The sequence below is a fragment of the Panthera pardus genome, unplaced genomic scaffold (assembly GCF_024362965.1).
Source record: "Panthera pardus isolate Hobbes unplaced genomic scaffold, ASM2436296v1 HiC_scaffold_6, whole genome shotgun sequence".
NCBI lineage: Eukaryota > Metazoa > Chordata > Mammalia > Carnivora > Felidae > Panthera > Panthera pardus.
The window spans coordinates 58,414,547-58,536,442 of record NW_026526991.1 but is presented as its reverse complement, the minus strand read 5'-3'; the positions used below and the strand labels follow the sequence as shown (position 1 = coordinate 58,536,442).

The window sequence follows — 121,896 nt, the reverse complement described above, 5'->3', positions numbered from 1 at the left end:
TTTGAGAGAGAGCGAGAGAGCAAGTGAGTGAGTGAGCGCGCAGGAGAGGGCAGAGACAGGGAGACAGAATCCCAAGCAGGCTCCACATTGCAGAATGTGACACGGCTCAAACTCACGACTGTGATGAGGTCATGACCTGAGTCAAAATCAAGAACTGGACACTTAACCAACTGAGCCACCCAGGTGCCCCTGGAGTTATATATATATATTTATCACACACTGGCTAATCATTATGTATCAATTTGCCTAGTTTTTACTTATTTTCCTAGCATAATTATGTCTACCCTAATCATAATTTATTTTGTACACTAAAATGTCTGCAGTGTTGTTTAGGAGCAGTGTTTGTGCTCTGTATAGAAGTCAAAAACTCCCTTCGTGAGTTACTTCTTCATTTTCTACAAAGTGCAATCTTTTCATCCACATCCATTATGTATGTACCCTCTCCAACCTTGTACTAAATCTTTTCAACTGAAGTTGAAGTCTTAAGAGTAATTAATGTGTTTTCATTTCTAAAGGCTTCATTTTTGGGGGTGGGGGGAAGGGAGGGGGAAGAGACTAAGCACCTACTGGGTTCATCCAACAAGAAGCCATAACTTTATTAATGATAGAAACAGTACAAATTTCAAACCAAGCTGCAGTTATTCTTTTGAAACACCAAAAAAGGGTCCTCGTTTTCAGACGGTTACATTGTTAATTCCTGTAAAAGAAAAAAATCATTAGAAGTAGTTATAGGCAGATTAAGAATTCAGGCCACTAAAATATGAGATAATACAGAATAGATTTTGTTCTGAAGCTTCCGAACTGGCTGATTGATATTAAGCCACAGAAAATAAAGTCATCCATAATTGGTCAGGGAAGAGAGAGTTAAGGAATAAAGGATAAAGGCTTGGACACTTACCATAATAGCATTTACAATATCATTACTGTTGTTCTTCAGGGCTCGAACTGCCTTTGCTCTTGATACATTTGCTTGTGACATGACCAGTTCTATGTCCTTAACCTCTACACCTGTTTCATCAACCTGAGAGAGAGAGAGAGACAGAGAGAGAAAACAAAAACAATAAACTAAAGGGGAGAACAACTCTAGCAGTTCTTTGCGAGTTAGGAGTCTCTTGAATCTATTTTTTATTTTTTTTAATGTTTATTTTGAGAGGGACAGAGAGAACACATGAGAGATGGAGGGGCAGAAAGAGAGGGAGAGAGAGAATTGGTTATCAGCACAGAGCCTGACATGGGGCTCCATCCCATGAACCGTGAGATAACGACCTAAGCCAAAATCAAAAGTCAGACACTTAACTGACTGAGCCACCCAAGTGTGTCAAATCTGTTTTTTTTTTTTTTTTAAACGTTTATTTATTCTTTGAGAGAGACGGAGAGTGCACAAACAGGGGAGGGGCAGAGAGAGGGAGACATAGAATCCGAAGCAGGCTCTAGGCTCTGAGCTATCAGTACAGAGCCTGACACAGGGCTCAAACTCACAAACCACGAGATCACAACCTGAGCCAAATTCGGATGCTAAGTGACTGAGCCACCCAGGAGCCCCGCACCGAATCTAGTTCTTAATATAACTCAGAAACTATTTAACTCAATGCAGTTCGAGAGCTTAAAGCAATACAGAATCCTTCCACCAATATAAACTGGAGAGAATTAAAAGTATAAAATATTTTCCTACGTACCTCTTCCTCTTCACTCTCTTCTTGTACAGTTGGAGTCTGTGTATTTTCTTGAATGTTTGAGACAGCTTCACCTTGAACTTTGAATTTCTCAGCAGCTGCTAGTTGTGCCTGCTGAGATAAATCCTCGATCTAAAGGGCAGAAAATACAGACTTATGTGAATAGATCAGTCTGCAGTAAATGAAATAAATCATTTATATCTTTTCCAAATTCTCAATCTAAAACCACTTCAGGTTAACTTACTAGATAGCTTTAAATTGCTTGCCCTCACTAAGATTATACATCACTGTGGAAAGAGTAGTAGCTTAGCTCTAGAACAGTGGTTCTCAACTGGGAGGGGATTTTGACCCAGGAACATGTCAAATGTCTGGAGATGTTTTTTACTACACCTGGGTATGATGCTACTAAACATCTGTAACACATAGGAAAGTTCCTCTACAACAAAGAATTATCTGACCCAAAATTACAGCCACAAATTCCACACCAAAGAACTATCTAACTCTATTACTAGTGCTGAGGCTGAGAAACCCTGGTCTATAGTGCATCCAAGAAAACTTTCTTTACCTTGGCTTCCCCAAAAACTATGTAGGTATCTGAAGCTGGGCTCTTGTAGACATCTGGTTTTGTGATGACAAAGAGGATATTCTTAGATTTCCGGATAGTGACTCTTGTAACCCCTGTAACCTGTCGAAGACCTAGTTTGGACATAGCCTAAGAAATAGAAAATATCAGGTTTTTAATTTCTTTAGAAGCAGCTTCAGGAAGTAAAGAACACAGTAGTAACTACAACCACAACAAAGCCTTTTCCTAGGCTAAGTTTATATAATACAGAATTGGCTTCCCGGGCTCCTGGGTTTTCTACCATAGTAATTTCTGTCACTTTAAATATAATACTAACAAAAAAATAAATACATAAATATGATACTAACACTACAGTTTCCCCTCTCTAAAGCTGCTTCATCAGAAGCTTTAATTCTTGGTTTATGACTTAAAATCTCACCTTCCGTGCCTTCTTTTCACTCCGGCTCTGTTTTGCTTTACTGACTGGTTCTTCATCGATTTCAGCTGCTGCTGCCAGCTAAGAAGATAAAACAGCTATGAGTAAACTGGAATGTAAATAAAGCCTAGATACCAAAATCCCTAGGAGGTTTTCCCTTTATGAAGCTACACTTCTCCAAATACTTAAGTCAGCTCCTCTGGTCAATTCTCGTTCTCCAATGCTTCCTTGGCACAAGTCTTTTGACCAGCGCATAAGAGAATACCGACCTGGGCTTGTTGGGTGGTTGCCTGTGTGGAATCCTGTTCCTCAAGCTCTGGTACTGATTCATCACTGTCCGATTCTGTTCCAGACCCTGAGATGACAAATAACTTTTACTATTTTAAAGTACATTATGAGGAGGAGGCACCTCACTATAGCTTGCCTGGACTAGAGGTCACTGGCTTATGCTAGACCTCACAAAGTTAAGTGTAAACCAACTGACTTGTGTGAAGCCAGCTTGATAGCCTCCAACTTAGTCACAAACTAGTGTGTACACATCCATTAAAGACCCGGCCCCAGAAATGAGGTAATTACTAGTTACAGGCCAAGCAGTTTATAAACTGTAACTGCTTCCTTTCTCTCAAGGTGTTTACGCACTGGCACAAGCAAATACCAATGACCTACCTAACTCCAAATTCTACCCAATTGCCCAACCATCCCAAAGAGGTTCTGGCAGACAAGGTATCTCCAGTTATATTTAGGTGAAAAGGCAGTAAGTTCACATTGTGGAGGCAGGCCAGAGAGGACATTTTCCCCTTATTCTTTATATTGGGTTGGGGAAGGCCAGAAACAGTTGTGTACACACATTTAGCCTTATTTTCAAACCACTTACTCTAGCAATTTGGTCTAATGAACTTAGCTTGAAGATTCTCAATGACTGCCCACCTGTAGTTCTAACACTCACCTCTGTTAGATTCTGTCCTGTGACCTCTCTCTCCCATCTTCCAAATATAATTCACACATTTTAAGTTTACCTCAATCAAAAGGCCAAGCATCAATAAAGACTACTGAGAGGAAAAAAAGCATACACCTGCACCATTCTCAGGCTAGGAAAAGGTCTTGGAAAGGGAGTCCCTTGGGCACTGGTCATTACTAAATCTAAGAAGTGAAAAGAAACTCAAATAGTTCCATATTTCCCAGTATTTTAGCAAATCCCAGGCCCAGGGACAAAGTTAGTCATGTGGCAGAGATTAGAGCAAATTAAAGGTCTAATAGGTCTTGGTTTTCAATGTCAGATCATTCAGGTAAAAAAGATGGCAGATCCAGGGTTAGCCTGGACCACATTACACAAGATAATACAAAACAGACTGAGGTGATGAAAACCAAGATTGTTTCATATACCTAGAGCTTTTACATTTAAAATGGTATAATTCTATGTTCTATGTCCAAACACAAGCAGATATACTGGAGAAAGCGGCGCATCCTAGGGTTAGTATTGGTGGGTAGCCCCAGGAGGGGTGTGGGCGACACACCATGCACACAGCAAACCAAGGCAAATACCCTTGTTGTTCTTCAGAACAGGCTGCTTGGCAGAGGGGGTTGGGGCAGGGATCCCAGCAGGTTTAGGGGTGGGCATGTTGACGAGGACCGACTGGAAAGGCACTCCCCCCGAGATTGGTTCCGGGGGAATCAGAGGCGGCAGCTCATCCTCATCAGCAGGGGCTGAGGGCTTACAGGGTGATTCCAGCACCAGCCCAGGTGAGGACGGCAGAAATTGCTGTTTAGGAAGCAGAGGGGGAACTGGGGAGGGAGGGAGAGGCAGAGAGACTGGTGGGGTGGGTGCTGGAGAGACAGATGCTGATCCAGCATTAGGAAGGACCTTCTCAGAGGAAGCTGTTGCCAGAGGGGTAGATGTCACAGACTCAGGAGCAAGAGCCAAGGGGCTCTTTGGGGAATGAAAAGAATCTTTGCCTTTTAACGGAGAAACAGGAAGGGTTTTGGGAGTCTTTGGAGAAGAGGCTTTCTGAGCAGAGACTGTCAGTAGAGGGGCTGGAGCCATTGTAGAAAGAGGTCCTTTAGTACCATTCTTGGCTGAGGGATCGGGGCACACAGGAGGTGGAGTAGCAGAACTCTTCTTGGCCAGTGGATCTTTCTCAGAGGGAACTGTGACAACTGGTGCAGTTTCTGGAGCTGGGGCAACAAGTACTGGTTTAAGAGCTGTGGGACCTTTCATTATTGGTAGGCCTTTAGATGCCTGAGGGGCAATGGACCCCAAGGGACAAGTAACTGAAACTGGAGATATAGGGGCCTCTTTGGGTGAGGGAGAAATCTCAGATGAGGGAGTGGGGGCACCTGTGGAGGATGGGGTAGCTGGTGCTCTTTTGGGGGATGAAGCTGCTGAGGTTCCTTTGGAGGATGGAGTCCCTGGGGCTCTTTTGGGAGATGGAGTTGCTGAGGTCCCTCTGGAGGATGGGGTAGCTAGAGACTCTTTGGGGGAGGAAGGAGTCAGAGCTGGGGGAGTGGAGGCCCGCTTGGGAGGTGGGGTTGTTGGGGCCCCCTTGGGGGCTGGAGTTTCTGGAGACTCTTTGTGGGAAGAAGGAGTCACAGCTGAGGGAGTAAGGGTCCCTTTGAGAGATGAGGCAGCTGAGGCCCCTTTGGGGGAGGGAGGAGTCATTATTGGGGAAGTGGGGGTCTCTTTAGGGGATACAATTGCTGGTCCTCCTTTCGGGGAGGGAGGAGCCACAGTTGGGGGATTGGGGGCTCCTTTGGGAGGTTGGGTAGCTGAGGACTCTTTTGGGGAGGGAAGAGCTACAGCTGGGGCACTAGGGGACCCTTTGGGAGACGAAGTTGCTGGGGCTTTTTTGGGGGCTGGAGTTGCTTGGGACTTTTTGGGGGAGGGAGGAGCCACAGCTGGGACAAAGGGGGTCCCTTTAGGAAGTGGGGTAGCTGGGGCTCTTTTGGGGGCTGGAGTTGCTTGGGACTCTTTGGAAGAGGCAGGAGCCACAGCTTGAGGGGTGGGGGCCTCTCTGGGAGGTTGGGCAGTTTTGGGGGAGGGAGGAGTCCTAGCTGGTGGAGTGGAGGTCTCTTTAGAGGATGGGGTTACTGGGCCCCCTTTGGGGGAGGGAGGAGTCCTAGCTGGTGGAGTGGAGGTCTCTTTAGAGGATGGGGTTGCTGGGCCCCCTTTGGGGGAAGGAGGAGTCCTAGCTGGTGGAGTGGAGGTCTCTTTAGAGGATGGGGTTGCTGGGCCCCCTTTGGGGGAGGGAGGAGTCCTAGCTGGTGGAGTGGAGATGTCTTTAGAGGATGGGGTTGCTGGGCCCCCTTTGGGGGAGGGAGGAGTCCTAGCTGGTGGAGTGGAAGTCTCTTTAGAGGATGGGGTTGCTGGGCCCCCTTTGGGGGCTGGAGTTGCTTGGGACTCTTTGGGAGAGGCAGGAGCCACAGCTGGGGTAGTGGGAGCTCCGTTGGGAGGTTGGGTAGCTGGGGATTCTTTGGGGGAGGAAGGAGTCATAGCTGGGGGAGTGGAGGTTTCTTTAGGGGATGGAATTGCTGGGCCCCCTTTGGGGGAGGGGGGAGCCACAGCTGGGGCAGTGGAGGCCCCTTTGGGAGATGGAGTAGCTGGGGTTCTTTTGGGGGCTGGAGTTGCTTGGGACTTTTTGGGGGCTGGAGGAGCCACAGCTGGGGCTCTTTTGGGGGCTGGAGTTGCTTGGGACTCTTTGGAAGAGGCAGGAGCCACAGCTTCTGGGGTAGGGGCCCCTCTGGGAAGTTGGGTAGCTGGGGACTCTTTGGGGGAGGAAGGAGTCATAGATGGAGGAGTGGAAGGCTCTTTAGGGGATGGGGTTGCTGGGCCCCCTTTGGGGGAGGGAGGAGCTATGGCCTGGGGGCTGGGAGCCCCTTTGGGGCAGGAAGGATTCACTGCTGGAGTGGATGTCTCTTTAGGGGATAGAGTTGTTGGGCCCCCTTTGGGGGCGGGGGGAGCCACAGCTGGGGCAGTGGAGGTTCCTTTGGGAGATGGAGTAGCTGGGGCTCTCTTGGGGGATGGAGCTGCTTGGGACTTTTTGGGGGAGGGAGGAGCCACAGCTGGGGGAGTGGAGGCCTCTTTGGGAGATGGGGTATCTGGGGCCTCTTTGGGGGATGGAGTAGGGGAATGCTTCTTGGCCAGTGACCCTTTAGGGACTTGAAAAGAAAGATTGGCCTCTGGAAGAAAGGAAGCTTCAACTGGAGAAATAGGGGATGAGTGATTTCCAGGAGGAGTATCAGGGACAGCAGGTACACTTTTAGAAAGAGTTAAGGTAGAAGTAGTTGAACCCTTCTTGGTTGGACGTCTTTTAGTTTGGGGAGACACACTAGTCCCTAAACGAGATGTGGAGTCAGCTAGGGATGTTCCTTGAGAAGATGTATTAACAGAAGAACCAGAGTCCTTGGTTGGGTGCCCTTCAGGAGAGGAAGCCACAGGTTCCAATGCCGAGGTATGAGAAATACCATGAACTTTCTTTGCACCTTGAGGAGGAAGAGAGGGAAAGGGCTCAGACTTGGGAATTTCGGGGGCCAGTGCCATGGCAGCTGGAAAAGCAGAAACATTCTGGGGGGGTAAAGCCACAGTTGGAGCCACAGGGCAACTTTCGGAGGCTGGTGGAACCAAAGGTAAAATAGTAAGAGTGGAACTAACCTCCTTGTCTGGGTGGCTTTCATGAGTCAAAGAGACAGCTCCTAGGAAAGGGCTGGCTATAGTGGTAGGAGCCACCCCAGCAGTGGCAGCAGAAAATGTAGCCATGGTTGGGGTAGGGAGAGAACTTCTGGGAAGCAGACTCGTGGGGTCTGGGCTTGCATAAGGATCTGTCTTGATTACAGAGGTTGGAGAGTTAACACCCAGAGGAGAGGGAGCAGTATTGACTGGCATAACTAGAGGGAGAGGCTCTACAAGGCTTTTCTTTGCTAAGGTGGTTTCAGGGGAAAGAGGGATCTCCAATGATGATGATGTACTTTGGGAAGAGGGGGGATTTTTAGGGGCTGCCAGGGCCAATGGTATTAGAGTAGGGTCTTTCTTGATAGGGAGTCCTGCCTGGACCGGTGAAACAGGGGCTCCAGCAACAGAGGCAGGTGAAGTCTGGAGATCTTTCTGTGTTGGTAACTTTACCAATACTGATGCAGGGAGACTTTTGGGGTTCTCAGGGGCTGGCAGAGAAGGAGAGACTGGTATTCCCAGAGGGGTTGTTACTTGAGGAGCAGGAAGCTCTTTGGGAGCCACAGGAGTCATAACAAGGGCAGTATGGGAAGTGGAGTCCTTACTACTTATGGGACCTGATGAAACTGGAGGAGAGACACAAGTAGCTATCTCAAAGGTAGTAGGTGCTGCAGAAACTGTAGAGGGGTTAGCCATAACAAATGGGGTGGTTCCAACAGAACAAACAGGAGCTTCTTTCAAGCTTGGACTCTCTGGAGAAGCAGGAATTTGGGCCACCAAAGGCTGATGATGAGTGGCATCAGGAGAACCTTTGAGAATGAGAGAGGCTGTAGGAGATAATGGAGAAGAGGTAGCTACATTTAATGAACCAGAGGGGTTGTAGGAGGCTATGCCAGTGGCAGCAGAGGGATCTTTGTCAACAGAAAGAGTCAGAGGGGAATCTCGAGTCCCTGCTGGAAAAGCAGCCACAGCAGCAGAAGTCACCTCATTTTTGGAAGGAGGGGGAGGAATCACAGATCTCTGAGAAGGGTAAGAGGTCCCTGTGGAAGAATGATCTGCAGAAGTGGCATCTAGTATAGCATCTGACAGAACATTATGGCCTGTTTGACCTAAGGGCTGAATAGGAGAACCAAGAGAAGTCTGATGTAAAGGTGCAGGGTGAGAGCCTAGAGAAGGGAGAAAAACTGGAGAGATGTTGGGAGACACAGAAATAGACTGGGTTGAAACAGATAAGGCAGCAGGCGAACTATGGGGTCCCTTTAGGCTGAGGCTTTCCTTGTTTTGTTGAGAAGTCAGAGCTGAGGAAACAGGGATGTCTCTGAACTGAGGGGGAGTGATGGCTAGGGGAGTGGTGGGTGGCATCTGAGGACATGAGGCTACTCCAGACTGAACAGAGGCCAAGGGAGTTCCAACATGGGCAGGAACAGCACTGACTATACTTGGAGGGATGGGGGTAATGTTTCGAGGGTCTACTTGTAAGGGGTCTTGAATAGGAGAGGTCTTTGGTTCTGAGGAAGCAATGGGAGATGACAGGGAGGTCACCGACCCTGACTTAGTCACAGCAATCGAAGGAGGTGAACTAAGAGGGTTAAGTGGATGAGCAGAGTTCTTCTGAACTGAGTGGGGAGCCAAGGCCACCAGAGCCAAGGGAGCTGAAGAAGAATGGGCGCCTTTCAGAGTTGGAGTTATCATGGGAGAGGCCAGAGCTAAGGCAGCTGGGGAGATGGGAGGCCCTAGTAGGTTTGGCAGGAAAGCTGGGGTGTCAGTGGGGGAAGGGACAACTCCCAAAGGCAGGGCTGTCCCAGAGGATGACTGGGGAAAAGGAGCTTCAAAAGGGGTTGAAGCAACACTAGAGGGAGAAAGGGATGGGGAAGGCTGGTTAGGGGTTGCCAGAGGGCATTGTTGGGGAGCCAGGGAACAAGAAGGGGGAAGGGTAGATTCAGGCTGCCCTAAGGCAGCAGTGACATTCAAGGCTGAAGACACAGGAAGCATAGCTGGAGGAGAAAAGCAAAAAAGGGGAATAAAGAAGGAAAGGGAAGGAAAAAAACAAAGGTGAGTTATGCAGCCCAACTTGGTACAACATGCCTCACAGGAAACACAGAATTTTTTAATCTGAGAATGAAAGTCACCACACAGGATTAGACAAAGGTGACAGGCAACAGCAACCTTCCCCAAACATATTTCAGTGGTCCAGTAAGAACACATCCCTCTCCCCATCTCCCATGTCCTACCAAAACCAAACCAAACCAGACCAAACCAACAAAACCTACAAAAAACAATTTTAAGGTGAAAAGAACAGTCTAAGCAGCCTATTAGTCTCTAAATGGGGAGCACAGGCCTAAGAGTGGGGTTGGGAATAGCATGCTTTCCATCCTTTCCCAATGTGCCCTCCTCCTTTCCTTCCTCAAACAAACCCTAAGTTTTTCTTATAGGCCATAGAATACCACTAGAAGAATAGCTATTCTACTCGGTCTCCCAAGGATCAGTCTGTTTCAGTGAAACAGACACTGAGAATCAGAACAAGGAAGGCAGTGAGTGGTGATAACGACCAGGAGTCGGAGCTAAATGAGAAAAAAACAAGTCTTTATATGCTCAGGCTTCCACTAAGGTAAGAAAAAAATCTGACTCTTAGAATAAAGTTTTAGGAAGGTGGTATCTGGCACACAATTCAATATGAAGTATTAAGAACTAAGTCACTCTGCCTCTCTATGCCTCCATTTACCCACTCACCCAAAACAAACAAAAAGCCAACCACAAATGGGTTGTACTTCATAGTTTCTACAGACCTTCCTAGGTAATGTTAGCCCTTCAGACATCAATCTAAGATGAACCAGACTGCCAGGGAGAGAGCTTAGTCACAAGGGTAGGGATTGTATTATGAAACTGTAGACCAACTTGTTAAACCAGACTGTGGTTCTATTTTGGAAGAAGGAAACTGGAGTGGGGAATACACTGGTTTTCTACCCCTTAATTTGGATAAGTATGTCATTCTGCCAAAATAGACCAATGTTCTAGCTTTACTAGAGTAAAGCTCAGCAAAAGATTTTCTGAATGATGAAAAACTACCATGCTTACTATTTGGAGCATAGGATTAGACCAACAAATGCTCAATACCTAGAAGGAAATTAAAAAATGAAAACAAAACAACCCACAGCATCCAAACTCACAATTTATTCAACCAGTATCCAACTATAGAAAAGACAGGCGGCTCAACCAGTTTTTCCTGGAGAGTTGGTAGTTCAAAGTCTTATGATTACAGTGTAAAGGCTTCCTAATACATTACTCAGAATTTGAAACTTAGAATGTTTTCCTCTGACTGGATTTCAAGATGGGGTAAGGCCCAAGTTACCTGCTTCAGACACTATAACCAATTCTTTGGGCTAGTTTTTTCATTATAGTAATCACTTAATTATAGTTACAGAAAAAAATTCAGAGTGTTTTATCACTGGCACTCTCTTATTATTAAACCAACTGTACAAGCTCAAACCATTCAGAAATAAGCTTACCAGCATTAAAGATTGCTTCAGAAGCAAATGGCATTAGTTTTGAGGCTTGAAACAGATTATTCGAAATTCATCTAAATTTCAGTCTCTACATTTGTAATATCAAATTGTTGAGTAAGGTTTCGGTTAGCATTGAATTACAGGATTGTTTGAGACCAGTCCTTTATTTTCTCCCTCCATTAAATTCCTTGTACTTCAAGGATTTCATACAGCTTGTTCACTAGCTCAGAGGCCCCCTCCTTTTTCTTTTCTAGCAGCTGTATTAATCCCTTCAGCTGCTAAAATCAGACAGGTGGGGGGAGAGAACCTCAATGCTTTTAACTATAAACAACTCTATTTTAATTCCAGAAAGAGAAAGAAACTGCCCTTAAGTGACAGGTGAAGTTAAAAAAAAAAAATAATTACAATAAAAGACAGTGAGAATGTAAGTTGCAGCCCGAAGATTCCCTTTCTTTATTTCAGCACAACTGACGCAGCAAGAATATCATTAAATATTTTTTCACTATCCCTTAAGTTTTCTAGAGGTACATTTTAACCACTATTCAAAACTTGCCTTTATATTATGTTTACATCCATTAATTTCAAAGATGAAGAAGTAGTCAAAGATGAAGAAGTAGTTAAAGAAACGTTTATTTCAATATTGGGTTCTGGCAAGCTACTGATGCAGGCATTATTTCAGCACACCAGAAATCTCCACACCAACTCATAAAATAAGTTAACCCACATATGAGTGCCCCGGGGCCCAGTAGGACACATTTACCAGTAGGACACATCTCATCCAGACATGTGATGAAGGCACAATGCCAAGCTCTGCCACCTAAAACCTTGGTGCAACTTGCTGGCTAGAACTTCACAAAAGCTCAGGTCTCCTTGGCCTGCAAGTGTGTCATCCAGTTCCAATAGGTAAGAATCACCGAGCCCCTTCCCAGCTCAGTTCTATGTGAGGTGAGGGTTCCACAGAATGCTCTTTGAGGCAGTTACCATAACCCACAAAGTGGGCCAGGGAGATTTTAATACTTAAATATACTGTTTACATTCCATTCCCTAATGAAGTCCCTCCAGGACAGCAGTTAGTATCAGCGACTCTCCTCCCTGGTAAAGCTATAGCCCATCTTTAATGACTTAATCCTGAAAAACAGAAGTGTATTCCCTTTGTCATTTTACCCACCAAATGGTCTTAGGGTCATTCTTACAGTTTGAATGAACAGCAAGGGGCTAGGGGAACCTACCTGTCTCAGCCTGGGGCTGTGGCAACTCCTGCTCTGTAGCAGGGACGGTTTCTGTGGCTTCACCAGGCATTTCTGAAGGGAATAAAAAGGAGGCCTGAATTGACTGGGATCCGTTCTGCTGCCCAACCCAGAGTCAAATATTCTTAAAAACTCTGCGAAGGGCTGTTAAGCAAAAAATCATGAAGGTGTCGGGACAACCCTCCCCAAAGCTGCTGAGAATAGGTAAGAAATAAGACGTGACCCTCCGATCTCTGATCAAGCAAATCACCTTCTACCTCTCTTTACTCCGCAGAGTAAAGAGACTTCTAGTGCTCACGGGTTCCTTTTACTCCACACACCGAAGCCCCCAAGGGCAACAATCATCACTGCGTTCTCGACCCGAGGGAGAGCATCCTGCCTGGTCTGGCTCCCGACCACGGGAGACTTCAGACGCTACACTGCACAACCTCCCCTCCTACACTCACTCTGCCTGGGCTGGGACCTCCAGGACTCCCGTTTGTCGACTTTCGGAAACCAGGAGGGGGAAAGAAAGCGCCTTAAGTCCCAGCACTCGCTTGTCACAATTAAGAACGGCCTGTGTGTGTGTCGGGGGGGCGGGTGGTTTCCAAGGCTGTGACCCCCTTAACCTCCTCCGGGTTCTTATGAAACCTTTCCTAACAGCAGACGCACTCCGCTTCGGCCCCCAACACCGCAACGGCTCTCATCTCCCCAGCACTGGCCTCCATGCCCGGCCCGCGGCCCTTCTGCCCTGCTTTTGCTAGGCTATCAACCACAGACCCCATTTTGTCCGGAGGCCCCAAGGCCACACTTCCCAGAGGCGAGTAGGAACCCGGTGGTCCCACAAAGCCTCCAACTCCCCTTAGCTCTCAGTCCCCAGGGCGGCTCAGTCCGCAAAAAGGCGGATGGCTGCGGATACAGAGTAGCGACGAAGACAGGACTTACTGTGCGGGGAACGCGGAACCAAGATGGCGGCAGAAAGAGAGCGAGCGAGAGCGTGACCCACGCCTGTTGCAGAAGGAAGCCTGGTGGAGGGGGCGGGACCAGGATCCGATTCCGGGTCAGGAGCGGCGGCCAGTCACTTCCTTTAACGAGTGACCCCTCCGGTTGTTCCCTGACGGGGGTGGTGACGAGGTCTAAATAAGGGTAAGAATTCAGAACAGAACGCCCTGGCCTGGCAGGAACTTCAGCTCTGTGCAGTCCTTAGATAGCTGGGCAGCCCTTAGATAGCCGACCTCTTCCCATCCCCGAAGTCGAGGCATTTTGATACCCAAAGGGAAATTGTCGTGTAACAGGCACCCTCTGCCCTCTGGTCAGTAACTTAGCCACAGCGGTATTGCAGTGACTTTTTAATTTCCTCTTTTCAACTAATGAGGGGACATAGGAGATACTAAATAATACTGAATGCCACGGATTGTATTCACATCATTGTAAGGTAGCAGTGACATAGGTTAACCCTATTTTATTTTTGGAATACACAATTTTGACAGGTGTTGAAACTATTATATATAATTACCCTCTCAGAAAAAACGTAGGCACATAGGCGATTCTTTTTCCTGTATTTTGGGCAAATAGATATCCTGAAACTCATCCATTCTAGTAGTCCCAAGACCCCACGTTAAAAACTCATGCTTTATATAGTAAGATTTCTGAAAAGTTGATGGGGCACCTGGGTAGCTCAGTGGGTTTCAGCTCATGTCATGATCGCACTGTTCCTGAGTTAAAGCCCCTCCCCTCAGAGCTCACAGTTTAGAGCCTGGAGTCTGCTTTGGATTATGTCTCCCCCCCCCCCCCGCCCTTTTTCAAAAATAAACATTAAAAAAATGAAAACAAAATGACTCCTGAAAAGAGAATGTAATTCAGCGTTTTGATCACGAAAAGGCCATGGGCCCTGACCCTTCATACCATCTCTCTCAGCCCTACAAATATATTACTTTAAAACCAGCTAACACTATTTGAGCTAATGGCTTTAAGACAATTGTGGCTGTCTTCTAAGGGAAGCAGTGACATTGTGCTCTGAAAACTACTTGTGAAGTGAGCATTAATAAGGATTAAATGAGATAGTGGGGTTTACCAGAATTGAGAAATTCTGAGATTCTTTTCAGATAGGGGAAGCAATATTGTGGAGTGATTAATTAAGAACATGAACTCCGTAGGGGTGCCTGGATAGATCAGTTGGAAGAGCATGGGACTCTTATTCTCAGGTTCATGAGTTCAAGCCCCATGTTGGGTGTAGAGATTACTTATATAAAGAACATGGACTCTGTAGCCATACTCTGTCTGAATCACAGCTTGGACACCTTGTAGTAACCTTGGGTGATTTAATTAGCCTGCTTGTGCCTCAGTTTCCTCACCTATAAAATGGGGCAAATAGTAGCTACTTCATAGAATTATTAGGAAGATTAAATTAGGTAATATATGTACATTACTTAAAAAGTGCTGTTACTTTTTCTAAATAAATATGTGACCTGGAAGATTTGTTAGCACAGTCCATTTACCTTCAGAAGAAAGGGTAATAGCCAATCATCTCCTTAGATGATAAGTAAAGCTATTTTGACCACTCCCCTTTCTTTCCCATCCAGCTCACTGACTTTTCTCTCTGTTGTTAATGACTAGCTAAGGAAAGATGTATTTTCTTTCTTTGGGTTTATGAATTGGGCAAGTATGGAGATGGAAACCAGTTCTGTGCCCTTTGTTTCTGCAATTCTTATATATGGATGAGTTGGCAAAATCAGAGAATAGAGGAGTCAATAGTCTTTGAGCATGTTTCTGCTATCTTTAATGAACAAAACTATTTATTTATTTTGAAAAAAAAAAAGGACTTTATTATTTAAAAAAAAATTTTTTTTTAAGTTTTCATTTAAATTCCAGTTAGTTAGGGGCGGCTGGGTGGCTCAGTTGGTTAAGTGTCTGACTTCGGCTCAGGTCATGATCTCGCGATCCGTGACTTCGAGCCCCACGTCAGGCTCTGTGCTGACAGCTCAGAGCCTGGAGCCTGCTTCGGATTCTGTGTCTCCCTCTCTCTCTGCCCCTCTCCCACTTACTCTCTGTCTCTCAAAAATGAATAAATGTTTAAAAAAATTAAAAAATAAATTCCAGTTAATTAACATACAGTGTAAAAACATTTATTCTTTTCAATGAGTACAATATGTTCTGAAACTACTTTTATGGGCTAGTACAGCAGCTTTATCCAAGGGCTTTAATATTAAAGCATTAAAATAATGGTAGGCATACTGGAAGCTTGAAATATCTCTTGTTGAAAGCATAACACCAGCCTTTACACTCCCATTCTGAGTTAAGATGGACTGATGAGTCTTTAGTAATTTTGTATTCAGGAATTTTTAACCGACCCACTGGTTTCCAAACCTAAAAACTGAACAATACATAGTAAATAGAAGCTCAAATAACAAGGAATTTTGCACAGTGGTCTTTAATGTTTTTTCTTAAAAGATTAGAAAAGAGAAGGAAATGCAAGGCATTTCGGTGTACTGACTGCAAAGTCTGTTTTATACATATACACCAAAAGATAAAAAAAAGAATGTGTTGCTACAGAGAAAACAATGTTAAAGGAAATATAAAGGAAGGAAATTTTTCATAAATCATAGAAAGCACCAGCCTGATAGCTTGACTTCTCAGTGTTTCTCAGAAGATGGACTGTAAACCAGAATGACTGTTTTGTTTAGCTTGGTTGTAAAACTAGGCAAAAGAAATCTGACTTTCAGAATCTATTGCAAAAATTCAAATATGGAAGAAACAAAACCTTTAAAGTTAAGTATTTGGATATGTAGAAAGGGAAGTGTCTTGACAAGTAAAATAGGCTTTATGTTGGTGAAATTGGTTATTCTAAGCTGCTGCTCTATGGTGTTGACTAATCCAGTTATTTTCTGAGGAAAGAAGTTAGGAGCTACAAATGCAACAGTTGTAAAAAAAAAACAACAACACTCTACTATGCCCTAATATTGTAATCTAGTAACTCATATGTTTAGATGCCCAATTTAAAATGATTTTTAAAAGATGAGCAGTGGGGTGTGGCCTGGGTAATAAAAATACCAGTAAGCAAAATTAGAAGTGACCTAATACATACTCTAGGTATAATTAATTTAACTTAAGGTCTACGACTTAAAGACAAAGCTCTCATGTACCTAGAATATTCAGTCCAGAAATATGGAGGCTGTATCTGAGCTGAGATTAAAGTCTTCGGCATATTACTGCTCACTTGCCTCTACATACGGCAGCTGGTAGAAGTAGATCAAAATACATATGGCAACTGGTAAAAGGTATATCAAAAATCTTAGAATTATCTTTGTATGATACTAACTTTTACAAATATTTGCAATCCACTTGCTCCTCTCATTACTGCTTCTTCGAGAAACCTGGACACTCTCCTTTGGTGGTTTCAGGAATCTTTTCAACATAATTATTTTTCAAGAAAAGGACATTTTGCTTTGAGCACTAAAACACATATATGGTTCCACCATATTAATTAAATGCTGTTGAAGTATTTGGTTATTGGTTGAAGGTAGAAGATATCTACAATGGTTTGAGGAGAGTTGTTATCTTCAGAAGTCTTTCTGTAAATCTGAAATAGAATAGATTCTTATCAAAGGACAGTAAAGTAAAACAAAACAAATCCCATTTATTTTCACACTCTGATTTGGTTAATGCTTCCATTAAATTCACATCATGCATAAAGATTTGCTTTCACACTTGCTGAAGCCCACATTACAGGCTGAGCTAGTACAGAACAAGAGTACAAAGGACTTAATATGGCCAGTTGGAATGGCAGGTTCACTGAGGCTTTCCAAGTTCAGTGTCATCATTGTTCATTCAACAAGCACATATCTGAGTGGCTACTATGAGTTCAGCATTATCTTGGGCACTACTTTTTAACCATCATGAATTTTATTAAGAAATGAAGTGGAAAGGGAGTTTGTATTTCTGTAACATGGCCACAGTTTTCTATGGTATCCATCAATCTCCTGAATAATATTCACTGCTGATTTTTTTCATTTTGGCTTACACATATGCTTGGGTCTCTTCTATTCAAATAACTTTTCCTTTGACACTGCTGTCCTCTTGGTATCTCCTTTGGGTTCCAATATCCAACAGGATTTTATCACTTGTCTACTGCATTTGACACTCTATAATTTCCTTGAAACTTTCCCCTGGCTGCTTCTGTAACACTTAACTTTCCTCTTTCATCTCTCTGCTTCCAAATCATTACCACCTCTCAAGGATGGCTATAGTATTTGTACCTTTTAGAGATCTCCAGTGCTATTCTCCTAAATGGTAATAGCCCAGTTGGCCTCTTGGGCTCTATTATATCCCCTATATCCCCCCAGATTTTTGTTGCTAGTTTTATCTGGCTAGATTAAACTATAAATCATGGCAAAACCTTTAATAGATTCCTTGTCTCTACTGAATTAAGTCCAAACTCTCAAGACTGGAATTCAAGGCCATCTATACCCTGGCTTCAGTCTGCTTCTCCAGTTTTCTATCCAATCACTTCCTGACACATCTTTTTTAAGATTAGCTGTACTAGATGGCCTCCAGAGTGACCTGATGCTTTTGTCTCTAATGTTTTTGCCCTTGCTGTTCCTTTAAGCATGAACAACCTGTCACCTTTTTCCACTCCTGTACCCTTATCCCATCATATCTCTGCTTGTGGAAATCATACTCAAACCTTAAGGCATGGTATATAGGCATTGGGGATTAGAATCTGTATAGCAACTCACTGAAGAGTTCAAATATCACTCTTTTCATATGAAATCTCAGGTTCTCAGAATCAGATGAGATCTCTTGGCATTTTATACTTCTTTGTTTTGTATCAGTTAGTACTTCCTAAGGGCAGGAGGCATGGTGTGGAATTCATCTTTGTATAACTAATTTTTGTTTCCCTCATGATACCTGATACATCATACCTGATAGAATATCTATTGAATTAAGTGACCAATTTTTAAAACACTAAGGATAGTAAGCTAAATCTATAACTTGTTTTAGGAGGGCAAAGGCTAGAGCTCTAAAATTAATCACTTGCTGGATACTTTAAACTTCCTGTACTAATATCTAAATAGCTAAAAGGGAAAAGTATAGTCTTACCACTCTTCTTGAGAAGTTCTCCTTTTCGGGATTTATCCAGGTTTTCAAGAAACTGTTCAAAAACTTTTATGTAAGGAGCTAGACTGGTCTTCTTATAATCTAAATTATGAAGGCCATGCATTATAATTAGCATTTTGGAAGTGAGAATTACACGAAAGTATAACTTTAAGTTTTGTTTTCAAGAGTTCTTTAAAATAGTGTTGTCCAATATAATAAGAAATGTGTAGTTTAAATACTCTAGTAGTCACATTAAAAAGGTAAAATAATTTTAACATTTAATCCAGTATATCTAAAATATTATTATTTTAACGTAATAAAAATTGAAATATTTTACATTCTTTCATACTAAGTCTTTGAACTCTAGTGTTTTGTATTTAAAATGCATCTCAATGTAGATGATGTATTATCATGAGAAATACTTGATCTATATTTAGATTTAAATTATAAAATATACAGTTGAAAAGTAGGCTCATATACCCAAATTTCCCAAACATACTTAAAAGTTTTCCAATAATTGAATCAAATATCAGTTTTTAAAACTTATTTAAAACGCTTTTTTTTTAAGATTTTATTTTTAAGTAATTTCTACATCCAATGTGATGCTCAAGCTCACAACCTTGAGATCAAGAGTCACATGTTCCACTAACTGAGCCAGCCAGGCATCCCTATCAGTTTTGAAATTTAAATTAATTAAAGTTAAATTTAAAAAATCAGTTCCTTGTTTATACTAGTCACATTTCTTTTTTTAAGTTTGTTTTTAAATTAAAAAAAATTAATGTTTATTTTTGAGAGATAGAGAGGTAGGGTGTGAGCAGGGAAGGGGCAGAGAGAGAGGGAGACACAGAATCTGAAGCAGGCTCCAGGTTCTGAGCTGTCAGCAGAGTCCAATGTGGGGCTCCAACTCTTAAACAGCAAGATCATGACCTGAGACAAAGTTGGATACTTAATCAACTGAGCCACCCAGGCACCCCTTTAAATTTATTTATTTATTTTAAGAGACAGAACACAAGTGGGGGCAGAGAGGTGGAGAGATAGAATCTCAAGCAGACTCTGAGATGTCAACATGTAGACTGACGAGGGGCTCAGCCTCATGAACTGTGAGATCATGATAGGAGTCAAAATCAAGTCCAGCTGAGCCACCCAGGCACCCCTATACTAGCCATATTTCAAGTGCTTAATAGCCGTATGTGGCTACTGTATTAAGACAGTGCTGCTCTAAAATATCCAAACTACCCATACACATCCACTTTTGTAGTCAGGCTTTCTAATATTAGACCAACATAATCTAGTGAGTCTGTGTTAAGTCCCATACAACATTCCTTTCTTTAGAAATTATGGCTTCACTGGGGCGCCTGGGTGGCTCAGTCAGTTAAGCCTCCGACTTTGGCTCAGGTCATGATCTCATGGTTCATGAGTTCAAGCCCTGCATCTGCTTCTCTGCTATCAGCACAGAGCCCACTTTGGATCTTCTGTCCCCCTCTCTCTATCCTCCCCTGCTTACTCTCTCTCTGTCTCAAATATTTAAGAAAAAAAAAAAAAAAAAAAGAAATTGTGGCTTCAGTAATAAATAGTTTTACTAACAGAGCAAACATTAAGAATGTGAAGTCAGGGTCATTCTACCTGGAGACAATCAGAAGTTTATAGTCATATGCCTTAAGTACAGTATTTTTTGACTTATAAAAACTTTATTTTTTATGGGACATCTGGGTGGCTCAGTCGGTTAAGCACCAGACTTTGGCTCAGGTCATGATCTCATGGTTCGCGGGTTCGAGCCCCATGTTGGGCTCTGTGCTGACAGCTCAGAGCCTGGAGTCTGCTTCAGATTCTGTGTGTCCCTCTCTCTCTGCCCCTCCCCTGCTCATGCTCTGTCTCTCTCTCTCTCAAAAATAAACAATAAAAAACAATTTTAAAATTTTATTTATTTTTTGATTTATAAAAATTAAAAAGAATTTACACAATAAAATTTTGAATACAGAATCTTAATCTGATTATTTAATTATATAATCTATAATACCCAATAGGGGAGAAAATCTGATTGAGCACAAGATGAGATTTGGATTTTGGTAGCATGCCATGCCTGCATGGAATAGTCCTCCTAATAGTTCACTGAAAAGAGTAAAAAAAAGAAACTATACTTAAAAAGTTTTTTAGTAAACCTGTCTGATGTACTTGGAACTAGACAAGGAAATCTTGACGAGGGTATTAAGGATGAATATCTAAACTGTGGCAATTATGAAAATATATTTTGTCTTACATGTTTATATATGAATTTTCTTATAACAATAAATGTAAACCAAAGAAGCAGTTTAGTTTGGGATCAACCACATAGCACTTTGAAAAAAAAATTTTTTACACTTATTTATTTTTGAGAGAGAGAGAGAGAGACAGAGTATGAGCAGGGGAGGGGCAGAGAGAGAGGGAGACACAGAATCAGAAGCAGGCTCCAGGCTCTAGGCTCCAAGCTGTCAGCACACAGCCCAACCCAGGGCTTGAACCCACGAACCGTGAGATCATGACCTGAGCTGAAGTCAGATGCTTAACCAACTGGGCCACCCAGGCGCCCCAACCACATAGTACTTTGAACCTTTAATTCAGGATTCTAAGCTCCTTGGATATAGGTCTATATGCTTATTTCACCATAGTAGAATATATAACAGGCACTCAATAATTACTTAAATATTTACTGCCCATTATATATCAAGTACTATGCTAAATTCTAAAATAGTATAAGCCAAACTCTTTGGTTTCAAGAAGTTTTTAAATGAACAGGAAAAACAGGTCCTATATGTAGTAATAGAAAACAATATATAATTAAAGGTCAAACAGGCATATGGATAATTGTAAGTCCAAAGAATTCACCAATCAAGATTGACTGAGGTGGCTATGAAGTGGGTCTTAGAAAAAAGACATAATTAGATAGAGAGGACAGTAGAGATCATTCCAGGATTTGGGAAGAAGGGCAGGAATAAATAGTACTAGTGTGAAAAAGGACTAAGGCTTAAAATTGCAGAAACTAAAGAAATAATAAGGAACTTACATTTCACCTGTTCCAACCTCCCACCATCTCTGAAGCACCCCTGACTGATGGCTATTAGGCTATTTATGAATACTTGAAATGACAGGCAGTTTAATTTACTTTTGAAAGTAAATATTGTATAAATTTTGAAGTTATAGTTATTAGAAAATTTCTCTTTAAAATCTCTGAACAAAAGAAAAAGATGTCATCAAGAGACAATATTAAGTTTAAAAAATTGTGCTAAAGTAATATATACATGTTGTTAAAAGGAGTAAAATACTACTAACATGTTAGAAAAAATAGCAGCTCTCTACCTTTATTTTTTTTTTTTAATTTAAAAAAAAATTTTTTTTTTTAACGTTTATTTATTTTTGAGACAGAGAGAGACAGAGCATGAACGGGGGAGGGGCAGAGAGAGAGGGAGACACAGCATCAGAAGCAGGCTCCAGGCTCTGAGCCATCAGCCCAGAGCCCGACGCGGGGCTCGAACTCATGGACCGCGAGATCGTGACCTGAGCTGAAGTCGGACGCTTAACCAACTGAGCCACCCAGGTGCCCCTCTCTACCTTTATTCTGACCTCTCAATCCTCTTGAATGGCAACCACTTTTCTTTTCTATAACTTATTTCTAACAAATGAACACTTCCATTGTTTAGAAATCCAAGGCTATTCTTCCTAGGTCTGTGGCTTTTTGGGAGAGAGGAATAGGAAGGGGTGAGAAAGCTCTTAAGATCTTTTCATTCTCAGTGTTCTGAAATTTCAAAATAATGTGCCTTGGTGTAGGTAGGTCTGTCTTATTATTCTGAGCCTTTTCAATAAAGGGCTCATTTCTGGGATGGTTTCCTATACAGTTTTGATATTTTTTCCCTCCCTGGTTGTTCTTTTTCTGAAACTCCCATAGTCAGGTATTAGACTTCCTGAACCATTCTTATCTTTTTCCTCCTTAAAACAATAATAACAAAAACTTGTCTTTTTTGTAGTACTTTCTGGAAAATCTTAACTTTTTTTTTTACCAGCCCTTCCATTGAATTTTTTATTCTAATGATTATGTTCTCGATTTCTAAGTCCTCTTTCTTGTTCTCTAAGTGTCTCTTTTCATAGCAATCTAATCTTGCTTCATGGTTCCACTATTTTCTTATTCTCTGAGGATATTAGTTTTTTAAAAAAAAGTTTTCAAGGCACCTGGATGGCTCAATTAGTAGAGCATGCAATTCTTGATCTCTGGGTTGTGAGTTTGAGCCCCATGTTGGGTGCAGAGATTACTTTAAAAAAGAAAGAAAGAAAGAAAGAAAGAAAGAAAGAAAGAAAGAAAGAAAGAAAGAAAGGTTTTCTTTGTTCTTTGCGTTGTCTGTTTTCTCTGAGTTCCTTTTTCCAGTTTATTCTGATTTTTCATGTTGGAGATGTGTTTTATTTTTTATTTATTTAATTTATTATTATTATTATTATTATTATTTTAATGTTTTTATTTATTTTTGAAGGAGAGAGAGAGACAGCATGAACAGGGGAGGAGCAGAGAGAGAGGGAGACACAGAATCCGAAGCAGGCTCCAGGCTCTGAGCTGTTAGCACAGAGCCCGACATGGGGCTTGAACTCACAAACCGTGAGATCATGATCTGAGACGAAGTCGGACACTTAACTGACTGAGCCACCCAGGCGCCCCTGGAGACGTTTTTTAAATACTTGATTTATTTTTATTATTTTTTAAAAAGTTTATTTATTTTTGAGTGAGAGTACACGGGAGGGACAGAAAGAGAGAATCCCAATCAGGCTCTACACTGCCAGTGTGGAGCCCAATGTGGGACTTGAATCCACGAACTGAGATCATGCACTGGGCTGAAATCAAGAGTGAGACGCTCAACCGACTGAGCCACCCAGGTGCCCCTCAAATACTTTAAATCAAATGTCTGTAATCATTCTACAAACATTAATAGTGGAATGTACAATGTTAGGTATTATGTTAGAGCTGGAATAGATGAAGGTTTTTTTTGTTTTTTTTTTTTTATGAATTGATATTTGAGCTTGTGGTTTTTTTTGCATTTTTTTTAATGTTTATTCATTTTTCAGAGAGAGAGAGAGACACAGTGTGAGTGGGGGAGGGGGAGAGAGAGAGGGAGACACAGAATCTGAAGCAGGCTCCAGGCTCTGAACTGTCAGCACAGAGCCCGACATAGGGCTCGAACTCACGAACCACTAGATCATGACCTGAGCCGAAGTCAGACACTTAACCGACTGAGCCACCCAGGCGCCCCTTGAGCTTGGGTTTTGAAAGTAGTGTAGCAACATTTGACCAAGAAAGGCCAATCAGAGATCACAGATCTGCCCTGTCCATTATAATAGTTACTAGACACATATGGCTATATAAATGAAAAATGGCTAATAAATGAATTTAAGGGGCATCTGGGTGGCTCAGTCAGTAAGCATCCAACTCTTTTTTTTTTTTTTTTTAATATTTATTTTTGAGAGAGAGAGAGGACGCAAGTGGGGCAAGGGCAGAGAAAGAGGGGGTACAGAGGATCTGAAGCTGGCTCTGTGTTGACAGCAGAGAGTCTGATGTGGGGATTGAACTCACAAACTGTGAGATCATGAACGGAGCTTAAGTCGGACACTCAACCAACTGAGCCATCCAGGCGCCCTAAGCATTCAGCTTTTGATCTCAGCTCAGGTCTTGATCTTATGGTTGTGAGTTCAAACTCTCCACTGGGTGTGAAGCTTACTTAAAAAACAAACAAGCAAACAAAGAAATTGAAAATCCAGTTTCTGATAATTCAAGTGGATTATGCCACATGTGGATAGTGAGTACCACACTGGGAAGTGCATTACATTTCTATTATCACAGAAAGTTCTATTGGCTCTGTTGCTGTAGGATGTCTCTTGGGTGTTGGTATATAAAGATTTGACCGGGGCGCCTGGGTGGCTCAGTCGGTTGAGCGTCCGACTTCAGCTCAGGTCACGATCTCACGGTTCGTGAGTTCGAGCCCCGCGTCAGGCTCTGGGCTGATGGCTCAGAGCCTGGAGCCTGCTTCTGATTCTGTGTCTCCCTCTCTCTCTGCCCCTCCCCCGTTCATGCTCTGTCTCTCTCTGTCTCAAAAATAAATAAACATTAAAAAAAAAAAAAAAAAAAAAGATTTGACCTCTATGAGAAGGAAGATTTATAAATTCTCTAGTTCCTTCATATTCTTGAATATACAGTTCAACCACAGTTTAGATCTATATTTACCATAACACTCATCTGGATACATCAAAAATAAAGAGCAAAAGTACTATATACATAGTGGTTGTTAAATCAATAGCTGTTGAAACTAAGACTGTGACAAACAATGATCCACACCAATTGACAATTTAATCTTGTAAGTATAGATCCTGGCATTTAGATGATGCTTAGAAATATCTGTGGACTCAAATTGGATTCAACATCACCATTTGAGCAACTGATTAAAAAAGGACAAAAACATTGTTATGATATTATTGGTTACTGAGCTGGTTTCAGGATAAACAATCCATTCTAGGCTGAATCCAAGGAGAATGAATTACTGGACTGACAGAAGGATGTCTATATAAAAAACTTAGGTTAAAGTGAGATTTTAGTATATTGACATACCTCTGGTTCTATGTTTGATATCAGATTCAGCTTCATTTCTCTTTCCCTCATTAGTGGAAATGGTATCCAGTTCACGGCAGATGGAGCTACAAATAACAGAATAAGAGAATTTTCCTCCTTTTTTATTTAACTCTATGCTCAATATCAGGCTTGAACTCATAAGCCCAAGATCAAGAGTCATATGCTCTACTGACTGAGTCAGGCAGTTGCCCTAGAATAAGAGAATTTTAAAGTTGTTTCTTGGTCAACATTACCTAGTGTATGACAGCCACGTGAATCCTACAAGATTTTTGGTGAAAAAATTGTGTGACCAACTAAATTTGGGATATTCTAAAAATCACAATCTCTAATATGGATAGATAATTTTCTAATATGCATGGAGTTTTCCATGTATGTTAGCATAATAAAAACTGGGAAATCTTACAGTGGAGAACTTTTTATTTAAAAGTGGTTATTTCCCAAACTTATTTGAACTTATAATCTTTTTTTTTCTTAATGTTTATTTTGAGAGAGAGAGAGAGTGTGTGAGCAGGGGAGAGGCAGAGAGAGAGAGGGAGGGAGAGAGAGTATTCCAAGCAGATTCTGCACTGCCAGAGCAGAGCCCAACATAGGGCTTGAACTCATGAACCACGAAATCATGACCTGAACTGAAACCAAGAGTTTGATGCCTAACCAACTGAGCCACCCAGGTGCCCCAGAACTTATAATCTTTTTATTAGAGAACAGCAACTTGTGTTCTGCGTAACTCACTAGGAAATGTTGCTCTACTAGGGCATCATCATATAGCCTCAGAGCAGCTGCTTCTCTGGAAAGGATCTAGTCCAATCTACTTCAAATTCAGGAACCAATCACAAACAAAAAAGGAATGATCAATGATCTGGAACATACCTTATGGTTGGAACAGTAAATGGATCAAACTGGTCCACTTTCTGTACATCGATAGGCACAGAAATGCGACCTGTAAGGACCAAAAGTTATAAACTGATGACTGTGAAATACAGATCATTATGGGCTGTCTCCTATGTGTTATTTTGGCTAAATTTTAATCTAAGGCTTAGAAAAAGGGTTAGACTTATCTGTTGAAACCAGTAGTTGGAAATTACTTCCACACTAGCTGCATCTTTTATTTCTCTTAAAAAAAAAACCAAAAAATAAGTATGAAAGACTGTTGAGCTACTACATAGTGCTCTTATCTCTACTTTTATTTCTATCTCCTTCTTCCTAATATCCTTTTATACAGAAGTACAGAATGATATCAAATTTAGTGAGTTCTGAAAATGAAACAACATAGATAAAAATAGTTCCTTTCATTATCTTGATTTGCTGAGATCGGAACAGACACCTGTATGTTGGAAATCTTTAGAAAGCATTTTGGGAATAAAATAGCATTATACTACCTTTTTACAATATCTACACCTGGGATACCACATAAAGTTCATCACATCTCAAAAATGAGATAATGAATCTCAAGAATGCCAGGTAAATAACAAGTTAAGATAATCAAGAGAATTGGGAGTTGCTGATTGAAGACAGAGTAAAAACTGCAGCTACTTAATGGGGAAAAGATATAATCAAAATGTATACACCTATGAATATAATTATTTACTGAAACTGAATTTTAGAATAAGGGAATACCCACTAAAGTTTTAGAATTAAGTTAAAAAAAATATTAAGAAATATTAAGATTATTACCAAAAGAAGCTGAAAACACACAGTTGACAGGTTTGAAAAGGAGCTATCCAAATATATGGACTAGAGAATCATTATAGATTATTAAAGGAAACTAGGCAATTTGGGAGGACTAAATGTGTGACAATTTCTAGGCACTTTACATTTTAGATTTTCACAATAACCCACTGAAGTAAGTACTATTATTATCTCCATTTCACAGATGAGAAAACCAAGGTACAGAGAGTAGTTTGCCTAACATTCCACAGCAAGTGGCAGAGTTGGATTATTGACTACTTATTGGATATTAGTTGTCCTAAAAAAGGACAACTATATACAACTGCATATGTCTCCCGGTTGGATGAAGCAAAGTTTAGGTCAATATAGCCACCTTTATATCTATTTTAAAGTCAGTTTCATTCCTTCAAAACACCTAAGAAAAATGTGAAGGAGGAAAGCTAAAAGTATGGAAAAAGAACTGAGGGAGGAAGCATAGTGGGAACAGCACAGAACTCTGTGGTTTAAGAACTGAATTCTGTTTCTAGCTCTGCTGCAATTTGTTTTATGACTGTGGACAAGTCCCATTAACCTCTTGGACCACTGTTTTCTCATTTGTACAGTGAGAACTACCATCGTGTGAGTTCTAAGTACCTCTACAATTCTAACACTGAACCTCAAAAACCCAGATGAAAATTATTTACGTAGTGGAAACTCATCTGGTAGCTACTAATCAACAACTAAAACTTTCATTTTCCTTCTAGTTTTACTTTCTTTACATTGTACCTGTTTTAGGATGAACACTAAAAGGGCTCTTCAGTAAATGATTGATTCCTTTGCTAACATTGATATCCAGCCGTGGAAAACAGTACTGGAGCATGATCTCCCATTCAAGCCAGGGTCCACATTTGTCGTTTTTGGTATTATCCTAAAAACAGATGCAAGTCCAGCATGAGGATCAGTAGGAACTTTTGAGGATTTCTTTAAAAGTGGTTAAAAATTATTTTCAATAATCTTTAACTTACTAATAAGCAAAACAATCAGAATTTAATTAAGAATTACATTATTATATTTATAATAGAGATTTCGATGGGATATACCTGAGAGCTGATGGTTTTCTTCAAATACTCCCAACGCTGAAGTGAATTGTGATGCTTTTGGAAGTTTTGTTGAAGTTTCTCATGAATTGGTGACGAGTCATTAAGGAACACACTCATTTATGACACATTAATGAACAACTTATTTCCAGTATGTGTTACAACAAGGATAGCTGAAAGTTTACTAGAAATTATTGTTTTCTAAAATGCAAATATGTATATTTTTAAGTTTATTTATCTTGAGAGAGACAGAGACAGCATGAGCAGGGGAGAGGTAGAAAGAGAGAATCCCAAGCAGGCTCTGCACTGTGAGCACAGAGCCTGATGTGGGGCTTGAATGCACAAAACCATGAGATCATGACCTGAGCCAAAATTGATAGTCGGACGCTTAAATGACTGAGCCACCCAGGTGCTCCTCTAAAATGCAAATATTAATTGAACACATATCCTTAAAAAATCTCCTGTAAAAATATGATACTGATATGACAGAAAAAATGCCAAAATAAATATTTGGTTTAATGTAAAGCTTTCCCTGGTCTGTACAAATTTTGACTATATGATTCAGTATTCTTTAAGTATCCATTAATTCTATGAGGATCAAACTCCAAAATGAGGAAATTTCTTTCTGAAAAGGCTTCATTTTTTACTATATTCCAAACTAGAGATACTAAAATGCAGAAAAAGATGTTTTGTGTAAAAAGACTAAATTTGTAAGAGTACGTATATGAGAATATGCAGGCAGAACACATTTATAATATCATAGATAAATACATGTAGCTCACATAAAAATGGTCTTGGGAAAGGATATTTTCAGGAACAAGGGCTAAGATCTTATCCCAGCTTTCTTTATTTTCAAGAATATCTTGATCAACTAAGGCATAGTCTTCAAAGTATTTTTTTATTATGTTTATAGATTTTCTGTAGGAATAACAATAACAAAGTCCTAATACTATTTGTAATATATACACTGCATAACTTTTGTTGCTATTTGGGTGGCTAGTGCTTACTTCTACTGAATTTTTCTTAATGAGCATGTATTAGTCTAATAAGAAAAATACAAATAGAGTTTAGCTATGTAAAATGGGAATAATACCCCTTTGTAGGGTTATGAGAGTTAACTAAGACATTCTAAGGGGAAGAACCTACTGTAGATAGTACCTGGCTTAGAACAGATATTCAAGAAATGTTTACTTTTTTTTTTTTTTTTTTTTAAAGTAGGCTCCACAGGCTTAAATTTACGACCCTGAGATCAATATCTGAACTGAGATCAAGAATCGGATGCTTAACCGACTGAGCCACCCAAGTGCCCCAAGAAATGTTTACTTCTTAAGCTCTACAACTTAGGTTAATAGCATCATAAATATGTAACAAGAAAGCAACCAAGCCAGGACAACATAATAATACATCAGTAGTAGAATGTGGGATAGAGTCTATAGTTTCTACTGTGAATTACTTGCTTTACATCTCGACAATTATATAGTGCTTAGCATTTTGCAGACTTCACATCTGTTTCATTTAATCTTTGCCACAACTCTCAGATAGAAGGAGATGTTTTTCCCGTCATATAGTTAAGGAAATAGAGGCTCTAATATTTTTATTAAGGTCTTAGTAAGTTGCAGAATAGAGATTCTAACTCTTTATGTTTATTTATTTTTCAGAGAGAGAGAGAGAGAGAGAGCGCAAACGGGGTAGGGGCAGAGAGAGAGGGGGACATAGAATTTGAAGCAGGCTCCAGGCTCTGAGCTGTCAGCACAGAGCCCGATGTGGGACTCAAACCCACGAACTGCAAGATCATAACTTGAACCAAAGTCAGATGCTTAACCGACTGAGCCACCCGGGCGCCCCTAGAGATTCTAACTCTTAATGCAAAGCTCTTTTCACCCAGAGAAGTAGTGAGTTCAGTGGGAAGAGTATGGGTTTTGAAATTAGGCAGACCAGGACATGAATGCTGAATTTAACAATTATTTGTGTGGTGCCACGAAACTTATACAATCTTTTCAAATCTCACTTTCTTCATCTGTAAATGGAGATACCATCATGACCGTCATGAAGTTATTGTTAAAACCAATGAGAACATTTGTAAAACATCTGTCATGAATACTGCAGCATGAAGTAGTCATTCAATGAACTCTACTTATTATCATTGTAAAGTGCTATCCCAGTAGGGAAAACTGATAACAAGGCAATTCTAAAGGTAAATCAGACACAACTTAAACTGCATAGAGTCTTTTCCAACAGACCTGACAAAAGGGTGAATTTTTTCGCTTAGGTGGACTTTCTTTTTAACGTCTTGACCACCCTGAAAAATAAACCATCAAAAAAGAACTTCATGTATATGAAATAAATGAAATAACTTAAAAATTCCTTTAATGTGTTCTAAAGATACTGATTAAAAGAAAACTGTCAACATATAGAAGTTTAGATGCTATTTTATAGTCTCAATACTTGTAACTTTCTGGGTTACCTTTACTTAACATAATTGAACCAGAAAAGTAATTTTCCTTTTGTCACAAACAAAGATCTTAAAAAATGTAGCTACTATGATTATTTGATCTGCTGGTAAGATCATCTACTCTGGAATGTGGATGCTCTAAAAGTTTAATTTTGTCACTAAACATTTCAGGCTTGGTAACATCTAGCAAACAAAGAAATGTAAATTATCATTAAGATCTTACCTTTACAAGACTCAAATACTCAACTATCCCAGAACGTACTGCAGAGGACAATTTTCTAACTGATTCATCACAGACCCAACAATGAACACCTCTCCTTCCAGAATATACCCAGAGACGATGCTTAAATCCAAAGTCCTCTGAGGAGGGGAGAAATAATAGGTTTTAAAATCTAGAAATAAATTTATAAACTCCTGGTTCTTGCTTACTTCCTTAGCTTCATTTTTACCTCTTATCCACATGTACTCATGTTAACTCTACTGAATTATTTTTAGTTTTCTGTGTCCTCCATGCTTTTGCCTTTATGTCAATACCTATTCTGGTCTCTCTGCCAAGAATTTCTTCATGCCCCGGTATTTCCATTTCTCTCCCTGACCAATTGCCATTTATCATTAAAGACCCAGTCTAGGGATATTAAAAAAAGTTAATAAATTTAAAGTGTTTAGAACAGTGCTTGGCACATAATAAGCACCCTAGATAAGAGTTAGCTATTTTTAGTACATGTGCTGCTGAAGTGATCACAAGAGTTAGCTATTTTTAATATCATTATCATCTTTATCATTATCTTTTCCAGAAAGCCTTTTCTAATCCAGTCTTTTCCCATTCCTGTATGCACTCCTGCTGTTCTAGATCTCCAGGGAATGCTGGGCATATTACTCAACATAAGTATAATCTTCAATTTTATTCGTCTTCTTCTTAGACTGCATAACATACTTGAGGTAATCATTATCTTTCATATTTCTTTCCCTCACCTAGGACAGTATGTAGCACAAAGAGCTGCTCGACAGATGACTGAACTGGGAAAAAACTCACTGGTTTGATCAACAGCTTTATTAGAATTTGAACTACAACTTTATTCTAATCTTTTATTTTCTGGCCATATGTTTCAAGGAAACATGTTCAAAATTTATGAGAGTTGACTATAAAATGGTATAGATAGGGGTGCCTGGGTGGCTCAGTCAGTTGAGCGTCCAACTTTGGCTCAGGTCATGATCTCACAGTTCATGAGTTCGAGCCCCATGTTGGTCTCTGAGCTGATAGCTCAGAGCCTGGAGCCTGCTTCGAATTCTGTCTCCTTCTCTCTCTGCCCTTCCCCCACTCACACTCTGTCTCTCTCTCTGTCTCAAAAATAAATAAACATTAAAAATATTTTTAAATGGTACAGACAGACAAATATTCAGAGGAAAACAGATTCTTGCATTTGACCCCCTCAGACACTACCAATACTTGCCCTTCAGTGCTCGGTCGATTATGTGTATGGCCATCGTCATGAGGGTCCAGCACTTAGAACATATGTCTGCAGAACTGGAGCAGAGGCATCATTACTCACTGTTAGTGACATCACCCACCCTACCAGCAAGGCATGCAGCACTTACCTACAACATCTCCTCACATCGTCATAGTCTGTCATGTCAATGTCAAACACCAATTCTTTTTCCTGAGCCTGGAAAGCTCCCAGCTTCACTGTATTGTGTTGATTGGGCTACAGATAGGGGGAAAATATTTAAATATTTTAAATATATATACATATACATACACACACACACACACACACACACACACACACACACACACACACACACACACATATATAACCCAAAACAAACAAAAAAACCAAACAAAAAATTCATTCAGTTTCTTTTTTTTTTATTTAAAAATTTTTTTTAACGTTTATTTATTTTTGAGACAGAGAGAGACAGAGCATGAATGGGGGAGGGTCAGAGAGAGAGAGGGAGACACAGAATCTGAAACAGGCTCCAGGCTCTGAGCTGTCAGCACAGAGCCAGACGCGGGGCTCAAACTCATGGACCGCGAGATCATGACCTGAGCCGAAGTTGGATGCCTAACCGACTGAGCCACCCAGGTGCCCCTCAATCAGTTTCTATAAGAGCTGTCATGCTGCCAATTATGCTGTTTTCCACCCACACAAAAAAAGTGGCCAAAGAGAAATGAAGAAACCATAATACAATGCCAATTCTATTTCAAAGTTCATTAATTTGGATTCTGTGCATCCAGAATTGATGACAGTATACATTTACTTAAAACAGGTTTTGATAAATCTATATTGCCATAAATTTTTTTTTTCAGTTCTACTGAGATATAATTGACATGTAACATTGAATAATAAATATTTGTTATTTTTAGGTTTCTGATAAGGAAGAAAGTACATACAAATAATTAATGCCCTATTGTAAGCTGTTTTAAGGAACTTTAACTGTTACTGGACATATAAGTAACAAAAATGTATTTAAAATTTTTCAATAGGGGTGCCTGGCTGGTTCAGTCAGTAGAGCATGCGACTCTATCTCAGGGTTGTGAGTTCAAGTCCCTCACTGGGTGTAGAGATTACTTAAAAATAAAATCTTTAAAAAATAAATAAAATATTTCAATAATCCAAAATATCTCAATTAGTTCAAACTGAGCCTTTGGCTTAAGCTGTAAGTAGCCTCCTTTGAGGTTATGGATCACCAGGCATAGAAGGCAGACCGAATACAGATACTTATCTTGATCTCCTAAACTTGCACAAAAATGATAGTAAAGATTTTTTTTTTTTTTGGATAGTAAAGATTTTCTTAAGAAAGGCATGTCTTGGGGCATTCCTGAGCCTGGGTGGCTTAGTTAGTTGAACGTTCAACTTTGGCTCAGGTCATGATCCCACAGTTTGTGAGTTTGAGCCCCACATTGGGCTTGCTGCTGTCAGCACGGAGCCTACTTTGGATCCTCTATCCCCCGGCCCCCTGCTCCTCTCCCACTTGTGCGCTCTCTCTCTCAAAAATAAACATTAAAAAAAAAAAAAAAAGCATGTCTTTTAAGAAAGAGCCAAAGAAGAGAAGATACCACCACGATTTTTATAAGATACCCATAAAAGCTGAATCTTAAGCTCTCAGTAAGGAAAGATAAGAAGCAACCCAATTTACACCTCAGCATCCCTAAAAAACTCTGGTCACAATTGGTATCTCTGGAGTAAGAATGTGCACGTGCGTGCGTGCGTGTGTGTGGTGTTGGTAAAGCTAAGACTAAAAATAAGAGTATTCGTTAAAAATCTTTTTATGAAGCAGTTCCCCAGATTCTTCCATTTACTCTGCAGAGCTAGGTGACTGTGCAAAGACACCTGAATTATTATCTGGAGAACCTCAAACAGTGGGTCTTTGGACTGGGATGAGGGGCAGGAACAACAGGTACAGCTGAAGAAAGATGTGTTGTACTGATATACAGGGGATTAAGTGGACATTTACATGTGGAAAGTTGAGACCCTGCCCTCTTCCCCTACATCTGTACCCTATCGCTGCCACCCGGGGAGGAGACCAGAAGATTCCTGTCTGAAGAATCTGATCAGGAGTGTCAGGCACTGTTAAAGGCTCTAGGAATATAGATCAGTGATCAAAACAGATCTCTGTGCTAGTGGACTTTTCATTCAAGCAAAGAGCTAGAGAAACTGACAACAGAGCTTCTTCCCAAAAAGATGACCAAGCCAGATCACCTTGTAATAAAGAAATCTAAGTCATGTATACAGAACTTCCAATCAGCTTTTTTAGTACTCTATTTTTATTTTTTTCAATATATGAAATTTATTGTCAAATTGGTTTCCATACAACACCCAGTGCCCATCCCAAAAGGTGCCCTCCTCAATACCCATCACCCACTCTCCCCTCCCTCCCACCCCCCATCAACCCTCAGTTTGTTCTCAGTTTTTAAGAGTCTCTTATGCTTTGGCTTTCTCCCACTCTAACCTCTTTTTTTTTTTTTTCCTTCCCCTTCCCCATGGGTTTCTGTTAAGTTTCTCAGGATCCACATAAGAGTACTCTATTTTTATTTTTTTTTCTTTAAAAAAAAAATTTTTTTTTTAACGTTTATTTATTTTTGAGACAGAGAGAGATAGAGCATGAACGGGGGAGGGTCAGAGAGAGAGGGAGACACAGAATCTGAAACAGGCTCCAGGCTCTGAGCTGTCAGCACAGAGCCCGACGCGGGGCTCGAACCCACAAACTGAGATCATGACCTGAGCTGAAGTCGGATGCTTAGCCGACTGAGCCACCCAGGCGCCCCAAGAGTACTCTATTTTTAAATATAAGCAACATGCAAGACATTATCAGACTTATGAGGCAAGCCTCTAATATCAAAGAGGGGAAAAAACAGGAAAAAAAGCAACCTTGAGAAAACAAGACTGTACAACAGAATTAAAAAAAAAAAAAAACTATCATTGATATCCTCAGATAAGACATATCAATGAAAAAAAAAGTTCTTGGAAATTAAAATATAATAGCAGAAGTGAAAACCTCTGAGGAAATTCCCCAGAAAGTAGGGCCAAAGGACAAAAAAATAGAAAACAGGAGGAAAAAAAAATTAGTGAATCAGTTTAAGACACGTAATATCTGACTATAGGATTTCTGGAGAGACCAGAGAAAAATTATAGATAGGACAAATTGTATTAAAAAAAAGAAAAAGGTAGGGGCGCCTGGCTGGCTCAGATCAAGATCAGACTCTTGACCTCTGGGTTGTAAGTTTGAGCTCCATGTTGGGTGTAGAGATTACTTAAAAATAAAATCACGGAGGAGCCTGGGTGGCTCAGTTGGTTGAGCATCTGATTTCAGCTCAGGTCATGATCTCACAGTTTGCAAGCCCTGCATCAGGCTTTGTGTTGACAGCTCAGAGCCTGGAGCCTACTTCGGATTCTGTGTCTCCCTCTCTCTCTGCCCCTCCCTGGCTCACAGTCGGTCTCTCTTGCTCTCAAAAATAAACAAACATAAAAAAATAAAATAAAATCTTTTTTTAACTCAAAAATAAAATCTAAAAAAAAAAAAAGTAAAAGGGAAATTTCCTAGAATTGAAGGACATGAGTTCATGATCATGAGTCCATCAAGTATTTAGCACAATAGGTACAAAAAGATGCATGTCAAGTGAAATTTTAGAACATTAGGGACAGAGGGGAGCAGAAAATCCTAAGAGCTTTCAGATCCAACACAGTGGGACAAGAATCAGAATGGGGGTCTTAATAGCAACACTGGAAACAAGTAGGTAATGCAAAATTCTAAGGGAAAATGACTTAGAAACTCAACCATTAGTTAAGCATAAATGTAGAATGAAGGTATTTTCCAGATACAGAAGGTATCAAATGTTTTGTCTTCCATGCATCTTTTCTCAGGAAGCTCAGGGAGGATGTGCTCTACCAGAACAAGGAAGTAAACCAAAAAGAGAACAAAGGATTTGGGTAACATAGGATCCAAAATAGGAGAGAGGTGGAAGGACATTGGGGTGATTACAAGATCATATTTATCCAACAGGCTTAGAGGGCAATCAGTCCAGCTTGGGGGTCAGAAGTCTGCTAGGGAAATTTTTTCAGGGTGAAATTGACAAACTACCTGTTAGGTCTGAACACACTGGGATATTCAGACAATTGGCAAGGAGTTTGGGGTTGACTTAGTGATTGACCCCTGATTTTTAATCTAACAAATATATTAGAAGCATGTGGAAATGGGAAGGTGAGGTGAGGGTAGGCAGTGAGGTAAAAGAAAGCTAAACTCTCATCTGCCAGATTGGAAAGTCAGTAGATAATGCTTAAAATAGAAAAATGGGAGAAATATAAAAATGTTACTTACAGACAAGGCGGCAAATACCTTAAGAATCAGCTAAAAGAAAGTGGTTGCCTCTGGGGAGCAGAAAATAATGGAAAGAGAAAGAGATCCTTAAAAAAAAAAAGCCTAATTAACCCATGCTCATGGATTGGAAGAAGAAATATTATTAAAATGTCTATACTACCCAAAGCAATCTATACATTCAATGTAATCCCTATCAAAATAACACCAGCATTCTTCCCAGAGCTAGAACAAACAACTCTAAAATTTGTATGGAACCAGAAAAGACCCTAAATAGCCAAAGTAATGTTGAAAAAGAGAACCAAAGCTGGAGGCATCACAATTCCAGACTTCAAGCTGTATTACAAAGCTATAATCATCAAGACAGTATGATACTGGCACAAAAGCAGACACATGGATCAATGGAACAGAATAAAGAACCCAGAAATGTATGGCCAACTAATCTTTGACAAAGCAAGAAAGAATGTCCAATGGAAAAAAGGCAGCCTCTTTAGCAAATGGTGTTGGGAAGACTGGAGAGCAACATGCAGAAGAATGAACCAGGACCACTTTTTTACACCATACACAAAAATAAACCCAAAATGGATGAAAGACCTAAATGTAAGACAGGAAACCATCAAAATACTAGAGGAGAAAATAGGCAACAACCTCTCTGATCTTTGCCGCAGCAACTTCTTACTAGACATGTTTCCGGAAGCAAGGGAAACAAAAGCAAAAATGAACTATTGGGACCTCATCAAGATAAAAAGCTTCTGCACAGCAAGGAAACAATCAACCAAACTAAAAGGTAACTATTTGCAAATGACATATCTGATAAAGGGCATCAAACTCAACACCCAAAAAACAACCAGTTAAGAAATGGGCAGAACACATGAACAGACTTTTCCAAAGAAGACATCCAGATGGCTAACAGACACATGAAAAGATGCTCAACATCACCCATCATCAGGGAAATACATTTCAAAATCACAATGAGATACCACCTCCCAGCTGTCAGAATGGCTAAAATTAACAACTCAGGAAACAACAGATGTTGGTAAGGATGTGGAGAAAGGAGAACCCTCTTGCACTGTTGGTGGGAATGCAAACTGGTGCAGCCACTCTGGAGAACAGTATGGAGGTTCCTCAAAAAATTAAAAATAGAGCTACCCTACAACCCAGTAATTGCACTACTAGGTATTTATCCAAAGGATACAAAAATGCTGATTTGAAGGGGCACATGCACCCCAATGTTGATAGCACAATATATTAGTAATAGCCAAATTATGGAAAGAGCCCAAATGTCCATCGACTGAAGAATGGATGAAGATGTGGTATATACACACAATAGAATATTACTTGGGGATCAAAAAGAATGAAATCTTGCCATTCACAACGTGAATGGAACTAGAATGTATTATGTTAAGCGAAGTAAGTCAGAGAATGACAAATATCATATGATTTGACTCGTGGAATTTAAGAGACAAAACAGATGAACATAGGGGAAGGGAAGGAAAAATAAAAACAGAGAGGGAGGCAAACCATGAGACTCTTAAATACAGAGAACAAACTGAGGGCTGCTGGAGGGGTGCTGGTTGGGCAGATGGGCTAAATGGATGATGGGCATTAAGGAGGGCACTTATTAGGATGAGCACTGAGTGTTATATTTAAGTGATGAATCACTAAATTCTATTCCTGAAATCATTATTACACTATGTTAACTAACTTGGATTTAAATAAAATTAAAAAAAATGAGATTTATTCTCCTTCATTTATTCTCCTTAAAGAGAAGGAACAGAGCGACACTTTGGCCCTTCTATAGAGATTTCAGTTTTTTGTTTAAAAAAAAAAAATCTTTTTTTACATTTATTTATTTTTGAGAGACAGAGTGAGATGGTGCACGAGTTGGGCAGGGGTAGAGAGAGGAGACAGAATCCGAAGCAGGCTCCAGGCTCTGAGCAAGCTGTCAGCACAGAGCCCCACGTGGGGCTCAAACCCAGGAACCGTGAGATCATGACCTGAGCCCAAGTTGGACGCTCAACCGACTGAGCCACTCAGGGACCCCTAGAGATTTCCGTTTTAATCTCTATCCCTAAAGAGAAGTAGGGATGCCTGGCTGGCTTAGTGGTAGAGCATGTGACTCACGAGTTCAAGCCCCATATTGGGCACAGAGATTACTAAAAAAAAAAAAAAAAAAAAAAAAAAAATTGGGGTGCCTGGGTGGCTCAGTTGGTTGAGTGTCCAACTCTTTTTTTAAAATTTTTTTTTCCCAACGTTTTTTATTTATTTTTGGGACAGAGAGAGACAGAGCATGAACGGGGGAGGGGCAGAGAGAGAGGGAGACACAGAATCGGAAACAGGCTCCAGGCTCCGAGCCATCAGCCCAGAGCCTGACGCGGGGCTCGAACTCATGGACCGCGAGATCGTGACCTGGCTGAAGTCGGACGCTTAACCGACTGCGCCACCCAGGCGCCCCGAGTATCCAACTCTTGATTTTGGCTCAGGTCATGATCCCAGGGTCGTGGCATGGACTCCAGCATCAGGCCTCCGCACTGAGCATGGAGCCTGCTTGAGATTCTTTCTCTCTCTCTCTCTCTCTGCCCCTTCCCCGGCTTGCACTTTATCTCTCTCTAAAATTAGAAAAAAAAATCTAAATAAAAAAAAGTAAGTAAAAAATAAACTAGCTTAAAAAAAAAAATAAAGAGAAGTAAACTGCTCCAAAGCATTTTTCTTGCCTTTTTAAAATGTCTTCTCCCCTTCCCTTGGGATTTATATCAGAAAACCTGGGTTCAGGTCTCAGGTCTACAATTTGGAAACTGTGTCTCCTGGGACAAATTATTTAAGTTCTCTCAGCCTGTTTTCTCCTTGTAAAAATATAATGAGGATTGATATGAAAAATAAGTTATACGAGACATGGAAAAGCTCCATACAAAAGCTACTATCACATGAATGTATTTCTCCCCCCATGTGTGTATTTTTTTTTCTTTAAATGTTTCATTTACTTTTGAGAGAGAGCACAAGCAGTGGAGTGCAGAGAGAAAGAGGGGAACAGAGGATTTGAAACAGGCTCTTTGCTGACAGCAGACAGCCAGATGCAGGGCTCGAACTCACAAACTGTGAAATCACGACTTGGGCTGAAGTCAGATGCTTTAACCAACTGAGCCACCCAGGCGCTTCCCCCCATGTGTGTACTTTTATTTTTATTTATTTTTTAAAAATGTTTATTTATTCTTTGAGAGAGAGAGAGAGCATGAGCAGGGAAGAGGCAGAGAGAGAGAGAGAGAGAGAGAGACATAATCTAAAGCATGCTCCAGGCTCTGAGCTGTTAGCAGAGCCCGATGCAGGGCCTGAACCCACGAACTGTGAGACCATGACCTGAGCCGAAGTCGGGAGCTCAATCGACTGAGCCATCCAAGCGCCCCCCACCCACATGTGTGTATTTTTAAGGAGAGAAAGAAGGGCAATTTTGGTATGTTCATTCATTCAACAAGTATTTACAGTGTACTCTCTCTGCCAGCCACTATTCTAGGCATTTAGACTGTATCAGTGACAATGGGTAGGAGGAGTGGGGCAAGTTGCAGTAGGCCTCACTGAATGAAGACGTGAGGAGGTGAAGGAAGGAACCGAGAAGGTATCTGGTAAATGGGTTCTGGGCGGTGGAAACTGCTCGAGCAAAGGCCAGTGTGGCAGGAGTGGAGTGAGTAAGGCAGAGAGAGGGGCTTTTACTCTGAGTGAAATGAGAAGCCGTAAGAGAATGATTTTGAGCAGAGGAATCACAGAATCTGACTTGTTTTTTTTTAAATTTTTTTTTTAACATTTATTTATTTTTGAGACAGAGAGCATAAACAGGGGAGGGTCAGAGAAAGAGGGAGACACGGAATCTGGAACAGGCTCCAGGCTCTGACTGTCAGCACAGAGCCCGACGCGGGGCTCGAACCCACGGACCGCGAGATCATGACCTGAGCCAAAGTCAGACGCCTAACCGACTGAGCCACCCAGGCGCCCCAGAATCTGGCTTGTTTTAAAAGGATCATTGGCTGCTGTGTTGAGAATAGACTCTAGAGTCTATAGGAGCAAATTGTTAGGAAGTTTTTACAGTAATTCAGATGAGAGATGATGACAGTGGTAGTGGCACTGGTACCAGTCGTTGGATTTCAGATATTATTTTGGTAGACCTAAAGAGATTTCCTAATGGAAACAGATATAGGAGTATGAGAGAAAGAGAGGAATCAAGACTAACTTCATGGGATGCTTGGCTGGCTCATTGGGTATAGCATGTGACTCCAGATCTCAGTGTCATGTTGAATATAGACATTATTAAAAAAAACACCAAAAAACAAAAAACTCCAAAGCTGGAAGAGAATATGTAATTCTTTTAAAATTCCCTCATTTAAACCACGCTGACATCCTCATTTAGTCTTTTTAAAAAATAAAGTTCAGGGGAGGCGTCTGGGTGGCTCAGTCAGTTAACTGTTTGACTTCAGCTCAGGTCATGATCTCACCATTCCCGAGTTGGAGCCCCGTGTCAGGCTCTGTGCTGACGGCTTAGACCCTGGAGCCTGTTTCAAACTGTGTCTCCCTCTCTGTCTCTGCCCGGCCCCTGGTTGTGCTCTCTCTCTCAAAAATAATAAACATTAAAAAAAATTGTTAAAAAAATTTTATTATTATTTTTTTTAACATTTATTTATTTTTGAGAGACAGAGACAGAGCACAAGCAGGGGAGGGGCAGAGAGAGAAGGAGAGACTTAGAATCCGAAGCAGGCTCCAGGCTCTGAGCTGTCAGGACAGTGGCTGACGCCGGCTCGAACCCACTAACCATGAGATTATGACCTGAACCGAAGTCGGATGCTTAACCTACTGAGCCACCCAGGCGCCCCTCATTTAGTTTTTTTGCCCAATACTCAATTTTTTTGTCCTAGTGAGAATACAACCAATTCATTTCCAAATGATTTCCAACCAGTAATGTAGAGTATCAAGAACAACAGCAAAAAAAAATATTACAATCTACTTGCAAAAAGATAAATAAAGTGTGGCTCTTCAACTAGAATTAACTCTAAGAATGTAATCTCAAAACAATGGGGGGCTCCAACCCATTCTTGGTTTAAAAAATGAAACATAATACATAAAAAATTGATTTCTTACTCTGTGGGAGTATACTGCGCCTATATCAATCTTGTATGGATTCATTTTCTGCATCTCCTTTTCCAGATCACTCTGGTTGTTGAAGGATTGGTAGCGAATGTAAATATCATCTTTCAATGTGAATGAAAATTCACGGTGTTGAAAGTAATTCTTTGTCACTGCAAAATAAATATACAATTTTAAAGTTAATTTGGTATTTTATTTAGCACAGGGCACTATAACATCAACCAATGAGAAGATATTTTGAATAAGCCTGTGTGCTCAACACTGTGCTACATGCTAAAAAAAAAAACTTCCTAATTTGAAGGGGCTTACTATCCTGCATCTGATCGGAAAAAGTAAAAATGAAGAAAAAGATGCATTAAGTGTTTTAAATATGTAATGCCATCTGTCTCTCTTCGGTGGGCACTAATAAATTCAACTGCGAAGAGGTCAGTACCTCTCCTCTCCCGGGAGATGCTCCGCTTGTCCCTGATACACAACAGGCCTCTGTAGTTAAAGCTATGACCCGGTAATCTCCCTGGTTCAGGCGCCGCGGCCGGTAAACGGGGCACCGAATGTCAGTCTGACCAGGTAGAGGAAGGAGCAGCGGCTCGGCCTTTCTCTGTGGCCGGAGGCTGGTTACCCTAACCTCTCTTGGCCCATTTACACCTCAGAGGTGGTGGCGAGGTCTCGAGATAATGCGCGAAGGCGCCTGGCACAAAGCCTAGTGCATAGGAGGCACTTCTATTGTCATTCTAAGGTACCCTCCCAGAACCTCCTCACCGTCCCTTCCGAGCCACTACCCACTCCGCTCCCGGCTTCCATCACCTCCACCATAGTTGAGCCAGCGATAGTATTGGGCGTAGGGAAAAAGCCTCCGGTAATAAAGTTTAAGAAGCTCCGGCAGCTCGGCGGGGTCAAACGTCTCCATGGAGCGCGGGGCTCACTGTCTGCAGGACTACGACAAGAATTGGCGGGAATCACACAGCCGGAGCTTCTGTCACTACGCAGGCGCGCAGTGGCCGTGGCCGGGCGTCTGCGCCGGCTGCTGGGAATTGTAGTTCTCTCTTGGGGGTTGGCCTGGGCGTGGCGCAGTCTCTGCCTATCAGCACCGACGCTAGGTCCACCGCCCCTGTGGGTAGAAGGAAGCTGCCCCCTTTCCCGGAAGCTGTGCAGAAAGGTGAGCGCTTGAGCCTAGGTTCTTAAGATGAAGGAGAAAATGATGTTCTCCGCTAACTGTATGAATGTCTTAGAAATAACGCATTTGAACAACGTAAGCCAATATCTTTTTTAAGAGGGTTTGAAAATTAATTCTTCATAGAATTATTAGGTACGATATGTGGAAATAAACGAAGACCAACCTAATGAGAAAATCAAAGACTATTCGGAGCTTGCTATATAGCAAGGAGGTCAGCTGCAGACACTTGAGTTTTGGCAGAGTCAAAGGCAGGCAGAAGAGTGGAAAAGCTTTATAGTGGAGGGGGAGGGGAGAAGGTTTCAGGCTTGTTTGCATGGAAAAGCTGTAGTTGGACTAACTAGGAGCAGGGGCATTCTATGTGACTGATTCGGGGCTCATATTTGGCTTCCTCTGGTTGGTCCTAAATTGGAAGTGGCCACAAAATCTAGGGAGGCTGTCATTTATTAATCAAGTCCTGGCCATTTTGGGCCAGTTGCTACAGGGCTTTTGGTTTGGCTTCCTAAACTATCACTAGAGGCAGCAGTCTGACTTCTGTAAGTCTGACTTATAGCAGGCTGGCTTCCTGAGCTGTTTATTATAGATAAGGGGATTGGTTTCCTGGGTAGCTTGTTCAGGTTGTGGGTCAGAGTTCTGTTTTTTGGTTTTTAAGTAAACTCTGTGCCCAAAATTGGGCTAGAACTCATGGCCCTGAGTTGCATGCTCTACTGACTGAGCCAGCCGGGTACCCTCAGAATTCTGTTGTTTTTATATATTATCTGGCTACTCTTTGTATATTCAGTCTCTCAAATAGAACACCCCAGGGATCTTGCAATATCATGGAGAGCTTTCCGAGTAGGAAAGGAGCCTGTTTGCTGCTAATGTGCAAATCTGCCAATCAGTTGTACCTAGTAAAGATACACCTCATTGCAAATGTGGACTGGGGTGGGCAGTCTATAATCACAAAAAATATGTCATTTGAAAGCCATTATTTTCATGAATTTTATGTTTCCAATACCGATAGAAGAGAAAGGAGAAAATAGAATCTCTAGTAAGTTATTATTAGCCTAATCTTGAAAATGATCACTGGTCTCTCAGCTCCTGTGGACAAAGTGGTCAAAAGCAGGCTCTGGGCAGACTATACTTATTTGAATATTCCTTAAAACCTGGTTTCCTGCACAAATCTTAGTTGATTTTTACAATCCCTATGCATTTTGTTTTGGGTGAATTTTGTTATTGGGAAAGTCTTCACTCTTTTCCAGAGTGAAAAGTGCTTTTTTCCAGAACCACTTGTGTCTGGAATTTTTTTTTTTTTTTTTTTTTTTTTTTTTTTTTTTTTTTAGTGTGTATTTATTTTGAGAGACAGTGCAGGTGGGGAGAGGGGCAGAGGAAGAGAGAGAATCTCAAGCAGGCTCAATGCTCAGCATGGAGCCTGACATGGGGCTCGATCTCACCACTGTAAGATCATGACCTGAGCCGAAATGGAGTCCAACACTTAAACACTTAACTTTTAGGAATTGACTTCTTTGGGATATTTGAGGGTACCCTATTTGAATTTCAGGACCACTAAGGCATGCAACACTTGAAGGGGCCAAGATATAAGGGGAAAAAAAGCAAAGGAAGTTATATTTATTGAGTTCCTACTGTATGCTCAATTTATTTAACGTTAGTTTTCTCATCAGGAAAAAGGGAATAATAATAATAGCTAATATTTATATAACATTTGCTGTGCTGTGAAGTACCCTTTTGAGAATTTCCCCTCTACTTTACACCTGTCAGAATGGCTAAAATAGGGGCACCTGGGTAGCTCAGTCGGTTGGGCGTCTGACTCTTGGTTTCGGCTCAGGTCATGATCTCATGGGTCATAGGTCCGGGCCCCGCATTGGGCTCTGTGCTGATGCCACGGAGCCTGCTTGGGATTCTGTCTCCCTCTCTCTCTGCCCCTCCCCTGCTCTCTCTCTCTCTCTCTCAAAAATGGATAAATATTAAAAAAAAGTATTAAAAAAAAGAATGGCTAAAATAAAGAAGAGAAGAAAAAATAGGTGTTGGCAAGGATGTAGAGAAAAAAGAACCTTTGTGAATTGCTGGTGGAAATGTAAATTGATGCAGCTACTATGGAAAACAGTATGGAACTTCCTCAAAAAATTAAAAATAGAAATACCATGATCCGTTAATTCCACTACTTGGTATCTACCCAAAGAAAATGAAAGCACTAATTAGAAAAGATATATGCACCACTATATTTATTGCAGCATTATTTACAGTAGCAAAGTTATGGAGGCAACCCAAGTATCCACCAATAGATGAATGGGTAAAGATGTGATATATTTATAGACCCATACAATGGAATAGCAATTAGCCATAAAAGAGAATGAGATCTTGCCATTTGCAACAACACGAATGGACCTAGAGAATATAACGCTAAGTGAGATAAGTGAGACAGAAAGACAAATACCTTATGATTTCACTCATGTGGAATCTAAGAAACAAAAAGACAAAGAAACAGACTCTTAGACACAGAGAACAAACTGGTGGTTGCTAGAGAGGAGGTGGGTAGGGGATGGGTGGAATAGATAAAGGGGATTAAGAAGTATTAACTCTCAGTTATACTCAGTTATTCTCAGTCACAGAAATAGTCACAGCATAGGGGATATAGTCTATAAGATTGTAATAACACTGTTGGTGACAGATGGTAACTACACTTATTGTGGTAAACACTGAGTAATGTATAGAATTGTTAAAAAACTTTTATCCTTTGTGGGGCGCCTGGGTGGCTCGGTCGGTTAAGCATCCGACTTCGGCTTAGGTCATGATCTCACAGTTTGTGGGTTTGAGCCCCGTGTCAGGCTCTGTGCTGACAGCTTAAAACCTGGAACCTGCTTTGGATTGTGTCTCCCATTCTCTCTCTGCCCGCCACGCCCTGCTTGTGCTCTATCTCTCTCTCAAAAATAAACATTAAAAAAATTTAAAAAATGTTATCCCTCGTTAAGAACCCTATATGGTAGATACTAATATTATCCCTATTTTATAGATTGAGAAATACGCAGAGAATTTAAATACTTCGTCCAAGTTCACACTAGCTCGTAAGTGGGAAAGCCAGATAGCCTGGATCCACAGTCTGTGCTTTTAACCCCTAAGCTACATGCTGTGTCTCTACAAGGGGTTGTCGTGAGAATGAAATGAGATAAAGTGAGAGGTTCCTGGCACACTTCATAGGCCAGAACCACTCAGTGTGAGAAAGCTATTGGGTGCAAGTGCTCTGGTATGGAGGTTTTTATCCCAGTTGCCACTGGGAGGCAGTATTGCCATTCAGTTGGTTTCCCCTTGTGCTTTCATCCACAGAGGTGCAAAACCCCTTTGTCCTTCAAGTCTTACACTAGGTACCATCCTGTTTACTTTTACTACTTACATCTACTGTCATCCTCTTTGGGTAACCCATCAGTCCCAGGTCTCCCCAAGTTATTTGCAGACTTTGACACTTACCTCCTGGATTTTCCTTCCAGTTCTACTCCTATTGTTATTCTGGGTGTTTTTAGCATGTAAAAAAAGATGATTTATTTGGTAGATAGATGCACAGTTAATGAACATTTGTACTGGGCACTTAGCTAGTCCTGGGGGGAAAATTAATGGCATGGTTTCTGTTTCTGAGAAAGTTACAGCCTAGTAGGGGCCAGAGACACAAATCAAAAAGTGTAATCAAGTGTTATAGATACATTTGTAAACCAGCTGTCTTATTGGCATCAGCATTTTCCTTAAGACTTGGGTAAGATTGGTACGGGGAGCACAGGCACAAAATTGTAAATGGAATGGCACTTTTAGGAAACTGCCGGTGGTTCCATATGGACAGAGCTCAGACTTGAAGGGAAGGCCTGGTGAGAGATGGGGCTGAGAGGCAAGCCATGACTAAAGCATTGCATGCCAAGTGAGGGAGTGTGGAAATAAAAATTATTTATCTTCCATTTTTGTTCAGCTTTGGTTAAAATTAAAATAAAATATTGGTCATATCAGTATTTGATGAGAAGTCTTGGGAGTAAATCATCTTGTTGAAATAAGTAAGTTGAAAATTTGAAGCACTCCTGTGCTAGTTATCTTCCTCTTTAATAAGGTAAGAAAGAGAATATTAGAGAATATGTTCTGATGATGCAAGAGCATAGTAAAGAGAGACTATCTAGTTGGGGCCAAGGTCATATTTAAGTTGAATTATGATAGGTTCAATCTCTTGTTATCATAAACTACTGAAAAGTAATAAAGAGCACCACTATATTTGTTTAATGGCAAAGTTTTAGTTTAATCTTATAGAGGTGATTCTTTGAACCACAAAGCAAATCATGGCCACAAAGCTGATAAAACATGTTATGGGACATTGCAATTGTTTTTTAATCTATATATTTGATATCATAGATAAAATTAAATTTTTTTCCACCTAAACTGTAAGTGAACCCATCAGTTTTTTGATAAGTAACCTGCCCATATATGTCTTATATGGGTTTTCTTATTAGTCATAAAACTACATATTCTTTGGGTCTAGCTTTCTTCTTGCAGACTGCTGAAAATAAAGAATAGCATATTCAAATGAAAACACATCAAGCCTTGTTCCCCCATAGGAATTTGGATTGGTCAGAAGACAGTGGGGAGCCATGGAAGGCTTTTAAGCCAGGGAGAAGCATAATCAAAGTTGTGTTTTTGTGGAGGGCAGATCAGAGGGAAGAGAGCAACCGCAGGCAGAGCAACCCCAGAAACTGTTGCTAGAATCTAGGTGATGAATACCTATGGCCTGAACTAAGGCAGTAAAGTGGAGATGGAGGAATTTGGGTGGACAACCGATTTAAGGAGGTAGAATTAATATTGAACGGATGTGGGGAATGAGGAAGTGGTCTAGGTTGATTTCTCAGGTTTCCGGCTTGGGCAACTGGAGAGAAGGGGATTGTCTGGCACCTAGCGGGCACTTACTGCATTCTTTGAGTGCTTGTTGAATACATTTAGGATAGGAAATAACATGAAAATGAGGAGGATCTGATTGCGGTGAGGCGTCATTATTTCAGTTTTGAAAAGTTGAATTTGAGTTACCGCTGTGATACCCCCTAAGCACCTTATGCTTTTCTTTCATAGTCCCCATTAGTATGTAATTATATATTTATTTGTGGGAATAGATATTTAATGTCTATTTTTCCTACTAAGACTGTAAGTCCTAAAACTTCAAATATCAAGTCTATTTTACTCACCTCTACTATCTCCGGTAATTTGGTAGGACCTAGCACATAGTAGGGATTCTGTTTATGAAATGAATGGGTGAACCCAGGTGGAAGATGTTCAGCAGGCACTTGGATATGAGGAGCTAGATCTCAGGAGTGATCTGGACTGAAGGCAGAGATTTGCAAATCATTAGCACTCAGATCAGGGTTGAAGCTGGTGATGACTGAGGATGTGTATAGTGAGAAGAGAAGAAAGGCCACGATAGAACTCTTAAAGACATTGACTTTAAAAACTGGGTAGAGGAGGGGGTGCTTGGCTGGTTCAGTCAGTAGAGCACGTGGCTCTTGATCCCGGGGTTGTGAATTTAAGCCCCACGTTGGGTGTACAGATTATTTAAAAATAAAATCTTAAAAAAAAAAAAAAAGTGGGTAGAGGAAGAGAAGCCAGTAAAAGACAATGTGAATGAGTAGGAGAGCTGGGAGAGCATGATTTCTTAAGAACCAAGAGGGAAGAGTTATGACAGGGTGCTAATACCAATTCCAATCTGGGTGGGGGGTGTTCCCACATATCCAAACCAATTCTTCAGACACCAGCTGGATGTCCTACAACTCAGCTCGATTCTGACACTATTGACCTGGAGATAGCATCAGATTCCATGGGTTAAGGGTTCAATCCCATAAGACTGCCCCACTTCAGATGCCAACCGTAAGCCCGGGTAATCACCTGTGCTTCTGACCAACTGGCTATAAATCAGAGGGTCCCCCAAACCCCTCCTTGGGTTTGATTAATTTTCTATAGCTGCTCACAGACCCCAGGAAACCCATTTACTCACTAGATTACCAATTTATTGCAAAGGATATGAATCAACAACCAGAAGAAGAGATACACAGGACAAGGTATGTGGGAAGGGGCATGGAACTTCCATGCCATCTCCAGATCTTCCTGAATCTAGTTTACACGTGTCCACAAACCTGGAAGCTCTCTGAACCCTGCCCCTTTGGGTTTTACGGTGGCTTCATTATGTAGGCATAGTTGATTAAATCATTGGCTGTTGGTGATTATACTCTATCTCTAACCCCTTGCTCCTCCCTGGAGGTCTGAAGGTGGGACTAAAAATTCCAACCTTTTTTTTTTTTTTTTTTTTTAAATGTTTAGTTATTTTGAGAGAGAGAGAGAGAGAGAGAGAGAGAGAGAGAGAGAGAGAGAGAAATTGGGGGAGGGGCAGAGAGAGAGGGAGACACAGAATCCAAAGCAAGCTCTAGGCTCTGAGCTGTCAGTACAGCCACCCAGGCGCCCCTAAAAATTCCAGCCTTCTATTCCTGGTTGATTTCTGAGGCAACCAAGGAAGTGCTTGCCAAGTCATCTCATTAACATAAACCCAGTTGTGGTGGAAAGGGGCTTGTTAGGAATAATAAGTCACCCCTTTTACTTTCAGGGCTCTGAAGTGATTTCAGAGACTGAGGACAAAAGGTCAAACATTATAAGGAAAGATGTACCCATTGCTCTTTATCCCTCAGGAAATCTCAAGGGCTTTGGGAGCTGTGTGCCAGAAACATGATGAAGACCAAACATATGTGAAAAATATTTCTTATAAATCACAGTATTGCATACTGATATATGTTACAATATGGATGAACCTTGAAAACATTATGTTCAATGAAAGGAGCCAGTTACAAAAGGCCACATAGTGTGTGATTCCATTTATGTGAAATATCCAGAATAGGCAAATCTATAGATCTGGAGATAAGATTAATGGTTGCCTGGGGCTAGGGAGGGGAAGAATGGTGAGTGACTACTAAAGAGTACAGGGCTTCTTTTTAGGGTGAAGAGTGTTCTGAAGCTAGATACCCTGTGAATATACCAAAACTCACTGAGCCATACACTTTGAAAGGGTGAATTGTATGGTATGTGAATTTTATCTCAATAAAGCTGTTATTAACAGGGGCATCTGGGTGGTTCAGTTGGTTGAGCGTCCCATTCTTGATTTCAGATCAGGTCATGATCCCAGGGTCATGGGGTCGAGGCCTGCATCTGGCTCTGTGCTGAGTGTGGAGCTTGCTTGGGATTCTCTCTCTCTCTGTCTCTCTCTCTCTCTCTGTCTCTCTCTCTCTCTCTCTCCCCCCCCCCCCCCGTCTCTGCCGCCCCCACTTGCACACATACTCTGTCTCTAAAAAAAGGAAAAAAGAAATCATTTTAAAAAAAAAGGGGGTTATTAACACACACAGACACACACCCTGGCTGCAGGCCCCAAGACTAAGCAGTTGCAGCTCTTTGGCAGGGTGTGTGACTGTATGAAGGCCGAGACCCCAGGTTTCAAGCAGCTGATCTCAGATGGGCAATCTGAGTGGGCTCTGCCTAAATTAGTCAGGTTCCCCTCTTCCTTACTCCAGCAGACTTTTACATCTTAGTATTCCAACTTAGATCAGAGGGTGGGGGCTGAAGGGATCAGGAAACTCTGGCTGGCCAGGGCAGCTCTTTTCTTTCTGCTTTTCATTTTGGTTATAACAGATCTGATTCTCCAGCTGAGCAAGGATGACACTGGTGAGAACTGCCAGCTTGGCCCAAGGGAGTAGAGTGGCCCCGGCTCTTACCACAAGAGGGAGATGTTTTGAAAGCAGGGCAGAAGGTGGAGGGTGGGCAGCATGGGGGAGTGGAAGGGGCCACTGCCCAGTGGGATTCATGAAGTCCTTTCAAGTCTCCAGTACTAGACTCCTGAGTCAGTGATGTGTGTGTGTTGGGTTGGGGAGGGGGTCTGTGTGGGGAGAGGTCTTGGTAATGATTTTTTCAAAATTTTCTTTTAAAGATTTTTAAAAAATTTTAAGTAATCCCTATACCCAATGTGGGGCTGGAACTCACAACCCCAAGATTAAGAGTCATACACTCTATCATCAGAGCCAGCCAGGTGTCCCAATTTTTTCTTTCCTTGTGGTAGGGTTCCCTCCCTAAGGAGAGAAAACAAAAGAGAAAAGAGGGGGAACCCCCCCCCAAAACTTGAAGGTAACATGGCTATGCATCTATGTGACAACATCCCTCATGACCTTGTAAACTGAGACTACTTAATCAGACTACATGTTTGTGCGTGTTACCATATATGGGAGACAAAGAAACAGAAAATGTATAAAAAAACTATGCCACGGGACTTTCGGGGCCCAGTTCTTCAGGTATGAACCCGACTGAGTGGTGCCGGCAGGAATAAAGTTGCTTCCTGGAAAGAAAAGCCTCGGTGTCACAACTCTGTGCGAGAATCCTGCTACATCCTTTTATTTATTTATTTTAATTTTTTTTTCATGTTTATTTATTTTTGAGAGAGAGAGAGAGAGAGAGACAGAGTGCAAGGAGGGAGGGGCAGAGAGAGAGGGAGACATAGAATCCAAAGCGGGCTTCAGATTCTGAGCTGTCAGCACAGAGCCCCATATGGGGCTTGAACTCATGAACTGCAGGACATGACTTGAGTCGTAGTTGGACGCCTAACTGACTGAGCCACCCAGGCACCCCTCCTTTTATTAAAAAAAAAAAAAAAAAAAAAAAAGTTTATTTATTTATTTTTGAGAGAGGGAGAAAATGAGAGCTGGGGAGGAGCACAGAGAGAGGAAGAAAGAGAATTCTGACCTGGGGCTAGATTTTACAAACCATGAGATCATGACCTGAACCCAAATCAAGAAGTAGGATGCTTAACTGCCTGAGCCACCCAAGTGCCCCCCAATTTTTCATTTTCTTAAAAGATCTTTCAGCTTTGATTCCTGAAGAAAATTTCATCACCTTTTTGTTTCTGCTTTTAAATCTTCATTTCTTTGTTGTTTGGGAAAGTATTGTTTAAAAGTTGAGGATGGTTTTATACTTGCAAATAGGAACCTCTGGGTATGCTCCATAAACTGGGTTTCTTGACACTGGTGAAAATCAACTCTTTCATAGTTAACGTGGTAGCTGTGGGGTAAGTTTGTGAAACTGTGGGTAAGCAAAAGGGGCCTTCTCTAATTAAATCGTGAGAATTGTGTTGCTAAAGTTTGGTAGTCTAGTTTGGGTCCTGCCCTAACCCCACCCCCAACAACCCCACCCCATTTCCCATTGCAAGCAAGCTCTTAGCAGTGGGGAGTGGTGAAATTTTCTTTCTTTCTTTCTTTCTTTCTTTCTTTCTTTCTTTCTTTCTTTCTTTCTTTCTTTCTTTCTTTTTCTTTCTTTCTTTCTTTCTTTCTTTCTTTCTTTCTTTCTTTCTTTCTTTTTCTTTTCTCTTTCTCCCTCTGTCTCTCTTTTTCTCACCCCCTCTCTCTCTCCCTCCCTCCCTCACTTGGCCAGTAAACAGGGTTTAATAGTTACATTATTACTTCCCACTTGTTCTGTGGAGAGCAGAGAAGAAGGAAAATTCCAAAGGCTGTTAAACAAGAAGTGTTTGAAATCTGACGTATAATCCCAAACAAGAATTCCTCAGGTAACATTTTTCCTTCTCTTTGTGGGATCTTATATAATGATATGAAATGAAGTGTGATATTAAAAAAAAAATGCCTTTTGCTGGAGTATTTGCTAATTTTTTCCCATTTGGCAGAACTTAAGTCACTTTTTGGAATGAGGCTGAGATTGGAGAATGTTAAAATTTATTCTTGGACATATGGAACATCTTCAAAAAGAGTTAGAGGTAACCTAAAGTAAAAGACACATATACACTAAGGATATTAAAATGGAAATTGAGTGCTCGCTTGGCAGCACATATACTAAAATTGGAATGATACGGAGAGGATTAGCATGGCCCCTGCACAAGGATGAAACGCAAATTTGTGAAGGGTTCCGTATTAAAAAAAAAAAAAAATGCAAATAGGAGTACAAAAAGAAATAGAAAATCAAAGTGATAGAAGAGAGAAGAAAAAATGCTGTCTACAGAGGCTAAGAGAGGGGCTTCTGATCAGCTCAGTCGGTTGAGGATCTGACTCTTGATTTTGGCTCAGGTCATGATCCCAAGGTGGTGGGATTGAGCCCCCTGTTGGGCTCCATGCTGGGTGTGGAGCCTGTTTGGAATTCTCTCTCTCTCTCTCTCTCTCTCTCTCTCTCTCTCTCTCCCCCTCCCTCCCTCCCTCCCTCCCTAACCTTCCCCCTCCTGCTTCCCCTGCCCCGCTTGCACTCTTTGTCCGTCTCTAAAAAATTAATTAATTAAAAATGAATTTAAAAAAGACTAAGAGAATTAACTATGAACATTAAATTTGGCTTTGAACTTCTAAGATAATACCAAGAACTAGGTAATTTAAAAATAATCAGTAGCATACTATTTACTTAGAAAAGACAAAGTCTCTCCTAGTACTAAATGCATGACAGGATTTATTATGTGGGGTCTTGCACACTGTACAGATGCACGTTGCTCTTGTTAAGAATTTTGCAAGCAAATGCAGAAGTGATTTGCCTCAGACTTTTTTCTTTCTTTCTTTTTTTTAATGTTTATTTATTTTTGACAGAGAGAGAGAGAGCACAAAGAGGGAGAGGGAGACAGAGAATCCCAACCAGGCTCCTCCCTGACAGCAGAGAGCCCTATGTGGAGCTTGAACTCATGAACTGTGAGATTATGACCTGAGATGAAGTCAGGTGTTCAACAGACTGAGCCACCCAGGCACCCATCTTTTTTCTTTTCTTTTCTTTTCTTTTCTTTTCTTTTCTTTTGATTAAAGAAGTATTTTTTTGGGGCGCCTGGGTGGCTCAGTCAGTTAAGCGTCCGACTTCAGCTCAGGTCACGATCTCACGGTCTGTGGGTTCGAGCCCCGCGTCGGGCTCTGGGCTGATGGCTCAGAGCCTGGAGCCTGCTTCCGATTCTGTCTCCCTCTCTCTCTGCCCCTCCCCCGTTCATGCTCTGTCTCTCTCTGTCTCAAAAATAAATAAAACGTTAAAAAAAAATTAAAAAAAAAAAAGAAGTATTTTTCTTTTTCTTTGTTCTTTTTTTTTAGAAGTATTTTTATTTTTCTAATTTGAGTCAACATGCAGATCAAAAGTGGATGGTTCAGTGAATTTTCACAAAATTAATACTTAAGTTACAGCCACACAGGTCAAGCAATAGAACATTAACCAGCACTGCAGACAACCCCCTAATACCTCCCTCAATCTCTGACCCCACTCTCTTCCCCAAGGGTAACCATGAATCTGATGGGTAGCAACATAGATTACTTTTCCTATTTATAACTTTGGGTAGGTGGAATCTACACGAAGTTCTTTTGTGTCACAATATTATATTTGTGAGATTCGTTCATCTAATTGTGTATAACTGTAGTTTGTTCATTTTTGTCACTGTATAGCATTCTGTTGTGTGAACATATTTCAACTTATTTATCCATTCTATTGTTGGTGCATATTTGGGTTGTTTTCAGCTTTTGGCTATTACGCATAATGCTGCTATGAACACATCTTATGATGCACATATGCACATATTTTGTGGCCATCGTTATTATGTACCTAAAAGTGGAATCTTTTAGTATAAGAAGGTGGATCTTTATCTTGGGTAGATAAGGGCAAACCATTTTTTTTCAATTGATTGAATCAATTTACTCTTTCACTGGGAATGCTTGCTTGTCTATATTCTTGCCAACACTTGACATTGTCAACTTTTTTTCAGTTAAAACATTATGGTGGGTGCATAGTGGCATCTATAATGATAAACATTTATTGGCTTGACTGACATCTAGTCCGTATGTCCAATAGGGGAAGAAAGAATGTTGTGGTGGATCAGTCCATGAATCCATGTACTGATTATAGACTTGCTCTTAGGATCAATGACTAGACTGATTGGAGTTTATAGACAAACCCAGGTCTGAAGATTTGAAAGGAGGGAATAAAGGCTGCCTCTTATTTTGCCGTGCACTATATTGCAGAGAGATAGGTCCTCTGCTTGAGATTGAAGAAAGTCAGGGTGAACTAGCATGGTCCAGTATGGTGATAAAGAGCTGATAGAAATGATTAAGGACGTTGCAATACATGGAGTTTCACATACTATGAAAAAGTGGTGGCTGAATGCACCAGACAGTTTGAGTTCCCATGGTGAAATCTTCTTTTGAATTCTGGAGGAAGAGGTAGGGCTTATAGAGAAAAGCCTAGAATGGCACTGATAAAGCAGCAGCAACCAAAATAATACTAATAATATCTAACAATAATACAGTGTTTTTTTGTGTTAACTCATTTAACTCTTTCAACAAATCACTGAGCTGTACTTTTCCCATTTTGAAGATGTGCAGCCAGGTACAGAGAGGTTAATCCACTTGCCCCAAGCCACACAACAAGTAAATAATAAAGTCTGGATTTGAACCGAGGTAATCTGGCCTCAGAATCCATGCTCATGATTTTATGGTGTCCACAAAATTAGGGTTGGGGGCAGAGGAGCTCATGCAGAGAGATTCTTGGAAAGGAAGAAAAGGAAAAGTAGGCAGGGAATTAGCCAGGTAGTCTCATTGATATCAACTAGTGTTCTGACAAATGAAATACATTCTGCACTGTTGCTAAAGAGGAAAATCACGGAAGTCTGAAACATCTCCAGATTTATATGTGAGAGTCTTTGGCACACAACAAACACAATGGCTGGTTAGGGAAGCCCAGTTTAGCAGACAGCCTAACACTGAGGATTGCTAATCTTCCCTCCTTTTCACACCTGTATCAGGTTTTTATGGTTGCTCTACTGATGGATAGATGACAGAGTATCATGGCTAGTTGCTTTTGGGTTTCTGGGTTGCAGAGAAACCAATCAGGGGCAGTAGTTGATATTTACATTTCTAATATCCATGCCAGTGGTTAGGGACCCTATATTTACCCAGATCCCCAGGCAACCAGAAAGGTCAATTCTTGGGCTCCAAACCCTCCTGCTTTCTCCTTGGGGCCCTGTCACTAAGACCTGGGCTGGGGAATGGAATCTGGAGACTGATAATTGGGAGGGAGGAACAAAGGAGGGACACCCTAGTGGGTGCTTAGGCAGAGATTAAACCATCTCTGCTTTCCTGGAGCCCCTGGACATGGCCTACTTCCCCACACCCTCCTTACATCTTTGTTTCCTCTTCCCCTAGCTTCTCCTTTTTCCTCATACTTACATTGCCCCATTCACAAATATAAATAACTTCCCTTGGAGAAGAGCTCACTCTAAATGGGGAGAGGAGGAAGGAAATCTCAGGCTGGGAAGTGGCCAGAGTGACCTCTGACCTCTATATAGTTCATGTAGATAGTCTCAGGACCAAGTCTCCAGGATAGAATGGGTCAATGACTGCACCGTTGGTAAAGAAAAGGCTCAGGGGAAACACCTATAGAGTCATGTTTGGACTCAGTCATCTCCAGCCCAAGGAGGTAGCTCAGTGAAAACACTTACTTAGCAGAACCCAGCCCTCAGTATTGCTCATCTCCTTGAGACTTCTCCCAGAGAAGACTTTGCCTTTTCTCCTCTCAGCCTCATTCGGGTTGTTCCCCATCCTTGCCAACGCTTGTTATTTCTTGTCTTTTTGGCTCCTGTGTATATATATATATATATATATATATATATATATATATATATATATATATGTATATATTGACTGTATGTATGTGGCTTTGTTTCTGGGCCATTGATTCTGTTCCATTGATCTATATGTCTGTTTTTATGCCAGTAACATGCATCTTTGATTACCATAGCTTTGTAGGATAGTTTGAAATCAGGACGTGTGATGCCTCCAACTTTGTTCTTCTTTCTCAGAATTACATTGGCTATTTAGGGGTCTCTTGTGCTTCCCTAAGAATTTTAGGATTCTTTTTTCTACTGTGAAAATGCCATTAGAATTTTGATAGGGATTGCATTTATTTATTTATTTTTTATTTTTTTGTTTTTGTTTTTGATAGGGATTGCCTTTAATCTGTAGATGGCTTTGGGTAGTATGGGCATTCCAACAATATTCTTTTTTTTTTTTTTTAATTTATTGCTTTAAGCAATCTCTACACCCAATGTGGAGCTCAGACTCATGACCCCCAGACCAAGAGTTACATGCTCTTCTGACTGAGCCAGCCAGGTGCCCCAACAATATTAATTCTTCTGATCCATGAACATGGGATGTCTGTCCATTTATTTGTGTATTCTATTTCTTTCATCAAAGTCTTATGGTTTTCATTGTACAGATCTTTTACCTCTTTGCTTAAATTTATTCCTAAGTATTTTATTGTTTTTGATGATATTGTAAAGTGAGTTTGTTTTCTTTATTTCTTTTTCAGGTAGTTCATTATTAGTGCATAGAAATGCAACTGATTTTTATATGTTGATTTTTTTTATCCTGCAATTTTACTGAATTTGTTTATTAGTTCCAACAGTTTTTTGGTGGAGTCTAGGATCTGCTGTATATGTTGAACCGTCCTTGCATTCCAGGGATTTGAAACTGGAAGTCATCCTAGGACTCCCCCATCTAATCACTAGGTCCTAGGACATCTGCCTCTTGTATATTCTAAGTCCTCCCTTCCTCCTCAAACCCACTGCATGGCCAACTCTTTCATCTGCATGTCTTCGTTCAGATGTTGCTTTCTCCATGAGGCCTACTCCGACCACTGTATTTAATGCTACAAACTATCCTTCCTCCAGTACTCTTGATGCCCTTTATTCTGCTCTTCCTATTTTTTCCAAAGTGCATACACTCTTCTAACATGTTTATTATGTCTATCGTTTATTTTATTTATTTATTTACTTACTCACTTACTTACAGTGAGTGCACACACACGAGCAGGGGAGGGGCAGAGGGAGAGAGAGAATCCAAGCTGGCTCCATGCTTAGCGTGGAGTCCAACGTGGGGCCCCATCTCACCACCGTGAGATCATGACCTGAGCTAAAATCAACAGTCAGACACTTAACCAACTGAGCCACTGAGGCTCCCCTGTTTTACTTATTTAAAAGCTTTATTAAGATATAATTCACATATATAGTTCATACATTTAAAGTATACAATTCAGTTGCTCTTAATATATTCACAGGGTTGTGTGATCATCACCAAAATCAATTTTAGAATATTTTTATCATCCTAAAAAGAATTCCCTTACTCTAGCATTCACCCACCATTTCCTCCAAATTCCTTCAATTCATCCCTAGGCAGCTACTCACCTACTCTTTGTCTCTATAGATTTGCCTCTTCTGGAAATTTCATGTAAATTGAATCATATTGTACAATATGTAGTCTTTTGCAGCTGATTTCTTTCACTGAGCATAATGTTTTCAAGGTTCCAAAGCAACTGCACCATTTTATGTTTTCACCAGCAGTGAATGAGGAGTGAGCACTTAATGCAGTGCCTGGCACATAGTGGGTGCTCAATAAATGCTTATTGAATGTATGGATAAGAAAATGTAGGACACAATCTACATTTTTTAGCATGCCATCCAACAGCTTTCCTGATCAGGTCCCTACCTATTTTTTTCCAGCATTGTCTCTTGCTATTCCATGGCCTCTAGCCTTATAAACCTCTTTGCCTTCTTACATCCTGTTCCTGCTGCCTGGGGTATCCTTCTTGTCCTTCTGCTTTGTGTGCTGAGCTTCCGTTCACCTCTAACAATATGTCTTCCCTTAATCCTTTGGCAAAAATAGGTGCTTTCTCTTGTTGTCTTCTCCACATTTTCTTAATAATTTGTTTCTATTTTGGGGTACCTGGGTGGCTCAGTTGGTTGAGCATTCGACTTTGGCTCAGGTCATGATCTCATGGTTAGTGAATTCGAGCCCTACATCGTGCTTGCTGCTGTCAAAGCAGAGCCTGCTTCTGATTCTCTGTTCCCCTCTCTCTGCCCCTCCCCCACTCATGCTCTCTCTTTTGTTGTGTGTGCGCTCTCTCTCTCACAAAAATGAATAAACATTAAAAAAAACATGTCATCTTGAAGACAACCTCATGTTTATTTAAAAAATAATTTGTTTCTATTTCTACATCCCCTACTAGTTCTGCGAGCTTCTTAAGGATTGGCACTCTGGTACTCTTCTACTCATCTGTGTATCCTCAGTGCTTACCCAGGGCATGGCACACATTTAATAAATGTCTGTTTCAATGAACAAGTAGAGGAAATAGCAAGAGCAATACCCCAGAGGCAGAAATACACTGGTAAGTTTGAGAAACAATAAGTTTTCTAACTTGATTTGTTAAAAAACAAAATTCAACTGAGTAAATTTGAGGATCTAATTGATTTTATTAAATGATTCATGAATTGGGTAGTATCCCATTTAGCAAGTAGAGGAGAGCTGTACTGAGCTGTTTCCTTGGAAAAAGAAAGATTTCTAAAGGCAGTGAGAGTGCATTTAAAAAAAAAATTATTAGCAAGGAATGTATTATTTAGGCAGGATTGCCCTCCTAAGGGGAAAGAGTCTATGGGGGATTATCTCCTAATGTTGACCAGGAAATTCAATTTTGGCTGGTTAAAGTTACATTCCCAGGGAGGTTGAAACTATAGTTAGCTTAGGTATTAAATCTTGGTATACAGATGTTATGCCCAGAATTCGTGATCCCCAAATACCGCCAGGGAGCCGCGTCCGATGTAAAAGCAAAAGAGCCTTTATTCGAGCTAGCTCGAGCTCAATCCCCTACCTGCACCGACGCAGCGGTGAGATACAGGGGAGAGAGGGCGAGTTTCAAAAGGACAAAGGTTTTTTTGGGGACTAGGGGCAGTTGGTGAGGTAATGGCTATGGCCTCAGCCGATTGGCTGGGGAAGGGTCCTGGGGAAGGGTCCGAATCCTGTTAGGCAGGTGAGGGGGGGGGTTACTCAAGGGGAGGAGGTGTGGTCAAGGTGAAGGACACAGAACAAGATGGAGTCCGCTGGCGTAGGCCCGCCCTTTCACAGACATGGGGCCTTAACATAAGTGACTCCATTTGGGGCCTGTGGTTTTCTTTTTAAAATTACCCCCTCTTGATCAGACTCTCAGTTTAAGTGAGACATGATAAAAAAAATTTTTTTGAGATATGATAAAAATTTAAAGAATTAGCACCACTCTCAGCTACCATTCTGTAGTTTTCATAGCTTTTAAAAAACAAAATTCAACCCAGTAAATTTGAAGATCTAATTGACTTTATTAAATGATTCATGAATCAGGCATCATCCCATTTAGCAAGTAGAGGGGAGCTCTGAGGAGTTATACAAAATGGGAGGTTTTTATAGGAAGGAGAGTAAAGCAAGAAAATTGTTAGTAAAAGAAAAGGATTGTTCTAGGCAAGGTTGCTTTCCCTTAGGGGGAAGAATAAAGGATCTTACCATGCAAATTACCCCATTTTCCTTTGGGGGATGGAAAAGGCCCAAGTGGCAGGCTCATAGGTGCTGATTGCAAAATTCCTGACTCACTGGTTGAGCCTGTATTTCTCGGGGAGGATGAAATTACAATTAAATTAAGTATTAAGCCCTGGTTTGGGGACTTGACCTATGCGACACCATTTTGGGCCTGTGGTTTTCTTTCTTTCTTTCTTTCTTTCTTTCTTTCTTTCTTTCTTTCTTTCTTTCTGTCTGTCTGTCTGTCTGTCTGTCTATTTATTAGGCTCCATGCTGGGCATGGTACTTGAACTCAGGAACAAAGTGGAGCTTGAACTCATGACCCTGTGATCAAGACCTGAGCTGAGATCAAGAGTCGGTTGCCCCCCTGAGCCACCCCAGGTGTCCTTGTGGTTTTGTCTTTTCTTTTCCTTCTTTCTTTCTTTCTTTTTTTTTTTTTTTTTTGTTAATGTTTATTTTGTTTTGAGAAAGAAAGAGAGCCTTGTGCACATGCATGAGTAGGGGAGGGGCAGAGAGAAAGAGGAGAGATTCCCAAGCAAGTTCCAAGCTGTCCTCGCGTAGCCCTATGGGCTCAAACTCACGAACCATGAGATCATGACCTAAGCTGAAATCAAGAGCTGGATACCTAACCAACTGAGCCACCCAGGTGCCCCCGTTTTCTTTTTAAAACAGCTTTTGTTGATCTTTTGTTATTCAAAGGTCATGACGTGTTTTTGCCTAATCTGAGATATCCACAAGTTACAACTTCAGGTTCACAATTTTTGAGTCAGTTATCCTCTTTGTTCTTTTTCTGATGTTCTAGTCTTAAGGAGATCATTTGGTTGGTGGTCAGTGGCTGTGAACATACATTTAAAACTTTTTTTTTTTTTAATGTTTGTTTATTTTTGAAGGAGAGCAAGGCAGAGCATGAGCAGGGGAAGAGCGGAGAGAGAGGGAGACACAGGCTCCAGGCTCTGAGCTGTCAGCACAGAGCCCGATGTGGGGCTCAAACTCACAAACTGTGAGATCATGACCTGAGCCAAAGTCGGTGCTTAACTGACTGAGCCACCCAGGTGCCCCGCATTTAAAACTTTTGAGAGAATACAACACACCGGGGAGATTATTATGATTATTATAATTCCCAGTGTTTGAAGTGTACTTTGAAGCCATGGTCCCCAAGATCCAAACCAATCAAAATCAAATAAATCAAACAAAGACCCAATGGAAGGAGTCACCTTTTTGAGCCAAGTGGCTTATTCAGTGATCTTATGTAACTGAGTTTTAACCTTCCCAGAAGTATTAATCCAGGTATAGCAAGTGGTGTTGGCCACAGCAGAGACACCTTGTTCAGCTAACATATCAAGGGCTATCCTATTATGAAGAACAACTTTGACTAGAGAGTCTAAGGATCCTTGTTGGGCAGCTATTGTTTTAGCAAAATTCTGCAATATCTTCAAGAGTTAGGGAGAAGTTTCTGATCATATTCTCATTTATATTTACTCCTAAACAGGAAAGTATGGCCCTCCAAAAAAAGTGAGTCCTAAGACATGAATGCCTCCGGGTAGGTTTTTTCTAACTTGGTAATGACAGTCCAAGGAAACTGACCAATGAGATGTCTTGTTTCACTTGTGAAAATTTAGGGACACAGATAACCTAAGAGGCATTGCCCAGCTGTGTGCCAGCTATCTAGGCATTGTAGCCCCATGGATAATGATAACTACCACGGACAAAGGCAAACCCTGACAAGGCACAAACCAATTCCACTAAGGAGGCACTGTAAATGGACAAGTAGGAGATTTTGATGACAAATCCAGTAGTCTGAAAGGCAAAGGTTTCACTCCTAGCCATGGCCCAGGAGATGTGGATGATAGTGTTGTCTTTCCAGGTGAGTGCCAGAGTAAAGGAAAGAAAGGGAAGAAGAAAGGGTTTTGTATTTAAAGTATGAAGTCTTGATCTGGCATCTTGGCAGGAAGCAGTCTACCTCAATGTCAGCTACTTCTCTTCCTAGTCACTTTGATTTGGAAGTCTCCAGCGCCTGGGTAGGACCAGATGTCAGGTGGGACCTTATTCAGCTATGAGATACATGTCCAACGTTTAATTCCGTGAAGTTTGGCTGCCATCTGGGTAGCAAAGAGGATGTGATGTAGTCACTTCTAAGGAGGTTCAAAGGCAGTTTGAACTTTTCTCTTTTCTTTTACCTGTTTTTCTCTTTTCTCTTACCTGTTCCAAACCAGAAGGGTGGGAGAAAGTTGGAAACATTAATTTGGAGAGTTGTAGCCAGATTTTTGAGGAGACTAGAAGAATTTAGGATCCAGTCCAATTTACAGGTATATAACAGAACCTCAAAGACAATTAACCAGATTAGAATCTGGTTACAGACAAAGATGTAAGCATAATTTCCTCTCTCCAAAACTACCCTCATTTTTTAAATAGTAAAAATAATTTGTTTGCATTAAACTTTGCCTGATTATTTATGTAAGTGCAGCAAGAATGAATAGTGAGTGACTATACAGGCTCTTTGTAAAATTGCTTTGCTGGAAACTTGTAAGCAAGGTGCCACGTTGATTTTGTTTAAGGGTCTTTATTGACTCTGTAAAGTTACCCTTTGTTCCTTCAAACTGTCTAGTCATTTTGGAGTCCTTGCCCATCTCTTTAAAATACGACATTCCGGGAGCATCTGAGTGGCTCAGTCTGTTGAGCGTCTGACTTCGGCTCAGGTCCTGATCTCACATTCGTGGTTTTGAGCCGTATATGGGGCTATGTGCTGACAGCTCAGAGCCTGGAGCCTGCTTTAGATTCTGCGTCTCCCTCTCTCTCTGCCCTTTCCCTACTTGCACTCTGTCTCTCTCTGTCTCTTAAAAAATAAAATTTAAAAAATGTTAAAAAAATATGACATTCCAGTTAAAGCTTTGGTAATATAACCAATGTTTCTAACTATGTCCTGTTAAAAGGAGAACAGATTCTCACTGAATTTATGTAAATAGCTAGTTATTTTGTCATGAAAAGAATACTCAAGAGTTTTTGGAGGGATTGGGTAGGGAGAGAAAGTAAATGTTTAATCTTTGTTCACAAAGTTATATATCACCAAAATGTTGGTAGTTTAAATATGAAATATGAAAAAGCAAAATTTAAAACAAATTTTTAAATATTTATTTATTTTGAGAGAGAGAGAGAGAGAGAGAGAGGAGCACGAGCAGGGGAGGGGCAGAGAGAGAGAGAGAGAGAGAGAGAGAGAGAGAATCCCAAGCTAGCTCCATGTTGCCAGTGCAGAGTCTGATGGAGGGCTCGAAGTCACAACTTGAGGTCATGACCCGAGCTGAAATCAAGAGCTGGACGCTTAACTGACTAAGCCACCCAGGTGCCCCTTAAAAAATTTTTTTTTTAATGTTTATTTATTTTTGAGAGAGAGAGAGAGAGAGAGAGAGAGTGGGGGGGTGGGGGGAGGGCACGCAGAGAGAGAAGGAGACACAGAATCCGAAGCAGGCTCCAGGCTCTGAGCTGTCAGCACAGAGCCCGATGCAGGGCTCACCCCATGAATCGTGAGATCATGACTTGAGCTGAAGTCGGATGCTTAACTGACAGAGCCATCCAGGTGACCAGGCGCCCCTTAAAAAGCAAAATTTTAGAGGGGCGCCTGGGTGGCGCAGTCGGTTAAGCGTCCGACTTCAGCCAGGTCACGATCTTGCGGTCTGTGAGTTCGAGCCCTGCGTCAGGCTCTGGGCTGATGGCTCAGAGCCTGGAGCCTGTTTCCGATTCTGTGTCTCCCTCTCTCTCTGCCCCCCCCCCCCCCCCGTTCATGCTCTGTCTCTCTCTGTCCCAAGAATAAATAAAAAACGTTGAAAAAAAAAATTTAAAAAAAAAAAAAAAAAAAAAAAAAAAAAAAGCAAAATTTTAGAGAACCAGTGATGTTTTATTTATTGTATTGTATTGTATTTTCATTTCATTTTACTTTATTTCATTTTACTTTATTTTATTTTACTTAATCTATTTTTGAGAGAGAGAGAAAATGAGAGCAGGAAAGGGGCAGAGAGAGAGGGAGATACAGAATCTAAAACAGGCTTCAGGTTCTGAGCTGTCAGCACAGAGCCAGATGCAGGGCTCGAACTGGTGAACTATAAGATCATGACCTGAGCCAGAGTAGGATGCTCATCTGACTGGCCACCCAGGTGCCCCCGTTTTAAACAAGAGTCATAAAAATTATAATCCTCTTCCTCAGTTCATTTAGTCCTGTGTTATTAATTCCTATTCTGTTTGAATACAGTTTTTCCACTAGTTTTGGAAATTCTTACCCAGTTCAGTTGTATGATCTAAAAGTTACCAGAAATCTATATTCTGGAGTACTTGTTAGATTCCTTTTCATGAACTTCTCTGAAAGTAAAACACATTTGCAGGAAGCGTTTGTAAAAACAACTGAGTAAAACAGTAACTGTGTGTAAATGTCTTAAAAAGGTCATGGTTAAAGGTCTGATTAGAGTTCATTACAATGTGACTGACAATGAAATTTGGTTATTTTGGTTACACAACACTTCAAGATAATAACTAGAATTACAAGTGATAGCATATTCTAGGACATATCAAATTTCTAGGTTTTATACAATTTGTAGAACACTTATTTACATAACATGTATCTACATAAATATAATCAAGGAAGGTTTAGCATCACTTATTTTACAACACTTCCCGTGAAGTCTAACATACCAAATAAACCTAATTGGTTTCATATTTCTCTTTTATGAGGAGAACAAATCTTTTAAAATGTTCTAGGGACCTTTAGGAAAACTTAAATGTTTGCCGTCAAAAGACTTCTTTAGAATTTGATTTTAGAAAGTTTGTCAAAAGATATCAGAGAGACTTTAAAACGCTTGGTCAAATAGGATCATAGGTCATTGTGAAACAATACTCAGTTATCCATTTAACTAAAGTGACATTAGGACTTTGTGGACAAATGCAGAAAGTTAAATAGTTGTAAAAAGCCTTAACTCTTTTAACATTAAAAAAACTCAGTTTTTTTTCTTCTGAGTAATGAAAGATCTGATAAAGATAAAACATAGAACCTTTGTTTCTCTAGGCAAATTACATTAAAGGTAAAGATAAACCTTTTTTACAGTGTTTTATTAAGGACAGACCAATAATCTAAGAAAACCATCCTTTTAACAGAGGAAAACCAAAATCCTAATTTTGCACCAGTATACTCTTGACATTAAAACTCAGTCTTAAACAAATTCTTTTAATCTTAGCCAGCTTGACCACACATTAAACTTCCTTGTCAATGATTCCTTTTCCACAAACCTTTTACAACTTCTGTTATAGCAAATACTCGATGCCCAGGAAGAGACAAGCGACATGCACTTGGGGAATCAGGAAAGACTGTTTATTTCACACAGGTGCCAGCCTAGCAGAGTCGCCTCCAAAGGCTGAGCCCTGAGCCTTGGCGTCAGCCTCTTTGTGGGTGGGATTGCAGGGGCTCAAGAGGAAAGAAAAAAAAAAAAAGAAAAAAAGGGAGGGCCACTTACCAGTTGTGCTGTGAGGGCAGTTGGTGGATGCAGGAAGAAAGCAAGATTACAGAAGCCAAAAACAAGTAAGGGGCATATCTGGCCTTGGACATCTGGCTGGCCCCTTTTGTCTTGCTTTTACCAGCTTTCCTTCTCACTTCCTTTTTTACAAAATTAAAAAAAAAAAAAAAGTTCTACGACGTTTTCTTTTTTTTTACATTCAGATTTTGTCCTAAGTTTTCTGCCTTTAAATAACCAGCATCCCATCTAGCAAGCAGAGGGGAGCTTCACTGAGCTTCAGTAAAGGAAAGGTTTTACAAGGCAGAGAGAGGGCATTGCGTGAAGAGAAATGTATCATAAAAAGGAAAGTATTGTCTAGGCAAGGTTGCCCTTCTGAGGAGGAATGCGTCTATCAGAGGATTACTTCCAAGAAATCCAGTTTGGCTGGTTAAAGATTACATTCCGGCAGGGGTGGGGGGAGTTGAAACTGCAGGTGATGTATTAAGTCTTGGTTTACTGATGTGGGGCATTAATGTAAGTGACTCCATTTTGGGCTTGTGATTTTCTATTTAACAACTGCACACTGGCCTTTGTGAGTTGGATTATAGATGCGGGGCCTAAAATCATCTGGTGAAGGGATTATACTTTCTCTGGTGGGCCCCTGGGGAATGCTGAAGGGGAATGACATGGCTAAGACTGGGCCTGAGAAGAGTTAACCCAGCAGTGGTGTGTAGAATGAACTGGAAAGTAGGAGACACATTAAGAGGAGGCTTTAGGGGTGCCTGGGTGGCTCAGTCGGTTAAGCGTCCGACTTCAGCTCAGGTCATGATCTCACAGTTCGTGGATTCGAGCCCCGCGTCAGGCTCTGTGCTGACAGCTTGGAGCCTGAAGCCTGCTTTGGATTCTGTGTCTCCCTCTCTCTCTGCCCCTCCCCCACTCATGCTCTGTCTCTCTCAAAAATAAATAAAGATTAAAAAAAAATTTAAGAGGAGGCTTTAGGCCAGATGAGAAGAGTGAAAGTAAAATCCCAGGTAGGATGTAAGAAAGGGCAGAGGCGTGAGAAATAGTATTAAAGAATCTGTAAGGTTTGGTTTCCTTTCCAACCAAGGTCCAGCAGAATAGCTCCCACAAAGAAGGGTGGTGAGAAGAAGGAGGGTTGTTCTGTCATCAAGGAGGCAGTGACCAGAGAACACACCATTCACATTCACAAGTGCATTCACGGAATGGATTGCACGAAGTGTGCCCCTCAGGCACTCAAAGAGATCTGGAAATTTGCCATGAGGAGATAGGAGCTCCAGATGTGCATGTTGACAACCAGGCTTAACAAAGCTCTCTGGGCTAAAGGACTAAGGAATGTGGGCTAAAGGAGTAAGGAATTGTTGCATCCACACGACTCCTGAAACAGAATGCTTCGGGCACCAGTGACAGTCACAACAAAGTTTATTGCAATGAGAGGCAAGGCCAACCCGATCGGGACTGACACTCTTGACCAGAGTGCGGCCTCGAACAGCCAGGGTGCAGAGTTTTTATAGCCGACCACATCATCTTATCATCACCTGGGAACAGAACAAAGAAATAGTCCCCAGATGGGGGTGGAAACAGTTCAGACCTTCTGCGGTTAAGCTGCAGCCAGTTGACCTCCTTGACCCTGCCTCTGGCCCACCTTCTCAAAGTTCTCAACATGCCCTTGCCCCTATCCAATCAAACACCAATCCAATTGATTTCCCTTGAACTTTTGTTCCCTTGATTGATAGGACAAGGCTGTTATCTCTTAACCTACAGTGTCAAAACAAAGCTGTTATTTCCCAAGGCTACAGGTTAGCCCTACACTACAATTTAACCCTTACAGGATGTTCCATACCATATCTGTGTGTGGTTGTCCAGAAAACATAATGAGGATGAAGATTCACCAAACAAGCTCTATATGTTGGTTACCTGTGTATCTGTCACCACTTTCAAAAATCTATAGTTAATGTATATGAGAACTAGTCACTGATGGTCAAATAAAGGTATAAAATGGCCAAAAAAAAAAAAAAAAAATCTGTAGGGTTTGGAAAGTGACTGAGTGTGCAACATGAGAAAGATGGAGGAGCCAAAGACTGGGCAAGGCTTTGCAGCCAGGTGCTAGGCAGAATGGTCAGGTTGAGTAGTGCTGTCTTGGCTTACACTTGCTTCTATGTGTGTTTGTGGAATTAGATACTTTCTAAATATCTACAGAGAGGGGCATCTGGGTGGCTCAGTTGGTTAAGCATCTGACTTCCGCTCAGGTCATGATCTCGAGGTTCATGAGTTCGAGCCCCACGTTGGGCTCTGTGCTGACAGCTCAGAGCATGGAGCCTGCTTCATTCAGATTCTGTGTCTCCCTCTCTCTCTCAGCCCCTCCCCCACTCTCTCTTTCTCAAAGATAAATAGAAAAAACATTTTAAAAATAAAAAAAGTATCTACAGAGAAGGAAAAGGCCTGCAGGGACATGTACTGTGTATTGTATTATAATTACTACTTTCAAGAAAAAGACAAATTATGCAGGGAATACAACAGTGACATATAATCGTAGTCAATCAGTTGGGTGCAGTGGCATTGCTTTTTGGTTTTGTTAAAAACAAACAGGGTCTTCCAGAAGTGGTTAATTGTTTATTCAGTTCAGTTACATCCTGGACTGAAGCCTTGGTGTAGGTGCTGTGTCCGTTATAAAGATGAATCAATCACAGAACCGCGCCAGGCATACCAGTCCAGGTGGAGAGCTGAGTTACATGGGAGAGGTATGAATAGATTGTTATGGGAGAGCAGATCTATCTGCTGGTTGACGATCTACCTGCTGGTTGAGAAAGGTTTGTATGGAGGAAGTGTGAACTGCTGAATCTTGCAGGACAAGATACTATTTGACATGCAGAGGTGAGCAACAAGGGCATTTATGGAAAAGGAATGGGAAGAACAGAGCACAAAAAAATGGAGAACAACAAGCTTTTTGGTTTGGGTGGAACATAGGCAGTGTGAGTGGGCCTTGTACACCCAAAAAAGGTTTTACATAGATTTAGATGATTTTTAGTAGGTTCAGTGCTTTTCAGGCAGTAAGATCAGCAGAGCTGTGCTTTGGAAAACTTAACCAGAGAGCACTGTGTGGATGAGAAGGGAAGGGACTGACGCAGTGGGGGTAGTGAGTCATGAGGTCTGTGCAATCATTGTGCCCATTTTTCAGATGTGGAAACTGAGGCACGGATTTAGGCAAAAATTAAGTCAATTGTCCGAAGCCAAACAGACGATGAGTAGTAGAGACAGGATCAAATCACTACACCCTACTATCTCTCCCCTGAACGCTTTCCATGGTCTGGCTCTGGCCTACTTTTCACACCTAAGCTCCCTCCTCTCACAGTCAGAAGCCATCACCTGCTCCACCTTGACTACCCAATTCTGGGAACACGTTCCATCTTCGACTTCCTTTTTTTTTTTTTTTTTAAGGCTTCTTGATAGGCCAAGCAAGAGGCACTGAGCGTTGAAGGCTTGAACAATGGATGTGGCCATAGGAATGAAGAGGAGGGGACAGATGCTCCTTGACAGCCTCATCTCCTCAAGGGATGCATTTGGCAAGGAGAGGAACTGTCAGAGCCTTGAGACTAAAATGTAATACAGATAGAAATTGGGAATTCTAGAGGAGAAGCATTTTTAGGAGAGAAGATGATGAGTTCTGCCTTGGATATATTGAGTATCTGGCTAAACGTCTGGCTGGAGGGTATTTAAGGAAATTAGAAATGCAGGACAGAGCCTCAGAAAATGGTCAGGTCGGGCTTATAGATCTGGATAGCTGTGTGGAGGGGAGAGTTGAAGCCTTAAGAGGGAATGAGATTGCCAAGGAGGGGGTGAGGAGCAGGCAGGGAAGGATTCTGGGACAGAACATTGGGGAATCTTTGCATTTAGGGTGTAAGGAAGGAGAGGAGGAGCCGAGGGGGAGGAAGGAAAGGGATGCTGTGATGGAAGCAGGAGAACCAGGCAAGCGGAGTATCTTGAAAGTCGAGGATGGAGGGGCGCCTGGGTGGCTCAGTCGGTTAAGCGTCCGACTTCAGCTCAGGTCACCATCTCGCGGTCCGTGAGTTCGAGCCCTGCATCGGGCTCTGGGCTGATGGCTCAGAGCCTGGAGCCTGCTTCCAATTCTATGTCTCCCTCTCTCTCTGCCCCTCCCCCGTTCATGCTCTGTCTCTCTCTGTCTCAAAAATAAATAAACGTTAAAAAAAAAAAAAAAAAGGAAGTCGAGGATGGAATGTGTTCCCAGAATTGGGTAGTCAAGGCGGAGCAGGTGATGGCTTCTGACTGTGAGAGGAGGGAACTTAGGTGTGAAAAGTAGGCCAGAGCCAGAACATGGAAAGTGTTCAGGGGAGAGATAGTAGGGTGTAGTGATTTGATCCTGTCTCTACTACTCATCGTCTGTTTGGCTTCGGACAATTGACTTAATTTTTGCCTAAATCCGTGCCTCAGTTTCCACATCTGAAAAATGGGCACAATGATTGCACAGACCTCATGAGGTTTTTATGTGAGGATCCGTATGTGTGTGTGTTGCTTTGAACAGTGCCTGGCACAAGTTAAGTTCTAAATGACTGTTCACTATTATTACTATGTGCCAGGGTGAGGAGTTTTGACTTTCCCTGTGGGTGATGGGAGTCATGGACAGGCCCCAACAAACGCATGGCATGATCTGAAAGCAATCACTTCCTTCACCCAAGACCCAGTTGGAATCTGAGAATCAGATAAAATCACTAGAAAAAAGAAAGTGCTAACTATTGCAGTGATATCTGAGAAGGAAGAAAGATAAAAGGCCTTGGGAATTGGCTGCTAGGTCCTTGGTGAGCTCTGAGTTTCCAGGGAGTGATGGGAATGGATGATGGAGTATAAGGGTTTGGGGAATGCATGGGCCATGAGACAATAGAGACCCCATACTTACGCTCTTTGAATATTTTGACCATATGGGGTAAGAGGATGGTTATCTAGGAGGTGGGAGGGTAGCATGGAGGAGGAAAGACAAAAGAAGCAGCCCAGAAGACAGACAGTATAGAGACATTTAGAACAGAGATGTCCGCAGTGGACGTTGCATACCCTGAAACATGAGGCAAAATGTGGGTATGAATTAGATTGTGCAGGCCATTGGTTTGGAAGTGAGGAGGATGAGCTGATCTGGATTTTGGCAGGGAGGCAAGATGTGAGCTCATCTGTGGAAGGAGAGCCCGACGATCATGAGGTTGGGAAATTGAGAAGGTTGGGAAAGACTTGGAACAGGTGTTATTGGGAAAACATAGGACAGGGGTCAGATAGAGGCAGATAGAGGATTTATCTTGTATAAATGAAAGTCCAACCAAGATGGGGTATCATTGATTTGTTGTAGAAATAACCAGTTTGTTTTCTGGCCTTTCTCTAGTTCCGCTTGGCACTAGGGAATGTGGATGATAAAGGCTTTGGGGGTGCCAGGAAAACACCCCTCAAGTAGCTGGCCGTGGGACCTAGATTGTGTAAGGTGGTAAATGAAGCCATAAGAGGACTGTAATAATAGACTGAAGAAAGAGAGGGCACAGTGGGAGGAAAGAAACAGGGAGGAGTGAGGGAAGGAGGGGAAAAGCCCTAAAGATGAGGGGGCTGTAGTCAGAGCTGTTTCAACTTTCAGGCTCTTCGTGGGGGAGCATCTTCAAACAATGAAGATGAAGTTGGTGGGGGGTGGGGGAGGTGGTCAGGCCTGAAGTAAATAGTAGATATTAATTTATGCATTGTGATTATAAAGGTATTTCTGAGTTCAACTTCAAAACTCCTTAAAGAAAATTAACCAGGCAGCAGCATGTGGATGAGAAGGAAAGAGACTGACAATGTTGTCAGAAAGCTAAGTTCTTATTACCGTAACAGGAAGTCACTTGAAAACGTCTAGCATTGATAAATCAAGAAAGAGCAGTAAAAACATATACATCTCCTGGGTCAAAGGCGGAAACATAAATGATTGCACAGCTTTTGTAGATGAATGGTTGTAAAAACAAGCAGGCTACTTTGGGTTCCATATTTGAAGTAGTCAAGGCATCTTTAGATATTTTAGATATTTGATTGGTGTTCTGGTTTGGCCCATGTTTGGAGATTCTGTCTGGCCTGGCCAATCTCTTCTCCCAGTACAGTCTTCTTGCTGCTAAGTATGCCATGGTTGAATAGTAATACCCAGGGAGGCTGTGCGGCCTAAACTTCCCTCTAATTGGGGAAATGGGTTTTCATCTTTGATTAGCATCAGAAAATTACTCTTTTAGTCAACTAACAGGCAGGAGGAAGCCCTGTTACTACAGTGCACCAGAGAATGCCGGTTGGGCAGAACAGAAGCAGTTGACTACAGAACACAAGGCTCTCCGATTGGAGAAAGACTGAAAGCTTGGGGTGGGAGAGAGAATGGGGAGGTGGCGGGAGAAGGGGAAAAGACGTGGGAAGAGGGAGGGAGCATTAAATATCTCTGTCAACTATTTTCTCTCCCTCACTAGCTCCTTCATGTTTACTCCCTTACACCCTTGGTGGTTCTGGACCCAATTACAAATGTGTTGGTGGGGAAGTGGGGGAAGGTTTCTCCCTGCCCACAAGCAATTCTCTGTGACACCAGCTGGATGTCCTCCAATTCAACTCAGTTCTGACACTCTCTACCAGGAGATAGCATCAGATTCCACAGATTCCACAGGTTAAAAGTTCAGTCCTGGGGACGCCTGTGTGGCTCAGTCGGTTAAGTGGTTAAGCGTCTAACTTCAGCTCAGGTCATGATTTCATGGTTCGTGGGTTGGAGCCCTGCATTGTGGGCTCTCTGTTGTCAGCGCACAGCCCGCTTCAGATCCTCTGTCCCTTTCTCTCTGCCCCTCCCTTGCTCTCTCTCTCTCTCAAAAATAAATAAGCATTAAAAAAAAAAAAAAGAATAGAAAACATCTTTAAAAAAAATTTTTTTTTAACGTTTATTCATTTTTGAGAGATAGAGAGAAAGCATGAGCAGGGATGGGGCAGAGAGAGGGAGACACAGCATCTGAAGCAGGCTCCAGGCTCTGAGCTGTCGGCACAGAGCCCAACGTGGGGCTCGAACTCACAAACTGTGAGATCATGACCTGAGCCAAAGTCAGATGCTCAACCGACTGAGCCACCCAGGTGCCCTGAAAACTAATCTTAAAAAAAAAAAAAAAAAATTCAGTCCTGCAAGACTGCTACCCAACCCCCACTTCAGGTGCCAGTTGCCTTCAGGTGCCACTGATTATCACCAGTGCTTCCAACTGACTGGCTACACATTCGAAGTTCCAATGGCCCCCTTTCTGGGTTGTATTAATTTGCTAGAGCACCTCATAGAACTCACAGAAACACTTAACTGTAAGAACAAACTGCTGGTTTCCAGAGGGGAGATGGGTGGGGGGGATGAGTGAAGTAGGTGAAGGGAATTAAGAGCACACTGGGGTGCCTCAGTGGCTCTGTCAGTAGTCATGATCTTGAAGTCCGTGAATGCAAGCCCTGCCTTTGGGCTCTACACTGACAGCTGAGAGCCTGGAGCCTGCTTCGGGTTCTGTGTCTCCCTCTCTCTCTGCCCCTCCCCCACTCTGACTCTGTCTCCTTCAAAAATAAACAAACATTAAAAAAAATTTTTAAAAATCACACTTACAGTGATGAGCACTGAGCAATGTAGAGAATTGTCAAATCACTATATTGTACACCTGAAATGAATATAACGTATGTTTACTCTATTGGAATTAAAAAAAAAAAAACTCACAACAATATCTTACGTACTAGGTTACTGGTTTATTATAAAAGGATATTACTTGGGAACAGCCAAATGGAAGAGATGCATAGGGCAAGTAATGGGGAAAGGATGCAGTTTTCATGCCCTCTCCCAGCATGTGGCTCTCCCCTAACGTCCATGAGAAGTTCTTTGAACCTTATTCTGTTTTTTAATAGAAGCTTCATTACATAGGCATGACTGATTTAAATCATCCACCATTGGTGGTTGAACTCAATCTCCAGCCCCTCTCCCCTTCCCAGAGGTGGAGGCGTGGGTGGAACTCGTTCTAACCCTCCACATTGTTGGTTCCCTCATCTTTAGGTGTGATCCCAAAGTAACCTAACAAGACATCACTTAGGAAATTCCAAGTGTTTTAGGAACACTGTGCCAGAAATGGACAAAGACTGCATATATATATTTCTTAAAAAAATTTTTTTTTACAATTATAGAATTTTACTTATTTATTTAATTCTTTTTAACTTAATTTTATTTTTTTAAAATTTACATCCAAATTAGCATATAGTGCAACAATGATTTCAGGAGTAGATTCCTTAATGCCCCTTGCCCATTTAGCCCATCCCCCCTCCCACAAACCCTCCAGTAACCCTCTGTTTGTTCTCCATATTTATGAGTCTCTTATGTTTTATCCCCCTCCCTGTTTTTATATTATTTTTGTTTCCCTTCCCTTATGTTCGTCTGTTTTGTCTCTTAAAGTCCTCATATGAGTGAAGTCATATGATTTTTATCTTTCTCTGACTGGCTAATTTCACTTAGCATAAAACCCTCCAGTTCCATCCACGTAATTGCAAATGGCAAGGTTTCATTGTTTTTGATTGCCGAGTAATACTCCATTGTATGTATATACCACATCTTCCTTATCCATTCATCCATGGATGGACATTTGGGCTCTTTCTGTACTTTGGCTATTGTTGATAGTGCTACTATAAACATTGGGGTGCATGTGCCCTTTCAAAACAGCACACCTGTATCTCGCAGATAAATGCCTAGTAGTGCAATTGCTGGGTCTAGGGTAGTTCTATTTTTAGCTTTTTGAGGAACCTGCATACTGTTTTCCAGAGTGGCTGCACCAGCTTGCATTCCCATTTAAAAAAAAAAATTTTTTTTTTGGTATGGGCATTTAAAAAAAAATTTTTTTTAAATATGAAATTTATTGTCAAATTGGTTTCCATATAACACCCAGTTCTCATTCCAACAGGTGCTCTCCTCAGTACCTATCCCATTTAAAAAAATTTTTAATGCTTATTAATTTATTTTTTTAATGTTTATTTATTTATTTTTGAGAGAGAGAGACAGAGCACGATCAGGGGAGGAGCAGAGAGCGAGAGAGACACAGAATCTGAAACAGGCTCCAGGCTCTGAGCTGTCAGCACAGATCCTGACGCGGGGCTCGAACTCACAAACTGTGAGATCATGACCTGAGCCGAAGCCGGACGCTCAACCGACTGAGCCACCCAGGCGCCCCTTTAATGCTTACTTATTTTGAGAGAGAGACAGAAAGACAGAGCACAAGGTGGGGAGGGGCAGAAAGCGAGGGAGACACAGAGTCGGAAGCAGGCTCCAGGCTCAGAGCTGTCAGCGCAGAGCCCAACACGGGGTTCAAACTCATGAACGGCGAGATTACGACCTGAGCTGAAGTCAGATGCTTAGCACCCATATATATATTTCTTATTATAAATCACAGTATCACAACCCTTCAATCCCCTGGTAGCTACTGCCTTCTTTCCTCAGACTCTTTTGAAAAGAATCTCTCTTTGGCTCCGCTTCCTGCCCTCCAGTCCATCCATCAGCCCACTGCAGTCTGACTTCTTTACTGTTAACTCCCTAAGAGCCTTATTTAGATCACCAGTAACCTGCTATATTCAGTGGACCTCCACGTGGCAGAGTTGATCTGCATTAAGCCCCTATTCCCTTGGCTTCCTTTGGCTTTCTTTCTCTTACTTCTCTGACTCATTATTCCGGTTATTTTCTTCTCCTTTGTTTCCCCCGTCCCGGATAGTTTCATTTAATTTATTTATCTAACAGCATTTATCTAACAACATAGCACTAGTTATGTACCATTCACTGTGCCGGATGCGGATGAATACACAGACCGGGCTCTCAAAGACTTTATAGTTTACAACTGGGGAGAAGCAGTGCAACAAGTTAGCGGACGTTAGGATACACACTCCAGTGCAGGCTGCCGTGGGATGCCAGGGAGGGCGTGGTCTAATTTGTTAGGCCAGGGGTCAGGTTAAGAGGGATCAGGAAAGTCTTCTGCCTGGACCACTCTTCCCCCACTTGCCCAGAGCTATACCTAATCTCTCAGTGCTCTTCTATAAAATAATGTGGCAGTCATGGAGGTGTGTTCCTCAAATGTCTTTTCAAGAGAATCTGCTTTGAGGAATGCCGTTACTCACATCCTCCAGCTGTTGCCTTTAGATCTGATATGGTGTGTATACTGAGGCACACTTCTGGGCACTGCCAACCAGTTGACTGAGTATGGTGGCAGTACTAGAGCCCAGCCAGTACTGGCCAGTGTGGGATTCTCCTGGGCAGTATTTAATCAAAGATCCCCAATTGGCTTGGCTGCTGTTCTGCAGTTTAAGGAGCTTACTCTCAACTCCTCCTTCCTTCTCTCTCTTCTTTTGGAGGCATCAGACCTGCGTTATCACCTACTCCTACGCTTTCCCCTTTATCCTCTAATGGTGTTTTCCCCAGGGAATCACTTGCATGTCTAATTCTGTTTTGGCATTTGAACCTAACACAGGGATATGACAGGGCCTGCCTTACAGTGCTGTTGTGAGAACAGAGTTAATGTATGTGAAATGCTTAGAACAGAACCTGTTACACAGCAAGTGTTATGCTATTATTGTTGTTAGCTATTATTATTGTATTATCCTTTAGATCTCAACTTCTATTTTACTCTCTCTAGAAACCTTCTCAGATCTCCCCAGAGTGCTCCAACAGCATCCTGTCCTTACTTCTATTCCGTTGCTTTGTTTTCTTGTTGGCCTTCACACTTGGACAGTGAATTCAATGAATAATAGAAACTTGTTGTGTCTATTGTTGTGTATCAGTGCCTAACATTGTGTCTGACTCATAGGAGATGTTAACTTGATGTCTGCTGAATGAAAATGTTAATTCAGCTGAGTACTAACAGATGAGTGTTATTTGCCAAGTGGATGATGTCTGGGAAAGAAGCAATTGTTGAGAGAATTGTGTACTGTGGCGTGAAAGGCCTGTACTCTGTGGGGTACTGAAAGCTGCTTGTTATGAGTAAAGAGTAAGGTATAAGAGAGATGTGGTAAAAAAGAAGGCTAAGGAGTAGGTCAAGGGCCAGAACACGGGCAAGGCCTGAATGCCAAGCCAAGGAGTCTGAATTACATCGACCCAACCTTATACAGGCATTGGGGTGCAGGCCTTATGATGTCCTAATGGACTTACCCATCTTTGATGGTGTTTTATGTCTTTATGAATCATGTGTTAGTTCACCCAACACTAAATTGTGCCAAAATGGTGGCTGTTTCTCTAGAACTACATGAAGAAATGTAGGCATAATCATTTCACCAATGCATCTGATTGGTCTTTATTTACAAGCTGCTTTGGCTGCACAGTTGGGTCTCTTAACTGATCTCTTTGCCTTCATCACAGTCCATTTAAATATACCTTCCACTCCCATTGTGAGACAGATCTCTCTAAAATTAAATCTGCTAATCTTACTCCTCTATTTAATACCTTCCAATAATAGCACACTCTGGATACCTATAAGACAACGTCCAGATTCCTTAGTGTGACCCACAAGGAACCCCATAGTCTGAGCCTTCGCTACCTCTGTATGTTCTGTACTGCATGGTGCTGAACTGCTTATAGGTATTAGGAAGTTATGCTGCTCACCACTTCATTTATGTACACACTGTTGCTGCCTAGAATGTTCTTTCATCTGGGTCTACTTTTTGAACGCTTAGCTATCATATAGGCAGTAGTTACAACATCACTGCATCTCTGAAGCCATTTCTAACTTTGTGGGCAGTGGTTTGCAGCCTCATTAGACTATGTGTATATTGGTATGGCACCCCCCACAATGCATTGCACTTGTTTGGTTCCCTCCAGTTCCCTTTCTAGACTGTCGTTCCTTGAGTGTTACTGAAGATGGAGTCCCCAGCACCTGGGGGAATGCCTAGCACAAAGCATATACTCCATAGATAACTGGTTAAAGGAAAAAGGACAGACTAAAATAAACGCTCTTCTCTTTCTTTTGAAGGGGAAGGAGATCCCCTCACCATGTGGCTGTACCTGGCGGCCCTCGTGGGCCTGTACTACCTCCTGCGCTGGTACCAGGGAGAGGCAGGTGGTGAGCGACCTCCGAGACAAGTACGTCTTCATCACGGGCTGTGACTCGGGCTTCGGGAACCTGCTGGCCAGGCAGCTGGACCTGCGAGGCTTGAGGGTGCTGGCCGCGTGTCTGACAGAGAAGGGGGCAGAGCAGCTGAGAGACCAGACGTCAGACAGGCTGGAGACGGTGATCCTGGATGTCACCAAGACAGAGAGCATCTCTGCGGCCACCGAGTGGGTGAAGGAGCGTGTGGGAGACAGAGGTATAGAGAAGTATTTTCTCCTTTCATTTACTTAGGCATCAAGATGTTAAAAGTTTTCTCTCTCTGTATAAGATCTCAAAAGCAGGGTTTAAAAGGCTGACTTTTCCATTTGAAGGACAGTCGTGATCTTATGTGGTGTTTCATTTCCTTAACAACGTTTACCTTGAAAAATGAGCCCAGTAGATTTGAAGCTGTTATCTCACCTTGCCAATGGAATATTTAAAACCACAATTCTTTGTGTTTGAAGAATTTTCAAGGTATTCTTAAGAAATTGAGTCTTCTCCCCTTGGCTACCATTTAAAATATAATCATTCCTTCAGTCAGCCTTACATGTGAAAATTGACTTGGAAATTGATTTCAATATATTATTTCCTGTTTTTGGGTATACTCCAGGCAGAGCTAGGAATTATACATAGTTACAGCCTCTGCGCTTTGCACAGCACTTTATTTCTGTTGTATGGTTATTGGTATTGTTTCACACTTTGCTAGAGCGTGAGCTCCTTGAGGGCCCCCCTTACCCATTATTGTATTTCCAGTTTCTGACATATTCCCAGGTACCTGTTAAGGACTCAACAAATGTTGAATAGATCTCATTTACTCATAGTTTTGTTCGTTACTTTGGTGCCCTTGATATTAAAATCATCACTTGTTCCTTACACCTGAATTTCAAACTACTTGCTGGACTGCTCATCTGGAATTTCTGCTGGTGCCTCAAACTCACCAAACCTAAAGGAAGACTCTTTACCTTACCTCTTCCTCACCAAATCTGGTTGTTGTTGTTGTTGTTGTTGTTGTTTTGTTTGTTTCAGTCTTTCTCTCTGTGTACTATGTCACTATTCCTGCAGTTACACACACTTGTTCCCTCAGAGCCTTTTTCCTTCCTTATACTTTCAACATTTTAGTATCCCCATGTTCTAAATGAATCTCTTGTAAATAGCATATAGCTACATGTAAAAAAATAATGCAGTTTTTTTGTTTTTTTTTTTTTTTTTTTTTTTTTTACCTAGGACATTTCACTCATCTACACTTACTTAATTGTTCATATGTTTGGATTTATTTCTATGACATTCTTTTTATGCTTTTTATATGTCCCATTTTTTTCTTGCTTCTTTTCCCACTTTTGAATTGATTGAATTTTTATTCCACCTTTTCCATTACTAAGTTGAAAGTAATATATTCTGTTTCTTAATTTTTTTTAATGTTTATTCATTTTTGAAAGAGAGAGCACAAGCAGGGGTGGGGTGGAGAGAGAGGGGGACACAGAATCCAAAGCAGGCTCCAGACTCCGAACTGTCAGCACAGAGCCGACTTGGGGCTCGAACCCACGAACCGCGAGATCATGACCTGAGCCGAAGTCAGACGCTTAACTGACTGAGCCACCCAGGCGCCCCAAAAGTAATATATTCTGTTTCGTTAGTGGTTTCTCTAGGACTTTTAACTGCATATTTAATCATTCAAGTGTAAAATTAACATCTTTGCCTTCTTCTGATGAATCCAAGGCTCTCAGAACACTTGAAGTCTATCCCCTGCCCCGCCCCCCCCCCACATGATGGCATTGCTGTTATATATTTTATTTCTATTTTTTTTTTTTTGGCCCTACAATATATATATTTGTTTAGATTTATTTCCTGTTTACCATTTTGTTTGCTCATCATTCTTTTTAGAATCTTCCATCTAAAATTACTTTCCTCCAGGGGCCCCTGGCTGGCTCAGTCAGTGGAGGGAGTGACTCTTGATCTGGGGGTTTTGAGTTCAAGCCCCACACTGGATAGAGATATTACTTAAAAACATAATCTTAAAAAAAATAAAATAAAACTACTTTCCTCCAGACTGAATATATTCTTTAGAATTTAGAAAGTGTTGTGGATAAAATCTGTTGTTTTTTTTTTAAGTTTATTTATTTATTTTGAGAGAGAGAGAGAGAGAAAGCATGAGTTGGGAGGGGCAGAGAGAGAGGGAGAGAGAATCGCAAGCAGGCTCCACACTGTCAGCACACTTGGGGCTCATTCTCACGAATTGTGAGATTATGATCTGAGCCAAAGTTGGATGCTTAACCCACTGAGCTAACCAGGTGTCCCTGTTTTTCTTTTCTTCCTTTTTTTTACATTTCTATATTATTTATTTATTTATTTATTTTAGGTAATCTCTATACCCAAGGCAGGACTTGAACTCACAACTGTGAGATCAAGAGTTGCATGCTCTATAGACTGAGCCAACCAGGCACCCTTCTTTTTTCACATTTCTTAAAGTGTCTTTATTTTGCCCTTATTCTGGAAAGATATTTTTGCTAGGTAAGCATTTCTAAGTTTACAGTTATTTTCTCTCAGCATATTGAAGATATCGTTTCATTGTCTTCTGGCTTCTGTTGTTGCTGTTGTCAGTTGTCAGCCTAATTGTTACCTTGTAAGATTGTAAATAATCTTTTCTTTTATTTCTGACTATTTAAGGATATTCTATTTCTTTGATTTTTTTTTAAACATTGGAAACATTTTATTTTAATTTTTTTTAAGTTTATTTATTTTTTTAATAGTCTCTACACCCAACCTGGGGCTCAAACTCAAGACTCTGATATCAGGAATTGCATGCTCTGGGGGCACGTGGGTGGCTCAGTCAGTTAAGCATCCAACTTTGGCTCAGGTCATGATCTCACAGTTTGTGGGTTCAAGCCCCTCATCAGGCTCTGTGCCAACAGCTCAGAGCCTGGAGCCTTCTTTGAATTCTGTGTCTCCCTCTTTGTCTCCCACTTGTGCTCTCTCTCTCTCTCAAAAATAAATAAACATTAAAAAAAAAAAAAAAAAAAAAGAGTTGCATGCTCTTCTGACAGAGCCTGCCAGGCATCCCTCTTTCTTTGATCTTACTAAAGCTTTACTTTGGCTATATAGATGTGAATTTCTTTATTTATACTGCTTGGGACTTGTTTGGCTTCTTGAATCTATGGATTAGTGTCTTTCAACAATTTTGGAAAATTCTCGGCCACTGTTACTTCAGATATTGCCCTTGTTCCATTTCCCCTCTTTTTTCTTTTCTGATAGATACGTGTTAGAAGTTTCTTATTTTGAGGCACCTGGGTGGCTCAGTTGAGTCTCTTGATTTCTGCTTGGGTCATGATCCCAGAGACATAGGATCCAGCCCCGCATGGGGCTCCTCTCCTGGCTTGCTCTCTGGAAAAAAAAAAAAAGAAAAAGAAGTTCTTACTGTGTTCTTATGTCTCTTTTCTTTCACATTTTCCATCTCTCTTTTTTTTTTTTTTTGCTTTGTGCTGCATTCTGCATAGTTTCCTTTTTCTACATTCCAGCTTATACTTCCTGTTTTCTGCCATGTCTATCTGCTATTAAATCTGTCTACCAAATTACAGTTTGTTAAGATTTTTATTTCTGGAAGTTCTTTTTGGTTCTTTTCCAGATCTGCTTGATCAGTTTTATAATACCTTTATTAATCGTTTTAATCTTTCTTTTATTTTAAAATTATATTTAATATACATATTTATTTATTTTAAAAGTTTATTTATTTTGAGAGAGAGAGAGAGTACAAGCAGGGGAGGGGCAGAGAGAGGGAGAGAGAATCCCAAGCAAGCTCCACGCTGTGAGTGAGGAGCCCACCATGGGGCTCAGTCTCATAAACCATGAGATCATGACCTGAGCTGAAACCAAGAGTCACACACTTAACTGACTGAGTACCCCAGGTGCCCCTTATATTTAGCATACACATTTTATATTATATGTCTTATAATTCTGGTATCTAATGTCTTTGTGAGTCTTTTTCTGCTGTCTATTCATTTTGCTGGCTCTTGCATATAATGCTTTGTTTCTTTGTGTATTTTGATTTGTGACGGTGAACTGCAATTTTTCTTAGTAGCTCTCTGGTGATTCTCTGTAGTCTGACATGAAGATTCCTCCAGAGAGGATCCATGTTTCCTTCTATCAGGTGTCAGGCACGCTCAGAAGCCATGACCATCTTGAATTGAATCTTGGCTTGATGTTTTGGACTACCCAGGTAGTGGGAATTTGGCTGCAAACTCTCATGAGGGGTGGCTTGTGGTTACGATTCTTCAGTGTTGATTCTTGTCCCCCCTCTCCACAACACCAAAGTTCAAGACAGACAGGTTTTTTAATTTAAAGTTTATTTGTTTATTTTGATAGAGAGAGAGCGAGCGGGGGAGAGGGGGGAGGAGAGAGAGAGAGAGAGAGAGAGAGAGAGAGAGAGAGAGAGAGAGAGAGAATATCCCAGGCAGGCTCTGCACTTTCAGCACAGAGCTTGATGTGGGGTTTGAACTTCCAAACCATGAGATCAGGACCTGAGCTAAAACCAAGAGTCGGGTGCTCAACCAACTAAGCCACCCGGGTGCCCCAAGACAGTTTTACTTTCAGTCCCTGGAAGGACTTTCTGTCTCACTCTGATACTGATAGCATAACCATTAAAAGTCCCAGTTTAACGAAGAAAGTGTTTTTTATTAGGATTCCTACCTTAGGTGGGTCCTGGACCTCATATCTTATTGTGTATGTTTTTTGAGACCATACTGAAATTCACATTTACCCTGGTTGGCAAATACCCTCGAATCAAAAGTGGGCATCGATATTCTATTTACTCTTTCTGGATTCCTGCCTTTTCTTAGCTTTTGGCCTGACCCATTTTACTTTCTTGTTAACTGATGTATTTCAGAACATTAAAAAATATATTTTATTTAACATTTTTTGTTGTTGTCAGCAGGAAGATTGATCAAGGTAAATAGTTCTGCCAATTTTGTCTGAAACTGAATTCCTGCTTTGACTTCGTTTTAGGACTCTGGGGCCTGGTCAACAACGCAGGCATTTTTCACCCACTTTGCTGCACTGAGTGGCTGAAGATAGAGACCTACGTGGATGTCCTCAAAGTGAACCTCATTGGTTTGATGGAGGTGACCTTGAGCATGCTTCCCTTGGTGAGGAAAGCACAGGGGAGGATTGTTAACGTCTCCAGCATTCTGGGAAGAGTTGCTTTCTTTGGAGGAGTTTACTGTAGCTCCAAGTATGGTGTAGAAGCCTTTTCGGATGTTCTGAGGTAATGTTCTCTTTTTCTTTCTTTCTTTTTTCTTTTTTTCCTGAGGTAATGTTCTTAAGTTAAAACAAAAGCAACTGTTGAGCACCTTAAATATGTCTTAGGCATTGTGATAATTGCTTTTAGCTACGTTATCTTATTTCATTACTCCCCAAATCTTGATTTGTAGATACTATTACTAATCTGGCTTATATAGGAAACTGAGGCTCAGATTCAAGTCTCTTTCCTAAAGTTCACCTGCCGCAACCAGCACTTGGCAGAACTGTGTTTTGACCCTAGGTCTTTGTGTCCTGCCACCACATCATAGTTTAATTCTCGAGATTTTTCTTTAATAAAATTTCATTTCTTAAAAAAATTTTTTTTTGGTGTTTATTTATTTTTGAGAGAGAGAGAGACAGAGTGTGATCCAGGGAGGGGCAGAGAGAGAGGGAGACACAGAATCTGAAGCAGGCTCCAGGCTCCAAGCTGTCAGCACAGAGCCCGATGTGGGGCTTGAACCCACAAACCGTGAGATCATGACCTGAGCTGAAGTTGGACGCTTAACCGACTGAGCCACCCAGGCACCTCAATAAAATTTCATTTCTGAAGAGAAGATAACTATCTTCTTTCCCCCCCAAAGTGAGACTGTCATTGTTTCTCCACGGTGACTCTCTTTTTCTCTGGGTGCTCATCTGTTTTACTCTGTATATCTTTCCTTTATCTAAGAACTTCTTCTCTTAGAACTTCAGTTTGCCACAACCCCTAATGGCCCTGCCTCTACCTCCTGTCTCTTTTTCAGGCATTGTTTCAGCCTTAGTCCCTCTCTATCAGCTGGTTCCTTTTTATATTCCCTGTACATCTTAGTTCCTAAGAGAGAGGACTATTAGCTGTGTTCATTTTCTGTGTGTGCCAGGTGACCTATTACATGACATTTTCGTGCACTTATTATGTGTCAGGCACTGTTGTAAGTACTTTATATCTAATAAGTCATTTATCTTCTTTGAAATCCAATGAGGAAGGTATTATTATTATTATTAAAATTTTTTTTAACATTTATTCATTTTTGAGAGACAGAGAGAGACAGGGTATGAGCAGGGAAGGGGCAGAGAGAGAGGGAGACACAGAATCTGAAGCAGGCTCCAGGCTCTGAGCTGTCAGCACAGAGCCCGACACGGGGCTCGAACTCACAAACTGTGAGATCATGACCTGAGCCGAAGTTGGACGCTCAACCTACTGAGCCACCCAGGCGCCCCAAGGAAGGTATTATTTTTATCCTTATTGTACGTATGAGGAAGCTGAGGCACAGAGGTTAATAATTTCCCATGGTCATAACATAGGTAGTAATAGGCAGAGCCACTCTCCAGTCCTAAGTGGCCTTTCCTCTCATCAAGTACCCTCCCTGGTCCAGTCAGCTGTGGACATGATGGTGTAATCATGTGGCACAAAATATTGCTGCACAGGGCGCCTGGGTCGCTTGGTCGGTTAAGCATCCTGCTCTTGATCTTGGCTCGGGTCATGATCTCACAGCTCATGGGATTGAGCCCCACATAGGTCTCTGCACCGACAGTGCAGAGTGCAGATTCTCTCTCTCCCTCTCTCTCTGCCCCTCCCCTGCTCTCTATCTTTCAAAATGAATTAATTAAAAAAAATATTGCTGCTCAGATTCCCCTTTGTCGGGGCTAACTTTAGAACAGTTTCACACGTGGAAATGAGCACGTGTGAGAGAGAGGGAGACACAGATTCCGAAGCAGGCTCTAGGCTCTGAGCCATCAGCACAGAGCCCAACTCAGGACTCGAACTCACTAACTGCGAGATCATGACCTGAGCCGAAGTCAGACACTTAAATAACTAAGCCACCCAGGCGCCCCTATTTTTTTTTTTTTAATGTTTATTTATTTTTAAAAGAAAGAGAGTGTGAGTGGGGGAGGAACAGAGAGAGAGAGAGAGGGAGACACAGAATCTGAAGCAGTCTCCAGGCTTTGAACTTGGAACCAGTAAGATCATGACCTAGGCCAAAGTCGGATGCTCAACCGACTGAGCCACCCAGGCACCCCAGCTGTGAATATTTTAGGCACCATGTATTAGATTTCTATGGCTGCTGTGAATTTTGTTTAGAATTCTGTTTTTTTTTTTAATGTTTATTTACTCTTGAGACAGAGAGAGACAGCACAAGCATGGGAGGGGCAGAGAGAGAGGGAGACATGGAATCCGAAGCAGGCTCCTGGCTCTGAGTCATCAGCACAGAGTCTGATGTGGGGCTCGAACTCACGGACCACAAGATCATGACTCAAGCCGAAGTCAGACACTTAACCGGCTGAGCCACCCGGTCACCCCAGAATTCTATTTTTTTAAGTATTCTCCACACCCCACATAGGGCTCAAACTCACAACACCAAGATCAAGAGTCTCACACTCTATTGACTGAAGCAGCCAGGTACCCCATGACTGCTGTAATTTACAGTGTCTGAAAACAACACATTTATTCCCTCACAGTTCTGGAGGCCAAAATCTGAACTCAGTATTACTGGACCAAAATCAAGTTGTTGACAGGGCCAGCCTCCTTCTGAAGGCTCTAGGGGAGAATCTGTTCCTTGCTTCTTGCACTTCTGCTGGCTCTCTGCATTCCTTGGCTTGTGACTGCATCACTCCAGTCTCTGCCTCCATGGTCATGTTACCTTCTCTTTCTCTGTTGGCCTTCAAATCTGCCTCTGTCTTATAAGGATAATTGTGATTGCACTTAGTGCAAACCCAGATTATCCAGCATAGTCTCCCTATCTCAAGATCCTTAACTTAATTTCAATCACAAAGTCTTTGCCACACAGGGTAACATTTATAGATTCCAGGGATTAGGACCTGATACTTTTGGGGGCTGTTATTTAGCCTACCACATGCCATGACTGGTAGATATCTCTTATAATATACATATTGTATTATCTGCCTAGGAAGGGAATAGGGAAATAACTGAGGAAGTTACATGAGTTGTTACCATGTGATGAGCACTTTGCCTGGCTTCCAGTTTAACTGACATTTTGTTTATCTCCCTGGGGCTGCTGCCTGCTGATATACCGCCACTCACAACTGGTTTCTCAAACCCCTTGACTCATTCCCAGACCAAGAACAAAGACCTGTCCATCCAATATTCAAATCATGAATTCCTTTAGAAAATTCCAGCATGCCTTAATTGTGCTAAGGCTGAACAGGGAAAGGAAGTTTTGTCCCACATATGAGTTGGAGTTTTAAAGGGAATGTAGATGTTGTGGTGTGATGGGAATCACAGTGAGGAAGCTACAAGGGGAAGTGAAATTTTAGGGTGGCTTGCATAGCCCTCCCTCTTTCCCAGCATACACAGGTACCTGGAGAATCTTTCTCACATGGAAGGTTTTAGATTTTGCTTTGATAAGGTAGGCTCTTCCATTAGAATAGTGGTTTTTAACCTTTAGGATGCCTCAGAGCCACCCGGAAGGCTTATTCAAACACATTCACCCCCAGATTTTCTGACCTAATAAATCTGGACTGGAGCCCAGTAATTTGCATTTCTAACAGGCTCCCAAGACGCTGATGTTGCCATTTATCTGGGGTGCACAATTTGAGAACCACTCTCTGCTTTAGAGGGTCATGATGCTTTGTGTTCTATATTCTTATGGACCATTATTTCAAAGATTTCTCCTTGACATAGCTTGGGCTTCATCTGCTCCAGCGAGCCTACTTGAACCTCTAGATTAGGGAACACCCCTTATCACTGTCTGCTGAACACCTAGAGTATACCTCTCCTGTGGTGCACAATGCCATCCTACTTCTTTTTTTTTTTTTTTTTTTTTTAATATATGAAATTTACTGTCAAATTGGTTTCCATACAACACCCAGTGCTCATCCCAAAAGGTGCCCTGCTCAATACCCATCACCCACCCTGCCCTCCCTCCCACCCTGCCCTCCCTCCCACCCCCCATCAACCCTCAGTTTGTTCTCAGTTTTTATGCCATCCTACTTCTGGTGAAGGCAGTGCTTAGCACAGTGCCTGCTACATACTCAGCCCCTGATCAATATTTTGGAACTGTTTGTTGAACTAACATGAATATTCTGGAATGACCAATGAGTTGCAATTTTAATGCCCATATCATATTCTGTTAATGTTCTCTTGGAGTCTTAGAACATATGGTCATTTTTCAGAGGCCCATGCTTTTGTGAGTACAATTCCTATTACCTGCTACTCTGCTCTTCCCCTTTCTTTACTTGGAAATCTCTTTCTCCTTCAAGGCTCACCTGAAACATTCTTCCTCATTGAAGCCTTCCCTGACTCCGTCAGAAAATCTGTGTACCTCCTGCTCTCTGCTCATGTAGCCCCTGGAATACCTCTGCTTTATAATTCTTTTGAGTTGTGTTATAATTATTTGCTTACTTGTTGGACTCCCCTACTGTGAGCTTTTTTGAGGCAAGCAACTGAGCCTTAATTTTCTGAGACTGTGCATGTAAAATACTTAGCACAGTAGCTGCTCTAAAAATGCTAATTTTCTTTATTATTCCTTGTATTCTGCATGGCTTGACTGTCTAACATGTGGTAGGTACTTAATAACTCTGTGAAAAGAGGGGCTGTAGAATTGAATGGTTATGGCAGTTTATATAATCATGTCCCAATTTTTGGACCTAGGGATATTTAAAATTTTGGTTTTTTTCCTCTCCATTTCTTTATCCTTTAAAATATTCAGTAGAGATGTTTTTATAACCCGTTTTGTTTTGTTTTGTTTTGTTTTGTTTTGTTTTGTTTCCTCCCTGAGAGCATTGAAATGTGCTGTCTCTCAATCAAGAGTTAACTCTAGGGTTTTTATTTTCAGGCGTGAGCTTCAACATTTTAGGGTGAAAATCAGCATCGTTGAACCTGGCTACTTCAGAACTGGAATGACAGATCTGCCGTGGTCCTTAGGGAGAATAAAGCAAGCCTGGGAAGAAGTCCCTGCGCATATTAAGGAGGCCTATGGACAGAAGTTTTTTGACGCCCGTGAGCTTTTCTTTTCATAGGATAATTGATAACCTTGCATGAGAAAGGGGAAAGAGGGTTGGTGGGGAATGATTGGCAGGCTCTGAGAACTGAGAACTAAGAACTGTTTAAGGAAACAAAGCCTTCCTGGGACCAGAGGGATTTGAGAAGGTCCCAGGGCTCTCATGGTTGGCTTGGTGATGAGGAAGAGGTTATATTGACAGCTTAGGGGCAAGGCCTGTGCTGCCTTGTCACCTACAGGCCTGGCCACCTGACCACTAGGGAGGTATTACATGGTTAGAGACATGGAACTTCTGGGTCTCGAGAAAGGGGTGCCCCTCTGTAGTTTGGCAAGGCTGGCGTGGGAGGTCTGCACAACTGAAATACAGTCTTTTTGGTAACAAAGGGCCCAGCTACAACTCCATTCTTACTGTGGGAGGAGGGTGTGTGTGTGTGAGTAGAGGGCAGTGGGTGAGAGCCAGCTTTGCAGGGCCCTATTGACGGTGTCCAGAGACTAGAAGTCATGTGCAGGCCTTAGGAGCTTCATGGGAGTGAGATGGTTCAATTTCTTGTAATAATGTCATCCTTAGGACCTGGAAGAGGAGGCAGTTTGGGGGTAAAGGCAAGGCAGTCTTCTTAGTAGAAGTAAGTCATGCACATCAATATGGGGTTTCACCTTCTGGGGAAAGCGATGCTTTTTCTTCAAAGAAGTCAGCAGTTTGCCAAGGCCCAAGGCAGCAGCTCTCCTTTCCATTTCATGAAAGGATCCTGCGATGGGTGGGTAGCAGCAGCCCTGTCACTGGCTTTGAGTGATATTGTAGTCCAGAGAAAAGAAGGCAGACAGAAGACTCCCAACCTACAGCACTGTCTTCTGGCCTAAGAGGGTGACCATTAACACAGCATTGTCTTCTGGCCTAAGAGGGTGACCATTAACACAGCATTGTCTTCTGGCCTAAGAGGGTGACCATTAACACAGGAGAGAATTGGGTCAAGAAAAAGCTGCACAAAACAGTGCTTGAGCCTCTCAGAATTCATAGCAGGCCAGGGCACCACAGTTTCTAACATGCCAGAGGGCCAGCTACTGTTGTAAACTTTTCCCCACCTAAGGTTTTCAACTGTGTATTAGGGAATTTTTTTCTCTTGTAGATATATAATAGTTTGACAATAGAAATGAAGAGGAAAACAGAATTTATTGTAGTGACATTATGTAAAGTATATATGGATATAAAAGGATATATGTATTTCATGATTTAAAAGGAGTTGAGAGGTGCCTGGGTAGTTTAGTCGGTTGAGCGTCCGACTTTGGCTTAGGTCACAATCTCGTGGTTCTTGAATTCGAGCCCCACGTTGGGCTTTGTGCTGACAGCTCAGAGCCTGGAGCCTGGTTCATATTCTGTGTAATCTTAAGTGTAATCTTCTGTGTAATCTTAAGTGTAATCTTAAATTTTCTGGTTCCCACATTAAAAAAAAAAAAAGGAAACTGGTGAAATTAATTTTAGTAGCACAGTTTATTTAATCCTGCCTATCCAAGATACTATGATTTTGGCATTCATTTATTTATCATCAATGAAAAGTTGTTAATAAGGTATTTTATATTCTTTTTCTTATTAGTCTTTGAAACTTGGTATGTATTTTTTTTTAAGTTTATTTACTTAGAGAGAGAGACAGAGAGAGAGAGAGAGAGAGAGAGACAGACAGACAGACACGGGGCAGGGCAGAGAGAGAGGGAGACAGAATCCAAAACAGGCTTGGCACTGCCTGCCCAGAGCCTGACTTGGGGCTTGAACTCATAAACCATGAGATCATGACCTGAGCGAAAACCAAGAGTTGGATACTTAACCAACTGAGCCACCCAGGTGCCCCAATATGTATTTTATACTTATAGCATATCTCAATTTGGATGCTAAATTTTCCTAGGAAACACTTCATCTGTAGATTAATAAAATTTATAGTTGCCAGCAGCGTTATTCATAATATTCCCAAAGTGGAAACAACTTAAATGTCTACCAACTAATGAATGGGTAAACAAAAGGTCATATAATGAATATAAAGTCATATAATGAATATAGTCATATATATATATATATATATATATATATATATATATATATATATATATAATGAATATTGAATATTATTTGGCAATAAAAAGGAGTGAAATACTCATACATGCTACAGCATGGATGAAGTTTGAAAACATTTTGCTTAGTGAAAAGAAGCCAGTCCCAAAAGATCACAAAGTATAATTCTATTTATATGAAATGTCCAGAAAAAGCAATCCCCAGAGACAACAGGTAGATTGGTGGTTGCCTAGGACTGGTTGGGTTGGCAGAAAATGGTAGTGACTGCTAATAGGTACAAGTTTTCTTTTAGGGATGATGAGAATGTTCTAAACTTAGATTGGGTGGGTGGTTGCACAATTCTGAATATACTAAAAGTCATTGACTTGTACACTTTATTTATTTATTTAATGTTTACTTACTTATTTTAAGAGCGAGAGAGAGCAGGGGAGGGGCAGAGAGAGAGGGAGACAGAGAATCTCAAGCTGACAGCACAGAATCCAACACGGGGATCGAACTCACGAACTGTGAGCCAAAATCAAGAGTCTGACGCTTACCCAACTGAGCCACCCACACACCCCAACTTGTACACTTTAAATGGCTGAATTTTATGGTTTATGAATTATAACTCAATAAGCTGTTAAAATGTTTCCAGTTGCAAAAGTAGATTCACATACCTATGTTGTTCCAAAAATGCTAAAATGTTTTCCAATGATGGAATTGAGGTTTAAAATGAAAATGAAAATTTAAAAATTCAGTTTTTAGTCATACTAGCTATATTTTAAGTGCTCAGCAGCTGCATTTGGCTATTGGCTGCCACTGGGAAGCGTAGGTCTGATTAGCCTAATCCTTGTAGAAATTAAATGTAGTTAGACTTCTGTGACTGTATATAACTGGAGCTTAACATTAAAATCCAAAGAATAAGATTGTTGACCACCATTTCTCTTTTTGGATACAGATCACAATGGCGTCAAACAAGGGCTGTTGAGATGTAGCACAAACCTGAACCTGGTCACTGACTGCATGGAACACGCTCTGATATCTGTGCATCCCCGTACTCGATATTCAGCTGGCTGGGATTCTCAGTTTTTCTTCATTCCTCTGTCTTATTTACCTACGTCACTGGCAGACTACATATTGACTAGATCTTGGCCCAAACCAGCCCAGGCAGTCTAAAGAAAACTGGTTTGATGGCTCTTGAAATGAAGAAGACAAAATCTGAAATTGATCATTAGTGTCTCAGTAATCCTTATTAGGAACTAACATGTTTATATTCTAGATATCCAAAGCTTATTCCTTTAGGTGATGAATTTTTATTACTTTAAGCATTTTTTGATGAGGATATTTCCAAAATGCATCATTCTTCTTTACCTTATTAAACAGAGTAGACTGAAAACAATTCAACTTGTCTTGATGTTATTTCTTTATGTAAATGAATACTTGTTCTATGCCATGGTACACTATTGCTCAAGGACTATTGAGAAATACATGGTCCTGTTTATCCTTACTTGAAATTGATATGTACTATGATACTTTTTTTTTTTTAAGTTTATTTATTTATTTTGAAAAGAGCAAGGGAGGGGAGGGACAGAGAGAGGGAGACAGAAGATCCGAAGCAAGCTTTGTGCTGACAGCAGAGAGCCTGACATGGCTCAAACTCACAAACCATGAGATCATGACCCAAGCCAAAGTCAGACGTTTAACTGACTGAGCCACCTAGGTGCCCCTGATTTTCAATTTTTTAAATCAAAATAATATACACATACATACTTAAATGTTCAGTTAATACTCAAAAGCTTAAAAATAAAAAATATCAGTTTCCCACCCTTCATTGCTGCTCCTCAGAGGTCAATGCTTTCAACTTTTAGCTATTTCTTCTGCTATTATATTAACCTCTATATTTGTAAATAATATAGTGTCCGTTTTTTAAATTTAAATTTTAGTTAGTTAATATAAAGTGCAATATTGGTTTCAGGAGTAGAATTCAATGTCTTATCACTTACATACAACACCCAGTGCTCATCACAAGTGCTCTCCCTAGTACACATCACCCATCGAGCCCATCTCCCACCTACCTCCCTCCATCAACCCTTAGTTTGTATTCTGTCATTAAGAGTTTCTTGCAGTTTGTTTCCCTCTCTTTCCCCCCCACCCTTCCCATATGTTCATCTGTTTTGTTTCTTAAATTCCACATATGAGTGAAATCATATGGTGTTTGTCTTTCTCCGATTATTTCACTTGTCATAATACATTCTAGCTCCATCCATGTTGCTGCAAATGGCAAGATTTCATTCTTCTTGATGGCTGAGTAATATTCCAGTGTGCGTGCGTGCGTGTGTGTGTGTGTGTGTGTGTGTGTGTGTATCAATCACATCTTCTTTGTCCATTCATTAATTGATGGACATTTTGTCTCTCTCCATAGTTTGGCTATTATTGATAATGTTACTATAAACATTGGGGTGCATGTACCCCTTCAAACCTGTATTTTTATATCCTTTGGGTAAATACCTAATAGTGCAATTGCTGGATCATAGGGTAGTTCTATTTTTAGTTTTCTGAGGAACCTCCATACAGTTCTCCAGAGTGGCTGCACCAGTTTGCATTCCCACCAACAGTAAGAGGGTTCCCCTTTCTCCACATCCTCGCCAACACCTGTTGTTTCTTGTTAATTTTAGCCATTCTGACAGGTGTGAGGTGTGACAGGTAAAGAACTGATGTTTTTTATTTTTAAGCTTTTGAGTATTAACTGAACATTTAAGTATGTATGTGTATATTATTTTGATTTAAAAAGTTAAAAATCAGGGGCGCCTAGGTGGCTCAGTCAGTTAAGCGTCTTTGGCTTGGGTCAAAAACCATTGTGGTTTTGATTTGTATTTCCCTGATGAGGAGTACTGTTGAACAACTTTTCATGTGTCTGTTAGCCATCTGGATGTCATTTGGAACAGATGTCTTGGAAAAGTATCTATTCATGTCTTCTGTCCATTTCTTAACTGGACTGTTTGTTTTTTGGGTGTTGAGTTTGATAAATTCTTTATACATTTTGGATACTGATGCTTTATCAGATATGTTATTTGCAAATATCTTGTCCCATTCTGTAGGCTTCCTTTTAGTTTGATTGTTTCCTTTGCTGTGCAGAAGCTTTTTATCTTGATGAGGTCCCAATAGTTCATGGTTCCTTTTGTTTCTCTTGCCTTCGGTGATATGTCTAGTAAGAAGTTGCTGTGGCCAGGGTCAAAGAGGTTGTTGTCTGTGTTCTCTAGGATTTTGATGGTTTCCTGTCTCACATTTAGGTCTTTCACCCATTTTGAATTTATTTTTGTGTATGGCGTAAGAAAGTGGCCCACTTTCATTCTTCTGCATGTTGCTGACCAGTTTTCCCAGCACCATTTGTTGAAGAGACTATCTTTTTTTCCATTGGATATTCTTTCCTGCTTTTGTTGAAGATTAGTTGACCATATAGTTGTGGGTCCATTTCTGGGTTTTCTTTTCTGTTCCATTGATCTATATGTCTGTTTTTGTGCCAGTACCATACTGTCTTGATGACTACAACTTTGTAATATAGCTTGAAATCTGGAGTCATGATGCCTTCAGTTTTGTTTTTGTATACTGTTATTTCTTGATTTATTAATTTTAGACATTCTCAATTGATTTTCTATTGAGGAAAATCCTGTTGATTTTCCCATTAGATTATATAAAGGCCACTTGATTGGCCATTTCCCCATCCCCATATTTTAGATATAATTTTATCTCATTTTCAGTCAAATTAATAGTGTTTGCATTGTTAAGTGAATATTGCTTATTGTTTATTCAAGTATTTTTCCTTTATAGTACCATTTTTTCTGTTTTTCTTAGAGTTAATTATTGCCTGCTTTTTTACTTACATGGTTTTTAATTTATTTTAATTTTTTTGATTCTCTCAGTTGTCAGAATTCTATCAGTAAGTGTTTTTAGATAGTTAAACTATAGAATTATTCATTCCATTTCAACTGATTCAATACAGGATCACCCTTTGATTTAGTCATCATGTCTTTGTAGTCTCATTTAATCTATAATAGTTTCTTAATTAAAAAAATCTTTTATGATACTGACCTTTTTGAAGAGTACTAGGTATTTTCTAAAGCATCCCCCCATTTGCATTGTATATTCTGTCCTCATGATCAAATCCATTTTATACATTTTGGCAGAAATGCCACAGAAGTAATATTGTGTCTCTCTCAATGCATCATATCAGTGGCCAAAGATGTCAGTTTATCTCGTTATTGGTGCTGTAGTTAAGTTTGAACCCTTGGTTAAAATAGAGCCCGCCAAGTTTCTCCACTATAAAGTTAATTTTTTTTTGTAATTAATAAATAATTTGTGAGGGTGTTTTGAGATTATATAAATGTCCTATACCTCATCAAATTTTTACCGGCTAATTTTAGAATTATTAATGTTTCTTTTAAAAATCAGTTATTACTTTGATGATTATGAATGGTGACTTTAAATTCCCTCATTACATCTACATTTACAAGTTGAAATTTCCATCTCCTTTATTTTTTATTATAAAAATGGATTCATGGATTCTTATTTTATTCAGTTAGTTATAAACCATTTCTGTCATTGTTTCATATTTTTAGAATTCCTATACCCATCCAACGATAACAAATATCTACCGGTTGGGAGTTTGATTATTTACTTGTGTTGTTTTGTCTTTAAACTATATAGTTTGTAGTTTCATATGTAGTCAAAGTACTTCTTCCAAACATTAATTTTTTCCCCCATTCAGTGTTTATTATTCATTTGAAATATAGTTTGGTGTATTTTTTTCTTGTTAGTATTTAATTTATCTTTTCTCCCCTTGCTTGCTCATTGATTTTATTTTTTGAATACATAAAACATTAACATGATTCTGAAGTCAAACCTTATAGTGAGGTAAATCTCAGACATTATATAGGAACTGTAATTTTTAAAAATGTTATCATTTGTGTTGCAATAGCAACAACAAAAATATAAAATACCTAGGAATCCTTTATTTATTTATTTATTTATTTATTTATTTATTTATTTATTTATTTCAGGTAAGTTTTTTTTTAAATGTTTATTTTTGAAAGAGAGAGAGAGAGCATGCACTAGCAGGGGACATTTTGACAATATTTATTCTGACAAATGAGCATGGAATATTTTTCCATTTTTTTGTGTCTTCTTCAATTTCTTTCATAAGTTTTCTGTAGTTTTCAGTGTATATATTTTTCACCTCTTTGGTTAGGTTTATTCCTAGGTATTTTATGGGTTTTGTGCAATCATAAATGGGATTGATTACTTGATTTCTCTTTCTGCTTCTTCATTATTGGGGTATAGAAATGCAACTGGTTTTTGTGCATTGATTTTATATCCTGTGACTTTGCTGACTTTATGGATCAGTTCTAGCAGTTTTTTTGTGGAATCTTTTGGGTTTTCCATAGAGTATCATTTGGTCTATGAATAGTGAAAGTTTGACTTCCTCCTTGTCAAGTTAGATGCCTTTTATTCCTTTGTGTTGTCTGATTGCTGAGGTTAGGACTTCCAATCCTATGTTGAATAACAGTGGTGAGAGTGGACATTGTTGTGTTCCTGACCTTAGAGGGAAAGCTTGAGTTTTTCCCCATTGAGGATGATATTAGTGGTGGGTCTTTCATATATGGTTTTTATGTTCTTGAGGTGTGATCCTTCTATCCCTACTTTCTTGAGGGCTTTTATCAAGAAAGGATGCTGTATTTTGTCAAGTGCTTTCTTTGCATCTATTGAGAGGATCATGTGGTTCTTGTCCTTTTATTGATGTGATGTATCACATTTGTTGATTCACAGATATTGAATCAGCCCTGCATCCCAGGTATAAATACCACTTGATCGTGGTGAATAATTCTTTTAATGTATTGTTGGATCCGGTTGGCTAGTATCTTGTTGAAGATTTTTCATCCATGTTCATCAGGGAAATTGGTCTGTAGTTCTCCTTTTTAGTGGGATCTTTGGTTTGGGAATCAAGGTAAAGCTGGCTTCATAGAATGAGTTTGGACGTTTTCCTTCCATTTCTATTTTTTGGAACAGCTTCAAAAGGATATGTGTTAACTCTTCTTTAAATGGTTGGTAGAATTCCCCTGGAAAGCCATCTGACCCTGGACTCTTGGTATTTTGGAAGAATTTTGATTACTAATTCAATTTCTTTACTGGTTATGAGTCTGTTCAAATTTTCTATTTCTTATTTAAGTTTTGGTAGTTCATCTGTTTCTAGGAATTTGTCCATTTCTTCCAGATTGCCCAATTTATTGGCATATAATTGTTCATAATATTCTCATTGTTTGTTTTTCTGCCGTGTTGGTTGTGATCTCTCCTCTTTCATTCTTGATTTTATTTATTTGGGTCCCTTCCTTTTTCTTTTTGGTCAAACTGGCTAGGAGTTTATCAATTTTCTTAATTCTTTCAAAGAAGCAGCTTTTGTTTTCATTGATGTGTTCTATTGTTTTGTTTTGTTTTTGTAGATAGCATTAAATTCTGCTCTAATCTTTATTATATCCCATCTTCTGCTGGTTTTGAGTTTTATTTGCTGTTCTTTTTCCAGCTCTTTAAGGTGTAAGGTGAAAGGAGACCTTTATTCCTTCTTTAGGAAAGCCTGGATTGCTATATACTTCCCTTTTATGATTGCCTTTGCATCCCAGAGGTTTTGGGCTGTGGTGTTATCATTTTCATTGGCTCCTTGTACTTTTTAATTTCCTCTTTAACTTTTTGTTTAGCCCATTCATTCTTTAGTAGGATGTTCTTTAGTTTCCAGGTATTTGTTGTCTTTCCAAATTCTTTCTTGTGGTTGATTTTGAGTTTCATAGCATTGTGGTCTGAAAATATGCATGGTATGATCTCGATCTTTTTGTACTTATTGAGGGCTGATTTGTATCCCAGTATGTGATCTGTTCTGGAGAATGTTCCGTGTGCACTTGAGAAGAATATGTATTCTGCTGCTTTAGGATGAAATATTCTGAATATATCTGTTAAGTCCATCCCGTCCAGTGTGTCACTCAAAGTCATTGTTTCCTTGTTGATTTTCTGTTTAGATGATCTGTCCATTGTTGTAAGTGGGATGTTGAAGTGCCCTACTATTATGGTACTTTATCAATGAGTTTCTGTATGTTTGTGATTAATTGATTAAATATTTGGTTGCTCACATGTTTGGAGCATATATGTTTACAATTGTTAGACCTTCTTGGTGGATAGACCCCTTAATTATGATATAATGCCCTTCTTCATCTCTTGTTACAGTCTTTATTTTAAAATCTAGATTGTCTGGTATAAGTATGGCTACTCTGACTTTCTTTTGGTGACCATTAGCATGATAGATGCTTTTCCATACCTTTACTTTCAATCTGAAGGTGTCTTTAGGTCTAAAATGGGTCTCTTGTAAACAACATATAGATGGATCTTGTTTTCTTGTCCATTCTGTTACCTTATGTCTTTTGATTGGAGTGTTTAGTCTACTGACATTTAGAGTGAGTACTGAAAGTTATGAATTTATTGCCATTGTGTTGCCTGCAGAGTTGGAGTTTCTGGTAGTGTTCTCTGGTCCTTTCTAGTCTTTGTTGCTTTTGGTCTTTTTTGTTTTATTTTGTCTTTTCTCCCCTCAGAGAGTCCCCCTTAAAATTTCTTGCAGGGCTGGTTTAGTGGTCATGAACTCCTTTAGTTTTTGTTTGTCTGGGAAACTTTTTTATCCCTCCTTCTAGTTTGAATGACAGCCTTGCTGGATAAAGAATTCTTGGTTGCATATTTTTCTGATTTCAGCATATTGAATATATCCTGCCACTCGTTTCTGGCCTGCCAAGTTTCTGTGGATAGGTCTGCTGTGAACCTGATCTGTCTTCCCTTGTAGGTTAAGGACTTTTTTTCCCTTGCTTGTTTCATGATTCTTTTCTTTTCTGTGTATTTTGTGAATTTGACTATGGTATCCCTTATTGATGTTCAATTTTTGTTAAATCTACTGGGAGTTCTCTGTGCTTCCTGAATTTTGATGTCTGTGTCTTCCCCCAGGTTAGGGAAGTTTTCTGCTATGATTTGCTCACATAAACCATCTGCCCCTTTTCCTCTCTCTTCATTTTCTGGGACCCCTATGATTCTGATGTTATTCCTTTTTAATGAGTCACTGAGTTCTCTAATTCTTATATTGTGCTCTTTTACCTAGTTTCCCTCTTTTTTTTCTGCTTCCTTATTCTCCATAAGTTTGTCTTCTGTATCACTGATTCGCTGCTCTACTTCATCCATCCTTGCCACCGTGGCATCCATTTGGATTGCATCTCAGTTACAACATTTTTAATTTCATCCTGACTAGATTTTACTTATTTTATCTTCGCAGAAATGGATTCTATGCTTTTTTCAACCCCAGCTAGTATTATCATGATTCTAAATTTTGGTTCAGACATCTTGTCTGTAACTGTGTTGATTAAGTCCCTGGCTGTCATTTCTTCCTGTTCTTTCTTTTGGGGTGAATTCCTTTGTTTTATCATTTTGGAGGAAGAAAAAGAATTAATAAAATAAAAATTAAAAACAACACAAAATAAGGAATGCTATATCTTAGGTGTGTTTTTGTTTGGTTGTTGAAAGAAGCTTGATAGCACAGAGAGAAAAGGGAAAGAAGAGAAAAGAAAAAAAAGGAAAACATTTGAAAATTTAAAAAATGAATACAATAAAACAGAATAAAATGAAATGATGAAAGTAAAATAGAATAGAAGAAAATTACAAAAACATAAAACATAGTAGAAAAATTTAAGGAAAAATATTTTTTATTAAAATGGAAAATAAAAATAAAATTTTCTCTTTCTATATTCAAGAATAAGAAAAGAAGAAGAAAAAGAATTGAATAGATGGACCAGCGAACAGAATGAAAAATGATTGAAATTATATCAAGTTTCCTCTAGAAGTCAAACTATGAAGCACTTTACAATCCATAAACTAAGCAGACAGAGAGACTTGTGTTCCTCTAGAGCTTGGTTGGTGCAGTTGGGTGGGGCTTAGTGTAATGGCTCTGTTCTCCACTAGATGGTGCTGCTTAGCTTACTGGGGTGGATCACTGTGGCATGTGTATGTGTATATGTGCATGTGCGGGAGAGGTGTATATGACGTCACCTAGCTACTCAGTCTCTGGTATCAGAACTCTGCTTTTGCCAACTGGCAGTCAAGCACCTCTCCTTTGTCTCCAGCTTCCATCCACTTCCCGCTTCTACACTGTTGGCAATCAAGCTGTCAGCCTGCCAGGTGGCATCTCCCTCCCAAGTTTTATCTCAGAATTGGTTGTGTTTCCAAACTCCTTACTTTTGAGGGCTCTGTGGCTTTGACCTGCTCAGACCCTCTGGGGGAGGGTCTTGCCCGAGCAATGACTGGGTGCCAGCCCACCCTCAGGAACATTTGTGGGACAGCACTGCTGCCAATGCCCAGAGACTGCAGCCCGATGCCAGCCTGCCCCATAAAAAGTTCATGTGATCGTATAGCAGCAGCGTTTTAGGGATTATGGTAAATTACAACACACATCTGGTGCTAGGCTTCACCTCCCCTTAACATCCTTTTTTCCAACACCAGCAAATGTGGCTGTTCTCTGGAGTCCACTGGGACCTTTGCCTGTGGGTAGGCCACACAGCCTCTACCAAATGTCCTCTCTGCAGGGGAATTGCCTCTCCCCGGGTGGCCCAAGGGCCTCTTGGATCTCGCTGTCTGTTCCTGAGGATCCACCCTTCCCACCAGAGCACCGCCAGGTATTGAGCTGTGGAGTTTCAGACTCTGCACTCCCGTTTATAGAGTCTTTATGGTATTTAGACCATCTCTTTCCTTTCTTTCTTGTTAAGTCCCTTATGGGTGTTTCCACTCTTTCTCTTTCTCTCCACCTGCTTTTAGGGGGGAGTGCTTTTCCTGTACTCTCCCCCCGTCTCTGTCCTCTCTCTGCAAGCAAAAATGGCTCCCTATCCTCTGCAGCTTCTCTCTCCCCCAGTTCACCTTTCTGCGCTGCGTACCTGTTGAGTTCTGTGGTTTAAGTTGTGCAGATTGTTGTGTTAATCCTCAGATCGATTTTCTAGGTGTGCAAGATGGTTTGGTGTTGATCTAGATGCATTTCAGGGATAAGAGAAGCAAAAAAGCTTCCATGCTGCTCTGCCATCTTGGCCCCTCTCCTGGTACCTACTAATCTTAACAAAAGATGTACAATACCTTCATATAGGAAATTGTAAAATTTTATTGCAAGACATTAAAGAAAGCCTAAGTAAATGTAAAAGCATACAATATTTATTATTAATAGGGATTCTTAATATCAGAAAAAGACATACCAATTTCCCTCAAATAATTTGTAAATTCAATGTGATTTTGATCCAATTAAAATCCCAATAGTATTTTATTCAAACTGAGGAGCTGTTTTTCAAATTTAATTGTAAGAGCAAGGGAGCAGCACAACCCAGAGAATTTTGAAGTACAAAGTGAATGAAACTTGCCTCCCCTGAGCATTACTTACTATAATATTAATAACATGAGCAGTTAGATGCAAATCAAAGATAGACAAATAGATTTAAAGAGCAGAGTGAGAGTTGAGATGTGGAAACTTGACAGTATCATAACAAGGTAGTGGAGAAACAATCCAATAGCATAGGACAACAGTTTTTTCTTGAAGAATTAATATTATTATCTGTGGAAAATAATAAAATTAGATACTTATCCCATACCACACACAAAAATAAGTTCCAGAGGAATAAATACCTAAATGTGAAAAGCACAACTTTCAATCTACCAAAATAAACATTGAGAGCGTATTTATGTCTTTAGGATAGGGAAGACTAAACAAGAAACACAAAAACACAATCATACAGGAAGAGTATTAAGTCTGACTACAATAAAATTAAGGAGGGCTTCTCTATATCAGATACACCTTACATAAGCCAGAAGACGAGCTACCAATTGGGAGGTATATTTGCATCATAGATAACCACAAATTATTTAAAATTATTTTTTTTTTCCATTTTTTTTTTGAGAAATAGTTCACAAATGTGACTGGATAAGTTTAAGGTATATAGCATGAAGGTTTAATTTACATGTAGTGTGAAATAATTAACCACAATAGGTTTAGTTACATCGTCTCATGTAGATAAAATAAAAATAAAAAAAGTTTCCTTGTGGTTAAATCTCTTAAGATCTTCTCTCTTAATGACTACCGTATAATACACAGCAATGTTAGCAATGTTAGCAATGTATAATATACAGCAATCATGTTGTACATTATATTCCTAGTACTTATTTATTTTATAACTGAAAGTTTGTAACTTTTTTTCATCCAAGAGAGATTTTTAAAATTTTAATTATTATAATTCCATTATAGTTAACATGCAGCATTAAATTAGTTTTAGGTGTACAATATAATGATTCAACAATTCTATATATTACTCAGTGCTCATCAGGATAAATATACTCTTAATCCCCTTCACCTATTTCACCCATACCCCACCTACCTCTCCTCTGATAACCTTCAGTTTGTTCCCTATAGCTGAAAGTCCATTTTTTGGTTTGTCTGTTTTTTTCCCTTTGTTCATTTTTTCCTTAAATTCCACATGAGTGAAATCATATAGTACTTGTCGTTCTCTGACTTATTTCACTTATTGTTATACTCTCTAGCTCCATCCATGTTGCTGCAAATGGCAAGATTTTGTTCTTTTTTATGAGTGAATAATATTCCATTGTAGGGGTGCCTGGGTGGCGCAGTCGGTTAAGCGTCCGACTTCAGCCAGGTCACGATCTCGCGGTCCGTGAGTTCGAGCCCCGCGTCAGGCTCTGGGCTGATGGCTCGGAGCCTGGAGCCTGTTTCTGATTCTGTGTCTCCCTCTCTCTCTGCCCCTCCCCCGTTCATGCTCTGTCTCTCTCTGTCCCAAAAATAAAATAAAAAATTAAAAAAAAAAAAATTCCATTGTATATAGGCCACACCTTCTTTATCCATTCATCTATCAGTGGATACTTGGGCTGTTTCCAAAATTTGGTTGTTGTAAATAATGCTGCAATAAACATAGGGGTGATGGAAGTTTGTACCTTTTGACAACCTTCCTCCAATTCCCCCACCCTCCATCCCTGCCTCTGATAACCATAAATCTGATCAGTTTTCTATGAGTTTCATGGATTCTTTTTTCCCAGTTCCACATATAAGTAAGATCATACAGTATTTGTCTTTCTTTCTCTGACTTATTTCATTTAGAATATTGCCTTCAAGATTCATCCATTTTGTCAAAACGAGGATTTCCTTGCTTTGTTTTGTTTTCATAATGGCGGGGTAATATTCCATTGTATCTATGTACCACAACTGGATCTATTCATCCACTGATGGACACTTAGGTTGTTTCCATGTCTTGGTTGTTTCATGCTGTTTTTCATGGTGTCTGTACCAACTTACATTCTTACCAAGAGGTCACAAGGATTCTCTTTTCTCTACATCCATGCTAGCATTTATCTCTTGTCTTTTTGTTGATGGCTATTCTAATGGGTGTGAGGTGATATCTCAGTGTGGTTTTAATTTGCATTTCCCTAATGACTAGTGATATTGAACATATCCACGCTAGCATTTATGTCTTGTCTTTTTGATGATGAACATTCTAATAGGTGTGAGGTGATATCTCATTGTGGTTTTAATTTGCATTTCCCTAGTGACTAGTGATGTTGGGTATCTTTTCATGTACCTGTTGGCCATTCATGTATCTTCTTTGGAAAAATGGCTGTTCAGGTCCTTTGCCCATATTTAAAATTGGATTATTTGGTTTATTTATTTATTTATTTGCTATTGAATTGAATGAGTTCTTTATAGATTTTGGATATTAACCCCTTATCAGATACATAGTTTGCCAATGTGGGTTTTTTTCCCCATTCATAGGTTGTCTTTTCACTTAGTTGATTTTTTTTTCTGTGCAGAAGCTTTTTAGTTTGATGTAATCCCACTTATTTATTTTTTATTCTGTTGCTTGTGCTATAGGTGTGATTTCCAAAAAAAAAAATTATTTCTTTTTTAAAAAACTGTTTATTTTTGAGAGAGAAAGAGAGCACATGTACTTGTGTGCTTGCACGAGGGAGAGGAGCCAAGCTGGCTCCATGCTGTCAGTGAAGAGCCTGAAGTGGAACTCAAACCCACGAACTGTGAGATCATGAACTGAGCCAAAATCAAGAATCAGACATTTCACCGAATGAGCCACCCAGGCACCCCCACAAAAATAATTTCTAAGACCCATTTCAAGAAGCTTTTTCCTGTATTTTGTTCTAGGAGCTTCATAGTTTCAGGTCTTACATTTAAGTCTAATCCATTTCAAGTTAGTTTTTGTGGGTGGTGTTAGATAAAGGTAAAGCTTCATTCTTTTATGTATGAATATCCTATTTTCCTAGCACCATTTATTGAAGAGACTGTCTTTTCTCTGTTGATTTATTCTTGGCTCCCTTGTCAAATATAAGTTGACTGTATATGCTTAGGTTTGTCTCTGGGCTCTCGATTCTTTGCCATTGGTCTAGTTGACTAGTTTTATGTCAGTACCATACTATTTTAGTCACTATAGTTTTATAGTACAGCTCAAAATCAGGAAATGTGATGCCTCCCTTCTTTTCCTCAAGGTTTCTTTGGCTATTTGGGGTCTTCTGTGGTTCCATAAATATCACAAAATTTTATTGTTAAATAGAACTCAAAATTTATAAGCAAAAGAAACAATGACAGGGGCGTCTGGCTGGCTCAGTCAGTAGAGCATGCAACTCTTGATCTCAGGGTCATGAGCTTGAACCCCACATTGGGTGTAGAGATTACTTTAAAAAAAGAAAAAAAGAAAGGAAGCAATGATAGAAAAATGGACATGGGGAACAGGGATGGCTCAGTCGGTTGAGTGACCAACTTCAGCTCAGGTCATGATCTCACGGTTTGTTAGTTCGAGCCCTGCATCAGGCTTGCTGCTCTCAGCACAGAGTCCACTTTGGATCTTCTGTCTCCCTCTCTCTCTGCCCTTTCCCCACTTGTGTTCTCTCTCTCTCAAAAATAAATAAATCTGAAAAAAAAAAATAGACAGAGGATAAAGGAAAAAAAGAGAGAAAAACCAAAAAACAGACTCTTAACTATAGAGAACAAACAGGTGGTTGGTTACCAGAGGGGAGGTGGGTTGGTGGATGGGTGAAATAGATGAAGGGGATTAAGAGTACATTTATCTTGATAAGCATTGAGTAATATATAGAATTGTTGAATCAGTATCTTACATGCCTGAAACTAATATATCACTGTTAATTATACTGGAATTAAAAAAAATAAAGAAGGCCTAAATATAAACAGAGAGACACACTGTGTTTATAGTATATATACTCAATATAATTGTTAATTCTCTCTCTAAAAAAAAAAGAAAATAAAAATGGACAGAGGAAATGAAAATCTGAATGGCTAATAAAAATACAATATGTGCTAATTTTCACTAGTAATCAGTGAAATGCAAGGCCACAGAAAGGGTACAATTCCTCATCCACAATACTGCCAAAAATTAAAAGTCAGCCAATACCAAGAGGGAATCAGTAGATCAGTAGGAGACCCTACACTTCTGTGCAAGATTAAATTTGTAGAGCCATTTTGGTGAACAATTTGGGAAATATCTGATAAAGTTGAAGTGCATTTGCCCTGTAACTCAACAATTTCACTCCCAGATACAGATCATAAATATCATACATGTACACAAGAAGACCTCTACAAGAATCTTCATTATTCTAGTGTTTGAATCATGATAAATTGGAAACAACTTATCTGTCAATTCAGAGGATAATGGACAAATTGTAGTATGTTCATACAATGGTTGATTTAATCTATCTATCATCTATCTACCCATCCATCCACCTGATGGTTAACATGGATCCTCATGAGGATTAAGTTATATATATCGATATATTTCAATGTGAGTACAATCTAAGAACATAATGAGTGAGAAAAATACATTGCAGAAGATATGAGCAGCAGGATATCTTTTGTTTAAAGTGTTAAAACTTGGGGCGCCTGGGTGGCTCAGTCAGTTGCTTTTTGGCAGTATTACGGATGTGGAATTGTACCTCTCTGTGGTTTTACTTTGCATTTTTCTGGTTACTGGTGAAAATGAGTATATTTTGTATAGTTATTAGCCATTCAGATTTTCATTTCCTCTGTCCATTTTTCTTTCTTTCTTTCTTTCTTTCTTTCTTTCTTTCTTTCTTTCTTTCTTTCTTTCTTTCTTTCACAACTGACTCCTGATTTCAGCTTAAGTCATGATCTCAGTTTGTGAGATCGAGCCCTGCATGGGACTCTGTGCTGATAGCATGGAACCTGCTTGGGATTCTATCTCTCCCTCTCTCTTGGCCCCTTCCCTGCTCTCTCTCTCCCTCTCTCTCTCTCTCAGAATAAATAAACACTAAAAAAAAAAAGTGTTCAAAGGAAACAATCAAAAAAACTAAAAGGCAACCGATGGAATGGGAGAAGACATTTGCAAACAACATATCAGATAAAGGGTTAGTATCCAAAATCTACAAAGAACTTACCAAACTCGACACCCAAAAACACAAACAATCTAGTGAAGAAATTGGCAGAAGACATGAATAGACACCTTCCCAAAGAAGACATCCAGATGGCTAACAGACACATGAAAAGATGCTCAACATTGCTCATCATCAGGGAAATACAAATCAAAAACACACTGAGATACCACCTCACACTGGTCAGAGTGGCTAAAATTAGTAACTTGGGAAACAACAGATGTTGACAAGGATGTGGAGAAATGGGAACCCTCTTGCACTATTAGTGGGAATGCAAACTGGTGCAGCCACTCTGGAAAACAGTGTGAAGTTTCCTCAAAAAATTAAAAATAGAATTATCCTACGACCCAGCAATAGCATTACTAGGAATTTATGCAAAGGATACAGGATTGCTGATTCATAGAAGCACATGTACCCCAATTTTTATAGCAGTGCTATCAACAATAGCCAAATTATAGTAAGAGTCCAAATGTCCATCAACTGATGATTGGATAAACAGGATGTGGTTTATATGTTCAATGGAATACTAGAGGGCAATGAGAAAGAATGAAATCTTGTCATTTGCAACAACATGGATGGAACTGGAGGGTATTATGCTAAGTGAAATAAGTCAGTCAGAGAAAGACAGATATCATATGTTTTCACTCATATGTGGAATTTGAGAAACTTAACAGAAGACCATAGGGGAAGGGAAGGGGAAAAATAGTTTCAAATGGAGATGGAGGCAAACCATAAGAGACTCTTGAATACAGAAAACAAACTGAGGGTTGATGGGGGGAGTGTGGGGGAGGGGAAAATGGGTGATGGGCATTGAGGAGGGCACTTGCTGGGATGAGCACTGTGTGTTGTATGTAAGAGATGAATCATGGGAATCTACTCCTGAAGCCAAGAGCACACTGTATACACTGTATGTTAGCTAACTTGACAATACATTATATTAAAAAAAATAAAGTGTTAAAACTTGCAGAAAGGGATATATATTATTTATGGATATAAATGTATATAGTAGAAATACTAACATGTTTGTGAGAATGATAAACACCAAATTGCTGATGGTAGTTACCTTTGGGGATTGAGGAAAGGTATATTGGAGATGTCAATTCAAGTGATGTTATATTTTTAAAGCTAGGTGTTAGATATGTAAGTGTAGGTGTTAATTAATGTTCTTCATTCTGTCTTGTAGGGCACAAATATTTCGTAACAAAAAATAAAATTTTAAAAAGTCATAATCTGTATAATCTTAACCTAAAAGAACTACATCTTTAAACACCTATTACTATACCTTGTATATAGTAAACAGTCAAAAAGCATTTGTTGAATGTAAAAAACAAACCACATTTTTCCAATAGGGAGTAATAATTGGAGTCTACTTCTCTATGTTCTCATTTTAGTAGATATTATTGGAAATTTTATGGCGAACAATAAAATGTGTTTTAAAATGTGTTTTAAAAAATGTGTTCAAATAGATCATTAACCAGAAGTCCTATTTATCCTGTCATCTGATTTAGTGAAATGTAGAATGTTTAGCAGGCAGCAGAATTACAAAATAACTTAGTCCTTGAGGAGGAAATCAAACAATAAATGTGTCAGTAAGATTTTAATCTCTAGGACCTTGCATCTAGTAGTCATTAAATAAATATTTGTTGAATGAAGCAAATACAGGATATATAAAATTATGTGAAGTGCAAAGCCTGTTTTTCTGAAACTTTGAGGGAAAGATTTTCCTGAGAAGTTAGCAACTTTGGGGAAAAAAATCAATTTAAATTGCTGACTCACACTCAGAAGAGTAAGAACTCTCTCTGTGTGTTTAGGAATTTTCCCCATGGACTACACTATTTTGTACAACTGGAAGGCTCTAAACATTCATATAGATGTGCTGGATAGGATAAACAAAACATTGCTCTTCCTGTTAATGGATTGCTTAAGGAAAATCTCTAAATCACCAAATTTTTATCTACATAGTAAACTGTCTAAAATATATTATCAAGTAAAGGGAGCACCTGGGTGGCTCAGTCGGTTAAGCGACCGACTTCAGCTCAGGTCATGATCTTGTGGTTCAAGCCCCACATTGGGCTGTCTGCTGTCAGCACAGAGCCCGCTTCAGATCCTCTGTCCCTCTCTCTTTCTGCCCCTCCCCCCCAAAGAAATAAACATTTTAAAAATATTCATGGAAGGGGTGGATAGAAACAATTTTCTAGCGCCAATACATCAATGGAAAAGAACAAATCTTAACATGGTAAAGCATATTAGATCTTTGTCTTTGACTTTCAAGATGAGTTGTTTATTTAAAGTCTTGTTAAGGAAGGACAGGGACAAGTGCAGAGTGATGGACAGGTCCATCTTAAATGGAAAACTCCATGGGATGTTTTGAAGATTTGTAACATGGGAAAATGTTAAACATAAAATGTCCGTTGGAAAAAGAAAACACATGCAAAATGTATATGATTCCAAATATAGGGTGACCAAATAATTTATTGTTGAAACTGGGACGTTCCGGGGAATGAAAGTTGGTGCTGAAATACTTAAAATTATATGTATTTTTTGTTGGTTTGAAACCCTCTCAGGAGCTTCCCGTGTGAAATCTCAAAAAAGGCTCCATACTCAGAGGGCAGGGAGAGAGGAAGAAAGAGGCAGTCACTCCAGGTTGGGAGGTGGCAGTTTTAATAAGCAAAGGGAACTTACACACTAGGGAGGCAGCAAGGCGAATGGATCCCTGCACCCCCCCAGTGCACCTTAAGAGTTTATAAAGATGCCCTAATTGGGTTTAGTCACATATACTGTTCAGGTGTTCTCAGCACCACATCACTATCTCAAGGCTATGTCCTTGGAGCAGTCTCTGGGAGTGGGAAAGGCAAGTGGAACCCACATACCAAACACAGGGCAGGGGGTAAGGATCCTCTGATCACCCAGGGCCAGCTCTCAGGTCAACTGGTGGTCACATCTTTTCAATGATGCTCCCTAACATTTTGAAATATTTATTAAAAGATAAATTAGTTTTTAATTTATTAGAATACATATAATAAATAGATCTACTCAAATCTATTTTCAAAAATAAAATTCTAAAAATTGTAACATAGATCTGTGAATATTAAAACATAAAATCTTATTTATAATGATTAATCAAACATCTAACTAGCCTAACCAGAATTCTTATTGTTGGTACTTATTTATGTCTTTTAATCAGTATACTAGCTGTATCTGACTCTACCGAGTTACTAGGATTTCTTTTTTTTGAACAATGTATTTTTTTCAATGTGGTCTTATTTTTACCTTTTCATAAAATTACATATAATTTTTTTATGTTTATTTATTTTTGAGAGAGAGACAGAGTATGAGCAGGGCAGGGGAAGAGAAAGAGGGAGACACAGAATCAAAAGCAGGCTCCAGGCTCTGAGGTGTCAGCACAGAGCCCAACATGAGGCTCGAAATCAAGAACCATGAGATCAAGACCTGAGCCAAAGTCAGACGCTCAACCGACTGAGCCACCCAGGCACCCCAAAATTACATAAATTGATTAATACGTTTGAAATTATTGACAAACATCAACTTACTCTTTTCTGTACTCCATAATTTATTTATTTACTTTAAAAAGTTTGTTTGTTTATTTATTTATTTTAGTAACCTTTACACCCAACGTGGGGCTTGAACTCACGACCTTGAGATCAAGCATTGCACCCTCTTCTGATTGAGCCAGCCAGGCACCCCTGTAGTCCATAATATATATATTTTTAATGTTTAGATATTTTTGAGAGAGAGAGAGAGAGAGAGAGGGAATGAACGGGGGAGGGGTAGAGAGAGAGTGGGACAGAGGATCGGAAGTGGGCTCTGCACTGACAGCTGAGAGCCCCATTCGGGGCTTGAATTATGACCTGTGAGTTCATGACCTGAGCCAAAGTCAGCTATCAACCGACTGAGCCATCCAGGTACCCCATCCATAATATTTTTAAATGAGAAAATACTTTTGCTACAAGTGCTGAGTACCTAGTAACTTCAGAGGAAATTCTACAAAATGGAGCCTATTTTCATTTTTTTTTTGTATTGAAAAGCATATGTATCTACATTCAAAAAATAAAATTTGACAAAAAAAACTTGCTTCTACGGTTTCACTAAATCTAGATACGCAAAGTCAGAGAGCTTCTCAATTTTACTCCATTCCAATATAGAATATAAGTTTACCCATTAAAAATAGAAGTTCCATTAAGTTCTTGTCATAAACCCACATAGTCCAAAATGTAATTATGGAATACAGAATTTCAAAATCAAACATACACAATTGAGTTCTCATTACTAATTTGTTCTATTCCTCTGTTGCTTTCTGCAGAAGATGATTTTAAATATCTTGCTATTTACATTGTTTTTAATAATTGCAATTTGCTAAAAATTTCAGCAATGGTGTTTCATTTGTTGAATATTGAATCCACATTTCTAACTGATTTTGAAGAAAATGCAATAAAAATTTAGAAGACTCATTTACAAAAAGCTACAAATGTAAGGCACAGGTAGATTTACAAGATTCAAAGTCTCTCATATTTCTAAAATCCAATTAATGACAGGCAGTAAAGACAAGGGTGTCCCACCGTGCTGAAGTGTTTTTTTAAAATCATTTTATTGAGATACAATTCATATACTGTAAAATTCACTCATTTAAAATGTACAATTTAGTGGTGCTTAGTATTTCAGAACACTTTCATCACCCTAAAAGGAAACCCCATGCCCATTCAAAGTATTTATTTCTTTATTTCCTTTAATTTAAATTTTTTTACTGTGAAATATAATGTACATACAAAGAAATGCATATATATGTACACACACACATTTTATATATAATTAATACAAATTAATAAGTAACCATAAAGTGAATACCCTTGCAACTCTCACTCTGGTCAACATATGAAACATTGCCACCCCAATGTATACTACCCTCTTTTGACCATCTAGAGGTAAACACTATCCAGACTTTTGTTAAAATAATTTCCGTGGTTTTCTTTTTAGTTTAACTACTTACAATTTTCTTTCCTTTTTAAAAATTAAGATATAATTGGGGGACCGAGGTGGCTCAGTCAGTTGAGCACCTGACTCTTAATTTCAGCTCAGGTCATGATCCCAGGGTCATGGGATTGAGCCCGGAGTTGGCTCTGTACTGAGTGTGGAGCCTGCTTGAGATTCTCTCTCTCTCTCTCTCTCTCTCTCTGTTCCTCTCCCTCCCTCTTTCTCTCTCTCTCTCTCTCAAAAAGAGAGAGAGAGAGAGAATTGACATATAACATTATACTAGTTTTAGGTGTACAACATGATTTGATATTTGTATATATTGTGAAATAATCACCACAGTAAGTCTGGTTAACATCCATCACCATATATAATTACACAATTTTTTTTTCTTGTGATGAGAACTTTTATGATCTCTCTTAGCAACTTTCAAATATGCAATACAGTATGATTAACTATAGTCACCATGATGTACATTACATCCCTAGGACTTATTCATTTTATAACTAAGTTTCTACCTTTTGACTCCCTTCACCCATTTCCCTAGGAATCCCACTCCCTTCTCCCCCCCAACTCCCACCCCTGAAACGCCAATCTGTTCTCTCTCTATGAGCTCAGTTTTTGTGTTTGTTTTTGTTTTTAAGATTCCACACACAAGTGAGATATTAAAGGGCTATCTGTGATTATATTCCTAAAAAATATGGTCTTGTTTTAACCTATCTCGATTCTTATATATCTTGCTTCTCTTGATCAGCATTATGCTTACCAGATTTGCTTGTCGTGTTGTACGTGGAAGTAGTCTGTTCATTGTCATTATCGTGTATTCAAACTCACGAGGATTTTCTAACAACCACTTGGTTGTTAGATCTGTAGAACATTTGGTTATAGATGTGTAGAATAACTCTCTTTTGGTGAGAGAACTTTATCAGCAGAGGGTTTTGATATTTGTTTTGACTTGTTTTATGGCCTACTGTAAGGTTAAGTTTTATACAAAGTATTTATTTATTTATTTATTTATTTATTTATTTATCTTCTTTTAAAAATTATTTTATTAAAAAAATTTTAATTCTAGTATGGTTAACATACAGTGTTATATTAGTTTCAGGTGTACAATGTAGTGATTCAACAATTCTATACATTACTCAGTGCTCATTGAGATAAGTGTACTCTTATTAAATTTTTTTTTTTTTAACGTTTATTTATTTTTGAGACAGAGAGAGACAGAGCATGAACAGGGAAGGAGCAGAGAGAGAGGCAGACACAGAATCTGAAACAGGCTCCAGGCTCTGAGCTGTCAGCACGGAGCCCGACGCGGGGCTGAACTCACGGACCATGAGATCATGACCTGAGCCGAAGTCAGACGCCTAACCGACCAAGCCACCCAGGCGCCCTGAGATAAGTGTACTTTTAATCCCCTTTACCTATTTCACCCATCCTAACAACCCCCCCACTATCAGTTTGTTCTCTATAGTTGAGTATGTTTCTTAGTTTGTCTTTTTTTCTTTGTTTTCTTTCTTTCTTTCTTTAACGTTTATTTATTTTTGAGAGAGAGAGAGAGACAGAGTGCAAGCAGGGGAGGGGCAGAGAGAGAGGGAGACACAGAATAGGAAGTGGGCCAAGCTGTCAGCACAGAGAGAGCCCTATGCGGGGCTCCAACTCACGAACTGTGAGCTGACCTGAGCCAAAGTCGGATGCTTAACCCCCTGAGCCACTCAGGTGCCCCTCGTTTGTTTTATTTTTTAAATTCCACATGAGTGATAACATATGGTATTTGTCTTTCTCTATTTCACTCAGCATTATACTCTCTGGCTCCATCTATGTTGTTGCAAATGGCAAGATTTCATTCTTTTTTATGGCCAAGGAACATCCCATTGTATATATATACACCACTTCCTTATCCATTCATCTATTGATGGACATTTGGGCTGCTTCCATAATTTGGCTGTTGTGAATAATGCTATAATAAGCATAGGGGTGCAAATATCTTTTTGAATTAGCGTTTTGTATTCTTTGGGCAAAATACTCAGTAGTGGAATTACTAGAACAAACTATTTACTTAAAAAATTTTTTTTAAGTTTATTTATTTATTTTGAGAGAGACAGAGACAGTGCAAGCAGGGGAGGGGCAGAGAGAGAGGTAGAAAGAAAGAATTCCAAGCAGGCTCTGGGCTGCCAGCACGGAGCCTAACATGGGGCTCAAACCCATGAAACTGTGAGATCACGACCTGAGCCAAAACCAAGAGTTGGATGCTCAACCTACTGAACCACCCAGACGCCCCTGAAGTATTTACTTTTAACGTCAGTTTTCCCACAACAAGTCTGTAGTTCAGTTACTCTGAATATAAATTAAAATATTTGTAAGAGTTGACAGATAAAACTTCTGCTTTGATTGGTAGAAGATCACAGCTTGGTTGGACGCAATCATTAATGCTATATGCACCACAACCAAGTCCAAGTGCATTTCTCCTGCACAGAATTTTAACTTACTGAAAACATTGTTCTCTCATTATGACACTGGACTCTATCAACTTTTGTACCTGCAATTATTACTGCCAAAATGATAACTTTATCTTCAATATTGAACTTTGAGGTTGAGTTTTCTTTTACATTTACAATGTTGCATGTTTTAATCTTTGACAGAATTAACTTCGAAAACTTTACTTTCATTTTAATAGTTGGATAAAAAAATCAAAGCATTATTATAATTAATTCATTTTCTACTTGAATCACATGACAATACTGACATAAAGTGGCATTATTAGCCATTTGTGAAATTCTTCTGCTAATGAGTTGACACATCAACAGCTTTGGCTTTATTTATCACATGTGCACAAGAAAACTTGGAATCAAAACTGTCATTTGTTCAAAATGCAAAGTGATTCTTCATCAAGTGATATGTAAATGTGTCATCTGAAGTTGCAGGTGTTAAGTCTTTGCTTTTGGGTACAGTCTTCATAAAATAATAACTAACTTTTTAAAAAAGATTTTATTAAATTTTTAAAAATATTTGTTTTTGAGAGAGAGAGAGAGAGAATGGGGGAGGAGCAGAGAAGGAGGGAGACATGGAATCTGAAGCAAGCTCCAGGCTCTGAGCAGTCAGTCTAGAGCCCAACACGGGGCTTGAATTCAGGAGCTGTGAGATCATGACCTGAGCTAAGCTGAAGTCCGACGCTTAACCCAAGCACCCCATTTAAGGATTTTGTTTTTAAGTAATCTCTACATACAACATGGAGCTCGAACTCACAATCTGGAGATCAAGAGTCACGTGTTTTATCCACTGAGCCATCCGGGCACCCCTCAAGGTGCTATATTTAAATTTTAAAAAAATCTTTATTTATTTTTGAGACAGAGAGAGAGAGCGAGAGCACACGCAAATGGGGAAGGAGCACAGAGAGACGGAGACACAGAATCTGAAGTAGGCTCCAGGTTCTGAGCTGTCAGCACAGAGCCTGACGTGGGGCTTGAACTCACAAGTTGTGAGATCATGACCTGAGCTGAAGTCGGACGCCCAACCAACTGAGCCACCCAGGCACCCCACAAGGTGCTATATTTAAAGAAGAAGAATTAGAAGTTGGGTGGTCAAAACCCAAATGCCCACCATATCCATTATGTTTTTTTCATCTGACTTACAGTGTTCTTTGTCACAGTTCTGCATCAGTCCTGGTGTCTTCAGTGCCCATGACATTGATACAGTATCCTAGTTTCACACTTTCTTGATCTCCCCAACTTTAGTGGCTATTTCTGTTTCAGGTAGCCACAGGTCGTCACCTCAATCTGGACTTTTAACACTCAGAGGCATTCTTTCTCTGAAGCCTTAGCTTCTTTCTCTCTTTCACATAGTATGATATTTCCAGGTGTCTCAGTTTTGTCCTCCCTAATCCCTGATCTTTGGCCTCATTTACTGCAGGTCCCTTGACCCTTTCCTTCACTTCCTCCAATCTACCAACTGCTGCTCCTGCCTTCACTTTTTTCCCAGGAGAGGACCCACCCATGATCCATTGTAGCAGTCAATCTCTTGCTACTCTAATACTGAGCTTGTGGTCTTACACTGAGCTACTGTAGCATCGTCTATATTCCTAGCTAGCTGTCTTCCATTTCCCCAGGAGTTCATTTAAATATTCACCATTATTCTCAATACTCCAACCCCACAATCTACTAGTTATACTGAAAATTGAAGGTACCAAATGAGGAAACCCTACATTTCCCGTGTTTCCCACTGACCAACATAATTTTCCTCCCTGTAGTTTTATGGAATAAGTGTCCCTCCTCTTATTGTAAGGCGAATTCCTTCCCCTGATCTGAATCCAGTCCCTTCCTGCATCTTACTCCCACAGTTACTCATTCTCTAGTCTGCGTCCTCAACCTCTCCTGTCCACAGGCTCTTTCCCCAACTCTAGAGACACATTTGCATCTGTCATCTTGAAAAGACTCCCTCTGCACCCTGACATCTCTTTCTAGATATTGCCCTGTCTTGCTCTTCCCTTTGAATTCAAATTCTTCAAAAAGAGTAGTTTATATTCCCCCTCTCCACTTCTTTACCCTTGTGCTCTCCTCAATCTAGTGCAAGTTAGCTCTTTTCTTTGCCAGTTCCTGTAACCTCCAGATTAACAAATTAATGGATGCTAGTCAGCTCTGACATTGACTGACCTCGCTATGGTATTTGCCTCTTGTCTGGTCCCTCTCTCTTGAGATTTCTCCTTAACACACCTTCCTAAGTCTCCTCTGAGGAGGGCTCCATCCTCTGTGTGTCCCCAGCACCCCCCCTCCCACCTCATACCGGCCCTGTTCTTTACATAGAACCAACTTTGTGAACTTCCTTATTGAGTTGGAAACTGTACTTCTATGTCTGTGCAATTTGGTTTTAGGAGGGAAGAGTGATACCATTTGTCAGAGGAGACAAGTTCTTCAGTTCTGCTGGTCTAAGGACACGTTTAATTTCCCAGGTATTGTAGTCACTTCTCATTAGCCATAGAAGCAGAAATGAGAACATACCACGGACGATAAAGTTTTTCTAAACTTTAAAAACCTGACTTTTATTTTTTTCTTAATTTTTTTTTAACGTTTATTTATTTTTGAGACAGAGAGAGAGAGAGAGAGCATGAACGGGGGAGGGTCAGAGAGAGAGAGGGAGACACAGAATCCGAAACAGGCTCCAGGCTCTGAGCGGTCAGCACAGAGCCCGACGCGAGGCTCGAACTCACGGACCGCGAGATCATGACCTGAGCCGAAGTCGGCCGCTTAACCGACTGAGCCACCCAGGCGCCCCTAAAAACCTGACTTTTAAATGCTGTTTCCAGATGGCTTGTATTGTACTGACAGCCCAAGTTATAAAAGTTGAAAAGGCACAGGGAAAGCTGGGACTCAAGAAGTACAGGATGTAATCATTTTGAAAGTACAAGTTGCAGAAGTAAAGCTGGATGTACCCTCCCCCCGTTGTTATTCAGCGTCTGGGTGTACATTTATAATAGTGCCTTTGTTTATTTCTTACATCAGGTCTTAAGAGGGCTGCGGGGGACGTCCAAAGACATTGTTCCTTGAACATAATAGTTGCTTAATAAATATTCATTGAATGAGAAAGCAGAGACAGACACTTCAGAACTTCACAGATATGAAGAGTTGTTCACTGAGATATGCTGCAGGTTTTTGGTGTGGGTGGAAGTGGTGATAAGATGGCAGTTTTACGTGGAACACGTAGGGCATAGAGGCAAGTGAATAGAAAACAGTGCCACGAAAAACTGATGTGATTGCATAACAAAGTTACCCAGAGCTGAGGTCTCTTTAGTTTAGACCCCAAAAACCTGGTATCCCCTAACTTTTAAAATATTCCTTCAGCTTTTATTTTTCAAATCTGTACCCACTTAACACAAATGAGCTCCTTTGAGCCAGGCAGTGGGGTCATGGAGGCAAGGAGACTCGTGGTCTATACCACACACACTTTCACATTGCACAGGGATTGAAACCTGTTTAAAGATGACTGAAAATGCATATAAATCCTCTAGTGTTTAGCATAGAGGATATACTCAAAACGAGTTGGTTCTGTTGATTAACCCAGATATGGTGGTCTGTTGTGCTCTAGCTCTGATAGCCATGTCTGTTTTTGCCCCACATAAACGCAAAGGCAGAACACAGAATCTCTCCAGTTTCCCCCCAAAGAATCCACTTACAAAAGAGTAGTGGTGTGCAGCGTAGCTTTTACTGAAGATTTTGTAGGGGAGGAACTGGAAGGTGATCCCATGCCTTGAAGAAAGCAATTTAAAATCCATTACTGGTTTGATCCCCCAAACTTCTTGCTGACCTTTATCACAGGGCCTTCTCTTCCTGCTGCTTTTCCACCTGTACCCAACCTCTTGACTTCTTCCCGTTGCTCTGGGCATGTCCCCCAGGAACATCAAATTCTCTGTCATGCAGATTGATTTAACTTGGTCCCACTTCCTGTTCCAGGTGTGCAAACCCATGTCTCTCTTGGTGCTCAGCAAACAAAGGATTACCCAGATCTAATCTCCTTATGGGGTATATATGTCCTGTTTGCCCAGCTTTTACCCGTATTGTCTCAGCATAATTATTATTATTTTTTTGAATTAAAAAAAATTTTTTTTAACGTTTATTTATTTTTGAGACAGAGAGAGACAGAGCATGAACAGGGGAGGGGCAGAGAGAGAGGGAGACACAGAATATGAGCTGTCAGCACAGAGCCCGACGCGGGGCTCGAACTCACGGACGTGAGATCATGACCTGAGCCGAAGTCGGATGCTTAACCGACCGAGCCACCCAGGCGCCCCTCAGCATAATTATTAATACCCCTCTTCACGCTTTCAAAAATGACTTGGTTTGGACAATAAATTATATGTTCCAAGTTATAGGCAGATTTTCTCTCTTAAGTAGCTAGTTTCTTGGAGTCTACCTGTTTTCTCAAATGAGATGGATAACTCTTTATTTCTATTTTTTAAGGAGGTTCTACTGCCCAGGACAAAGTTTCAACTTATGACTTTGGGATCAAGAGTCATGTGCTCTATGGACTGAGCCAGCCAGGAACTTAGAGATAGGTAACTCTTTATATAAAAGGATTCGACCTTCTATACATTTATATCCTTTGTCTTGGTAGCTCTTCAATAAGTATGTGTTACATTAGACAATGTGAATCAAAGTGTATGAGCAGCCTCCTGCAGGGGTGTGTGTGGGCAGGACCCTCCTTAAAGAGTGTTCATGCTGAGGAACCCTAGTGGGAGATCAGGTTGATGGAAAGGTGGGGCCTATAGGGGACAGGAACTGCTTGAAGATTAAGTGAGATTGCATGTGTATGCGTGTGTGTGTGTGCATGCACACACGTGTACACATGTGCATGGATGGAGAAATCTCAGTACAGTGGCAGATGTTCAATGAATGTTAGTTTCATTCTCTCACTTTATAATCCATTAACTTTTTTTCAGCTTTATTGAGTTATAATTTTTTTTTAATGTTTATTTCTGAGAAAGAGAAACAGAGTGTGAGTGGGGGAAGAGCAGAGAGAGAGGGAGACACAGAATCTGAAGCAGGCTCCAGGCTGTCAGCTGTCAGCACAGAGCCCTATGCGGGGCTTGAACTCGTGAACTCTGAGATTATGACCTAAGCCGAAGTCAGACGCCCAACTGACTGAGCCACCCAGGCACCCATTATGAGTTATAATTGATATAATTTCACTCTTATGTGGATCCTGAGAAACTTAACAGAAGTCCATGGGGGAGGGGAAGAAAAAAAAAAAGAGGTTAGAGAGGGAGAGAGCCAAAGCATAAGAGACTCTCAAAAACTGAGAACAAACTGAGGGTTGATGGGGGGTGGGAGGGAGGGGAGGGTGGGTGATGGGTATTGAGGAGGGCACCTTTTGGGATGAGCACTGGCTGTTGTATGGAAACCAATTTGACAATAAATTTCATATTTAAAAAAAAGTAAGATATTTAAAGCGTACATCCTTGTGATTTGATCTATCTCACTAGTGTTTTTTTTTAAGCTTATTTTTATTTATTTTGAAAGAGAGAAAGAGAGTGAGTGGGGGAGGGGCAGAATGAGAGGGAGACAGAATCCCAAGCAGGCTCCACTCTGTCAGCACAGAGCCCGATGTGGGGCTCGAACTCACAAACCATGAGATCATGACCTGAGCTGAAGTCAAGGGTTGGATGCTTAACTGACTGTGCCACACAGGCACCCCTTTCACTAGCTTTTTATGTGACTTAGCATTTGCCTAATATGGGGCAGTTTCCAAAATGCTGGCAAAACATCATCTAATATCAAGTCCCAAAATCCCTCTAAGAGTGTATTATTATTATCCCTCTATTACAGAGGGGATAATAGGATGCAAGATCAAACAACTTTGTTTTTAAATCATCAATAGCTAGATTCTTTAAAAAACAATTTTAAAAACTGCATGAAAAGCATTCATGGAAATGAAAATGAAAGAAAGATAATAATCCAACTCACCAGAGTTCAGTCACCCTATCAAATCAAACTGATTTTTTTCCCCACATTTCACTATGCAGACATGATTTTAACATTTTAATTATAGTGTCAAAACAATGTCCTTTTTTCACTTAATATACTGTCTCTCTACATAATCTTTATACAGTTAATTTTTTTAATGTTTACTTATTTTTGAGAGAGAGACAGAGAGCAGAGCATGAGTCAGGGAACAACAGAGGGAGAGGGAGACACAGAAACTGAAGCAAGTTCTAGGCTCTGAGCTGTCAGCACAGAGCCTGACATGGGGCTTGAACCCACAAACTGCGAGATCATGACCTGAGCTGAAATCAGATGCTTAACTGACTGAGCCAACCAGGTCGCTCATTTTAATGACATTGTATTATACATTTTAATGACTTGTATTATAATTCATAATTCATGTAACTTCTAGTAATTGGATATTTCTGTTTAAAAATATTTGTGTTTGTAAATACTGCTGTATCACTGGGACTTTAGATCTGTGTTTTGTACTATATTATATTTTTGGGAGAAGGTCAGGGAGCATAAATATTTTCATGGCTCCACAAGAGGTAGTTTGAAGATAGAAAAACTCCTCTAAATTATAGCAAAGGTGACTGAGGTCTCTGTAGATCCATTTCTTTTCTGTCCCACAGTACATAATTCTGTGCTCTTTTTTTTTAATTTTTTAAACATTTATTTATTATTGAGAGACAGACACAGAGTGTGAGCAGGGGAGGGGCAGAGAGAGAGGGAGACACAGAATCCGAAGTAGGCTCCAGGCTCTGAGCTGTCAGCACAGAGCCCGATGGGGGGCTTGAACTCACAAACCGTGAGATCATGACCTGAGCTGAAGCCAGATGCTTAACCGACTGAGCCACCCAGGCACCCCAATTCTGTGCTCTTTTATCTAATGAGGTCTTGATGGTTTTTGTTTACCCATATATGTGGACATTTGTATGACACACTGTTAGGTGTTTGCTTGTCATATTTGCTATAGCTTCTATGTCCCAGAGAGGAAACATTATTGTGATCAAGATAGTTATGGTCTTTAATGTGAAATTAGTGGGAATAAGAAGGGGTAAGACTGGAGAAAGGGGAATCAGAAGGGTAAAGGGATCTAAAGAGGAGACGACAATGTTAATGGCTTGGGGAAGGAGACCATAGTGGAAATAGTAGTAATATTTTGCATTTGTATAGTATTTTCCAGTTTATAGAAAATATTTAAAAATCCATTGTCTTATTTTGAAATGGAGAGAAAGGATGAATCCTACAGGCACTGCAAAGAAAGAATGAGTGGGACTTGGTGACTGGTTATATAAAGTAGTAAAGAAAGATTACAGTGATCTAAAATGGATCAAGTACAATTATCTTGAGCAATCAGGTGTTTACCACACACTTAAGTTTATTTACTTATTTTGAGAGAGAGAGAGAAAGAGAGAGAGACGGGGGGGTGGGGAGGGGCAGAGAGGGAGGGAGAGAGAGAATTCTAAGCACGCTCCACACTGCCCAATGCAGGGCTCCATTTCATGAACCGTGAGATCATGACCTGAGCCGAAATCAAGAGTCAGATGCTCAACAGACTGAACCACCCAGGTGCTCCTAATATATGCTTTTTGATTAAAAGGTGTTTCTTTTTACCAGCATCATGATTCTCATTTTATAGATATGAATTCTGCACTTTTGTAAACAGCTTAGTGTGTGTACATGAAAACCAATTTCTTTGCTTCTTTTTCTTGAAAGAGAAAATAATTTGAGGTTGGCCTGAAATGTTAACTATCTGACAAAACTCAATAAATCCAGCCAGGAAAACATCTAGCTCAACTTTTATAACACATAACACTGACATCTTTTTGCAAACATGATGTATTGACAAATGAATTGAAATAGATGGTTTTGACAGCATTAGTCATGGGTCACATTGCTCTGGGCAGAGATATCACAGTCATCATTTGAATTAAAGAGACTCCTTTAATATAAAATATTTATCTTGGGTGGACAGGTTAACATTCAGAATTAATGTTTTCACAAAATGCCAGTTTAATGTATTTAAGTAACAAAAAAAGGAATAGATTAAAGGAAGAAATATTCCAAAGCTTCAACATGATTAAGCATAACATAAACACAGATTGGATATTAAATTTATCCACTAATTTTTCTACCCTTGCCTTGGCCAAGGTGGTGTTGTCTTCAGGAGCCTCATGTCAGCTCGGGCTCTTTCTCTCTACCTCTCCCCTCTTGATGAGCCAAACTCATCTTGGATGTTCAGTTGTTTCTGCTTGGGTTTTTCAAGGGCAAGTCCTTTCTGTCTTGAATCTATGTGGTTTTGAGTCCAGGTGGTGATTGACCTATTTTGTTCTGTTAAATCTTACATTCTCTTTGAAGCTTTAGGACCTAATCTGAAAGAGTCAGAGGAAGAAAATCTCCCTTGGGAAAGCAATTGTACTTTAGCACAGAACCATCAATGTCCAATCTATTGACTCATCTGCTCTGAAGCACAGGCTGTTCTTCTGGGTTAGTCTTGTACCTGCTTTTATATGCCTTCCCATTGGAGCTCAGAGGTCTTTCAGGGCCAACCAGTTCCACCATCTATGATCTTCAGTGAAGCCTGGTCCCAGCTCATATCAATATTCAGAGACTGAACAGCATGACCTTTCATTAAATGCAAATACGAATGAGTCAAAGAATTTTGTGCTGGTTAACCCTTAAGATGACTGGGTGGTTAATAAATTCATGATGGAAAAATGACTACTTTGGATGGGATTTTAAAAGGACTGTAATTATGTTTCTTTGGCAAAATTAAAACTTGATGGTGTAAAAATAAAACCAAAGGCCTAAAATTGTAACAGTTATTGTTTTTTAAGAAAAATTAATTTGGGATGAGCACTGGGTGTTGTATGGAAACCAATTTGACAATAAATTTCATATATTGAAAAAAAAAAGAAAAATTAAGATTTTATTTTAAAGTTTATTCATTTATTTTGAGAGAGAGAGAGAGAGAGCGAGAGCAAGCAGGGGAGGGGCAGAGAGAGAGAGAGGGAGAGAGAATCCCAAGCAGGCTCCAGGCTGTCAGTGCAGAGCCTGACATGGGGCTCAATCTCATGAACCAGGAGATCATGACCTGATCCAAAATCAAGAGCTGGACACTTAACTGACTGAGCCACCTAGGTGCCCCAAAAGATTTTATTTTTTAAGTAATATCTACACCCAGCGTGGGGCTCAGACTTACAACTCTGAGATCAAGATCGCATGTTCTACCAACTGAGCCAACCAGATGGCCTATGGTGTCACTTATGTTAATGCCCCATGTCACTAAACCAATACTTAATACCTAACTAACCGTAGTTACAATACTCACCCCAGGAATGTAGGCTTTAACCACCCAAACTGTCAACACTAGTAGGTCATTTCCTAGTAGACCCCTTTGATTCCCCTTAGGATGGTGACATGCCTAAAGCAATGCATTCCTTGGTAATAATACATTCCTTTTTTTTACACCCCTTCTCTGTCTTTAAAAATCTTCCATTTTTGTACAGTTCCTTGGAGCCCCCTGTATTTGCTAGATGGGATGCTGCCCAATACATGAATCACTTAATAAAACCAATTAGATCTTCAAATTTACT

At 40.4% G+C, this 121,896-nt stretch overlaps 3 protein-coding genes, 1 long non-coding RNA gene and 1 other non-coding gene across 10 annotated transcripts; 2 read left to right on the top strand and 3 right to left on the bottom strand.

The window, feature by feature from the left end:
• Nucleotides 1–571: 571 nt before the first annotated feature.
• Nucleotides 572–13,139, bottom strand: NACA (nascent polypeptide associated complex subunit alpha). 2 transcript variants are annotated; one of them, XM_053894784.1, is made up of 9 exons: nt 13,006–13,139; nt 12,064–12,135; nt 4,214–9,325; nt 2,941–3,026; nt 2,675–2,752; nt 2,239–2,385; nt 1,677–1,805; nt 899–1,021; nt 572–697 (listed from the first exon to the last, which is right to left on the bottom strand). In XM_053894784.1, the coding sequence occupies exons 2-9, from the start codon at nt 12,131–12,133 to the stop codon at nt 683–685; spliced, it is 5,760 nt and encodes a 1,919-aa protein (XP_053750759.1). In that variant the 5' UTR covers nt 12,134–12,135; nt 13,006–13,139; the 3' UTR covers nt 572–682. The 2 variants fall into 2 exon arrangements, with proteins under 2 accessions (XP_053750759.1, XP_019310362.1); XM_019454817.2 differs by lacking the exon at nt 4,214–9,325 and having other exon boundaries at nt 13,006–13,133.
• A 2,030-nt stretch (nt 13,140–15,169) lies between these two features.
• On the bottom strand, nt 15,170–65,286 carry PRIM1 (DNA primase subunit 1). 5 transcript variants are annotated; one of them, XM_019454820.2, is made up of 13 exons: nt 64,954–65,286; nt 40,922–41,079; nt 31,583–31,689; nt 31,438–31,511; nt 30,210–30,346; nt 29,775–29,833; nt 28,343–28,452; nt 27,538–27,626; nt 27,224–27,365; nt 25,661–25,730; nt 24,773–24,858; nt 18,160–18,258; nt 15,170–16,639 (listed from the first exon to the last, which is right to left on the bottom strand). In XM_019454820.2, exons 2-13 carry the CDS (start codon nt 40,973–40,975, stop codon nt 16,620–16,622), a joined length of 1,047 nt encoding a protein of 348 aa, XP_019310365.1. In that variant the 5' UTR covers nt 40,976–41,079; nt 64,954–65,286; the 3' UTR covers nt 15,170–16,619. The 5 variants fall into 5 exon arrangements, with proteins under 5 accessions (XP_019310365.1, XP_019310363.1, XP_019310364.1 ...); XM_019454818.2 differs by lacking the exon at nt 64,954–65,286 and adding an exon at nt 41,711–41,937; XM_019454819.2 differs by lacking the exon at nt 64,954–65,286 and adding an exon at nt 41,732–41,933.
• On the bottom strand, nt 20,500–24,262 carry LOC128775040 (uncharacterized). Its single transcript, XR_008419627.1, has 2 exons — nt 21,742–24,262; nt 20,500–21,489 (listed from the first exon to the last, which is right to left on the bottom strand). It is a non-coding gene; the product is annotated as an uncharacterized LOC128775040 (long non-coding RNA).
• Nucleotides 51,954–52,059, top strand: LOC128775131 (U6 spliceosomal RNA). The gene has a single exon (XR_008419783.1). It is a non-coding gene; the product is annotated as a U6 spliceosomal RNA (small nuclear RNA).
• Nucleotides 65,287–76,963: 11,677 nt separating the features above from the next.
• HSD17B6 (hydroxysteroid 17-beta dehydrogenase 6) lies at nt 76,964–90,720 on the top strand. Its single transcript, XM_053895551.1, is given in 5 exon segments — nt 76,964–77,017; nt 77,019–77,277; nt 82,056–82,314; nt 87,119–87,282; nt 90,280–90,720. Coding segments are annotated over 5 exon segments (954 nt in total). The 3' UTR covers nt 90,498–90,720.
• The last annotated feature ends 31,176 nt before the right edge of the window (nt 90,721–121,896 follow it).

Bases quoted from the DNA above. Each gene is read 5' to 3' on its own strand.
- NACA (XM_053894784.1), bottom strand. From the start codon at position 12,133: ATGCCTGGTGAAGCCACAGAAACCGTCCCTGCTACAGAGCAGGAGTTG. The intron at 3,027-4,213 runs GTATTTGCCTTG...TTGTCATCTCAG, and splicing joins TGTTCTGAAGAACAACAAGG to GGTCTGGAACAGAATCGGAC. The intron at 2,753-2,940 runs GTCGGTATTCTC...TTATCTTCTTAG, and splicing joins CAACCACCCAACAAGCCCAG to CTGGCAGCAGCAGCTGAAAT.
- PRIM1 (XM_019454818.2), bottom strand. From the start codon at position 41,834: ATGGAGACGTTTGACCCCGCCGAGCTGCCGGAGCTTCTTAAACTTTAT. The intron at 41,080-41,710 runs GTGGGTAGTGGC...TTTATTTTGCAG, and splicing joins TGATGGAAGCCGGGAGCGGA to TGACAAAGAATTACTTTCAA. The intron at 18,259-24,772 runs GTATGTCAATAT...TTCATAATTTAG, and splicing joins TATCAAACATAGAACCAGAG to ATTATAAGAAGACCAGTCTA.